The sequence below is a fragment of the Carassius auratus genome, unplaced genomic scaffold, assembly GCF_003368295.1.
Source record: "Carassius auratus strain Wakin unplaced genomic scaffold, ASM336829v1 scaf_tig00011294, whole genome shotgun sequence".
Taxonomy (NCBI): domain Eukaryota; kingdom Metazoa; phylum Chordata; class Actinopteri; order Cypriniformes; family Cyprinidae; genus Carassius; species Carassius auratus.
This window is the reverse complement of record NW_020524189.1, coordinates 280,001-397,500: the sequence shown is the minus strand read 5'-3', so window position 1 is coordinate 397,500 and position 117,500 is coordinate 280,001. Positions and strand designations below refer to the sequence as shown.

The 117,500-nt window shown below is 36.7% G+C and overlaps 3 protein-coding genes across 9 annotated transcripts in view; all 3 read left to right on the top strand.

Moving 5' to 3' along the window:
• LOC113073055 (semaphorin-3E-like) overlaps positions 1-14,762 on the top strand; it is a 44,376-nt gene extending 29,614 nt beyond the window's left edge. The window contains exons 7-17 of one of the 2 annotated variants that reach the window (XM_026245933.1): positions 459-601; positions 1,137-1,251; positions 2,908-2,977; positions 3,090-3,234; positions 5,214-5,436; positions 5,673-5,764; positions 5,860-5,901; positions 6,257-6,423; positions 7,895-7,962; positions 10,112-10,239; positions 11,538-14,762. In XM_026245933.1, the coding sequence (XP_026101718.1) occupies positions 459-601; positions 1,137-1,251; positions 2,908-2,977; positions 3,090-3,234; positions 5,214-5,436; positions 5,673-5,764; positions 5,860-5,901; positions 6,257-6,423; positions 7,895-7,962; positions 10,112-10,239; positions 11,538-11,987 (1,643 nt within the window). In that variant the 3' untranslated portion in view covers positions 11,988-14,762. The remainder of the gene's footprint in view (positions 1-458; positions 602-1,136; positions 1,252-2,907; positions 2,978-3,089; positions 3,235-5,213; positions 5,437-5,672; positions 5,765-5,859; positions 5,902-6,256; positions 6,424-7,894; positions 7,963-10,111; positions 10,240-11,537) is intronic. The other variant, XM_026245932.1, reaches the window with a different exon arrangement.
• Positions 14,763-26,319: 11,557 nt separating this feature from the next.
• LOC113073054 (protein piccolo-like) lies at positions 26,320-100,427 on the top strand. 5 transcript variants are annotated; one of them, XR_003280446.1, is made up of 39 exons: positions 32,226-32,375; positions 34,027-34,775; positions 35,248-36,117; positions 40,408-41,229; positions 41,312-42,136; positions 42,229-43,125; positions 43,290-44,150; positions 48,826-50,280; positions 50,526-51,350; positions 51,532-52,284; positions 52,463-53,230; positions 53,379-54,200; positions 54,363-55,256; positions 55,458-56,426; positions 56,798-57,856; positions 70,189-70,653; positions 70,862-77,135; positions 77,459-79,191; positions 79,365-81,501; positions 83,631-83,657; positions 85,756-85,844; positions 86,193-86,268; positions 86,500-86,625; positions 88,172-88,280; positions 88,607-88,674; positions 89,018-89,229; positions 89,359-89,409; positions 90,046-90,176; positions 91,091-91,117; positions 91,661-91,754; positions 92,535-92,606; positions 92,877-93,156; positions 93,844-94,038; positions 95,695-95,800; positions 96,550-96,617; positions 97,490-97,618; positions 97,755-97,900; positions 98,597-98,800; positions 99,240-100,427. XR_003280446.1 is itself a non-coding variant. In XM_026245928.1 (38 exons), the coding sequence occupies exons 2-38, from the start codon at positions 34,146-34,148 to the stop codon at positions 98,738-98,740; spliced, it is 25,209 nt and encodes an 8,402-aa protein (XP_026101713.1). In that variant the 5' UTR covers positions 26,320-26,537; positions 34,027-34,145; the 3' UTR covers positions 98,741-100,427. The 5 variants fall into 5 exon arrangements, 4 of the variants coding, with proteins under 4 accessions (XP_026101713.1, XP_026101712.1, XP_026101715.1 ...); XM_026245928.1 differs by lacking the exon at positions 32,226-32,375 and adding an exon at positions 26,320-26,537 and having other exon boundaries at positions 98,597-100,427; XM_026245927.1 differs by having other exon boundaries at positions 98,597-100,427.
• Positions 100,428-107,753: 7,326 nt separating this feature from the next.
• The window catches only part of LOC113073053 (voltage-dependent calcium channel subunit alpha-2/delta-1-like), an 85,924-nt gene continuing 76,177 nt past the window's right edge, over positions 107,754-117,500 (top strand). For both annotated transcript variants that reach the window (XM_026245925.1, XM_026245926.1), the window contains exons 1-3: positions 107,754-108,236; positions 115,865-115,946; positions 116,160-116,276. In XM_026245925.1, the coding sequence (XP_026101710.1) occupies positions 108,115-108,236; positions 115,865-115,946; positions 116,160-116,276 (321 nt within the window). In that variant the 5' untranslated portion in view covers positions 107,754-108,114. The remainder of the gene's footprint in view (positions 108,237-115,864; positions 115,947-116,159; positions 116,277-117,500) is intronic.

Genomic DNA, 117,500 nt, shown 5'->3' with positions numbered 1-117,500 from the left:
GAAGCCTCTCACCAGCTGAAAGAATCAGCTTTACTGAGGAGCATGTTTAATAAACAGCATTTATTTGAGAGAGAAATCTTTATTATTATTATTATTATTTATTTATTTATTTTGCATTATAAATGTCTTTAATGTCCCTTAAATTAAACAATTTAATGCATCCTTGCTAAATATATGTTTTGTAAATGGTGGTGTATAAATATTGAGAAGCAACAAACAGTTTTCAATGTTAATAGTAAGAATCATTATTAACAATTGAGCTCCGAAAAGAATTGATAAATTGATAGTTTTCACAAAAATATTAAGCAGTGTTACTGTTGTAATAATAAATGCTTTCTGAGCAGCAATTTTAGCATATCAAACTGATTTCTGAAGGAGCATGTGATATATATATATACACAAGTGTATGTTTCTATGTAATTCTAATCATATATTTTGGTATTTATTTTTTACCCTAGAGCCCAAGTTCGTTGGTTCAGCAGTGATCCCTGACAATGATGATCCTGCTGATGATAAGGTCTACTACTTCTTCACGGAACAAGTGTCCAACATGGAGGGTGGAAAAAAAACAGTTTACACCAGAGTGGCCAGAGTCTGTGCGGTATGGCTTGTTTAGATCAAATTAGTCTTTATTTTTATCTTACATATATATTTTTTTTTTTTTCATTTAAAAGCATGATTTTTAATGCTTAGAGAAAACGTTCATTTAGCTTTCCTCTTTATCTCGGTAGCATCCTGTCAGCTGATGCAGGTGATTTTTTTTCCATAAATGCCAATGACCTCAACACTTATTGTGTGGCTTCATCATGGCTATTTAGTGACGTCAAAAGCAACAGACAGGGAAACTACAGTATAAGCAACTTCTATCAAAACATTATAATGTAATGAAATGCTTGCAAAAATATATATTCTGAAACTTTTTATTTTTTACGTTTTTTTTATACTTTTCCCCCCCAGAGTGGTGAAAATTTTGCACCATAACAGTGTTGACCAGTAGGGGATTCATTTCTGTAGTAAACCAGCCAAGCACTGGCCAATTATTTTTTGTCTTTGTCAAAATCTTTTGCTGCAAGAAAAGCACCTCCCATATAGGTCAGGTGAAATGAAGTGTCTTTTTTATCTATTCCTGCTGTCAGAATGACCAGGGTGGTCAGAGGATGCTGGTAAACAGATGGAGCTCTTTCCTGAAGACTCGTTTGATCTGCTCAGTGGCTGGACCCAACGGCATTGACACACACTTTGATGAGCTCGGTAGGGGACGTACTACTTTCTGTCTTCCTCTCCAGTGGTCTTTTTCAGGCCTGTCTGAAACCATGAAAGTATTTCACCTTCTACTTCATCATGGGATTGGTATTTGTGCCGATAATTGCCATTTCTAATGATAATGCAAGATATGGGATGAAACCTAATTTGTTTACTTTCACTCCACTTGAAAACTCTGTAGCCTTGTTTAAGATATGGAGAACATATTACACTGGTGATTCAGTACTAAGACTAAAATTGTGTTTTTGATGTGTATTGTAAGTATTTTGAACATGTCAGACTAATCTAGTTCTGTAGTGCAAGGGATTGTGTGAGATATTAGCCCATAAAGTTTGCACATATACATGATTGAAATATGCTTGCACTTATACATACAGATACAATTACATTAACATTTATGCATTTGGCACATACATTTAACCAAAGCGACATACATTGCATTCAAGGTTTTCAATTCCTTCGTTCCCTGGGAATCAAACACATGAACTTGACATTGTTAGTGCCTTGCTCTGCTGTTTGAGAATGAAAATGAACCATAAACAGTCTGTCATCTGGTTAGTGCTGACATGTTTGTGATGCATTACCGTAATATTGCTTACTATATAGAAAAGATAGTATGCAACTTTTGATTTAGCTCGTGTTGGTAATATAAAGAGAAAGTCACTGTCATGCTCTGAGCTGTATCTGTAGTCTGTCAACATACAGTAGGGATGCTTAACTGAAATGGACACAATAGCACAAAGAAAGAAAGGAAAAACAGCAGTTTTAGCTTCAGATGAACAGTTTCTTCCAGCTCAGTGATTCTATTCATCAGATGCCTCAGGGCAAAACTGCTGATAAGTCTGTTTTTGCTTTTCATATTTTCATGGAGATTTCATCAGGTATTCATCCACCCATCTGTCCATCCAGATGACTTTGTAATAGATCTCCATGTCTTCACTGTATAAGCCAACTGTGTGAATTGAAAATCCAAATCTGTTTCACCAGCTGTGCTGTTTAAACATCACCAAACTTTGTAATCTTGGAGGAACTCTCTGATTGGCCCTTTGATTTTCAAATGAAAGCACTGACATCTTATTAAACACCTCATCTGTTCCAAAGATGTAAAGTGCAAGATGGAACTATGTTCATTTGGCGTTGTCATTTTTGTAAAATGATTCCTTTATATTTTACAAAATTGTATATTAATACATAATTTAAATTTAAATTCATTATCTTGTGCAAAGAAACCTTTATATTTATGCATTTGGCAGACGATTTTATCAAAAAGTAACTAATATTGCATTCAAGGTACACATTTTTTCAGTTCTTTTTTTGCCTAGAATTGAACCCATGACCTTGGTGTTTCTAGCATCATGCTCTACTGTGAGTTACAGGATAGCAGTTTTATATTATTAATTTTTGATTTTAAAATAAAATGGAATGTAAAAAATAAATAAATAAATAAAGAGTTTCCCAAATTGGTGTTCACAAATCCCTGGTGCTTTGTTGATGTAAGCATTTAATAAGTAACATTTTGAAAAAAAAAAATGAAAAAAATAATAATAGTTATATATTTAAATATATATTATATATTTAAATATATATATATATTTAAAATAAAGACTAAACAAAAAAGTAAAGTAAGTATCTGTGTCATTTTAGAGGATGTGTTCGTGCTACGGAAGAAAGATGAGAAACATCCAGAGATCTTTGGTCTGTTTAGCACCACCAGGTGGGTGTGGTCACATGTGTCACAGAACAGACCAATATATACTTACATATTCTCAGTTTATTTTGATTGACAGCTGCCTGGACGCTCATCTGCACCTGTTTTTTTCACTCAGTGCTGTGTTTAAAGGATACGCAGTGTGCATGTATAACATGGAAGACATCCGTGCAGCGTTTAATGGGCCTTTTGCACACCGGGAACGGACTGACCACCACTGGAAAGTGTACAACGGCAGGGTCCCCTACCCACGACCTGGATCAGTGAGTAATATTTGCATGTATTTTTGGGTCCATCAGTCACTTTGTCTCATCATTTGTTATATCAGAAATCAAAGTGTATCTCTGACACAGTTGTTATTTGGAGGCGCACTTGACAGATGAGTCTATTTTCAGCATGACTGTGCACATCACTATTCTCCTCGAGTGTGTCATGCCAATTCTTTAACGTTAATGCCTGAAGCCGAGCACTTATGGAGGTAATTTGAAATCGAGGTGTTTAAATTGCAGTGGTCTGAATTATAATCATATCTGATTATTGTCCTTCTCTGGTTATTCATCTCCAGCTGAAAAAAAAAGAGTACGATTGGTTTCCAATAGTTAGTGATGACCTGTTACTGACAGTGATTTTCTCTGTTTTGTTGAGTCTCGTCTCATTTTGAAGAATCAGGGTATATCCATTGTTCACATCTCAGAATTTGTCTCAATTCTTCAATTTCCATGTGTGGCTTTTCTTGGGAAAAGCATATGAAAAAAAGTATGTCTCTGAGAGCTGACCTTTCAAAAGGCAGTCTGGTAGATTTAGTTGTGCACCGCAGGATTTCTGATTAGTCTATTTATGAGGCTTGAAAATATTGATTGTCTAGACTATAAATGGATTAACAAAATTATGAGAAAATTCGGAACATATTCATTTGTGTTGTAAAGACGGACAAAAGTCATATAGGTTTGGAATGACATGAGGGCAATTAAATAATTGTTTGTGTGAACTCTACCTTTAAGAGGGAAGACCAAGAATGATGACTCTCCAGATCAGACATCTCCAAAGTTGGTTTGTGTTCTGCAATGAATGAGTTCGGCAAAGAGGGACATCAATGGTTTTCGATAAAATATGAACATATAATCACACTGTTGTTGCATCAAAATGTGAAGTAAACAGGCAGGACACAACAGAAACATACATTTTCTAAAAAAAAAAAAAAAACCACACATCAGTCTCAAAAGAATGAAGTTATCTTGTCTCTGGATTTCAACATCTACAAAAACAAACATTATTTTAGTCTTAGTAAAAATAAAGAGAACTTGATAGAATTCTGAAGTTTACTCGCCCTAAATCGTCTGTTCCTCTCTTCAGAGGAAGCTGAGAACACCTCCTCCTCCTCCTCAGACAGACTATGACTCCTCACACAAACAGCTTCTGTCTCTTTAACTCTCGGCGCTGACACGATGAAGACACGAGCTCGACAAGTCTGAAATATTACATGCAAAACATACTTTAACAATTACCACTTCAACAGCCTCAAAATAATTATGGTAGTCTTTACTACACAATCAATGCCATTTCCTTTAGGAGACTAACGTACATTCAGTTTAACCGCGGAAAATATGATAACAAACCGTCTATTAACACCTCAAAAAGTGCAGATAATGTAAAATCTTATGTAAATATGACATAAGACATTCACAGACGTTATATTAAAAGTGCCTCTTCCATTCAGTAATGTTTAATGATGCCGTTAAGTCCTCCGTGTCTGAGGCGAAAACCGCATCCACGTTTTTTTTTAAATATAACGCTAAGCTCCTTTGTTTCTGCCTTTCATAAAACCCTCCACCTTTCATACAACCGGGTAAACAATAAACAATAACTTTACGTTTTGAATCTTTAACTTAATTACCATAATGTTCACTCGCTTCTCGCTTCTTTCACGCAGAGAAAATGGCGGCTGCTCGCACTGGAGACGTACGATCTTAACGTGACGTGTGTGCTCTCCTTCATGTCCGCGTACCCAACCCAGCACTGCAGGGTTAAAATCGAGACCAATTTTCAACCCAAACTTGGGTTAAAACAACTCAAAGTCCTACGCAGCGGTCTCAACCCAGCATTTGGGTTGAAAAAACAACCCAGCATTTTTAGAGTGTATTCTCAGATCAGTAGGAACAAAATGAAAGACCTGATAGTGTTTGGTGTCATGGCGAACTTTGTTCAACCTGTATTCATATTTACAGATTTTTCTCTCACACAGTGTGCCAGTAAGATAAATGGAGGCCAGTTTTCCAGTTCAAAGGAGTATCCGGATGAGGTCCTGCGTTTTGTGCGTTCCCATCCCCTCATGTTCCAGGAGGTGCAGCCCATTCACAGGCGGCCCATTCTGTTGGACACTGAAGGAGGACGTAAACTCACACAGCTGGCGGTGGACCGAGTGGAAGCTGAGGACGGACACTACAATGTTCTCTTCATAGGGACTGGTACTTTTGTCATGCTAAATATTTGCAGCAGCTTGTTTTTATATAACAATAACAATAAACTATTTTCTAGGCCAACTATAGGCTATTGCATTTCAAGAAAATTATCATAATTTCCAGAAAACTACAAAGCAGCACAACTGTTCAACAATGATGAATATATATATATATATATATATATAATGTATAATGTATTTTATCAGTGCATAACTCAGGTTGTCTTTCTCTTTTTAATTCAGATGATTCTGTAGTATTAAAATTGATCACAATCTACAACAAAGAAGCCGACACAGTCGAAGAAGTTCTTCTGGAGGAATTGCAGGTTTTCAAGGTCATCGGAAGTCCTTTGGTTGACTTTTAATCTATATATTGAAACCATTTCATTTCCAACAATCTTCACACTTAACACTTTTCTTCTCATTCCAGGTCCCTGTTCCTATAACTGAGATCCTCATCTCTACTAAACGAGTAAGTCTTTGTCAGTTTGTCCTCACAGACACCTGGAGATGGTGGTATTGAGTAAACTTTTCATGCATGAGTTATCACCTTAAAACCATATGGCAAATTCAGCTTTTATAACAAGTCTGATGCTTCAGTTAATTATTAATTCTTGCAGTCATTAGTAAATATTATGAATCAAATATGTGCATCCTTTGTTCTGTGTTATTATTGTAATATATTGAATTATTTAGAATGCACACAAATAATGGGCTATTCAGTAGAATGGTTTTATCTGCGTCATTATGCTAACGTGATGATTTGGAAATAATAGCATTCATCACCTGTAACAAAGCGGCTGACAGCAGTGTTTGTGTCTCCATAGCAACAGCTGTACGTGGGCTCTGAGCTGGGTGTAACACAGGTCCGTGTGCACCAGTGTGGGCTGTACGGTTCAGCCTGCGCCGACTGCTGCCTGGCCAGAGACCCCTACTGTGCGTGGGATGGGTCGACATGTTCCCGGTACTATCCTGCTGGGCTCTATACAAAAAGGTACCAACAATTTAATATAGATATAAAGTAAATATATAGCTTATATTTAGTCAAGTCATATGTATTTGTATAGCACTTTTCATGGTACATACTGTAATGTTCAAAAGCAGCTTTAAAGAAAATAAAGCCTTTAAGAGATGGTTCCCCCAAAAATATAAATTATTTAAAATTGTCACCCCTGAATAGTTCCAAACACACACACATATATGTATATATAATTTAATCAATTATTTTGAAATTGTTTAATTAAATCACTCTTAAAACAGTCAGTCATATATCTTCATACATATGAAAAGTAGAAATTGCACAACTAGAAAGAGTCCATATTGATAATTTAAACAATGCATATTTTATTATTTTAAATCTTACACTACTATTTTGCCAAATGTTTTTTTAAAGTGTTTAAAATAAATGCAGATTGGTTTTACATGACACTTTGTCATGTAATGCAATAATAATCAGATACTTTTTAGTGCCATTGAATTGAAATGTATTATTATTATTATTTATTATTATATTTTTATTTATTAGTAGTAGTATTAGTAGTAGTATATTATTATTAATATGTTATTATTGTTGTTGCTGTTAATAGGTGAATTTATTAGCTACTATTTATAAATATTTATAATAATGTGTTATACATTTATTGCTTACAGTACACAATGAGTTCTTGATTGTTTAGGTTTATATAGATTTTAATATTGTCCATGGGTGGCATTTTTTTTCTTTAAACCTCCTATAGTAGGAATGATATGCCTCTTAACATTTAAAGGTCTTTGAGTTTTACCAGTTTTGGACTGGTAGTGCATAAAGTATACCGACAGTGCTGAGATGGCAGATTGATTTTATAATAAGAAAAGTTGAGGCATCTTGACATTTGGAAAATCTTATGTACTTTATGTCCATGTTTTGCATCGCAAAATTAGGTTTTTAAAGCATTTCATGATAAAGCAACTTTTTTTTAGTCTTCCAGTTTTAGCTTGTGTATGTGCACCGTAATCTCGTTCACTTTCCAACACAGTGTTTCCATTTGTGAGCTCAGTGAACGGAGAGTGTGTGGGTTTTTGTGAGAGCTCTTTTGATGTTTCACTTAGCTGCAGGAAAGTGTGTGCGCTTGTGTGACTGGAGCGAAGGCAGAGTGGGAGTGTTTCCCTAATCCCCACTCAAAGACCTGTCAGCTGTCTCAGTGTGGTCATCAGTTTGAACTTGTTATCGATTGATGCTAACACCTCTCGCCCATATTAATACCCATCACAAGCTCACTTTGTATGCAAAGCCAGACAAGTCACGCACAATCGGCACCAAATGCCTGTCAGAGTCATTACTCAAATAGAACAGACAGTGAATTTCTGTCACCTCCCTGCGCTGTTACACAACTAGGGGGGTAGGATGATATAATGACAACTGCAGGCAAACAGGCGGGTTGTGTCTGGATTATATCAATGCCTAATTTTTCTCTTTTATTCTTTAGGCGCTTCCGGCGGCAAGACATCCGCCATGGCAATGCAGTTCAGCAGTGCAATGGGCTTCAGCTTAGTGGTATGTTCTGGCAAGAGCTCGATCAATGGAGGATAGGATAGAGTCTTAGAAGCTTTAGAGGGAAAAACGAGGCGGATGAGATCTGTGAAAGTTGAAGAGGTCAGAGTACAGTTAATGAGAGTCTCTGGCTCTTTATGCCCAGATGGTGCTTTTACTTTAGCAGACAGACATCACAGTATATTACAATAGAGCATGGCAGTGATGGCCCAATTCCAAAGCGGCCTTTGTTCCGGAAGTATTTTTGCAGTTTGAATCAAATCTACATCCAACATAAACATGATATTAAACATTACAATTAAATTAGATTTTTGGGGAAAAAGTCAAAACTTCTACATTTTTAATGATTGGATTGACATTGTTTATGTTGGAATGAACTAAGAGGTCTAAACTATAATATAACTGTAATATGAATCTGTTTGCCATAACGAAGTCATTGATTATAAGCACAGCATGTTTTATATATTTGGTGGTAAATTATTCAGATGTGTACTGCCATCAAAGGTTTTCGGTCACCACAATGTTTGCTAATGTTTATTCATAAAAGCACATTTAAAAATAACCAATGTTGAACAAAATGCTGTACAATATTAGAATAACTAGACATACAAGTTAAAATATATGGTAACAGTTTCTATGAAGTCCGTATTTATAATACATTTTAAGGATATTCTTAATGCATTATAATGAATGCATAATGCATAATAAAAAAAAAAAAAAAAACGTATAATATGTTGTATCATCTCCTGAATATTCATAATAACCGTTTTAATATATTATAATATTTACGTATTTGTGGTTATAGCTTTTAAGAATATGCTGATTTATAACACAGTGAACATGTTGCATCCACTTTTACAATGGATTATACTTTCTCATAGTTATACTGTATTATAAGTCTAATATCTTGCCATTTTTTTTTAGATGCTACTTAGAGCGGCCAAATACCATTTATATGTGGTAATACTACTACTACTACTAATAATAATAATATATATTTTTCCTCTCAAACAGCCATGAGATCAGATATCAGATCAGATGAATGTGTAATATGACACATTTGCTTTGAACTATTTTAATTTTAATGTCAGTTTGATTATTTTGATGGTAACCCTTAGACAGCTGTTGATAAGTAACTCTCCAACTACATGTCACCTAGCAGTCATTAGAGTATTAATATGCTACTGTAAATACATGCTAAAACTTTATTTTGATGGCCAACCAACAGATAACCTGACTATAAGTGTCTTTGCAAGTATACGTCAACTTATTCTACCATTCTACCATTCTTGAGCATATTAATACTGTAATGAGAGTTAGTTGGCATGTAGTTGCAAAGTGGCTTATAGTCGATTGATTAAGCGGACCATCAAAATAAAATGTAACCATATAAACCATTGCATTTTTTTTTTCAGTTGGAGTATTAAACTCACATCAATTAATTAACATTAGCTCCACAGAAACACTCAAATAACATCTAGCCACTCACGAGCTGTAGTAAGATACTGTGCAGATCTTAAATAAACAATGTCAAGATATGATACAGTCCATTATACTGTACATGAAGTAGATTTAATATGATGTTCATTGTGTGTTATAAATAATCATACTCTTAAACTTATAACCACAGATACGCACTGTAAGTATTATGATGTATTATAATTGTCGTTATGATTCTTCATGAGTTGATATAATTATTTTTTTAAGTTTTAAGAATACCCTCATAATGTATTATAAATACGGGCTTCACACACACACATATAAATATATATATATATATATATATATATATATATATATATATATATATATATATATATATATATATATATATATATATATATATATATATATATATATATACAATACCATTGAGCTCCATTACAAAATATATATATAAAAAAAAACTCTATCGCTTGAATATTAACAGTGTCTGTTCACATGATGCTTGAGTATTCAGACTGTGTGTTTAGATACCTGCCAGAGTCTCCGCCATGAGCAAAATCTTTGGATTTCTTGCATGTGAGACTGTGTTTACTGAGAGCAATTACAAATGAAAACACAATGCCAGCAGTTGACACAAGTTTGAATTCTGTTGCATCAATGTAGTGGATTAGGCTGTTCAGTATGTGGTTGTGTGGGTGTGTTACAGAAGAACAAAGCATCTCAGAAAAGCTTGTATATGGTGTGGAGAACAATAGCACCCTACTGGAGTGCAGACCACGATCACTGCAGGCATCTGTAACATGGTACATTCAACATGGTGCGGACATGGAGGAGGTAAAGACGCATGCATCTAGAACATACAGACTTTTATTCTTTTAAATGAAATGTATTTTTTGTATTATGTTTTGTTATTTTATATTATATTATAAAACTAACCTCTAATTTTGATAATTTATTTAGAATTATAGAAGGAAAAAATTATAAATTAATTTATTATAAAATATATATTTTTCCTCCATAATATATAATTGTATAATTACACTAAATTACATTACATAACAGTTACCTGATCCCTAACAATAAGATACATTTTATGACCGTGTGTGTGTGTGTTATTCCATAATCATAAAAATTAAAACATATTAAGATTTATTTTCATCATATTTAATCAAATAATGTGCAGAGTATACTTGGATAATATAGAGCTCTTCTCACATGGTCAGCCTCAGAAATGATTTCATCACAAGCAATGGTGTGAACTCCTGCTGAGAGAGGGCTGTTAAATATAGATTAAAGCTTCATTTTACTATTCCGACAACAGGGAGGCTGGGTAATATTGCCCCCAGCGATTCGGTTCATCTCAAATAGAAAAGAATAATGTCACTCTGACCATCTCTGGGCACCAAGACATCTCTCTTGTGAAGGTGAATTAGACTTTAAATAATAAAGAGAGCAACACTATTACAGTTGCTTTAACTTGAGTTTAGGGATTAGAAAAGACTCCATAAAGTATTATATTTACACATATAAGAATTATACCTCAAGTCATGTGGGTTAAAGAGAAGAGCGTTACTTTTCTAAGGGATCAGAATTATTATTTTTTTACCTGGTGAATGATAAACAGTTTTGGGGAAAGTAACTTTTGAAAGTAATGCATTGAAATGTTGTGTTACTCCATAGAATAACTAATTGCGTTACTTTTTTGTCTTAAAAAAAAGGCATTACTTTCATGTAAATTTGTCACCTGGGCTGGAATTGCTTACTTGTTTTAGTTTTTTTTTTTTTTTTTTTTTGAGAACTTCAGCCTGACTGATGGATGTCTCTATACCAACAGGAGACATGTCAGTGAATAAATGGAAAAACAAAGTAAATTGCTTTACTTATTTAAAAAAGTAACTCAGATATTGTGTTGTACATTTAAAAGTAATGCATTGAAAAATTACTTGAAAAAAGCAATTTGTAATGTGTTACCCCTCAACACTGCATATGCTTATATCGAAAGAGGCGTCTGAGACTTGGAAAGGGATTTTATGAACCCAGAAACCACCCAGAAAACTCTAGCACCCTAGCAAGCTAAGTACACAAATTCGATAATGTCCTTTGCATGTTGTTTCTCTCCTTCCCTCGCTCAGGTGAAAGGCGATGACCGTGTGATTCAAAGCCCCCACGGCCTGCTGCTCCTTAAACTGGCAAAGGGAGACACAGGAGTCTACGTGTGCCAGTCCACAGAGCACGGCTTTGTCCAGTCGGTGGTGCGTGTCACTTTGGAGGTGCTTGATGAGGACAAAGTGGAGGGTTTATTGCAGAAAGGGGAGGAAGGGGATTCTGGACAAAGACCTCAACCCTGCTCCTTCCCCAGCCTGCCCTCCACTCCATCCTCCTCAAAGCTCTGGTACAAGGATTTCATGCAGCTGATCGGCTACAACAACTTCCAGCGGGTGGAGCAGTACTGTGAGAAGGTGTGGTGCGTGTCTGACAGGAAGAGGAAGAAACTCAAGGGAATGGCATCTAAATGGCAGTACACACCTGGGACAGAGCAGCAGGGGAGAGCACGGGCGCCTCGACACATACAGGGACAGTAAAGACTGTCAGATGAGAGAACGAAACTTTTCAACTCATTCTCAGTGCAGATGATCATATATAGACATTTTTATTATAAACAACAACAAAAAAGAATCATTCGTATTTTCATTAATTCACAATTCTTAGTCTTACTGTTTGGTAGTGAGTATGCCAGATATTTAAAGTTACACCAAGTCATTTTTTTCATAGTCTTAATAAATGTGTGAAAGCAAAGTGAAACCATTTACACAATGCAATGACACAAATATACTATGTCGCTGTATCATAATTTTTTCCTGATGATTTATACACTCAATCAAAAATTTTGAGTCGTTAAGATTTTTTTCATCATGTGACACCGAAGACTGGAGTAATGGCTGAATAAATTACATTTTAGAATATATTAAAATAGAAAACAGTTATTTACGTTGTTAAATAATTTAATATTAAAACACTTTAACTGTTAGTAGTTTGATCAAATAATTAAGATGATTAAAAAAAAGTATTGCATTATGGAAACTAGACTTCTTTAAAGTGGTGTACTGTATGTTACACATTTGAGAAAATATGCATCACCTGGTTATTTCAAGCGTACAGAAAATTAGTACAATTTACATTTAGCATGCATGCCACAAAAGTAGGAAGAGGAGTATGGTAGCATGCTGTTCCAGACATATTTAATTATAATAACTTGGTGTACCTTTAAAATAGAAAGAAAGGAAGAAATGTGTAATCGATCTGAGTATTTATACAGGGCTCTTGTGTGACATTTGTCTCGCAAAGAAAATACTAAAGTTGCTTCTACGGGAACATGCAGTGCTACCTGACTGACTGGGCCATTAAAAGACAAGGGGTTCAAAGACCCTCTCAGGATGTGAAAGGCAACATTTCCTCTTGGACAGCTCTGAACAATGACAAATGGTAGAGACCAGCTGTCCTCTTGTCAACGATGTGAGATTTCCTATGAATGACTTTTCCACTGTTGACAATTCAAGTGTTCCATTCAACTGAAGAAACATTTCCATTTCCATTTCTGTGAGCAGTTACTTGGCTTCAAAAACCCTCCTGAGAGAACTTACGCACACACTAAGTATATTTATCTGTATTTTCAGTATTATATAAATTATTCAAGTTGGTGTAAGATTTGCTAGTGTCTTTTGTAGTGGTTTTAGATGTTCTAATAGTTTTAACTGGACATGAAATACTGCATTTCAGCTGTGTATATAGGTTGATTGTAATGCATTTCTAGTGATCACACCTTCAAACATATATATATTTTATTTTTTTCTTGGTGAACGTTTTAAGACATGCAATGATATTTTTGCTGTGAACAACTAAATGAGATCCAAATTATCAGGATATTTCAGTGAGGTCAACAGTTTTGCTATGTATTGTGGTGTTTTGAAGTGTGTTAATTCTTTTAATTGCTATGTGTTGTTGTATAATAAATGGCATACATCCACACAGGGTTGAGGTTTAGCTGGTTAGCCTGGCTCTGTTAACCCCTGCAACATTGACCAGTTGTTGCTGAGATGAATGGGCATGCTAATGGACAACTTTCTCCAGGTATCATTGACCTCCTTGTAAAATACAGTGCTGGTCAAAAGTTTGGGGTTGGTAAGATTTTTTTATTTTTTTATTTTGAAAGTATAAAGCTGCCTTTATTGCATTAAAATACAGTAAAACAGTTATGTTGTAAAATAGTATAACATTTTCTTTTTTATTTTATTTTATTATTTTTTTTTTTAGTTTGAATGCATTTTAAATAGTAATTTGTTTATATGATGTCAAAGCATCATTGGTCATGTCTTCAGTGTCACATGATCCTTCAGAAATCATGCTAATATGTTGATTTGCTGCTCAAGAAACATTTCCTATTAATATCATTGTTGAAAAGAGTTGTGCTGCTTCATATTTTTGTGGAATCTGTGAATTCAGAATCATTGACGAATAGAAAGTTCAAATGAACAGCATTTATTTGAAATAAGTAAATCTTTTGTAGCATCATTAATGCTTTTATTGTCAATTTTGATCATTTTACTTTAACTTTTGTGTCCTTTATGAATTAAATGAATCATTACTTTCCAAAACTAAAATCTTATTTACCCCAAACTTCTGAATTGTATGCAAATTACATTATATAATGTTTTCGTTTGATTGAAACAAGTCCTATATCTTATGTCTTGCTGAAACCCAACTTTGGAGTTCAGGGTGATAATGATGGGAAGAACCATATTGTTTTTGACATGATGGATGGATGTGATTTGTATTCATGGAGATCCATAGCATGTTAATATTGGAGTCTGTTCCTCCAGTCATTGCTGTCTGTGACTTTCCACCACATCCATTCTTCTTTTGCTCTTTCTTTTTCTCTTTGCTCACTGCATATGGGCCTCTTAATTAGCGATATGTACGCTGCCCTGCAATGGAAGTAATGTGTTTCAGTTATGAGCGAGACAGTCATCCGAGTGTGTCGCTGATAACGCCTCACTATAAACACGCTGCAGACCCCGTGCTGGTGATTCATTATAATGAAGATTGCTTCCACAGTGCACAGTCACATTTAAAACATTCCAACATAACACTGAGTTCAAGAACCTTTTGCCTGTATTTATATTCTTTACTTAATGTTTTATTGCATTAAAATGACTGAGATTGCTGTGTATCAGTCTGTGCTAAACCATTTTGTTATATTTACTGTCAGTTCTTCTATATCTAGCCAAAATCTAAAATAGAATTGCAATGAGTAGAGAAAAGATTCCATTGATTTTAAGCAATAGTTCACGGAACATTTTTTCTCGACTTCATGTTGTTCTTAACCCTCTTAAATAGGACTTTCTTATGCTAGTCTTTCTTTTCCAGGCAGTTACATTGTATGAGGGTTACAAGATTAGAAGTAGTGTTGTTTTATATTATTTTTATACTATTTATTTATTTATTTATTTATTAGCCTTTATTTTTAATATATTAATTTTAAAGTTTTAATAAAGTATTTGTAATTTTTATTAGTTTGTTTTTATCTATATAGATTTAAATTCATTTTAGTTTTAGCAATTTTGTACTTAATTTTACAATTATTTTTCAATTAGTTGCAAAGGCAACATTTCTAATTTTATTTTAAGTTCTTTTTGTTTATTTATTTTTTATAATCTAGGCTATTTCTGAAAATAGTTTTATTTGTTTCAGTAAGCAATAGCCCCCCCTAGCACTTTAAGAGGGACGCAAAGGCTCCATAAAAGTAGATGTTCGTAATATTTTACAAATCTTATCAAATTAAGATTTAAATCATTATGCACTATAAAATATAACTCCCACTTTTAGGAAAGTTCACGTAACAGTTCATGTCCAATTTGTGCATGAATCATAAGTTAAGTGTTGAGTTGACTCTATTTAATTATTATTTTATCCAGTTTAAAAAAAACAGTATTCCAGGATATGATATGATATGATATATGATAATGTATATATATATATATATATATATATATATATATATATATATATATATATATATATATATATATATATATATATATATATATATATATATATATATATATATATATATATACATTATCATAGAAGATCCACCTTTCTGTCGAACCCATTTATTCCTGAAGCATTTTTTATTAGATTGTGCCAGTTTTAACACTGAGAAAGGTTTTTTTATAGGCTTAGACTTTTTAGCAAAACAAAAAAAAAATGAGGTGCCAAAGCTGAAAGTTATCTATGAATCATTTTCTGAATATACATAGAAGTTTTTCTTTCCTGCTGAGCATATCTTTTCATTCTGTTGGTGTAGATTTAGCGTAATTTTAGCCTCTTGAAAGGAAAACGAGTCACACTCATAAGCAGGGATGTTTGCTCGGTTTCATTTGGAGTGAGTTTTATTGAACTTACAGCCGGCTTCCTGTCTTTAGTTTTACTCACCTCGCCCACAGATATCTTTTTATAAAGGAATCCTGAAAAAGTGTGTGATCGTGGTATGCTTGCAGATGAAAGGCTTCCGTTGACAGTGCAACAACGTTTTGTGGAGGTGTCTTATCTCGTCTTAACACAGATATCCTCCTAATAGTCCTCATAATAATCCTCAGCATAGTCACCAAACGGCTTTCATTTTAGCTTGTGACCTTTCACTCTTTACCTGTGATTACAAAGAGTGATGAAGCCTTTTAAAGGCAACATGAATTGCTTTTTTCAACCAATTTTGCTTCTGTAATTTTATGTATTTTTCAGGATGTTCATGAGAGCGAAGCTTGAGTTTATCTGTCAGGAATTGATTTGACCATAAAAAGGGCCTGAAATACCTTAATAGAGCCATGACAAATGTGAGTTTTTCCAAAATTGTGCTTAAAAAAGCTATACACTCTAAAAAATGGTGGGTTGTTTCAACACAGCGTTGGGTCAAATATGGACTAACCCAACCATTGGGTAAATTTTTTTTATTAATTTGTTTAACCCAAAAGTTGGGTTAGTCCACTCTCTCGCCTTGTGCACCAAATAACCTAGAGCCAGCCCTGAAGGTCAGTAAATGATGACTAATCTTAAGTTTGGATGAACCAATCATTTTAAGATAAAAAGGACACCATCAATGCAAAATAGAGGTGGGTAGTAACGAGTTACATTTACTTCGTAACATTTAGCCTACTTGAGTAATTTTTTAGGGGTAACTAATAATTTTGTAGTATATTTAAAGATGGGTACTTTTACTCTTACTTGAGTAATTTTTTTGGGAAAAATCTGTAGGCCTACTTTTACTTCGTTACTGTGGGCGACGCCCCTCTCGTTACTTTATCTTAATGCAATAAATGTTATAAATGCTTCAGTTTATTCCAAACGCGAGGTCTACTTTTCTCTGGGCAGTGGGCAATGAGCGATGCTCATTCGCGAATGATTCATTCTTTTGAGTCAATTCTGTTTAAAGGCTTGATCAAACGAGTGAATTAGTTCATGAATCAGTTTGAATGATTCGTTCAGTTCCCTGCCGCACGCGCTGAGCGTCTGAAGCGGTTCACTCAGAGTTGTAACATTTAAGAACATCGGCAGCATTGAAAACGTGGCTATAGAACTGCACTGAATTGAAAGCAAATCTGCAAAGGCTATTACTTGCTAGCGATGGAGATCCTTATTAGATGAACACCACGTGCGCTGTCTACTGTTCAACAGGTAATACAACAGGTAGCCTAATAACTTGGGCTACATTTGATTACAGTACACGATACCACTGTGAAATGTATGTTGTACGTGTGGCTTATAACAGAGGGGAGCCAAGTTGAATACAGCTTTTAAAAGACCAAAAATAGGCAATTAAGATTTTATTATTTTTAATACAACTACGGTTACGTTCAGCAAGTCATATCATCAGCTGCTAAATTCAGATCTGTGATCGCTTGCTGGCGCTGAGCCAGAAAGGCGCATTAAAACCAATCACACATAATTCTGATGAATGCATTGGCCAATCAAAGGTGTTCAGATGAGTCATCGCTAAAATGCCGGTGCTTCCTTCACTCGCTCGCTGACTGAATACCTCTTTCTGACGAATCCTTTCGTCAGAAACAACAAAGTGCAGATGTGTGTACGAATCTGTAAATATGATATTGATTTTACATTGTTAACAGTTTCAGTGATTTTAATGGGAGTGTCTGAGGGTGATTGAACTCTAGACTGTCCTTGAAAATGATATTTGATAATGTAAATGTTATTTGCTCTCTTTCTGAACAATGAAAGATTAGTAGCAGTTTTCATATCACATTATTTTTTTTATTGATTTATTACGAGTGCTGGAAAGAGTTTTGCTGCTTAATATTTTTTGGAACCTGTGACATTTTGTTTATGATTATTTGATGTATAGAAAGATAAAAAGAACAATACTGATAGTAAAGCAACATATTGGAATGATTTCTGAAGGATTATGTGGCATTGAAGACTGGAGTAAAGGCTGATGAAATATATATATTTTTACACACATATACACTACATAGGCTATATTTAATCTATATATGTAAATAAAAATAGGCTCAGTATATATGACCCAAAGTAACTAGTAACTTACTACTTGAGTAGATTTTTTTATCTGATACTTTTTTACTCTTACTCAAGTAACTATTCAGACTAGAACTTTTACTTTTACTTGAGTAAATATTTCTAAAAGTACTTTTACTTTCAGTTGAGTACAGTTTTTGGGTACTCCACCCCCCTCTGTGCATCAATCATAAAGGAAAACAGGCTGCAGTTTTAACTAAATCCAATTACTCTACCATTGTAATAATCCTTCAAACCCAATGTAAGGACCAATAATATGTAATCCTTGCTGACATTCTCTGTCGCTCTCAGACTTGTTAAATCCTTTGAAAGGCGTTTGTGTGATGCTCCGCTGCAGATATCATCACAGAAGCACGGCTTAGTCCCACTCCTCTTTATCTGAGTTCATCAGCTCTCAAATAAACACTTGTCTCTGACTTCAGAATGATGCCGGAGGAGGCCAAGCAAATCTATTACCTTTTACAATCCATATCCTTCCAATGCACAAAAGGTTCTCTATAGTAAAAAAGTTTCCTCAGATTATTAAAATGTTCTTTACAAAACAATTTGTTCTTTGGGCAACCGAAATGGTTCGTCTGTGGCATCTCTAAGAAAATTCCACATTGGAACCTTTATTTTTAAGAGTGTGGCTGCTGTTGTCATCACTAAGAACAGAGGTCACATAAGATAGCCATCAGTTCCTGCTCTGCAGAGCACAAAACATAAAAAGAACACACTCACACACTTAAGGCTTCGCTTTACTCACACTGCCTGGAGCACAGTTATGGAGGAGGACAGCGAGGGAGTGGAAGTAATACCCACAATTCATCAGCCTGTGTGACACTTCACCCACTACAACGCAGCATGAACACGCAGACACTGACTCAGAGAGAGGAGAGCTACTGGCAGACAGAAAGGATAGAGAAGAAAAGAGGAATATAAATTGACGTGAACATTTATTATGGATGCAAGTCATGTACAGGACCACCAGATCTCAGCAGCTAAAAGAATGCTAATGTAATTGCACAACATTAGCAGTTCTCCATAGAGCAAAATATGTTATGAAATATATCTCTCAACTGTGAGTTTTACAAATTGTTTAAACCTTCGGCTTTCAATTTATGACAAAATATGTTTTATATACATTATATGCAAGTTTGTGTGGATAAAAACTGTCTACATTGTTGACTGTTGAATAGAGGAAGTGCCTTGAATTCAATTCTGGTCTTTACATTTTTTTTCTATGTTCAGAGGGACATGTGTGACTTTCAGTTGAGGTGAAGAGAGTTTAATCTGAGGAGGTTGTGACTATGGATGACATGGATTCTTGTCATTCAGGTCAAGATGTTATGAGACACAGACTGACAGACATCACACTGATGTCAGAAAAGAATAAGAAGAAAAAAGATAATTTGAGTGAAGAATCATACTGCCAGCACATAAAAGAAAAATGAAGCCATGCAGCTGGGAAAACTGAGCAATTTGGTGTAAATGGAGAATATTAAGGGTCTGAATACAGAGTCCTGGGGGACATCCATAAAGAAAGTGTAATGCAATGTTATTAGTAGGTCATACAGTGCTGTAATGACAAGTCTGCGGTTTATGTTGTGGCCTAATTATGTTCTTCTCAAAGCTTGAGCGTTTGACATTTGGTAATAATAATTTTGGTTTTTAATTGATGCTTTCTACTTTCATTATCTCTAAAACTGCTATCTTATTCAGCATGCCTACAAATGAAATGCAATCTGAAAATGCATGATCTATGATCTGTTGTATTTGGTTTGGAAGTGGTATGTTTTGGTTTTGGACTAGTTTTGATTTGATTTGAAACCCAGATGCCATTAGATATCATTGGTGAGAGCATATGACATTGAGAGCTGAGTCCAGGGCTGAGTTTCCCAAAAGCTTCGTAAGTCTAAGAAGTATGTAAAACGATCGTGCGACTGATTTTAATATTACGGTCTGTTTCATTTTAATCATTTAGCAATGCTTATGCTTTTTGTTTCCCAAAAGCATAGTTACTTAAGTAGCAGTTGAAAATCATCGTAGATCTACGAGTGCTCTGGAGTAATCGTTAAGCCCTAAATGCATCGTAAGAAGACATATTTATGCGGTCACCTGCAGGACAATCAGCAGTTTACAACTTTAATTTGATTTAAGTGCAATGTGATTATAATATAACGATTTGATTGTGCTTTATTGTACACTTTATAACTCGTTTTCTTAAAAAAATATATATTAATTTATAAATGAATTAATTAAAAAGGGCAGGAAAAATTTGGAAAAAAAACTAATTTATATGACTGAAAAAAAAGAATAAAAAAAAGAATAAAATAAGTAATGTAGGAAATGCTTCAAAAACTGGGTGGGGGGTAATGCCAATGACTTGCTGAAATGCATAATTATGTGATGTATAATATTGTACACTATAATATGAATATTGTATTGTATTATAGTTATTATATCCAAGTTGTCTGTCTCGAATGCAGCATTATGTTAACATCAATAAACGACAATGTACTACAATTAAGAGCCAATCTATAAGGCGACATTTCAGCACTTGTACAAACAGAGAGCAACTCCTATGTAGCACTTAAAGCACAACTACGTGCGATTACTTTACGTGCATTGTTGTAAAACGCAAGTGAAAAAATTACCGCTAAGATCAATCGTTATAGGGAAACCCGGCCCGGAGCATTTCAGGCATTTATTATGAAAGGGTAGAAAAAGATTTGTAGGTTATTTCTGACTTCATAAGGCTCGAAATTGAAATTATGAAATGGTGGTCTAAAATATAGATCCTAAAATATGATGGGACAATTCAAATCGAAGGATAAACTCTTTTGCCCTTGCAGAATGAAGTGGTGTCCTCTAGATTATCACATTGTGTGCCTCGTTTGTCTACATGACCCCTGTTCTGTTGCACTCTGTACAATAGGGGAAGCTTAACCAATCCACTGTCCAGGATGCAGTGTGTTTAATCTGAGAGTAATAACCCACCATGTGGATATTCATGTCTCCAGTTCCGCTCTGTAATCTCACATACTTGTGTACGCACATTACATAATCACGACCTTTGCTCTGTAAAAACATGACATCTGTTACTGGGACAGCAAACACATGTTAACAGCTCAAAATGTACAAGGAGACACACAATGCAGGAAATATTTATTTTTAAATCAATAGCATTGACTTGTAGATTTACATGACTTGTACATCTCGACACATCAGGTCATAAATCACAATTACGTGTTATTGGATCTTTACTGGATTGGATTACTGGATCTCATTCTTTACTAATGTTGTCAAGTGTCCTTAGGTGAGCAGAAAAGGTTTCATGCAAACTTTTACAATTATGTGTGCAGGACTTTCTAGTTCTATATGAAACATGTATTCATATATATATATATATGTGTGTGTGTGTGTGTGTGTGTGTGTGTGTGTGTGTGTGAATCATATCATATATCATTGTGAATGAGACCCACATTTTTTAGACGTCATCTCTTACAAAGCCACTAGTTGGTCAGCTCAAATGCTAAAGCTTTAATCTTTGAGTGTTGGATATCAAATGATACAAGTGATGAAAAGTGTTTGGCGGAGATGTGTGCGGCCTGAGGAAAATGAGTTTGCACAGGGACAGAGTGTCTCATTACTTCTGCTTCAGTCGTCTAACATGAGAGGCTGTATTGTGTAAGAAAAAATGCTTCATTGCTGTCTTACATCAAGTCTTCTGACAGTCGAATCATAGAAGTCGCAGTATTATCATTGTATTCACTTTCTTTCAAACAGGCGACTGAATCCGAGCCCTTGAAATGTCAGCTAACCTAACGTACATCATTCATACAGACTTAGTCCCACAAAAATCTGCTGAAGTGATGAACATATATATATATATATATATATATATATATATATATATATATACATACATATATATTGCTGTATTATGTGAGAGCATCAGTGTGGTGATTGACAGGCAGGCTCACCTTGACCTTGGGCCAGTTAGCTTGTGTTTGGGCTGTAGCAGCAGCAACAGCTGTGTGGCAGTGACGGCCTATAAATATTTGAGAAGAGACTCGATCTCTCAGTATAGCACTGGAGTACAGTATCCTCCCAAACTTTACACCCCTTTGGACTTGTAGAGCCAGTGAAGGTGATATTGAAGTATAACTTCTCCCCTGGTCATGAAAGTTACACCTGAAAAGTGATGCTATTTCTTTTCTGTGTTCCCTTCCACAACAACCTGGACATGAAACTCAAGGTCATTGAGTTAAGCTGCTTTGAGGTGTTACCAGAAGGCCAAGAACTTTCATTGGCAACATAACGTACCTCTACCTACATTTACACAAAACTCCAAAAGTGTACACTTGTACAGGCAGTAAAACACCAACAATTGTATTTCTATTCACACACATTGGAGCAGCTTATCAATTAATAAAGACTTATTTTCGCCTGGGTCCTTCCTTGCACATTTCTATGCCCTGACCTCAAAATGCTTTAACCATAGCATATTTTTTTGTAAAATAATACAATTCAATTTTAGCATTGCATAAATAGGTCCATATGTATGGCTGTTCTGACGTAGTAAACTACCTATAGCTCATGGGGTATAGCATTGCACATGCGATCTGAAGCATTGTTATGAGTCCTGCTGAGCGCGAGCCACATACTGTTTCTAAATACTCATTATTGCCCCTTTCCCATATAACACAATAAATATTTACCCAAAATTAATTAATTAATAAAAAATGACTCTATTAAATTAATTATAGTGCAAGAAGGCGAAACTGCTATGTAGCTTGCATAACTTTGGCTACAAATCTGAGTAAAAAATATATATTTTTTTTTTTACATTGCTGTATTTTCTTATTTATAATATACCTCACCAAAATACATGTTGTTATTTTGATATTTTAATTGATTGAAGTCAATGGCTGACTTTAGCATAAAATATCCTTCCCGTTACTGACATATTGTAACAGTGGATATAACAACAAAGAGTATACGTTTACGGCATGTATTGTTATTTATAATTAAAGCTGCAGTTTGTAACTTTTGTAAAAATGTATTTTTTTACATATTTGTAAAACCTGTCATTATGTCCTGACAGTAGAATGTGAGACAGATAATCTGTAAAAAAAAAAATCAAGCTCCTCTGGCTCCTCCCAGTGGTCCTATTGCCATTTGCAGTTACTGACCGTTCCCGGTAAGAAACAACCAATCAGAGCTGCGGTCCGTAACTTTTTTTTTGTGTTCAAAGTATACAAAATGTATATAATAAGCGAGGACACCATGAATCCATTTTCCAAACCGTGTTTTTAGCCTGTCCTGAATCACTAGGGTGCACCTATAATAAGTGTTTATATTCGGACTATTTTAGATTGCTTCGGGGATACCGTGGCGGAGTAACCCAGTACCTTTGTGATTCTTCATAGACATAAACAGAGAGAAGTAGTTCCGGCTACAATGTCCTTCCGCAACACGCAAGCAGTTCTGTTTATTAACCGCTAGAGCGTCAAAAGTTACCGACTGCAGCTTTAATTTATTTAGCATTTGTTTGTTATATACCTTCAAGATAGAGTTACATAAATGTTATTATTGGACGTGTCAGAAAATGGCTGCATAAAAGCAGCGACGCTACAGGGATTTAATTGGGATTGTACCAGAGTCAAGACAACATCTGAAGCCAAGAAATGCCCCACAGCCAGGGACCTCGAGGTTAAATTAAAGTTTATGATTGAATGCTTTGTTTATAGGTAGAAACTGTAATTAAATATCCTTAGATGATTTTGCCATTACAGTGTGTGTGTGTCTGTGTCTGCTTGGGTACTGGTATTCTCTGCATTATGGGGTACAAATATCCCTTATAAGTATAGTAAAACCAGTCAAATTTGACCTTGTGGGGACATTGTTTTGGTCCCCAGGGGGAAACAAGCCCATATATTAGACATAATTAAGTGTTCTGAAAATCTAAAAATGCGGAAAGTTTTGTGTGAGGGACAGGTTTTGAGGTAGGTTTAGGGTAAGGATAAAGATATAGAAAATACAGATTAAACAGTAGAAAAACCATAACACCTATGGAATGAACCCATAATGATAGGGATACTAGTGTGTGTGTGAGTCTGTGTATATCCTCTAAAAATATAAACTTTTAAAGTACAATGATAAACATATATGATAGCCTAATAAATGGATAGTATAACAAGCGAGATCGTATAATAAAAGGTATACGTACAACTTAAATATGATAATTGGCCTTCTATCCTATAAATTGTTGTATACAGATTTATAGATATAGATAAGGATTTATATCCGTTTTAGTGATTGTAAATGTTGTTGTTCAGTGGTGTGATGTACATCCTGTTATGTCCTGTCCTCACTGTTTCCGCTCTGTCCACCATGTTACCTCTTTGTGTGTGTGTTTTATGTTAATAAAATAAATTAAACATACATTAGGCATATCTTTGTGGTTACTTGTAGGGAATTAAATGGTAAAATTAAATAATTTCAAATGGGGCCAAAATGTATTTTTTATTCTAAATGAAGTATGTTGCAATTACACTGTGCCTTAAATAAAAATAAAAATAAAGATAATGCCTGTTTATGAACACTTTGTTAAAATAAATAAAATGTAAATATTGCAATAACTTAAATTAAGATGAACAATATGAGAATGTCCTATAACAGGGTGGACATTTGACCCATGCACGTGTGAAGAATTTCATGAAAAAAATATTAAAGAAGAATATCCTAAGCTGGACCAATGTATTCTCTTGTAGTGTAACAAGATCTTCTTCAGATAAAATGATTAAATCACAGAAAATTGAATTTGTGTTGTTGTTTGTTGTTTGTTTTTTCTTTTTGATAGAAAGTCACCAAACTGAAATTGCACAACACATTAAGAATGACCTATTTTAAACATCATCAAAGCCTATCCAGTGTTTTGCAGTAGTAACGTTGTAAGTAACAGATATCATTTATCTATTTTGCAGTACAAGTATAATTTTAAAGGATTCCAATGTTAGGTAAGTTTACTATTATTATTATTATATAAAGTTTATATAAGTGTTTAAACTTCTAACAGTTTTGTGACACATTTCAGCTGATCAGCTGTAACAATGTGATGCAGACTTCGCAAGCAGAGTGTTATTGCAGTTACACTGGACTCAACGGCAAACCCACAACCTGCAAGTAAGCATTCTTATTCATTTTACAGCGTGTTCACATAGTCTTAAAAGCATCATTCAAGGATCATTCAAATATCAAGCACACAATGCAACAGATAGTCTCCGAATGTTTGCTTTCAGCTTGAAGACATGCTGGGGTCTGTATTGACCTTTTATAGAATGATATGCCTGAGATCTGGAGAGAGTGTCACTCATTAAAACAACATTGAGAGTCGAGAGCAGGACTTCTGAGGTAGGTTTTATGCCCATCTTGTTTTACACTTCGTCAATTATACAGTGCTTAGTGTCTAGACCTTGCTATTGCATTACTCCATCAAGGACGGTGTGTGGCAGGAGGATGCTGCTTGGCTAGGAACCTCACCTCGAAATTCATCAACAAATCACGTCAGTTGAGCCTTCACAGTTTAAATATCCTCTCGCTCAGTGATTTGTAATTCATCCGGTTCATTTATTAAAACAGAATATGTAGATGGTGCATGTATAAATAAACAAAAAATATTTGAGTCCATTCTGATGATCTATTTTATGTGCCTTTTAAATGTTTTATTTCAGTTAATATTTGAGACATGATGTCGTCCCACAGCCATAGCATCATTATTACTATTACTCTCTAGATTTAGGGATAGCAATAAAAACGTAATCCTAAATGGTAAACTTTGGCATGTAACCCGTCCAGCCATACCTCAAAATACCATGTAAAATATGGATGGATCGATCGATAGATCATCTTTAAATCTAATTTCAATTGTAACAAATTACAATTGAAATTAGGTTTAAAGATGATCTATCTATCGATCCATCCATCTAACATTTGGAGTTGCAGTTTATAGTGATTCTTGTAACATAAGCTAAACTGGTAATGGTTAAAAGCCATCCACGGCATCCTCAAAGCCATCATATATCGGACAGGATCTTTTAAGTACATAATCTCCTACTGATTCTTGTCTACGCTTCCTCCATATCTATTATCCGCAGCTGCCTATTTCTCCCTCTCCTCCTCTCTCACTACACATCACTGCTGATTTCCTGGCTGCTTCTGATTGGTCCGTACGAGCAGGAGGAGATTAGGGCAGTCCCTAGTAAGCTGGAAGGGTGTCCAAAGAGCGCGAGGGGAGAGAGAGTGCTGCTGTCTCTTTAAGAGTATTTTTAGGCTGATAGTTGATGATGGTCAGTGGTGGGGAAAATCAGAGTTAGTGGCGGCAGTGCAGTGGCAGCCTGTGAACATGGATGACAAGGAGAGACGTTGATGTACTGTGGATCTAACAGCTTTTTAAGGGAATTCACACAGCCTAACGCCATTAAGCACACTGGACTTGGGTTATTTACATGGGTTCAACCTTAATTTGTTGGGACTAGAATTAGGTAAGTGGTTACAATCATGTATTTCTACTATTATTATTATTTTAAATAAAATAGATATTATTTTATTTACTTATTTGGCTAGAATGAAATTCGGACAGGTTATTTGTTCCAAGATTATATATTCAACAATGTAACCATACACTTTCATACATGCAAGCTTTGCATCACGCTTGGCTTGCAGATATGAAATGATGTTATGGAGGATGGGATTATTTCTGACCAGTGTGAACTAGCTGTCGAGCTATTTATTTTTTTCTGGCTGGACAATCCGGTCCATCTTGTTCCTCTCCAGAGCAGATATTTAAATTTAATGAAACTGGCAAACAGTGTGTGATCAAGTTACAGTATTGATTACAGCCTGACCCTGCTGTACTCCACATGCAGAGAAGTCTGTGTGCATGTTTGCCTTTGTGTGTGTCTGTACAATTAGACTGTAACATCCAATTAATAACATAAGCATGTGCGCTTCGAATATACTCATATTACGTGAATGAATACTGCTGAGTCAAAGCAAGAATATTCAAGACCTAATGTGATGAGTTCACGTGTGAATGTGTATTTGTCAGTGTCGGCTTCTGTTTATCTGAACTTGTCCATCTGTTCATGTCATCATGTTTTGGTATGTGTATATTTTTAGCTGTGTTAACGCATGCTTGCATCCTTTTCTATATCTACATTCGTTTATGTGTAAAAAGCTGAAACACCTAAAGAGACAGAAAAAGAGAAAGTTTGTTTCAGGAAAAATATCAAAAACATTTTTTTTAGAGATTTTACTTAACTGATTAAGTTGACTGCATATGTGTGCATATATGTAATTACACTGGTATTCAAAAGTTTGAAGTCAAAAGTTTTCTTTTTTTCTTTTTTTTTATGTTTCATTTCAGAAAGGATGCATTGAACTGATCAAAAGTGACCGTAAAGACATTTAGGGTGTTAAAAATGACTTCTGCTTAAAGTAAATGCTATTCTTTTGAACTTTCTATTCAGTTTTCTCATAAATATTAAGCAGCACAACTGTTATAAACACAGATAATAACAATAAGATATGTTTCTTGAGCACCAAATCAGCATATTAGAATGATTTCTGAAGAATCGTGTCACATTGAAGACTGGAGTAATGATGCTGGAAATTCAGCTTTGCATCACAGGAATAAACTAAACATAATAATAAAATAGAAAACAGTTATTTAAAATGTTAATAATATTTCACAATATTACTGGTTTTGCTGTATTTCGATTAAATAAATGAAACCTTACATTAAATAATCTTCCTGAATCCAAACATTAAACATTTTAACAAAATCTGAAGTTTCTTGGAATTCAGTATAAATAACAAGATACTGTATGGATATTGTCTTTATTCAGTACCATGGTATTATCATCTGGTGTCTTTAGAGTTTCAGATGAGAACTCAACAATACTTATAGACAGCTGCAATCAAAAGTAGATTTCAATATAAATGCAAATAATACTTATTCACAATCTTTTTTCTTACTTCTCTTTACTCTTGATGTGTTAACAATTATCTCATTTATGTACATTTTTATTTCTCCCTGAAAATTTAGATTTTTTAGAAATGTGTGCAAAATATTCAGTCCACTGAGCTTTGAGAGAGCGATATACCTGAGCAATCAAGTGTTTCTCTGGGTGGGAATGGTGCTGTAATCATGTCTAGAGTAATATTCAATCTAATCTGGCCATGTGTACAGACACACACACACACACACCCACCCACCCACACACCAACAAATGGTGGGAGAGGAAAAATGATTCCAGCTTCCTGGTGTTTACACTTCCCCACGCATGACGCAACACATAATCAGCACCACACACGCATACATGTAGCCCTCCCCCAACACATGACGCGCAGGCCGAGTGGGAGAGTGAAGCCATGCACGACTCACTCACGTCCTCACCATACACACGATCACTCACAGGAACAGGCTCTGGAGAAACGTGACTCTCTATCTGGATAGCTTAGTCTCTATGTGTTTTAATGGCAGAATTCTGCAAATTTCTTCTTTATATTAACATTACAGCCAACTTTATTTGGCAGCACATAGGTTCCAGATGATTTCTGCCATTGGATTAAACTATCTATCTATCTATCTATCTATCTATCTATCTATCTATCTATCTATCTATCTATCTATCTATCTATCTATCTATCTATCTATCTATCTATCTATCTATCTATCTATCTATCTATCTATCTATCTATCTATCTATCTATCTATCTATCTAAATATCATTATATCTATTGTTTTATAAATATTGTTCTATTGCTATGTCTACCATTCTGTCATTATATTTATCACTCTATCGTCATATCTATTTATCATTAATTCTATCGTCTGTCATTCTATCTGTTGTTTTGTCTATCATTATATTTCCTTATTGCTCTAATTGTTGTTTAATCATTATTTTGTTCTATTATTCTCGTTCTAGGTCTCTACTGTTCTTACTTCAAAGACTATTGAAAAAGCCTTAATATAATAATAATAATTATTATTATATGAAATTAAATTTAAATAAATGTTATTCTACTTTCATATTTACATTTGATTTTCAAATCTGCATCCTGTTTTTTATGGCAATTCAAGTTCAAACCAAATTCATTAATTAGATCGTAATTTAAATCGCCTTCTCATTTCAGTTCTGAACTCTAGTTAATGGGTGAATAGACTTTTAATTTTGTATCTTCGAATTTGTGCAAACGGAAGATTCATTAACGATATATTTTTAAGACATGCTGAATTTGAAGAGTAATTCTTCCCAGTAACATCTGCCTCTGCACATTAGAGTGAGGTGATATATGATTATTCCTTAGACCAATGCTAGACTATAACTCAGAATGATTGAGGTCTTCTTCTTAAGTGATAAGAATTCATTTGCATTGGAAGGAGTAAATGGCAGTTATGGTTTTGGCCTTAATTCCCAGAGAGATGCAATCTCTGGTGTAGCTTGGCAGATTGTTTAGACTGCTCTTGTTCAGCGCATTGCAGGGTGACAGGTTTGGTCTACAGTCTTGAATCAAATGTCTCTTGTAGAAAACTCGCCTGGGCTGTAAGCCAGGTGCTCCTGATTAATGTGACCTCTTTTTTTAATATGGTTTTCAGTCTGACTTTTGTGTGAACAAGGCTCCACTTGCAACGAGACATTTTAGAGAAAAGAGGAAATATAGAGAGAGAATGTGGAGTCAATAAAATAATTTGATTTGAATAGGTACAACTCCTTGAATAGGTACAACTCAGTTCAGTGGCAGACCCTCACTGCAGAACACAAGATCCAGGTGGCATGGTTGGATCCACATCTAGGGGGTGGAGATGGGTGGATTTAGGGATCAGGGGGAGGAGACAGGTAGGTTTAGGTATATGTAAGGTGGGAGGAGTTGGATCCAACCACACCCCCTGGATATTGTGTTCTGCGGTGAACCATCTCCAGTTCAAAGCCTGAACAAAGATAAAAGATGAGCACTTACTGTATAAGGAACCTCTGGCCCTTTCAGTGTGGATGTGATAAGTGGCCACTCATGCTCTGCAAACATTGATTTAAGTAAAGGCGGTTAACAGGCCTTTTTAAATGTAATGCTTTAAAAAACTGCTCAAATGTTGAGTAGATATCATGGGAAAGAATCACCGTTCAGTAAAGAAGAGATTATAAGTCCTGTATTTTTGACTGTACTAAAGTGTAAACACAATAATACTTTCACAGGTATTTAGGAAACATGCTAAGTTCACATGTTTCTCAGAAAAACAATGCTACAGCCAGATATTCTGCTGTGATGTTCATGTGTGTCGGAATGTCTGTTGTGTTTTGATCCATGTGATTTCACCCACTGCTAGTTTAACCAACAGTACATTGAAATCCATGGTTTTCCTGTTGGAGGAAAACAGTGTATAGAAGCCATCAAAGGAGGCAATGAACTGGGACAGAGAAAGCAGATTCTACCCAACCTAAAAAACATCCATCTAAAGCTATGTGACCATATAATAAAACATGGATAATTAAAATTGCAGTGTAAGGTTTGTTGCCTTCCATTGTCACACTGCGCTTGTTCCTGTGGCGTGTCCTCAATCTGGCAACCCACATGATTTTTGAGTCAAAGTAGGAGAGGGGGGAGAAACAATATTCTGAATTTGGACTACAGTCCCCATTTCAACCGCTAGCAGTTGTACTTACTGTGCATTTAACAATTTATTATATGTTTATGGTTCTTTGCTTAATTTGTGGTTTGAAAACTTTTTGTTTTAAAAGGCAGGCAGGTAGGTCAGAAAGACTGTAGCAGATTGGTGATTCAATGACGACCCAAAACTATGTAGTGCACACACACACACACACACACGTTTGTTTTTGTGAAAAGTGGGGACATCTCATAGGCGTAATGGTTTTTATACTGTACAAACTGTATATTCTATCGCCCTTCACCAACCCTACACCTGACCCTAACCCTCACAGGAAACTTTGTGCATTTTTACTTTTTTTTTGAAAAACTCATTCTGTATGGTTTATAAGCTTTTCGAAAAATGGGGACATGGGTTATGTCCTCATAAGTCACCCTCTCCTTGTAATACCGGTGTCATACCCATGTCATAATACAAAGTTGTGTCTTGATATGTCACAACCCCCCCCCCCCCCCCCGCCACACACACACACACACACACACACACAAACAAACACAAAGCTAATTATGCACAATTAAAATGCTACCAGTTTTTGCTTTATCCTCACCACTTAAGAACCACTGCTTTAGAGGTGGTAGGAAAGTGGAGCTCTTATATTGGCCAGCTATTGCAATATTTGAAGTCTGATGACTGTTGAGTGCTTCATTCTGGAAGAAGACAGGGGCAGCAAGACTCAGGTAATGGTGCTAGCAGGGCGGCACTGATGGTCTTTTATGGATTCACCATTAGCAGTAGAGTGGAGCACATTACATTCTCTCAGGACCATATCTGATCCTGCCAAGCAAAAAAACCTATAATGCAAACAGAGAAAAACCATGCTTCTCCCGCAGCCTGAGAATTGAATGATGCTGCATGTGAGTGAGTATGCACATACAAATGACAGGCAGGCATTGAGAGAACGTGCAAGAGACAAGTGAGAGAGGGAATTGTTTTACCTCATCAATGTTTACTGTGAATTTGAAGGTGAACTGGTTTAAGCCATTGCCACAGGCGCAGTCTTTTATAATGACTGCAGTTGACCTTCTAAATTAATAAACATAAACCATATTGTATTTTATAGCAGCTTGCATCCAGTGCACCCATTTCTTAGAAGCGAAGCAATAATAATAATAACATTTATTTATTTATTTATTTATTTATTTTAACCTTAGGTTGCACAACATTTCCTCAGGGAGAAACATTTATTTTAATTAAAGCAATTTCAAGAAATGCAATTTTCTAAGGTGTTATTGAAATTTGTTAGCGACTAAACTTTATTTTAGAACCAAAATCATAATATATATATTTTTTTTGTTATGAATCGTTTGCGTGTTAATACTATAATACTAATAATGGCCTATGGTGTTTTTGTTTATTTTTTTGCCCGAACGATATCAAAACCTAACAGATATCCAAACAAACGGAAGGCAATTACTAGCCGACAGTTTTTCAATGACGAATGATTATGTGGCTTTAAATTCAATTTTCGCGAGGTGATGTACGCTGATCACCTGTCATGTGCGGCGCATGCGCAGGGGGGCGATTGTGAACGCGGGTATGCATGCCCTCAGATCCCCGTAACCTCAATCCTAGACGTCGTGAGTGCAGACGATCACCAAACAGCACTAGAGAGACAGAAATGGCAGAACAAACAGGGATGCTCGCACGCTGTAAGGTAGGATGTTGTTTGTACCACTTTAGCCGGCCGTTATGATGAAAAAATCATGTTTTTCCATGTGATCACAGTTGTAGCCATGAGAAAGGATGATTATAGTGTGTTGTAGTATATGGATACTTCTAGTGTGGAAATGCTTTCGGAAGGATGCGGTATTAGTGATGAGGCTGGGAAATCCTCCGAAAGGGTTTGATCAAGGGCGAATGCATAATAAACGGGACAGTGAGGAAACCTCAATTTCTCACCGTTTGATCTTTTTTTTCCTTTTTATTTCCTGTTATGTGGTGAGATCGATGTGATCACTGCATATCGTGACTATCTGAGATTGATCATATACCATGTACAACCTCATATCAAATAACCAGCCTATAATATTACTCTGTTTTGGGGTAAAACATATCCTTATATTTTGTGACTAAGACTGACAATCTTAACTAAACATTAAATGTTCTTTAACATAATGTTTTAAACCCATTTGTGTTTAACACATGCAGCAGAGGTTTTACAACCCGTATATGCCGACGGAGGATTTCTGTATACGTATTATATATATGTTGCTTTTGAAGGAGCACAAAAAAAAAAAAAAACCTTAAATAACAGTCCACATATGTTTGTAGTATGTTAGAAGAACACAGCGTGAAAATTTTACATTGATTTCAGGTTAATGATCGCCAATGAGGACAATATTTTGATGGCACGCGGTATACTGTAAAACATTTGCGAAAGTTCCTCATCATAAATGTGTCCGTATAAAATTACGCGATGCATGAGCTAAGTGTGGAGCGCTGTCCAGGGTGCTGAAGGGAAATGTCCAAACGCTCAGTCAATTACAGGACGAATGCAGTCATATTCATGCTAGATATTTATGTAATCTGTATTTCACATGTTGATAAACAATATGTGTAGTAAAATTGTTTTTGCCAAATCATCACTATGTCTCTGTAACTGCAGAATCAAACTCACAATTTGGATTGTAGTATACTTTTTATTATTATTATTAACTTTTTAGGTGATAATTATTTTCATAGTATGATCTATGACAGATATGTTGTCAAAATTTTATGTATTCCAGCACAATGTCATTCAGAACACAAGGTAATATAAGATGCAAAATAAATAATATCGAATTAAAACAATTTTAGATTATGTAAAAGGGTAATGCATGATTATAAGGGCAGTAAGGTAGACTCTATCCCTCACTGTTAGCTCTTTTATTTACCATATGTCTGGATGTTATGTGTCATTGTGATTACTGCGTGACAATGCAAGATTGATCATACAGTCTACAACCTTTACATGTCAGTGACCGATTATGAAGTTGAAAACTATTTGCTTAAAATGTTTTTTTGTTTTATATATCGCTCTTTCATAAATTAAGTTTTTACATTGAAAAAGACGACTTGGCTAAAAACAGTACTTCCAGTCAAAGTACTATTCTCATTTATCTCATTGTGCCGTATGCAGTATATAAAGCATTTCTGAGATATTAAATTGTATTACATCCTTTTGTTTATGGGGTCTGGAACTACTAATATTTTAATATTATCATGTATAAGGTTTTACGTGATGTTTAATGCATTATATGCAAGCATTAAAAACACAAGTAATATGTGAATTCTCTCTTTTCATTGTCCATTTTCTATTTCCTAAGGGACACTGGAGGTAGATGTGAGGGACAGCTGAAACTGGTGAGAGAATCCCTCTACTGGGCTCCCCCCATCCCAGCCCTCTCCAACACCAGTCTTCAAAGCCCCATTCCCAACAGCCAACATGTTCTCCTCAAACTTTTTGAGTGGGGGGAATCCTCTCAGTGCAATGTCCTCTGCCGTAAACAAGTTCAGTCGTTTTGGGGATGATGAGGAAAAGCAACAACAGCAACCTCCAGGACCCTCAAAGCAGAAGGATCCTCAACAGCAGGGGAATGGCCAACCAGCCTCACAGGGGCCTCAGAGGCAAAGTGGACAGCAGACACAGGGTGTGGGAAGGGGAGGCCAAGGAGCCGGACGGGATGGATCTCAACCACAAGGAGCTGGTCGGGGAAGTCCTGTACAGCAAGGAGCTGGGAGAAGAGATCTTTCACATCAGGGAGTGGGCAGGGGAGGATTGCAACAAGGAGCAAGTGGGGGTGGATCTCCTAAGCAGGGTGTTGGGAAGGGTGGACCTCAGCAACAAGGCCTAAGTGGACCAGGGTCTCATCCAGGAGGTGCAGTTGGCTCAGGGCTTCTTTCAGCAGAGCCTCAGGAGAAAGGTGGAGCTGGTGCTCGGGTGAAATCCCTCTGTCCAGTCTGTAAAAATACAGAACTCAATCTTAAGTCCAAGGATTCGCCCAACTATAACACCTGCACACAATGTAAATCAGTGGTCTGCAACATGTGTGGGTTCAGTCCTCCAGATGCAACCGTGAGTAAAAAATCCTAACTCTAATTAGTGTGACACATAAAGCAGATTTATTTTTTAATTTTTTTATTAAAAGGGAAAATAAACAATATTTTTATCTATACCGGTTGCTGAATAGACCTCTCTAGATATAAAAGTCACTTTTTACTATCATGTGAAGATCCACCATTATGTATTTCAATCCAGAAGTCCACTTTCTCTGAAGCATGTTGTATTGGACTGTGATGATTTAAAACTACCTGAAGAAGATCCCCCCCCCCCCCCAAAAAGCTCATATTTTTCACAATTATTTAACACCTTTCAATAAAATAATCCACAGAGTTTTTATCGAGGCAGCCGTGAATAACTAATGCTATTTCCTCAGAATTTTTTTTTTTTTTACTGTATAAATTTTTACAAGTTTAAAAGTTTAAATTTGTACAAAGTTAAAAACTAGCAATTGTATAACATAAATGTATACTCTCCATGTATGCAGGTTAAGGAGTGGCTCTGCTTGAATTGCCAGATGCAGAGAGCTCTGGGAGGGGCAGAGAAAAGCAGACCTCCTACACTAAATGCCCAGCCACAGCCCAAGGACTATGTACCATCACAGAACCATGCAAAGAAAGACACTCTTCATAGTAAGCAGATGCCACCATCTGCTAGCCAGCCAACCAAACCAACAGAGGGTCAGAAACTGTCAAGCCAGTCCAGCACAAGTGCAACTCATCCGTCGCAGCAAATGTCACAACAGAAACCACTTCCACAGCAGACAACAAAAGGTGCTCCTCCTGACAAAACTGAGATACCATCAAAGACAGAGCCCTCTAAAAAAGAAGAAGAGTCTGGTTTCTTTGGTTTCGGTTTTGGTGGTGCTCGATCCCGCTCTCCTTCTCCACAGCCTGGTGCCTCTTCTGTTTCTGGAAAGGTTCTAGGCTTTGGTTCTTCATTCCTTAGCTCAGCATCCAATTTGATGTCAGCTGTCCAGGATGAGCCCTCCACAACCCCACCAACCAAGGGTTCCACTGTCTCCCAAACCTCTGCCAAGAACACCACACCCCCTTCCTCAAGAAAAGGCTCAGAGGCCTCTAAGGGCTCCCCCAACGTTCCTAGATCACAGACACAGGAGGGAAAAATTCAACAGCAACAAAATAAACCCCAAGTAACTCAAAAAACAACGACAACAAAGGAATCCTCACCTGCTCAGGAAACTAAATTAGATCAAAGCCCGAAACCTCCTCCCAAAGCCTGTCCACTCTGCAAGGCAAACCTGAGAAGAGATCCTCCCAACTATAGTACCTGCACTGAATGCAAGGCCACTGTGTGTAATCAGTGTGGATTTAATCCTGTGCCTCATCAAACAGAGGTAAGAAACAGAAGAATTTCATTGCAGTAACTTCACATTATGGTTTGTGCAATGAACTGTTGGCAGAAAATGTCAAGAGCAATTTCAGAGGACATGTTCTCAGTGATTCTGTTGTAAAAGATGGATGTATTTTGTAGTCTCTTTGGTTTGTGTGGAGGCAGTCTTGTGGAAGGCAAACTGAAAATGGCTGTGAGAGAAAAATGTGCCTTGTTTCTCAATTACCTCAGACTACTCCCTGCCTAAACTTGCAAAATAAAGTGCTATTTTTTAAGGCAGAAAAAGAAAACATTGTACAATTTGTGATTAACATACTGTATCCATTAGGGCTTTGGTGATAAATATATATTATGAATGAATAGACATTCTTTGTTAAGTGACCTGTGTTATGAAGTTTAATGATTGATCTGGGTGAAAGTAGCAGTTAGTGTTCCTATAGCTCAATTGGTATCAAGCGCAAGGTTGGGGTTTTGATTCCCCGGGAACTCATGATAGGTAAAAATTGATACCCTGAATGCACTTTAAGTCGCTTTGGATAAAAGCGTCTGCTTAATGCATACATTTAATTTAATTTAATTTAATTTAATTTAATTTTATTTTATTTTATTTTATTTTATTTTATTTTATTTTATTTTAATTGACTATTTTACTTACAAGCTTTCCACTCAGTCTGTTGCCCTTAGCCACTTTCCAGAGAGGTTCATTCATGATCTTGTGTTCTTTACTGTTTTCTGTTTTGATGCAAGGGAATATTTGATTTTCCTTTCATAACAGAAGTTGTAAGATCTACCGTTTCATCGTAACCAATTGGTTGGTCTTTGTTTTCATGCTTTAGTGTCATTTGTGTATTTTATTTTGAAGTCCTAGTGAATTCATGTATTTTTAGACTTCTCACGACTTGTTGCTGGTTTCCCTTATCACATGACCTTATTTTGTCTGCAAGTTAGTTATCACTTATAGAGGGTCCTTTTTTTATTGTCTTTCACTGTTTGGTCAAGTCAAATTTATATTTGGAATACCATTTTCTCTTGAGGCCATACACATACTAATTTTTACAAAAATCATACTTGTCTATTTTTTAGCATGGACAATGTTCGTGTTTGCAACCAAATATGTTCTAAAACACAAACCAACTTTTGTACTTTGGCCATGAGGTGTTATATTTAGGGACCCAGTATAGTTGAGGCAAGCAATGTGTCATGTGCTTATTCTTAGCAGTGAAGCTGCTGTAATAATCTATGTCCCCTAGAGAGCCCTTACCACCTCTATTGTCATCATCTGGAAGCCATGAGCATACCAGTTTGCCCCCTAAATGGCCATTTCATCTTTTAAGATGTGTTGAGCACAAAAGACACTTGACTCTGTAATGAACAATTCAGAGTTTACATGCAGCCTGGCAAGGAGACTCCAAGGCTATCGGGTCACATGGGCTGGCTGTGTGACGAAAACGAGGCAGGCAGAGGATCCGTGGGTAGTCCTTGGAGATAACATCTAAGAGTTTTCTAAGAGAGTTCCAAAGCACAGAGATGAGGTGTAGATTACAGTGGCATCTTCTACTCGGTTGTGCTCAGTGTCAAGTGCAAGTTGTTGAAATGAGATAATAATGGAAAAAAATATGTCTCAGATATGAAGGTCACCTTCATTCATCGCCACAACTGTGTGGTTGGTGTTTAATCATGACATACCTGGGAACCTGGGAATTGGCTAATGTAACACATCTGTGTATATTTTTATCCCATGCTAAAAGTATCTAAATGATTTGGTCTGTTTCCTTAGGACTAAAAAGAGTGCTGCTGGCTTTCTCCAGAGATTAAATGTGGATTTCAGGATGAGCTGTGAGCTTGAGAATTGTGCAGGCAGCACAAATAGAAATACAATTTTGAGATACAGAGGGGAATTAATTTAACCCTTAAAAGTCCATTGTAGCAAACTTACAAAAAGCTAAAATAAGATGTTAAAAACAGTTAATACATATTGAACACTAGCTTGCACTCTAGTGTACTAAAATGTATTATAACAATTGTGGCAGGAAGGACCGTGTGCAATTTATTATTATTATTATTTTTTTACTGGCCAAAATTAATACATTGCTGTCACTGCCTACTGAAAACCGTGTAAGCTGCGTTTGATAACATTTTAGAAGCAACCTTTCTGTAATGTTGAACTTTTTTTTATGTGCACAGTACAGGCTTCATTCATGAACTTTTGTAAAAATGAGTAAATTCTGAGTAATTTTGCACGTAAAACAGACCTTCCCGAAAACTCTCCTCCGGATTCACAAACTCATCGTAAACATCATATTTGATAGTTAATCGTGTATGTTAATTAATTTAAAACTTTTGTAAATGTGGGGAGCATGCATTCATTGGGGATTATTCATTGGGGATTATATCCCTAACAAAAGTAGCTAATTAATCATTTGATTAAAAGTGTTAATTGGCAGATTATATTACTGCTGTTCATAATAATAGTAAAGAGTAAAACACAGTATACTGTGTATAATTACTGAATATTATTTCATCAATATCGAAATATCAAACTTATATCGATATGTGATTATGTAAGGTAAATAGTTTCCTCATTAAGAGAATAGGGACAACGCATTCCAAAAATGCGCCCCGGCGCAAGGACTATTTTTCCGTCGTAAAAATAGCAAAAGTGGATTTGGACACGCCCTGAGTGCACCTGTGCCGTGCGGTTTACACTTTGCGTTTAGATCATTAAAATAGGGCACTTAGACTTTAGACCAAGTTTGAGTTGGTCTATGGCGCAGTCTATTTTCAGCTCATTAAAATAGCAATGCGCCAGCGATGCACCTGAACACACCTCTTTTTTAGACCAGCACGGCCATGGGCCCACAAATGGGTGCAAATGCATTTGCTAATTAAACGACGTGGCGCTGGACGGGAAAATGCAAATAGCACCGGACTGAAACTAGCAAACACACTTGTGCAGTGCCTTGCATCGCATTGCGCCGGGTGTATGATAGGGTCCCTTGTGTGTGTAGCTATATATAAGCTTATGCATATAAGACAATTTCTCTGAATGTTTTGCAAATACTACAGTTAGCCTTAGTTATCCACATTTTATGGTTGTATTGTTGTTTGCACCACAGAAGAGACCATTGATCCATTGATAAGCATTTAATTATCATTGTAGCCAAATTAGACTTTAGGAATTGTCAGAGGACTGCTCCGACATGAAAATATTTGTTTCAGCCTTCTAGCTTACAGGAAAGTTGGAGGACCATTTTCAGGATAATAAAACATTTAAGATTATCTTAGGGCTGGTGTGAGATGAACATGCTGAGGTTTCATCCTTCTAGCTTGGAATGTGTTTATAAAAGTAGTCCTTTAGGCCTCTGGCAGAATATGCATTATCAGTATACTTTATAGTTGTCTGTGATGTGTAGGAGGATTCCATTGTCATGAAACTATATAGCTGAGAGATCTATAGTTGTTAGGGCTGCTCTGACATGAACATATTCAAATTTCAGCTTGCTGGGAAGGGTTCTCAAGAAAGCATTTACAACATTTTTTTAAGTTGCCAAAACAAAGCACAATACAGATCATGGTTTTTATATTTTTTCTACCTTTTAAATACTGTTATTAAGAATAAATATACATGGCCAGAGTGCAGACCAATTTTCAATTTTTTATTGTAATCAGTCACTAAAAATAAGTCCAAAAAGAGAACATTTCACAAATTCTAGGCTCACTGATGATCTTAATATATTTATTTAAAGCTACAAGTAATAATGTAATGATATCTGCTTGTGAGGTGTATGATGTTCGGGTCTATGGGACCTATTTTAATTTTATATATATATATATATATATATATATATATATATATATATATATATATATATATATATATATATATATATATATATATATATATATATATATAATTTTTTCAAACTCAGGCTCATTGTCTGTGAAGAACATATATCAGAACAAATTTTCAATGACCACAAACTGTACACCAGTTTGTGTTTCTGCCCCTGCCATTCCCACACAACATTGTAGCACTTTAATTCATAAATGTGATCTAATAAAGGTAAAGGGCAAATATTAACCATATATGCTGTTTATATTTGTTGTAATTGGGATGAAGTAAAAAAATTATAGTAATAATAAATTAAGTTGAATTAAAAACCCAAAAATGCAGCAGGTCAACCAGACCCACGAACAATGGCTGAAAAACAAAAATATGAACACCACACAAGGTTTAATGTTGAAAATGAAAAATGTGGAGAAGTTACTTATGATAATTGTAATGTTTTTGCAGGCAAAAGAGTGGCTTTGCTTAAACTGCCAGACACAGAGAGCACTGAAAGGAATAGAGCCTGTGGAAAAACCCACAATAACGTCCCAAACACAGCCCAGCAAGTCTCAAAAGATGAAATCTACACATGGTCCTTTAGAGAAACACCCCACGTCTCAGCCAACAAAGACTAGTCCTGCCAACCAACCTGGTGCAGCAGGAGCAAAGCAAGCTCTCTCCTCTATGTCTTCACAGCAACTGACAGCAAAAAATGCCCCCTCTTCTGTGTCTAAAGCAGTACCACAGACTGATACTGAGCAAGAACAGTCAGGATTTTTTGGCTTTTCAGGCTTTGGTGGAGCACGATCACCATCCCCTCAGCCCAATGTTTCAGCCATGTCTGGGAAGGCTCTAGGATTTGGGTCGTCCTTCCTGAGCTCAGCGTCTGATCTCATTTCATCAGCGGTTCAAGATGAACCTTCTACAACACCTTTGGTCTCTCAAACTTTCCTCAAGACTACTACTCCACAAACGTCTGTAACATTGCAAGGGGCTGCCTTATCAGCATCTACAGGAAAGGCTAATCAATCAGATGATCAGAAAGAAGAGAAAAAGACAGAGCTAACTGCTGACCAAAAGAACAAAGCACCAGTATCTCAAATTAAAAAAACAGAACCTTCTTCACAGATGCCAAAATCAGACAAAGGCCCTCAAACCTTGCCCAAATCCTGTCCACTCTGCAAGGTACAAATCCAAAAGGACCTTGACAACTACAACACTTGTACTGAGTGCAAAAACACTGTTTGCAATCTCTGTGGATTCAACCCCACACCGCATCAAACTAAGGTAATGTTATGTTGGCTTTGAATGCTTTTTACAAGTTTTGAATTATATATGTTAACATGAGTTAATCAATTTGTCTTTTCAGTTGAAAGAATGGCTTTGTCTAAACTGTCAGACTCAAAGAGCTCTAAGAGGAATGGAGCCACCAGGACTTCCAAAGTTGGAGACCGCAGCGCAGCCCAACAAAATCCCTACCACTCAACCATTGGCTATACCCTCAATTCAAAAGAAAGGTGTTTCTGAATTAGAAAAGTTAGGCGAGAAAACCGACCCTCCTCAGAAATTACAAGAACAACAAGCCAAGTCTCCAAATGGTACTCTGCCAATCCAAAAAGCCCAGCAGCAAGAAAATGAAGCCAAATCTGAAGTTCCTGCCAAGACAGCCAAGAAAGATTCTGGATTGTTTGGTTTTGGTGGTGCTAGGTCAAGGTCTCCATCTCCTCAGCCTGCTATGTCTGCTGTATCTGGGAAGGTTCTTGGCTTTGGTTCCTCCTTTTTCAACTCAGCATCTAATTTAATATCCTCAGCTGTGCAAGATGAGACTTCTACAACACCACCAACCTCCCGCAAAGCTTCCACAGTTTCCCAGACCTCAACACCACCCACATCTCGGAAGAGCTCTGCTGTTCCACAGACTTTAAATGCAGGGCATACTAAACAACCTACTGCGCAAAAACAAGAAATAAAGATTTCTGGATCACCTCAGCTAGCAAGTAAATCTTCTGTGAAAACAATAACAGACCAAACATTGTCTGCAAAAGTTGACAAAACTCCCCTGCCTCTTCCCAAAATCTGTCCACTTTGCAAGACAGATATTAGCTGTGATCCTCCTAATTTCAACACCTGCACCAATTGCAAAAACATTGTGTGCAACCATTGTGGATTTAACCCCACACCTCATCAAATAGAGGTAAGAAAAATAGTTTATTTTACTCTACTGGTCATAATTGATTTATTGAAGGAGAGTCATGTTGATTTGCGGTTGTGATTTTTGTCATGCAGGTTAAGGAATGGCTCTGTTTGAATTGCCAGATAAAGAGAGCATCCGAACCTTCAAGTATAAATCCTCAGCTGCAGACTGATGCTGGTTCACGACAAGACAAAACAGCTCCACATCAGCCTTCTCCAGGAGCCAGTAGAACTGAGGACCAGTCAAAAACAGCACTTGGAAAACCAACTACTAAATCTACAATACAACATCTCCTAAAGGAAAAACCAGCACAGAAAGAAACTATAAAATCTCAAGAGCCAAAAGAGAGTAGTGCACCAGCCAGATCCGAAACAACAACACAATCAGATTCCTCCAAAAAAGATACAGGTTTATTTGGCTTTGGTTTTGGTGGTGCTCGATCTCGATCACCTTCTCCTCAACCTATTGTCTCAGAGAAGGTTCTAGGCTTTGGTTCCTCGTTTCTCAGCTCAGCATCAAATCTCATATCTTCTGTAGTTCAAGATGAATCCTCCATAACACAGCCAACACCTCGTAAAGGTTCAACAGTTTCCCAGACCTCAGTGAAGTCTACAACGCCACCCACCTCTCGTAAGGGTTCATTGGTTTCTCAGACATCTTTCAAAACCACATCAGCTGTGGCAGCATCAGCTACATCCCATAAGGGATCCAAAGCATCCCAAGACTCGACAAATATGCATGCTGAGGGAAATAAACCTCTTTCTCAAAAACAATTGGAAGACAAGCCCATGCAGTCTCAGCCTTTCAAATCACAATCTATACTTCCATCAAAGCTTCAAGAAGCTAATATGTCCTCTCAGTCTCTCCCTAAAGAATGCCCACTTTGCAAAGTTGAGCTCAAGAAAGATCCTCCTAACTTCAACACCTGCACTGAATGCAAGAGGATTGTGTGTAACCTCTGTGGGTTTCTCATGCCTCATCAAATCAAGGTAAGATAATTAAGTATTTGTGAAGTGAGCTGTGGGCTCTACTTTATTTTCCTTCAGTTAATAATTATTTTGATATAATTATAATTCTGCGGCTAATACAGCAGTATCGCTATGTAGAAAACCATTTTGTCTGGGGTTTCTCAAACTCTTTCATTTATTGGCAGGCACAGGAATGGCTTTGCTTAACCTGTCAAGTGCAGCGAGCATCAGTCCAATCCTATGCAGAGCCTCAAGATCAAACTAAGAAAGTAGCCCCAGTGCCAAAGAAGAAGGAGCAAGATGTTCCAGAAACTAGGCAGAAGAAACAAAATCCAGAGGAAGCTACCAATACTGGTCAGAAAACAGTTGTAGTTGGGGGAAAGGAGGCAATTGATGTGAAGACCTCACAGCAGATGAAATCGGACAAGCCCCAAGAAAAACAATCCAAGCCACCCAAGGTTGAGCCTAGTCAAGAGGAGTCTGGATTTTTCGGTTTTGGCTTTAGCGCGGCTCGATCTAGGTCTCCTTCTCCTCAGCCTGCTTCTGTTGTGTCTGGCAAAGTTTTGGGCATTGGTTCCTCCTTCCTTAGCACAGCTTCTAATCTAATGTCTTCAGCTGTTCAGGATGAACCTTCCACAACACCACCAACCTCCCGCAAAGGTTCATCAGTTTCAGAAACAACACCACCTTCCCGCTCCCGTAAAGGGTCTACAGTATCTCAGTCATTGTTCAACAACAACGCAACATCACCTAGCTCACAAAAAGGATTTGAAACCACAAAAGGTTCTCAGAAAGCTCAACCTAGTAAAGATCCTAAACCATCAACTGAACAGAAACAAGAGGAGAAGGCACCATTACTTCAACAAGCTAAGGAGCCATCAAATACAGTGAAACAGGATAGAGAGACACCTATATCCAAGCCTCTTGCCAAGGTCTGCCCACTCTGTGAGGTGGAGTTACAGAAAGATCAATATAACAGCTGCACTGAATGCAAAAATATTGTATGTAACTTGTGTGGGTTCAACCCTATGCCCCATCAAAATGAGGTAAGAAAATATCACTTTTGTGTAACTATTTTTTATTATTTTAAATATGTTAAATATGACCAAAGAAGGCTGTGAAAATGCATCTGCATTGTTAATCCTTTTGATCTTTTATTTAAAAAAAAATCACAAAAAATATCCTTTTATTAGATAATAAGAATTTAAAATGGGGGGAAATATCATTATGAAATAAATGTTTTTCTCTAATACACAGTCCTCAATTAATGGCCCCCTTTTATTCAATACTTTTTGAAACCTCCATTTGACAGTTAAACAGGTCTAAATGTTCTACTCTAATGCCTGATGAGGTTAGAGAACACCTCACAAGAGACCAGAGACCATTCCTTCATCCAGAATCACTCCAGAACCTTTAAATTCCCATCTCCATGTTGGTGCTTCTCCTCTTCAGTTCACTCCTCTCATTTTCTATAGGGTTCAGGTCAGAGGAATGGAATGCCCATGGCAGAAGCTTGGTTTTGAGCTCAGGGACCCATTTCTGTGTTGTTTTTGAGGCTTGTGTTTGGGTTATTGTACAGTTGGAAGATCCAAACATGGCCCATTATAGGATTGAGAGTCAGTCACTTACTGATTTTTTATCTGTTGGTATTTGATAGAATCTATGATGCAATGTGTCTAAACAAGAGGTCCAGGACCTCCAGCAGAAATGTAGGCACACGACAGCAAACATACAGCTGTATATTTCATTGTACACATGGGGTACTTTTTATCTCTGTGTTCACTAAACCCATATTGTGTGTTTGCTACTACTGTAAATAGCTCATTTTTAGTTTCATCTGACCATAGAAGCCAGCCTCATTTGAAGTTCCAGTCATATATGATAACTGAATATGCTTTTAGTTAAGTCGTTTTGGATGAACTAGGAGAATTTTTCTTGTAACCCTCCCAAACAACATGTGGTGATGTAGGTTCTGTAGTTTTTAGCCACTCAAACTCTCCTTTTCACCATGCATTAGGATGATAGACACACGTCCTCTTCCAGGCAGATTCGTAACATTTTATTTTGATAGGAAATTATTAATTATTGCCCTGATTGTGGAAATGGGAATTTATAATCACGCTGGAGTGCTCAAAGTTGTGAATATGAATGGAAATATACCTCAGAGATATTTTACTCATAAGAATTTCTAGGGGGGCCAATAATTGTGGCCAACGAGTATTTGAGAAAAACCTTTATTTCATAATGGTACCCCCCCTCCCGTTGTAAATTATTATTATGTAATGAAAGGATACATTTTTGTGAATTTTTAAAAATAAAAGATCAAAAGGATTAACGATGAATTTTCACAGCCTTCTTTGATCATATTTACCAAGGGGGCTGATATTTTTGGCCACAACTGTGTGTGTGTGTGCGTGTGTGTGTGTGTGTGTGTGTGCGTGTGAGTGTGTGTGTGTGTGTGTGTGTAAGTGTATAAATAAATTAAATAAATAAATAAATTATGTCTATGTAAAGCAATATTATATATGTGCTATGAGTTTGTCACACCACAGAAATATATATTAACCACCCAGCCAAATAATAAAAATAATAATAATAAAAATAAAAAGCCAAATAAATACAAATTTTTTGAAATTTTTAATAAATATGCAGTATTCTCTACTCTAAAATTCTGGTGGCATGTTCTGGTCTGCGCTAAAACCACACCCACTCTTGGGAAAGCTGCTGTCTCTCAACTGTCAAATACTGCTACAACCTGAATCGATGCTCTCTCTAGCAGCTTATTTGGATTTACTGTATACACCCATACATGTATTTACGTGATGAAGGCATTTCTAGCTAGCAAACTGTAGGCTGTAGTAATTAATGCTAATGACTTATTCGCAATTTAGCAGGCGAACCAAAGATGCTAATCCTCTCTAGTTATTAGATGTGTTCCACTTCATGCAGCACTGCGCAGACAGATTGGTATATGGCATCAAAGTACCGTAAGAAATATTAGAAAGGAGATGACTCGCATACTTTCGAATCGCTCTCGCTGTACTTCGTTGTCAAACACTGATCTGCACAGTGACGCTTCAAGCCTAACACACCTCTTATAGTTTGAAAATCCTGAATACAAAAATGGTGAAAAACTGTTTAATGGTCAAATTCCACAGTTTAATTTTACATATTTCACAGTCTTTGTAACGTGTTCCAGCAGTAAATTTCTAACATTTATAATGTGTTTAGAAACAATTCTCTGAATTGCCTTTACACAGAGTTTAAAGTCAGCATGCTATGGAAGTTTTAAACCACTTCAATTTACTCTTTATTACAGTAGTCCTCTTTAGACACATTCTGTTAACTGTCAAATAACTCCTTAATTTGCAACTACATGCCAACTAACTCATTAGAGCAGGGTTTTCTGGTGTATCTTCTGTATCTTTAATGGATATTTGTGTAGCATATTTGCTTCATTTAGTTATGGAGGGGTTACAAAGGGTTAGAGGTTAGTACAATGAGCTGATGTGTACTTGTATCTGTTGTGTGTTGGGGGATTAGTGTTAGTAGATATCAAGAATACAGCATACTAATATTCTAATGACTGGTAGTTTACATGTAGTTGCAAATTTACTTATAGTTGGTAGAATGTCTGAAGTGGACAAGGGGTGGTTTCTTAATTAGGGTGAAAGTACAAAAGGGAGGATTTTTTTCCCATCACATTCAACCACAACTGTCACTGTTTTGGAGTGTTTGTTCTGCCTCTGGATATATAGTCCAAACATTGTCAGGTCATACTCTATGGATTACCACCCCTTTTTGGCCAATTTCACTCTGGCTGAGAATAGCCCAGACTGTTCTCATAGATTTCCACCAAAAAAAAAAAAAATAATAAAAAAAAATATATATATAGTTACACTTTATTTAAATGTGTCTTTTTTCAGTATAATTATACTAGGACTGTCAAATGATTAAAATTTTTAATCAAATTAATTTTCAATTTTCAGTCATGATTAATCACTATTTGCAACTACACCTGAATCCTAACCATTTTTTTTCTGAAATGCATACCAAAAGATAAATAACAGGACACAGATACATAATTTTCATGTATTGTTTCATCATGTGGTTCTTTTTTTCTGAATTTCAAAAGTTTAACATTTACTTAGATCAAATTTACCTGAGCACTATATCAAACCATGCCATTTAACTACAGATAGTGTAAGAGTTTTAGGTGAACCAGTGATTAAATATAGCCACATATCTATGAAATTATGCATAGAGAAATTTGAAAGAATGAACACAAACATGCGCCACAATCACATAAGCAGCACTCTGGGCACTCTTGTTTTTGGGAGGTGTTCATTTGCTCTGCCACAATACTTTAGGATCGATATTTTCACGTTCTGAAGGCTTCAAGTGCCAGTAAAACCAAGTAAAAATGCATATGCTTTTCCAAACAGCTGTAATTTTCGCTGCATTGCATGTAAGCGTTCTGCGCATGCGCAGTGTGAAACACAGGACGCTATGACACAGTGATCCTTAAATCTGGCTCGCGAGATCCACTTTCCTGCGAAGTTTAGCTCTAACCCTAATCAAACACGCATGAGTTTGCTAATCAGTGTCTTTAGGATCATTAGTAAATCACAGGCAGGTGTGTTTAATTGGAGTCTGAGCTAAACTCTGCAAGAAACTGGATCTCGCGAGCCAGATTTGAGGATCACTGCTATAACAGGAAGAAGAAGCTCCAGCGTATCAACTACCAAAGTCGTCTCTGTTTATCGAGCTTGGCATGAATGTATTTGAGAGTAACTGGGGTAAAACCTTAAGCTTCTTCGGTGTTTTCGTTGCGGCGCTCGCCGCTGTTTTTTACTATCTTGAGAATTCAGAGATCGACGAGACTTTACTGACCTGCATAATTTGTCACACTGCGCATGCGTGAAATGCGTTAAAAAATTTGACGTAATTAACGACAAACAAGTAATTAACGTCGTTAACGCGCTATTTTTGACAGCCCTAAATTATACATTTAAGCACTGAGTAATATTAATTAACTACAAGTATTTACTTTATGGTTAGGATTAGGGTTTGTCTTAGGGTTACTTGCATGTGATTATGCATAATTAATTGCTATTATAATAGTTAGTACATGTTATGTGTAATAAGGACACCTTAAAATAAAGTTTTACCAAAACCGTATCAAACTTCTATTAAAAAAAAAATATAAAAAACACAAACAAAAAAAAAAAAACTACAAGGAGGGACACCATCATTTGTTGATTGGATTGTAAAGAGTGAGCGTTGCATAGCAGAATGGAGACATATCTTAAATGCTGTGTGGTCTTGCATGTGCCAGCAGAGAGAAGGGAGCAAATCACAAGAAAAGCAAGTTAAAAACATCTGATTTAAAGATTACAAATTCAAATACAAAAATTTTATGAATTAATTGTTTATAGTAAAACCAGTGGTATGCATTAGGAGAATAAATAGTTTACATTTGTGCTCATGATGACTTTAATGCTGATTTAAAACTAATGGAAAAATCATGATACAATTTGAAAACCAAAATTTTCGTTTTGACAGGAGAGATAACAATGCTCATCTCTTGTTTAATCAAAATTTGGGACATAGCAAGTTAATAATGAGTGTTGTTTAGTCCACTTAACTCTGGGATGCTGTATAAACAATGTAAATTTCATTTAAACAATTATTAATTCAATTTACTTTACAAAACTACAGGTGAAGTGGCTTTGCTTGGCGTGTCAGATGCAGAAAGCACCAGAACCTCTCCCTTCACAGCTTCAGCCACATGCTAAGGAAGTTGCACCACTTAAAATGGGCACTCCCAATCTAGATGTTTCACAGAAGAAGCCACATCTTCCAGCAGATTCACTTCACAAGGATAAGAAACCAGAAGTTGCAGACAAACAAGTAAATAAGCAAACTTTAGCTGGAGATAAACAATCCACCCAACAAGGACCAAAACAACATCATATTGCAGAATTTCCAAAGTCAGAATCTAAAAAAACTGATCCGCAACCAGACAAATCTGGATTCTTTGGGTTCGGTTTTGGAGGAGCTAGATCTCGATCACCTTCTCCTCAGCCTGCTGTCTCTGCTGTTTCAGAGAAGGTTCTAGGGTTTGGTTCTTCATTTTTAAGCTCAGCATCTAATCTAATCTCAACAGCTGTTCAAAATGAGACTTCTACAACACCATCTAGTTCTCGCAAGGCTTCAATAGCTTCTCAAATGTCTGATAAGACACCACCAACCTCTCGTAAAGGTTCTGCAGTTTCACAAATCTCCAATAAAGTTAATACCACTCCACCTTCCACTCGTAAGGTTTCAACAGCTTTTCAGATGTCTGTTAAATCAACTCCTCCAACCTCACAGAAGGAATATGAAGCTACAGTAAACTCTAAAAACACTGAAAAAACAGATGGGGCAAAAACTACAGATTCAGAGAAAGGGCAAGAAACCACTAAAGGAGCTACCCCACAGCAAGAAGATCAAGGAAAGACCCAAGATGGAAATGTTCCTGTCGCCTCTAACATCCCAGAAGAGTCTAGATCTCAGTCTCCTTTACTTCCACATGCAGCATCTGCAGTCTCTGGGGAGGTTCTTGGATTTGGTTCCTCCCTCTTTAGCTCAGCAAGTAATCTGATCCCATCAGCTGTTGATGAGCCATCTACAACACCGCCCATGTCTCTTAAAGGTTCCTCATCTTCCCAACTATCTGCTAAGACTACAACCCCACCCTCTTCTCATAAAGGCTCATTGGTTTCCCAGACATCAGACAAGATTACCACTCCACCTTCCTCACGAAAGGGCTCTGGAGTTTCTCAGATATCTCTCAAGACCAGCACACCCCCTGCTTCCTCAAAAGGATCTGATGTCTCTCCTAAAATGCTTCCTTCAGATGACAAAAAAGTACATGCTGAAAATATACAAGAACAGATAAAAAAAGAAAAGACATCCATGGCCAGCCAGGCACAGCCAACAACTGTATCATTTACAAAAGATACAGACCTACCAGAAACAACAAGGACAGAGGCCACTAAATCATTGCCCAAAGCCTGCCCTCTATGTAAAGTCAATTTGCAGAAGGAGCCTCCCAATTATGATAACTGTACTGAGTGCAAAACCACTGTGTGTAATCTATGTGGTTTTAACCCCATGCCCCATGAGACAGAGGTAAGCAGCCCTTGTTAGCTTGAACATAAAACACCCTATACTCGTTATTATAATTATAATAATTTAGAACCTTGGGTAGTATCTGGGTATATGTTTTTATAGGCAACAATATTTATAGACTTTGACTTTTTAAACATGAAAAAGTGCAATAAAATTATATATATATAAAATTCAGTATTTTATATATGCTTCTTGTAATATTATGTGTGTTTAATTCGAAACTGATTATTGGAATGCCGTTTCAGAAAAAGGAGTGGCTATGTCTGAACTGCCAGATGCAACGAGCTCAAGCTCAGACTGATAAAGTACCTCAACCAGTACCACCACAAAAGAAAGCAACACCAACTTCTGTTCCTCCACAGAAGAAGCCACTTGATTACACAGATGTTACTGAGAAAGAAAAGACTGCACTATCTGCAGGTTTAACACCAGGGTCTAGAAAGGCAAGTGCTGTCCCACCAACACAAAAGCTACCCCAGCAGCAGGACATCAAAAATCAAGTACAGCCAACACAGAAGGATGATACTGTATACACAAAATCTAAAGCCACTCCAAAGACTTCATCCACAAAAGAAGAGAGTGGCTTGTTTGGTTTTGTACGCTCTAGATCACCTTCTCCCCAACCTGCTGTTTCCAGTGTTTCTGGAAAGGTCTTTGGATTTGGTTCTTCTATGTTGAGCTCGGCTTCTAATCTTATCTCCACTGCTGTACTAGATGAATCCTCCACCACAGTCCTTGCAACTCAGGAGGTTTCAGCAGCTTCTCAAACTCCTGTGATGACAACATTAACATCAACTACTTCTCAGAAAGGATCAGTTGATGTTTCACCAAAACAGGGAGCTAAATCTATTGAAGGAGAGCAGAAAGACAAGAAACCTGAAGAGAAAATGACAGAAGTTCAGGAAAAAGCAGTAATAAAAGAGGTTGACCAGAAGTCAGAGCCACCAAAAGCTTGTCCTCTTTGTAAAGCAGAAATAATGAAGGATCCACCAAATTACAGCACGTGTACTACTTGCAAGAGCACTGTGTGTAATCTCTGTGGATTCAACCCAGTGCCACATCAAACTGAGGTGAGAAAATTGTTAAATATACAGATTGGTTATTTTTTCTCAGTAACAATTATTGAAAATATATTTTGGCAAGGTCATTTATTTTCCATGAATGAACAAAAGCAGTAATATATCAAAATACAACAATAGTTGTCATTATTTCTCACAATATTATGTGGTTACCTTTTTAAACACCCTACAGGTGAAGGAATGGCTGTGTTTGAACTGCCAGATGCAGAGAGCTTCTCAACCTCCAGTTGTGAAACCAGGAACTCAAACTACTAAATTACCTCCACCTGCATCCCACAAAAAACAAGACACTGGGGGTGTTGTAGCAGAGGATCAGAAACAAGAATGGAAACCCAATATTGCAGATTCCAAACAAATTACATCAGATGTCCAAATCCAGAAAAATGTCTTACCTGTCAAATCTGACAAACAAGATTCAGATTTTTTCAGCTTTGGTTTTGGTGGTTCTCATTCAAGGTCACCATCTCCTCAGCCCACTTTGTCTGTTGTCTCTGGGAAGGTTCTAGGCTTTGGTTCCTCCTTGCTTAGCTCAGCATCCAATCTGAACTCCTCTGCTGTCCAGGATGAACTTTCTAAAACTCCACCAACATCACGCAAAGGGTCTACAGTTTCCCAGACTTTGAATAAGACAACACCAACACCTCCCACTTCTCGAAAAGCATCAGTAGCTCCACAAGACAATAAAGCAAATTTTCCTGCAGCAGAATCAAATTTAATCTCTTCACCAATCCAAGAACAGAAAAAGCCACCAGATGCTCAATCATCCAAACCTATACAAGCTCAAGTGAAAGAGGAGCATCCAAAAACTTGCCCACTCTGTAAAGAGACCCTTAGGAAGGACCCACAGAACTATAGCTCTTGTACTTCTTGCAAAAGCATTGTTTGCAATCTCTGTGGATTTAATCCCAATCCACATCAGACTGAAGTAAGTCTGTGTTTTACACTTATTTTATCCCTTAATAAAGACCCTCGTTTTGTTACCAGAAATGTTTCTTTACAGAATTTTAATTTATTTGATAAGATAAGGCTACGGTTAAGATAAGGTTAAAATTATAGGTAAATATGTCAGTATGGTCACAGGTGGTAATCTTTCTTATCTACAGGTGAAGGAGTGGCTGTGTTTGACCTGCCAGATGCAGAGAACTTCAGGTCCTCCCCCAGCTCAACCACAGTATAATAAAGTACTTTCACCAGCATTTCCACAAAAGGAAGATATTCCAGAGAAGAAGCAAAGTGTTAAAGATGAGCAAGAAAAGAAACCTCATGTAGAGACCACAACACCAGCCACACCAAATACTAAAATATCTAAAAGTGATGCTTTTCCTCGCATGTCTGCTCCACTACCTAAAGGTGAACAGATTAAAGAAGAGTCAAGTTTCTTTGGTTTTGGTGGTGCCCGATCTCGGTCTCCCTCTCCTCAAACAGCTGTCTCTGATAAGGTATTTGGTTTTGGATCCTCTATCTTCAGCTCAGCATCTAACCTGATATCTTCAGCTGTTCAGGAAGAATCCTCCACTAAAACTCCACCAACATCTCGCAAGGGATCTACAGTTTCACAGACTTTAAATAAGACCACACCAACACCACCCACTTCACGAAAATCATCATTTGCTCCTCGGGATGCTAAACAAGAACCACCTGAAGGGGAATCAAAGCCAGTTGTTACATCAATGCAAGAATCAAAGCAAGTACAGAAAACCCCAGATCCTAATCTAGCCAGACCTCCACATGCTCCAGAGGAGCTTCTGAAAACCTGTCCACTTTGCAAAGAAACCCTCCAGAAGGACCCACGGAACTACAGCTCTTGTAGTTCTTGTCAGAAAATTGTTTGTAATCTCTGTGGATTCAATCCCAATCCACATCAAACCGAGGTACCATATGTCAGTCCTTAACATTTATCATTTTAAAGGCTCGATTGAAAATGTAAAAATGAATATTTTGTGTATAGTTAGGGATAAGGTTAGGCATTTAAAAGAAAATGTTTAATGATTTTTTTTTTTTTTTTTTATTAATCAACAGGTGAGGGAGTGGATATGCTTGACCTGCCAGGTAGAGAGAACCTCAGGACTTCCCCTTGCTCAACCACAACCACAATCCAACAAAGTAGCACCAGCATCTATGGAAAAGAAAGCAACTCAAATTCTACCTTCTCCAGAAAAGAGGCAGAGTGTTCCTGCTGAGCAGGACAAGAAACCTCCAGTAGAGACTAAAAAACCTGCAATTACTCCAACACCAAATCCTCAAAAGTCTACTGGTGAAGCTTCTACTTCCAAATCTAGTCCGTCATATAAAGTTGAACAGACTAAGGAAGAGTCTAGTTTCTTTGGATTTGGTTTGGGAGGTGCTCGATCCCGGTCACCTTCTCCTCAATCTGCTGTCTCTGAGAAATTTATGGGTTTTGGGTCGTCGTTCCTTAGTTCAGCATCTAATCTGATATCCTCAGCCATTCAGGATGAGTCAACCACCAAAACCCCACCAAGTTCTCGTAAGGGATCCACTGTGTCCCAAAGTTCTTTTAAGACAACACCAACACCACCTACCTCTCGGAAAGTTTCAGAATCACAATTCACAGAAAAAAATAAACCACAAGAAGAAGCCAAACTCCTTAATGCCCAAAAACAGGATGAAAAGAAAAAAGAAGGAAATAAACCACAGGATGAGATGACCAAAGAACCAGTCATTGATGTGAAAATTAACAGACCAGCCCTGGAGCTTCCAAAAACCTGTCCAATCTGTAAAGTGGACATAAAGTGGGTTCCACCAAATTACAACACTTGCACTGAATGCAAGGACATCATGTGCAATATGTGTGGATTTAATCCCATGCCACATAAATCAGAGGTGAGAGTACTTAATTTTTTAAGGAGATGTATCTATGTGAGTTGCACATGAATCAGTTATTGCATTAATTCAATTAATTCAGTGTAAATTCAGTGTAACTTCAGTGTCATTTCAGGAATTTATTTTAGTATTTTTATTCTAATTCCAATTATTACCCTACAGGTTAAGGAATGGCTGTGTTTGAACTGTCAGGGAAAGAAAGCTCAAGTGTCTTCCTCTGGCCAACCACAGCCACAGGTTAGCAAAGCACCTTCACCAACAATACCAGAAAACAAGGAGGCTCTCATACATACTCCAATTCCAATGTCTTCAAAAAATAAGCCAGATGTCACTGGGAAGATAAACACATCAGTTGTTACAGAGAATCAAGAGAACAAACCTATACAAGCTACAGCACAATCAACTGAAATGCCAAAACGTGATCATTCTCCTGCAAAATCATCTGTACAACAGAAACCAGAACCTTCTAAAGAAGAATCAGGTTTCTTTAGCTTTGATTTTGGCGGTGTTCGATCTGGATCCCCTCAGCCTTCAGTGACTGATGTCTCAGGAAAGGTTCTAGGCTTAGAATCTTCCTTTTTGAGCTCTGCATCCAATCTAATCTCCTCAGCCATTCAAGATGAGTCCTTCACAACACCACCAACTTTTCGTAAGGCTTCCACAGCTTCTGAAACATCTACAAAGACTACAACACCACCAACGTCTCGCAGGGCATCTGTGGTTTCCCAAGCTTCAGTTAAGACTTCACAAACACCACCTGCTTCTAGGAAAGGATCTGTTACTTCTCAAAAAGTTCCCCCTACTGACACAAAAGCACCTATAACAAACAAACCACAGGAGGACAAAGCAAATGAGAAGCAGGTGCAACAGGCTTCAGCAGTACCTGAAGCTTCAGTAGTAGCAGTTGCAGCTCCTAAAGCAGAAAACAAAGAATGTCCTCTTTGCAAAGTCTATCTCAATGTGGGTTCAAAGGACACTCCTAACTACAATACCTGCACTGAGTGCAAGAACACTGTTTGTAACCTCTGTGGATTCAACCCAACACCCCATCAAAAGGTAAGAGAATACTACTATTATGTTATAACTGTTGCTAACTCTCTTTTAACACATAAGATGCATTTACACCTATGTAAAATGCTTGATCGCTCCAGCATAATTTTGTGTAGTGGTCGCCATGCAAAATAAATATCATGTCAATGATCCATCGGTATCATGGAAAAAACAATTCAAATATTCATTTTTTATATCTCCTAACAGGTCAAAGAATGGCTTTGTTTGAACTGCCAAACACAGCGAGCTTTAAATGGAATGGAACCACAAGGACCTCACAAAATAAAGACCCATGAACAATCTGAAAATTTCTCCATCTCAGCACCACCTCCAAGAACAGAATGTACAACACAAGGGGCACCATCATTAGTGTCAACCATGGTTCCAGATGTTGCTGAAACCCAAAAGAAAGAGATTCAAGCTGTGGCCATTCTTGATGAAGCTAAGACTCCTGTTTTATTGGAAGTGCAAAAGAAAGCATCAGTCTTAGCTAAAGAGAAAGAAACATCAGATTCAAAGAACGATAAAAAATCTGACATACTCTTAAAGGAGTCTGAAAAGTCCCCAGAAAAAGCAGCTCCGCCTCCACAGGTAGAGCCACCAAAACAGGAATCCAGTTTCTTTGGTTTTGGATTTGGTAGTCCTAAGGTAAAACCTGCTTCAAAGCCATATGAGTCAACCACTGGGAAACTCTTGACGGAAACAGCAAGATCTCGATCACCGTCACCACAGTCTGTTTCTGCTGTCTCTGGAAAAGTTCTGGGCTTTGGATCCTCTTTATTTAGCTCAGCATCGAATTTAATCAGCTCAGCTGTTCAAAATGAACCTTCCACTACACCATCAACTTCTAGAAAGGCATCCACAGTGTCCCAGACCTCTATTAAGACTACTCCTCCCACATCTCGTAAAGGATCTGCAGTTGCACTAGACTGTAGTAAGATTGAGGACACCAAACCACATGCACAACAAGGTGCAGGGGAACCAATGGAGAAGAAACCAGAAATCAAGCAAGCCACAGCACCCAAACCACCTCAAAAACCTACTCCTGAAGAAGTCAAGATTAACTGTCCATTATGCAAAGTGCAACAAGATGTCAAGAATTTTAACACATGCACAGAATGCAAGAAAACAGTGTGCAGACAATGTGGATTTAATCTAATGGCTCATCAAGCAGAGGTAAAATATTTGACCTCTATTTTTGAAAATTTTAACAACATTTACCAAATACAATTCTTGTTGTTTTTAGTCTTCTGTCATTAAGCTTTAATTTTATTATATTTCAATTTCTTATAGTTTTGTCTATGTGTTATGCCATCTTTGACTTTGTGTCTGCTAATTGCGTGTTTGCTTTATTTTGTTTTTAAAAACAATATTTAAGAGTGGCCATTTGTATTCATGCTGTAAGTGTGGCAAGCCATTGCAATTCCAAAGACATATTCTGTAGTAGTGTGTCTTGAGGAAGTTACTTTGTGTAATTATGGAGTATACAAATAAGTTTTTCAATGTAGTAACCTACTATAAGACTATATTTCTTATAATTATTGCAGGTTGAGGAATGGCTCTGTCTAAATTGCCAGGTACAACGGGCACAGGCAGGGATGAAAACATCTGAACGTCCCACAGTGAAACCTCAGCTAGTTCCCTTAGTGAAAGACAACCAAACTCCATCCAAAGTTGAAATGGTATCTACAGCTCCAGTTGAAACCAAACTGGATGAGAAGCCTGCTGGAGATGAAAAGAATGCTGTCTCTCATCAAGAAATAAAGAAAGAGTTTACTGTAGAGAGTACTGATGCCAAGGCAACTGATGAAATCACCCCAACAAAAGAGCCTCCTAAGCAAAACAAAACTCAACCAAATCATGCGAAAACTCAGCAAGAGCCACCCAAGGATACAACCACTCCTGTAAAATCTGCTATACCTACCGAGCTTGGACCCCCAAAACAGGAATCACATTTTCTGGGTTTTGGATTAGGTGGTCCTAAAGCACAGCCTACATCTTCTAAACCATCTGAGTCAAACACAGGAAAGTTCTTTGGTGGATTTGGTGGCCTGACAGAAACAGCTAGATCTCGATCTCCATCCCCACAGTCAGTTTCTGCTGTCTCTGGGAAAGTTCTGGGTTTTGGATCCTCACTATTTAGCTCAGCATCTAATCTGATCTCCTCAGCTGTTCAAGATGAGTCATCTACAACACCCCCGACTCCACGAAAAGGCTCCACAGTTTCTATTGAGTCTGGTAAATCTACCACAGCACCAGCTTATCGCAAAGGCTCAATGGCTTCTGCCAAGACAACACCGCCAGCATCCTGCAAAGGATCTGCTGCAACAGAACCCAACAAAGTACTTCCTGAAAAAGAGAACAATGCACCTGTTGGAAAGAAACCTGAGCAGCTCAATGAGAGCAAAGTATCAAGGTTACCTACTTCAGAAATGGATAAACCTAAACAACATCCTGAAAGTTTAACTCAACCATTCACCTGCCCACTCTGCAACGTGGATCTTAACATGGGCTCAAAGGACCCTGCTAATTACAACACCTGCACTGAATGTAAAAACATTGTATGTGATCTCTGTGGATTCAACCCTATGCCTCACCTTGCTGAGGTGAGTCATTGACTATTTCTTTGTCTGAAGTATTTGTTTCTAAAGGTCTGGTTTTTGCATGATTAATGTCCATTCCATTATTCTTTTTAATATGTATCCTTAGTATATATACATCTATTATGTGGAGTCACTACCCACTGCCCAAAATGCTATCTTTTTTATTCTTAACTCTTATGTATTGATGACAAATGAGCCAATGTTCTTGGGTGCATGAGTCTGACAGACAGAAAATCTGGAGTGGTGGCTTCTCCAATGTGCAGCTCGTAACCTCGGTTATGCCCACTCATTCTCCAGATGGCTCTTTCCAAATTATTGTAATATCACAAACTCCACAAGGGCTGAGGATGCAGTAGAAGAGCCAAATGTATTGGCATTGGTATTGGCATTCTGCAGGGAACAATGAGTGATTGGAATTCTGTCAGGTTTGGCCATTAACAGCCAGTGTTGACTGAGTCAACAAAACTCTGCTAAGAAATTAAGTGGCTTATGACTTTAGAGCATAGAAAATGAAAGTGGGCACAATTGTCCCTTTGGTGACTGAAAACTGCTAATAAATTAAACTGTTTGGAAATTCAAAGCATAAAAAAATGAAAGTGGGCAGTAGTGGTGTTGTGATGATTTAACGGGTGTTTGTATGCAAAACAAGACCATAAAATAAAATAAAAATTTCAATTATGCATGCACTCTGCATTGCAAACTTTTATTAGGTGAGCTGCCCAGTCCTTGAGTTAACACTAAGCTTAGAGAGCAGAGGCGATAGTCTGCATGAGTGGTATTTATGAGAGTATAGCTTCATGCTAATGCTGAAACGTGCTGAGTGCTGAGTCCGGGGGAAGAATCCCTGTGTTTGGACAAAATGGGTGGTTACATAACAGGGTGACTGTAGAGAGTCATAGCTTGCAGTGCACTGTTAAAGTGATCAAAGGTTTGAATATGGGGACTGGTGGTGTGGTGTGATGATATCCTTAATGGAGGTTGTGATGAGGGTGGAGGCAAGGTGAGTTGTCAGATGATGACCTTGTTCTTGTGGTCTGATGGACTAAAGCTCCCATGCCATCTGCAGCATGTGCATGGCCACTTCCCACAGCATGTCAGCTGTCCACCATTTATGCTAATGTAACTTCCTGTGCTTGTGACCCCAACAAGCTGTTCATTGCTTTCATCAAAGATTTGATTGCAGAAGTAATTTAATGAGAAAATTGTTTCATTTATGAATTGGTGGATTGTTACAGCACGCTGAAGGAAATAGTATGAGAATAAGACATTTTACAGTATTTAATATTCTGTGATGCTCATTACTTCAGTATGCAGCTTCAGTTGTTCTCTCAGTGGTTTTTGTTTTGTATTGTTTTTTTCTTTTTCTTTTTTTTGATTTCAGTTATTTAGAATGTGTAAATGTAATGGGCTACAGTGGGCTAACATTTGGACATTTATATTTAGAATTAATCATTAAACACTTGACTGTGTAGTCAACCTGGTAAAATATGCTCCTATGCTGCCTTTAGTCTGACAAACTATATGAACTCTGTTTTGACAATCAGCTTGCATCTCATTTTCTGCCTGCTGTGCATGCTAATGAAAAGTCTCATGTGAGCTACTGTTTCCAGAAATTGTGAATCTGTGCAAATACATTTATGCCACATAATTGTAATCAGTATATTTGCAGCTGTGTGCAGTGTAGAAACAGCTATAGGTGGGTAAATTTAACTATGATATAATCAACATTGTTGGGGTGTTCAGTACACCTGTGTCCACTGTAGATCCAATTAAAGGATGATACAATTTGATGTCTGCTTATGGAAAAAGTATGCACCATTATGTGGACATTTTATCAGTTGGTGTTATTTGCAGTGTTTCTATATATTTTGAAAGTTAGTGGTTTATAAACAGGCTATTTACTGTATTCATAGATTTGATAGACACACTGCCAGTCACACTGCCTAGAACATTTTCTTTTATTTGTGTATATATAAAAACTATTTGCGGAAGATGGTCCTCTTAGAAACAGACAGCTTTGCATTTTTCAGTGCTGAATCATATTTGGCACTGCACTGTCATCCTGCCCTTTTGGATATGACACAGTCAGTCTCTTTTAATATGCCCTTAACATGAGCCTTTAACTCTGGCCTCTGCAATCCTGCACCTTCACACAAGAAACAGACCATGTGCTTCTGATGTTAATTGGAAAATACAGTGCATGCCCAAACAACCTTTTGAATGACATTGCACATTCACTTATCTGTCATTTGTAAAGCTGTAGGCATAGCTTCAAATGCTGATGTGTGATGTTAAGATATTTAGTGATATGCCATGTCCGCATCTGGCACACTATTGGCCAAAAATAGCTTTAGATTTAATCTACCACAGCTAGCATTGTGACAGCAGCTCCAAGAAAGCTGTCGCTGGACCCAAGGGGACCCATGTATTTTTGTATGCCATCTAACAGCCTATGCTGATGTCTTACTGTTTGCAATTATGACAAACGAAAAATAAAGACATTGTTTTTATATGAGTAGTTATATATGAATGATATAATAATGTTGTTATATTTAGGTAAATTATTATTAACCAATTTTAAGTGTGATAATACACAGTCACACATTTAAGGGGGTCATATCATACAAATTTAGCATTATATATATATATATATATATATATGTATGTATGTGTGTGTGTGTGTGTGTGTGTGTGTGTGTGTGTGTGTGTGTGCGTGCGTGCGTGCGTGCGTGCGTGCGCGTCCGTGTGCGTGCGTGTGTGACCAATATATGTAAAGATATATTTTTTATATTTATATACAATAAAATAAATATTTTTATATGTATCATTTACATTTTATATATTTACAAGTCTACTTAATATGAAAGTCAAGGCTTCTTGCACCAAAAATGTTTATGATATTTAGTTTTACATTACCGTTTCCACTGTAGCACAGTAATAACTTGAGCTAGACTAGCAACTGCCATTGAGACGAGTGAGACTGTTAATTGATAGCTTTCTTTAGGTATTGTAGATCTTTTTTTATTTTTTTCTGATGTCGGAAAGCCAACCATTTCTGATTTATTTAGTGCTGCTTTATTGCAGTAGTTAAGCTTTCAGTTCCTTCCAGCTGTATATTTATTTTTTTATAGTCAATGTTTCTTTCACCGAAAGCATCTGTGTTCATTCATCATTAATTTTACAGTACCATTTCCACCTTAGTGCTTAAAGGGGGGGTGAAATGCTCGTTTTCACTCAATATCCTGTTAATCTTGAGTACCTATAGAGTAGTACTGCATCCTTCATAACTCCAAAAAGTCATTTTTTTTATTATATTTATAAGAGAAAGATAGTCTGTACCGATTTTTCCAGGAAAAACACGAGCGTCTAGAGGCGTGACGTGTGGGCGGAGCTAAAGAATCACGAGCGCCAGTAGGCTTTTGAGTTGAGAGCATGTGGAAGCTGTGACACAGATCCAGAGGCTGTGACACAGATCCAGAGGCAAAGGCGGTATGCTATGTGGTATGTACTGAAACTGTATATATTTGCTTAGCGGTTTTGGAAAATGACTAAGTTCCACTTTATGTCGTCTTTTTTTTTTTTTTTTTTTTTTTAAGCTGTACATGTGGAAAGTGCAGTTTGATGACAACATCGCATGTTGTTTACTTGATGTGCTTACGCGCTGATAGCTAAGTTAACAACACAGAGATATTTGAAGCAGTTTTACTCACCGCATGTGGTTCCAACAAACAATTGTGACCCTTTTCCGTTGGGACTGCATTATCCTTAAGAAATAAACGATGTGCAATCCGAAATGCAGGGAACAAACAAAAACACTTGCACAACTCCGTTGATGCTCTGTAAAAATAAACTCCATCCACTGGTCCCTTAATGTTGTTTCTCTTTTGGTAATCTGTGCAGGGTTGTCTTGCCCTGGCAACCAAAAACACACTTCTTTTGTGACTTTTCGCGACGCTCTCGCTCTGATCAGGCTGTGCTCAGCCTCTCAGTGCTCTGCTATACTGGAGCGCAAAAAAGGGAGATATATAAGGAATTTCCTTATATGGGTCCTAAGTGCGAGCTCTTCTGCCTAACGTCACACAGAGCTTACTCGAAAAAAACTTTACGAAACTTGTGACAAACCGGAAGAGGTTTTTTTGGAACAAAAATACTCCTTCAAACGTACAACTTAATTTTTGAAATTTTGTCCATGTTTAGCATGGGAATCCAACTCTTTAACAGTGTAAAAAACTCAGTATGCATGAAATAGCATTTCACCCCCCCTTTAATGTCATTCAATAGCTAAGCAACTACCATTAAGATGAATGGGAATGCAAATCAGTAGTTTTCTCCTGGTATTATATATCTCCCTTTTTTCTGATGTCAGAAATCCAGCTGTTTCCGAATTATTTACTGCAATTTCATTGCAATGGATAGTCTGTTTGATCTTGAGATTACGCTTTCTATGGAGTTACAATGACGTCATAAAGATTTGCATACGCAGGGTAGGAGTTGTGGAAGTATACATAAAACTCTAAGCGTAAATTAAATTTGGGACATGATACGTTAATTTTCCAATCAGATGGGAGTAAATGGAGAGTCAGCAGAGCCTCATGTGATTGGCTACAAGAAGGTGGTGGACCCGCCCTCTCCTTCACGCTTGCAAATCTCAGTCAGTGAGAGAATTGTGCCAAAATTGTAAGCGCAGAGAAAAGAAAGATGGAGCTATTTATATTGGTTTATTTCGGGAACTTTTTGCCCCACGTGCACAACACGTCATTTAGACATTTGCAACAGTAAGTTTTTTTTTAACACACACAGACTGATTCAGTGCAGCTGATCTGTTTTGCAGTTCTTTAAAGTGTTGTTTTCGCTTGCAAATCACTGTTCACATGCTTGCAGTACTTTTGACCGTATTTTCACAAAAACAACATACCAAAAGTGTAAGCGCAGAAAAATGGAAGTCAAAAGCATGCAGGTCATATTTGTTTTGCTTTAGCATGAAGCTGCAGTTTCACAATACTTGAATTACACCTATGAGTGACAGTGAAATTCTGCAAATCATTTTTTTCTTACACTTGAAACGCGATTTACGCCTTCAAAAAGCTTATCTTACGCATGCAAATTTAATTTACGCTTACAGTTTTATGTACCCTTCCACAACTCCTACCCTTCATATGCAATGACATCATTTTAACTCCATAGCTTTCAGTTCCTTGCAGTTGTTTACATAGCTACTGTATATGAAACTATTTAAAGAACAAAGTGTTCTGTTTGGTCTTATATGCAATAATTGACAGAGCTGCAGGGGTTACTGTCTGCTGTGCTTCCTCATTTTTCCTCTGGTGGTAATACACTGCAGCCCAGCTGTGCCCAAGAGAGTTGTGTATGCCCTCGATGGGTTTGTGTTTTCTGTCATGTCATTAACACAGAACAATGCTCTGGTGGTTTACACAACATGGCCATTGTCACTACGTGCACATTTTCTTTATCTCTATTTTTCTCCTCTTAGTCTTGTGTGTGCGCACATGCAGTGTTTTGGTGTGTCTGTGTGTTTGTGCCCTGGATGCTTCATGCACAGTAATATGATCATCCCAGTGCATGGAAGAGTTCAAGGTGTTCTGCTTGCTAATAAATTATGTTTATTATACTGAGACTCTGAGAGGCACGGAAAACCTGCTAGACTTATTTAATGCAATTATCTAACTTCTATCATATAACCTGACCTGCATGGGGCAACAGCCAATCTTTTTATGGGGCCCCGCAACAAAGGTGTGTAGGCATATATTATATCTGTTAGGCATCTTATTGTTCCTCTGCTGTTTTTTTCTGCCTGTTAGTCTGTGGCAGCCCCTAGAAATGTACAGTAAATCATTGGCACATTGATTGAAGAGTGTCTAGTTATTCTTTATAGAAACATTTTTCCACTTAATAAGTTTTAGATACACTACTTGTCAAAACTTTGTGGTAAATATGATTTAAGGATTATACGGATGGATTAAATTGATTAAAAGTGACAGTGAAACATTTATATTATCACAAAATATTTCTGTTTAAAAAAAACTCTTCTTTTCTTTATTTTTTTTTAATTCCATGAACATCACAATAACTGGTGATTTCAATTGATTCCTTACAGTTATATAGTTTTAATTTCGTCGAGCATATTTTTAACCTCAGCTAACAGATTTTATGGGATTCCTACTTATTTTGTATGTATGTATTAATTTATATAATGATATACCAAACAATTTGTGTGTACAGTAGTGCAATATATTGATGATAATGCTTTTTCTGTCAAAGACCAGGGACTACTATGACTACCAGTTTTTTTCAGAATCAATCATATACCAACAAATTTTAACCAATTAGCATACTGTTTTTTTTTCTTTACCACAAATAACATTCGTCCAATCTTCAACATCTTTGTTATAAAGTTAATAGTGAGGATATTGAAACAAAATATTTCGTATTGCTTTATGTAAAAAGTTATAATTCAATAATAAATCTGCTTCTAGCCTTTGAACCAGTTGTTTTCAAAACCCTAGCTGTCAGCGGTTGTCATGACTACACAAATCTGTGCAGCCTTACAAGGTATATGTCACAAATTTGCTCTGCATTACAATATTCCACTCCACAAGTTTGCTTGGCTCCATAATTGCTGCTTGCAGCAATGTTTTTAATGCATAGGAATATAAATAGATAACGAGATATAAGTCTGTTGCTTTCATTTATTTCTACAAAAGATATTGGAATGATTTTAGAACCATTCTGCACCAAGCGCAATTTTCAGGAATTACACCGCAACAAATCTAATTTAATTCTCCTAATCGTTGACCTACACAGTCTTAATTACATGTATAGGTTGCACACACCCCAGTGCATGAGATTGGCTCTGTTGCAAATGCTGCAGGAATCACAGATAGCTGCAGAAAGAGATATTTCATATTCTTTAATGCAGACGGCAACTGTTCCTGAGTCAAAAAGGAGGCTGCCTTGGAGGAGACGGTGAGTGTATAAATAGTCTGAGGCGAGACTAGCGAGATGCACCTTACTCTTTTCCCTTCTCACAAGCTGCTTTATAAACAAATGAGCTCTCTAGATGCTCCCACAGCGTGCCTGTGCATGTCTGACTCTTCAAATGAGAGCAGTCGAAAGAACATCACTAAGGCACAAACAGAGAGCATTTTGAAACACTCAGCATAGTTTGGTCATTTATAAAGAAAATTTTAAATATTTAATTTTTCATCTTCTGTCTTTAAATCTGTACCCAAGACAAATTATGTGTCTTCAATTATACATTCTGCTGATGCATGCAAGAATAAAAAGAGGATATTGTAAAAAAAAAAAAAAAAAAAAAAAAAAACCTTCTCTACACCTCTCTCTCTGTTTATCTGCTTTCTGTCACACCGTAGGGCAGCAAGGTTTGGCTCTGTGCCTTCAGTGCCCGAGCACTCTGCTTATTACAGATTAGTAGGTCAAGATTCTCTATTATCATGGGGCCTGATTTATTGGGACTGTAGCACTGCGGGGGTGGTTTAAAGCTCACTATATTAGCCAGTTACAACCGTTGCCAAAGGCAGCTTCCAGGAATCAATACAGTGTCAGACGCAGCTCTGCAATGCTGTGGTCCCATGAAGGAATAGCAATTCTAATATATAACTTTGGCTATAAATTTATCTTACTTCTCAAATCCAAATCTTGGAGAACAGACAGGATAACAAAATGCAACTTTATTTCACCTGGTATGTCGTGTGAGATATTTTAGAATATTATGCAAATTTGTGGCACGTTACTACAAAATGCAATTACAGTATATTTGGGCTCTTTGAAACAGCTGCAGCTTGGAACTCCGTCAGTATGCATTCATTTACAGAGCTTTAGGGAGCGAGCTTTTGCGGCAATGAATGTTGAATACAAAGTGTTATTATCCTAATGGCTTTTGGCATTGCAGATTGTGCTACCCTTAGCAGATGAATGGAATAACTATGTTTTAAGGAGCTCTTAAGGAAAATGCAATTGTCTAGATGGCTGGAGAGTAACAGGCTCTATTGAGTAAAGCCTTCAGATATTGAAAAGATGCAACTTGTATAGCTATGCCATTCGCTATTACTCCAGGTCATCCTGGCTGGTTGAAGTTGAACAGATTTAACAGGTAAAAGGTCAGATATCTCCTTCAGCGGAGTGCCTTATTGTGGTGATGCAAGGCTTTGATGAGTCTTATATTGTGTTTTTTCTGGGGTTAATCGCTGAGAACAAAGGCTCATGTGAGGCCTGTGTCCAGGCCTGCTGGTCCTTGCTGGTTGTCTGTAATTAAAAAGGACTTTGTGTGGCGTTCAGCCAGGCCTGGCTGCTTCAGAACCAGCTGTGGCAGGCAGGGAGATGCATTTGCGGTCATTGTGCTAGGATGGTAACAACTCAGCATAAAATTTGAGTTAATGACAGACAAGAACATTGGACACATAATGCAGCAGTAAACTTCAGTACACATAAGTATCTCATCTTTATTTTTTTTATTATATATTTTTTACTGCATTTATAGAGTACTGAATGTTGAACCTTTTTAGAAGCACTATTCCTCAAGAAGCCTCTCTCGCACAGTAGTGCCCTTGAGGGCAAGTTTTCCATAGTCCAAATCTGAAAATATGAAAGAATTAAAAATTTGATTTCTAAGACTATAAAAGCCATGCAAATGTAATTGTTTCATAAAAGGTAAATTCAAATTAATTTCTGAAAAATCTCTGTAGTGAATACATTTTTGGTTATAGTCAGTATTTCAAGAAATTTATATATGTGGTTTTGCAATTGTGAGGAAGACACACACACATATTATAAATATAACACATATTATTAACAAACAAAAAAAATTATGGAAGTTCTGAAAAAGTTTCTTTCAAACATACAAAATAAAGTCTTTGTCAATCATATAGTCTGAAGTACTGAATAAAATATGAATGTGATGTTGTAGAACAACTAACTGTTTAGTATTTTTTATTTATTTATTTTTTAATTGTAAGATTGAGTTTGTACCAGTGTACTAGTAGTTTGGGCATTTATATTCCATATAATGAAAAGTGTAAATCACCCAACAATTAATAATATATGTATCACAAATGAATCATGTCTTCGTTATTCAAGGATGCTGACATTGACATTTCTTCCCAAATGCTTGAGCAGACATAATTGATCTTAGAGAATGATATCTCTCCTTGACTACTCTTTGTAGAATGAAAGTAATCACCATGACATTAGTTAGATTGATCTGAAAAGCATACTTCTGCTGTTGTCCTTTTCTATTTTCGCAGACAAAGTAAAGTTGAGGAAGCATTTATATAATGTAGAGGAAGAATTTTATAAATGACTAAAGATATTCTGCAACTTTGGATTCTGAATGTTAGCAAAATATTCTTATAAGGAAAAACTGGAATCGCCATATTCTGTTAATACAGGTTGCATATCAGTTTATTCTGCGAAAGTAAAAATAAAATACAATTCGGCGTGCTGTTTAGATTTATATGAATAAAAAAAAAAAAATCTAAATTATTCATTTTAAAGACCCAGGCTTGAAAATATGCAGTTCTGTGCATCCTTTAGCACATTGATAAAGATGAGACAGCTTGATGTTTTCCTTTTTGTTGTGCCCACAATTCAGTCTTTTTGTTTTTGTGGTTTTATTTGTAGGCTGTGATCACTCTACATTGCCGGCATACATAGTACTGAAAATCAGCAGTGATTAGGATTCTTTCACAAAGTCGTAAATGCTGATTGGTTGATTGGTTCTTTTTATTGTTGATTAATCTTCTGATTGGTCTCCCTGCTCTGATGGGCCTGTGCATTGAATTAGGCTTCTCCTCGATTTGCGTATGGATAAGCATGTCAAGTTTCCATTAGAGGTGATTATTGCACCTTTGACTTAAGCCATAGCCAGTGTGGAAATTAGTATGCAACCATGGGCATTTCTGTTTATCTTATGGCTGTGTTTGTGAGATAATTTATCTCACTCTAACAGGGAAATTTGAATATCTGGTAAGCTAGTAGTTTTCTAGTATATCATGTTCATATTTCCTGTATTATTTACAGGATTTATTAAGTCTCATTAAGCTTTTCTTGTTCAGAAGTGTTGAGCTTTTCTCAATAAATAAGCTGCTCTAGGCAATTGTCTCACCAATGTGCCCCCGTTACTACTAATTATTCACTAATTTGCCCAAATTCATAAGAACTACAAAGTTTTTCAATCAATTGCTGTCTATTAAGTTTTTTAATTCAGTAGAATTCATTGCTAAGAGTACAGTTCAATAGCATAAAAATACTTCCATACAATATTGAGCCAACTAGTACATTAACAGAAAAAAAATCAAAATGATTATAATGTTTTTATTTATATAATGAATTCTCCTTATTTATTTTTTTTATTTTTTTTATCAATTATGCCTTCTGTCCGAAGAGTAGTTGTAATGCTTTCAGTCTACCTAAGCATGCCTAAGATGCTGTCTAGGTAGGCAGCTCACTAGGTTTTAGAACAGAGCTAAAGGAGCTGTTGGGGACATAAATCTTATCTGGTTTCCATGGTGACACTTTGTAATGACCCAGTCAAACCCTTGTTCTTCAGTCTGATATTTTATTGTAATTCAGGCGCTCTGAAGAGGAAGGCTGTCTTGATCTAACTCGTTGACTTATCCTCTTTGTCTGTGATTACATGTGTCTACCATCATCTGGTTATGCCTTATTTCTTCTTTCTAGTACATAATGTTAAAAAGATCCAGAATACATCTGTCAGCTTTCTGTTGCAATCATTAGTAAAATGTCATTAGAGCGAGATAAATTAAATACAAATAGCATTTTTTATAGAATAGCCATGTTGTAAAGGAGTTGTGGCTACAGTCTAGAGTTAGTCTTGTGATTTGTCTTTCAATTTCTTTCCTTTGTAATGCATTTGCATTTGCAAGCCCCATGCTTTTGAAATTATGTGATTTACAATGCAATTTCTAAGAAAATGTAGTTTCTATAATCACTGCTTTGTGAATAAGCCTTTGAGTATGTCAAAAGAGACTTAGGGAGTGTTACATGATAAAGAGAAGTTTTCAAGTCAGACCATGTGCCTACGAAGTATGGCTTGTTTGCGTCACTGGACGTGGGAATAAACCCTAATCTACTGTTAAGAAGCTCTCTCTATGTGTGTATTTGAATCATAGCATGTCCTCAATTTTTTTCCTCATTCTTTTTCGCACACACATTTACTTAACTAAATGGGGGCATTCCATAGGTGTAATGCTTTTTATACTGTACAAACTGTATGTGCTATTGCCGTACACCCAAACCCCAACCCCTACCCCTTGGTCTGCATTTTTACAATATATATTAAAAAAAACAAAAAAACTTTACTTTATTTTACAAATAAGGACCTACCCAAATAGAGATTTTTGGAGAGTTTGTCAGGTTTAGCTCACTTTTGGGTACAAATTTGTCCCTAAAATATGGTTAAGTAGCCACACACATCAAAACCTTGCACAGTCACCTGTAGGAACAGAGACATGTGTTTTAGTGCTGCTCTAACTGAATGAAATACCGAATCACAAAACACAGAGCACAAACAAATACACAAGGCACCACTCAAGTCCACACAACACTACTACTCAGTGCAACACAGAAACAAGATGAGAAAAAAAGCAAAGCAAAACTAAACAAAAACGTAATGTAAATATCCAAATTTAGACTGAAAAATATCTAAAGTATAAAATTTAGACAGTTCGAGAGTAGAAACAAGATCGATAATAACTAAATATGATATTACAATTAAATATAAACAAGATTACAGAGGAGCTAAACCAAAATCAGAAAATCAAGAGCACAAACTACAACAAGGATACACCGTAACAGGGCACAACTGGAATATAGCGCAGCAAGTCAGTAACTATCTCTATGGCACAAGACAAACCAGTAACCATAAGAAGAAAAACAGCATAATACAATGGGAGGAAAGTAAACGAGGACCAGGTGAGCACAATTACAGAAACGAGGACAAGACGAGACCTAAACAAGAGGGGACGTGATCAAGGGAAACAAAGAAGGACCACAGGAGCACATGGCAGGCATAAACAAAGACAAAGCAATGACAAAAACAAAAAAACAAAAAAAAAAAACAACACAGACAAAGCTGCCAGGGCAGAACCCTGGCATAAGGTTGTTAGTAATTTATTTAAAAAATATTTAATTTGGGTGGGAGGTATGGACCATCAACAGTAAGGACCATCAGAATATTTTGTGACACTAAATTAATAGGACACCTGTATTTCTGAGATATTTTATTAAATAATGATTTGCAATATATTTATCAAATCTCATTGTATGTCTTTTTGCAGACTGAGTGGTTGTGTTTGATTTGTCAAACACAGAGAGCTCTAGCTGGGCAGCTGGGAGACATGGGAAAAATAACAATATCCAGCCCAGTATCCACAAAAGAAAAGCCTACAGTCACACCCAAAACACAGCTGTCTGAGACTTCTGCACAGACACCTATGCCAAAATCTGAGCCAAAACCATCAGAGGCAGAGGAGGAGAAAACCATCCCTGCTACTGTTGCAAAGGCAGTGGTGACCATTCCAGTGTTCCCTGCACCTCTCCCTGCTGTTCCTAATGCAGATATGCTGCAGACAGAGATGGCCGCTGTGGTGGCACAAATATCAGCTGCAGAGACTCAGAAAGCTGTTATTACTTCTGCTGCAGTCACTTTAAAAGAAACAGTCAAAGACAAAGTCCCAGATGAGACACAAGTAGAGAAAGAACCGATGTCTATGCTTCCAGCAGTGTCAACTGAGACAGATAAGGTAAAGATATATTATTACATAGATATTATTGAGCAATGCAATACGTTTTTTTGTTTTATTATTTAAATGTTTTATATTATTTTATTGTATTATAGTAAAATTAATTGTTAGGCATGAGTAGTAGGCAAGCATCTTTTAAGACAATACTGGAATTACTACAATAGTAATTTCATGTATTTTCAATTTTTTCTTTCTTCATTTTCCGCAGGTTAAAGAGGATACATACACTCAACCTGCAATAGAAGGACAACAAAAAGATGTTGTGGTACAGATAGATAGCAGTCTTCCAGAAATTTCTAAAGTAGACACCTTAAAAGCAGATATTAAAGAGCAACATAGAAAGGACATCTTTCCGGTATCGGTAGAATCATACAGCTCGGCTGAGGAGGAGCTTAAGGAGATACAGAGAGTCAGTGAAATGACCATAAAAGAAACTACGACAAAACTGTTGCCTGTCAGAACATCAGACAGTGTAAAACAATACCATGAGGACAGCAGTGAGAGTGAACCCTCCCCTCATATACAGAGAAGAAGAGTGAGGCCTGCTTCCTCCAGCAGTGAGGACTACAAACTAGACAGTTCAAATTCCGGAGATGACGAAGAGTTCATACGAAGACAACTTATGTGCATGGGTGAAGAGGAGAACTTACCTTCTGTTGAGGAAAAACACAGAGAAGAACAACAAACACCGCAAGAAACCAGAGACGTCGAAAAATCTGATGATTCCTTGAAGACTAAACATGTTCTAAAGAAACTTAGTGTAGAGCCTGAGGAGATTTCTGATATCAGTCTGTCTTCTCGTGACCAAGATGATCAAGTTGCCCAAGCCATCCCTGTCCCAGAAGCATTAGAAGAAATCAGAGTGGAAATAGATGTGTCAAATGACAATGAAAATATCATAGCTAATGACACCACAGCCATTACACAAAAAACTCCTGTTAGACAGACCACAGAGGAACATGAGAGTCTGATTGAAGACTCATCTAAGGGTGATGGGTCGTCCAGTGTTCAGGTGTCTAGCATCACGCCAGGAACAGCTTCTCCTACTTCCGTATCCTCTATTGATGAAGACAGTGATAGTAGCCCAAGTCATAAAAAGGCAAAAGCAGAGGGTAGACAGCAAAGAAAGGCAAAACACAGACCTCATGGCCAAGCCCTTCCCACTATAGAGGACTCGTCTGAGGATGATGAGTTACGTGAGGAGGGTGAAAACATGGATCACGAAGAAGAAAGAGATGATCAGCAGCAGTTAAGAAAGGCCACAAAAAAATTTAAGATGGAAAGAGATGATCTGGGCATGCGAAGGAGACGTGATAATTTGATTAAAACTGATAAATTAAGGAAGGCAACAGGGATGGATGAACAGAAGTCCTCTTCCTTCTCTGACTTTTCACCTAGTTTTGAATCTGAACCAGAAAATGCAGAATACAGAACATTATCATCTGAAACACATGATGCTGCAGAGAAGCCATTAAAGAGTTCTGAAGAGGTATATGAGGAAATGCTGCAGAAAGCACAGGAATACACAACATCAGAGAAATTCACACCACCCGATATTGAACCATTATACGGAGGCATGTTAATAGAGGACTATGCTTATGAAACTTTAGTTGAAGAACAAGAACAGGCTGCAACAGCTCTTGGTAAAGTCACCCATGAGCAAGATTTGAGAAAGCTGTCTGAACATGAGTCGGTGAGAATACTTATGACACCAGATGAGGCTTATGAGGAGGTGTTGCATAAAAGGAGCAAGATCCTGCAAAAAGAGAAGGAGACTCAGCAAACACATGCAACAAAGGTTGACACATCCTTGCCACTTGATGTCAGTGACACTTGTTATGTGACTATTTCTGGAAATGATGCACTTATTACAGATAAAAATGCAAAGCCACTGTCACCAACAGAGAATGCCTATGAAGAGCAATTGAAGACACAGCAAGATGTTTTAACACCGGGAACAAGTCCAACACAGTCAACTCCTGTGTCTCCTGCCTCCCCTCTAACTGTGTCTGAGTCATCATATGATTCCCCTGAGGTGATTCTCATCCCTTCAAGTGGGGAAGAAGACAACCTTGCTGAACCTATAGAATGCATTTTGGAGCCTTATATTACAGAGTCCACATCGACTCAGGATGCATTTGGGAATAAAGCGTTATATCCAATTCCTGACTTAAAGATTACCCAGTGCTCCTCTGGTGAAGAGGAAGTTGAAGAGGAGTACTGTGTCACATTGGAAAAAATGTCATCTGAGCCAACTAATATCCCTCAAAGTGAAGAGGAACCACAAGACCCAGAAGAATCATTTGAGAATCTTCCCATTTCTGTAATCTGTGAAGTTCCCTCATCAAAACATATTGTGGAGACAACAGCAATATCACCACTATCTCCACCAACAGTCTCATCCCCAGATTCAAATATAGAACTAACAACAGCACCATCATCCTCTCCGGTTTCTGACCAGACATCTGAATTAACCACTCCAGCTAGCCCCAGTGTTGCTGAAATTTCTGCCCCAGTTGTAATTCACATGCCAGACTTGGTGTCTGAGCAAGCCACAACATACCCATCAGCAAGTGCTCCTGTTGCACCTTCCACACATATTATTGGATCCCCTTCACCGGTCATTCCAGCCTCACCACATGTCTCAGAAAATGCTGGCACTCCGACTCCTTCTGAAAATCTTGTTTCAAAGCCAACACCAGGTCCAAAACCAATTCCTGCACCAAAACCAACAGTTATACCACAACCTAAACAGGAAACGGTCCCTACTCCAGATAGTCTTTCATCCTTTATACTGAATTCAGCTAATCAAGATTTAGCTCAGAAACCTTTGGCCAGTGCAATACATGAATCACTTTCAGATTCTAAATCAGACTCTATAAACAAACAAGCTGTTGCACAAATAATTGATCCAAAAGTAGACTATGTAAAAACTCATAATACTAATGTTGCTACACCCATTGTTCAGTCTCAGAAAAGACCTTTAACACAAACCTCTGTTGTTGTTCAAATGCCCGATCTTGTGTCCCCTGCTTTAGACCATCCAGTTCTAGAACAAACTCAAGTTTCAGCGCCTAACCTGCCATCCACTGCACTCAGAAATCAGATTCCTACACCTACCACCGTTGTTGTCCAAATGCCAGAACTGGTTACATCTCCATCTCAATCAATCTCTGGGACTTTTCCAGTACCTTCTCTAACCTATGCCCCACTTCCAGCTACAGTTTCAGCAGTGGATCAAGCACCTATTTCTGTTCCAACAATGGTATCAGCCCCGATACCAGCAAAGGTTATCTCTACAGACCAGACTAGCTCAGCTGTTGAAGTGGTCACACCACCATCTGCTCAATCCAGTATTCCTGGTTCGGCAAAAGAGACTCAACCACCAACGAGTGTTTCTATTCAGATTTCTGTTCAGATGCCAGAAGAAACCAGATCCCACATGGCACCCCAGTTAGGCCAGGCAGCCCCTATTTTACCTCCAGCCGGTCATAGAGAGCATATTGCTGCAAAGACAGTCTCTGTTGTTTCTCCCACTGTTACTACAACTGTTGCTTTTGGAACTTCATCCTCCCAACCAGTTCAATCAATGCTGACCAATATTCAGCCAACAATGGTGGAAATTCAGAAAGAAAATGCACCAGATGATGGAATTTCTTCCCAACAGCCAGATTCACAAATAATTTCTCCTGTACAGACAGAGCAAGGTCAAGTTGTTGTTAAATTGCCAAATCTTGAAAATGTGGCATTTAAAACAACTATTGAAGATGGGAGAGGCCACCCTGTTATTGTTAGTGTTTCTCCTTTTACCTATCCAAGCGAAATGTCAAGTTTCATCACTGATTCAACAGTTCCACATTGTGTGACATCTGCAAAACCCCATGTTTCTCATGAAAGAACAGATAAACCAGTGATTTCATTTCCACCACCTCCTCAAGCTTCACCACCAGAATTGCCATATACCGCAGTACCCAAGGCTGATTTTAACCAGCAAAAGACTATTCCAACTCCCTCATCAGTTACAGCAACTCTACCCAAACCCCCACCAAATGTGGCCAGTATAAATATAAAATCAGCTGTGACCCCAACACACAAATCCCCACCCGCTGTTCCCCCCAAACCTGTATGCATTCCACCAGGACTGGTATTTAGTCACAGATCAAGAGAGAGCGTTAAGCCACCAGTTAGCCCTGAGACAGTAGTTGTTCAAGCAGTTCGTGCTGCAACTTTGCCAAGAACAAGGGAACCTCCAAATGCATTGTCACTAAGTTTGACTGCCCCTGTAGAGACCAAGCACAGTGCTTCATCACCAAAATCACCTTTGTCACCCAGATTTGCTAGAACTCTTGAAACATATGTGGTGATAACATTGCCCTCAGAACCAGGATCACCTGTTGAGAGCATTACAACTCAAGCACCGATGAGAAGATCATCACTGCCAACTCCCAGACAGCAGGTTCAATCTGTGTTTGCTCTAGATTCAGTGGATGCACCTGTGTCATTAATTTCTGCACAAATTGTAGCAGCTCCACCAAAGCTTTCCTCAGTTTTAAATGCAGCTGTGCCCCTTGAGGTGATGTCACCTGACATTGCTTCAGTCACAACAGAGACTTTAGCTGCTGTTTCAAGACAAAGTATTACAGATCTTTGTGTAACAGTCCCAGAGCTGCAAGTTGCTTCTGTACAAACATTTGTTTCAGCACCTCTTGTAGTGGCATCACCAGGAGTAGCACAGTCTATGGCTGTTGTTCCTCATATCACAATGGAGAATACAATTAATTCCCCATCTGCAATTATAACACCACATGATACAGCATCAGTTGTAATTGCACCTACTGTTTTGATTCCAGCAGCACCTGTTGCAGCAGCACCACCACCGCCCATTGCTATGGAACCAACAGGATATTCAGCTATAGTGTACCCCACACCTTCCTTGATTTCTCCTCTTCTCTTAGCTCCACTGTCAGGAGTTTCTGCTGATTCTGTTCCTCACAATACAGTGAGTGATGTGCAACATGAACTTGAAATGCAACAAATGCAAACAACATATTCTAGTCCAATAACAATAACCCAGATTCCAATCCCAGCTAAAAATGAAGACATTCCTAGTTTGGATATGGAAGAAGTACTAATAGTCTCAGCTTCTGAAGAGGTCTTACCTGAACTGGGTCCATTACCAGTACCAATAACACAGCTTCGAGGGCACCAAGCAGTTTATGAGCAAAAAAAAGAAATCCCAGCAATGAAGTCTGCAACAACTGTGCCACCAGTACCAGTCACATTTACACAATTTACAAAATCTATTGAGAGTCAAGAAATATGTGGACAAGATAAAGTTATATCAAGCATGAGCCAAGTCTACTCTACAATCTCAACAACTGAGCAGCATCCTGATGCATCGCCTAATATTGTAACCCAAGTTGTCACGACTGAAGTACAAAGAACTACAACTGTGTCAGTTGTCCAGGAGAGGATTCCTGTCGAATCCATACATGAACCTGTGGGTGCTACAGCCACAATCCAGCCAGAAGTCCATCCAAAGCCTAAACAAAATGGAAGAATATACTACCCTAGTGACGTTATAGATCTTACCACATTTAAAGTCAATGTTACAATGACTGACCAAGGAATGGATCTGACAGCCCCAGATTTAAATAAGTCTTCCTTCTCAAGTGACTCAAGTGGGCGACAGGCCACTGCTGTACAGCCTGAAATTGTGAATCTTAGTGCTGAAATAATCCCTACTACAACACTCTCTGTTGTAACTGACAGCATAACAATTGTCACTTGCACAGCTACAATTGCCTACAACAACAACCCAGTTGACAAGCCTCTGGACCTAGGGCATGCTGCTTTAGTGCCTCTTCCACTTACCACATATAATCCATTTGAGCCACTTGCACAGATAGTGTACAGACCTGTGAATTCACAACCTAAGCCTGCAACCAGTGAAGAGATTCCTGTTAACCTTTCATACAGAGCTGCAACCACAGCTCCTACTCTTATGCCTGTAACTATAGCCCCAGTGAGCTTCACAAATGGCACTTGTGGTAAACCAATACATATAGAGCCATCGGCAGTTGGACCTGTAGACCTCACCACATCTAAGCCAATGAAAACCATGGTTGCTTTGTCCTCGTCCTCTGGAGTGGTCACAACTGTTTTGGAAGATGATGGTACACCAGTTGATCTAACATCTGGAAGACAGACTGCTTGCTGTGATGTTATTTACAGGATTCCTTTCACAGGGAGCTGTAGAACACAACCTCCTGTGACCACACAACCAGACAATCAAATTGGCTATCAAATTGATAATCACACAACACCTGTCATTGAAGATCTCACTACCATGAAGGCTTCGATATCTGACAGTGATTTCAGAGAGGCTGGACTCTTTGGTTATGAAAGAAAGAATGGATTCACATATCAGAATGGGGCATCTGAGGGGGCTATTGATTTGACATCAGCTAAAATGTCAACAGGTCAGTATGACTTTTTATTTGAATGTTAATGTCTTATTTATTGGTTATGTCTCTTATTTTTGTGATGTTTGCACTGAATGTCTTGATTTTCATTCTTGTCTTTTTCTGTTCTTTTTTTTCAAACACAGATGCATGCATTTGCCTCCATGTTGTCCCTCAGTGTTTTGGCTTTGCATCCTGCTAATCTGATGACACTGACAAGATCTTTGCATGCTATTTGACTTTTTATTTCATGTTCATTAGTTAATGTTGCATGAAACAGAGCAAGTGTTCATTTAGATACTGCTGATGATGCTACTATTTTTGTTTTCCTAACATAACAGAAGAAGCCTTAGACTACTCAAAGAAAGGCACTTTGGCATTTACTGGGATCACCACTACTCCATATTCTGAAGGAACGACATTTGCCATTAGTGGTTTACTAAGATCGACAAATGGAATCGTTTATTCATCTGTTGCTGCACCCGTTCCCTCCACATATGCAATTACCACCCAACCAGGTTCAGTATTCAGCACAACATATAATAGTCTCACCAATTCTACAGATCCATTTTCAGCACTTCAAAATCAGCCTGCTCCATATGGCTTTGTACACACCACAGCCACAGACCATTCAATATTCCCACAGCCTGAATTATCAAAGGATATTCTACCTTCTGCATTAGCCAATCTCCTTCCCTCCCTGACAGCGTTCCCTGAGCTCTACTCAGATGCTACTCTTGAGGTAATAGCAGCCTCCCTGGACATGCTGGTATCCCAGAATTTCCCTGATTTAGATGACAGCAAGAGCCAACAGTACAAGGCTGAACATGAGTTCTTACAATTAGAGAAATTGAAACAGCTGTGTCTAGCGGAAGAACTTGAATGGGAGAGGCAAGAGATACAGCGTTACCGTGAGCAAGAGCAGATCATTGTTCAGAAGGAGCTGGAGGAACTTCAAAACATGAAGCAGCAACTTCTAATGCAGCAAGAAGAGGAACGCAAAACCCATATGATTCTTCAGCAAGAAACTTTTGCACAGCAGCAATTTCAGTTAGAGCAAATCCATCGATTACAGCAGCAACTCCAGCAACAATTAGAAGAGCAAAAGATATACCCATACGGGTTCAGGCCAAGTAAGTGTATTTCCCCACCCTTGAGCTCAGACATCATACTTGACTCAAAATATTCTGGGGGAGATAATGGACAGTACTGGCCAGTGAAGGATGAAAATTCAGCGTCATCTGCAGTGTCCACCCATGTCTCTACATCAGGTCAAAACTGGCAAACAACAACTTCTGGGGCTTTTACACAGTATAGTTCAAGCATTCCTGCATCAGTGAGTGCTCAGACAAAGGATCAAATGCAGTTGTCCACAAACTTGCCAGATACAGCCAAGCAAGATCAAAGTGTGGGGTTAAGTGGAAAGAAATTGGTTGAGAGTGGTGTTCAAACGGATGATGAAGATGGGGTTGAAAAGATTCCTTCTGGTAGAAGGAGAAGAAGTAGGAGAAGTGTAGATAGCTGTGTGCAAACTGATGATGAGGATCAGGATGAATGGGATGTCCCCGTTAGGAGCAGACGCAGGTCTCGTTCCAGTAGATATGCTGATGGAGAGAAGGGAAAAAGCTCCAAGGTATCAAGTATTGCAATTCAGACTGTAGCAGAGATTTCAGTTCAGACAGAGCATTCAGGGACAATAAGGAGATCTCCTGTGCGGGCTCAGTTGGACACAAAAGTAGATTTACACAGAGAGGGCCAAACAGAAAGTGATTCAGAATTTATGTCAGACAGAGATAAAAGACGTCCAGCTCCTTCTGAGATAAGTGTCAGCACACACCTGACAGCTGACGATGTTGGAACATTGTTAGTTACCAAATCTCCAAAGGTATTATGCTCCCCAGTTTCACCAGTGTCCCCTGGAAAAAGCTCACAGAAGATGCTTACTGCTGATTCATCGAGGCATCTCAGTAGTCCAAGATCACTAAGGGCCTCACAACGATCTCTGTCTGACCCCAAGACACTCAGTCCGACCACTGAGGACAGAATGATGTACCAATACTCAGACACCTACTCAGTAAGCACTGCAATTTAAAATGGATTCACTCTTTCTTTTTTATCTAAAGCACAAATTTGATCTATTTTGTCCTCTTATAATGATTGCATTGTAAATGGTCCATGCTTAATATATTGCTTCTTGTTATTCTTTTTATTTCTGTTTTATTTGTTTTATTTCTGTTTTATTAACAGAGCAAAGGTTCTCAGAGCGGCACACCACTTGGCACTCAGAAGAAAGTAAAACGCACACTACCTCATCCACCTCCGGAAGAAGATACCCTCATTTGCCTCTCTGGGTACACCACTGCTTCTGCCAGAAGACGATTGTGCAGGAACACCACTATGGCACGGGCCAAAATCCTCCAAGACATAGACAAAGAGCTGGATTTAGTTGAACGTGAGTCCTCAAAACTCCGTAAGATTCAGGCAGAACTTGATGAAGAGGAGAAAGAGATAGATGCTAAATTGAGGTATCTGGAGATGGGTATAAATCGAAGAAAAGAGGCTTTACTGAAAGAGAGAGAGAAGAGAGAGAGAGCCTACTTACAGGGAGTGGCAGAAGAGCGAGACTACATGTCAGATAGCGAGGTCAGCAATATCAGAGAGGCACGAGGTAATGGTCATGGACTAGAACGGCCACGGACTGCCCCACAGTCAGAGTTTAACCAGTTCATTCCACCACAGACTGAGTCTGAGTCCCAGTATGCACAGCTTATGAGTCCATACTCCCATTATCAGTATGAATCCCAAACAAGTCAGTGTCCTCAACAGACATTGTACCAGCAGCAGTCTCTTTACCATCAGCAGGTGTCCCCCTACCAATCCATCTACTCATCAGTGCCCTCACTCAATCAGCAGTCCCAGCAGACTGGCTATGACCATTCCTCACTCCTCCTGATGCATCAGAAACCCCGTCAGACTACTTTGTCTGATTTAGAACCAAAGATTACGACAAACTATGAGGTTGTACGCAACCAGCCCCTCCTAATTGTCCCTACATCCACAGAGAGTGCATACGGAGTTTCCCATCTCGGTGGCAAATACAGTAGCCTTGATCTGAGGATGGGCTTGGAAGAGAGGGCCAGCATGGCCAGCAGTCCCTTGTCCAGCATATCAGCTGAGTCCTTCTATGCAGACCTTGACCACCACAATGCCAGGAACTATGTGTTGATTGATGACATCGGCGAACTCACAAAGAGCTCTGCAGGCCTTGGTTCAAGCTTCAGTATCGCTGATAAGGATATAAGCAAAGCTGACCGACTTCTCCGGACGGCTGATGTTCGTCGGACAGCAGATGTGGCAGACTTTCTTGGACCTCTTCAGGCTGCTTCTCGATTGCATTCATATGATAAAGCAGACGAAGATTCCATGGAAGAGCCATATGAATTGAAGATGTTAAAACAACAAATTAAGCAGGAGTTCCGACGTGGTACGGATAGTCTCGAACAGCTTACAGGCCTGCCTCACTACCTCCACTCTGACGTTAATTATAAGCATTTCCCCAAAGCTGACAAATATAGCATCGGGAGACTAACTTTAGAGAAGCAAGCTGCCAAGCAACTTCCGGCCTCAGTTCTTTACCAGAAACAGCTAAAGAATAAAAAAGCACTAATTGACCCCAAAATTACAAAGTTTTCACCTATCCAAGAGAGCAGGGACCATGAGCTAGATTACAGCACTTTTTTATCATCTGCCAGCTCATCAGTTGGTGGACTGTCTGCCAGGGCAAGGCTACTGCAGGATGAGATCACATTTGGTCTTAGGAAGAACCTTGCGGAGCAACATAAATATTTGGGTTCAGATCTTGGAGCTAGCCTGTCTCAGTCACTCAACTATGGCCAATCTCTCAATCTAGGGCCTACCATAAGGTCTTCCCTTCATGATGATGGCACTTACCCCAGTGGCACTCGGTCAAGACCTTCCTCTAGGCCTTCCTCTGTATATGGACTGGACCTGTCTATCAAAAGAGACTTGTCAAACTCATCATTACGCCTAAAAGCAGAGGGTGAGGGTATGGATTCCCAGTTTGTATCTAGGGCTAAACCAACAAGTCTGCCAATTAGTCAGAGCAGGGGTCGAATTCCCATTGTTGCACAAAACTCTGAAGAGGAGAGTCCACTGAGCCCTGTAGGTCAGCCCATGGGCATGGCCAGGGCATCTGCAGGCCCACTCCCACCCATCTCAGCAGACTCACGAGACCAGTTTGGCTCCAGTCACTCTCTTCCAGAAGTCCAACAGCACATGAGAGAGGAGTCCAGGACAAGTGGCTATAAACGGGACATTGCCTTTATAAAGGATGACCTTCAGGGGGCCATGTCAGATAGTGAAGGTAAATTTGTTATGAGATCTGTTATCTTCAACCCTAGCTTCTGTTGATATGCATATATTGTATGGCTCTGAATGCATAACATAAATCTGTGTGTAAACTCAGCTGTTACATTTTCCTTTTCTTTTTTCATCTTTTGTCTTGGAATTTTGCTTTACACTTTGCAGTCTGTCACATTTGTATAATGTCATTCTTTTAAATTTACATTTTCATCTACACACACACACGCACGCACGCACACACACACACACACACACACACACACACACACACACACACACACACATATATATATATATATATCATTTTGATAATTAAGATAAAAGATAATTTTGTTTCCTTTACCATTATTGTTCTGTCATATACAGTACATATAAGAAGAGAAGTGATTAAGGATATCTTCATAACTGTTCATTCAGCTATTTTAATTAATTATACACTCAGTGCCTATGCTATTTATCACAGCCCTGCAGCTGACGAGGAGACTGTTCTGCCTTTAGTCTATGAAGTTACAACATCCTGTAATTTTGTCAGAATCATTTAGTGACTGATTATCTTAGGAAGGCAGTAGACTGTTTATGAAATATATAAATGAAATTGTGATAATTTTGTTTTATGCTGTATGTTGGGGGAAAACAGTTATGCGGTGTGGCAAGTGGGCTCTGCTCCGCCCCACTCGCCACATGCGGTTAATCGGTAGAATATAAATTTATCTACAAGCTGCCAGTATCTTTCACTATAATTCCAACAGCTATAGGATACTAAGCCATTCTTTTAAATCAGAATTAAACTTTGTCTTCTTGTGAAGACATTCTCAAATGTTATATCCATGCAAGTACCTGGTTCAGTTTGTCTTGTTTTCATTAATCCAGAATATTTCAAATTGCAAAAATACATGTCATCACATTGATCGGACAAAATTAATGTAGTGAATTTATGTTTTCACCTGTTCTGTCCTCGTGGACAATAAAACAGACAAATTTGTGCTTTTGACAAATGATGATAAAAAATTGTAAATTAAATGAGAGATTCTGTTTAGACACGCTTAGTCAAAGATTCATGAAGCTAATCCGGTTATAACATGCATACACTGAAGATTAATTTTCCATTACCTTCAACTCTACTACTTTTAACAATTTTATTCATGTGATGTTAATGTCTGTAATCAGTGTTTCCAAATTTCATCCTGAATAAATTCTTGCTATTTCAAGTTTCTTTTTTTTTTCTTTTTTTTTTTTTTTTGCATGGCTAATGAATGGGAATTTAAAAACATCTTGCATGTTACACACACACACACACACACACACACACACACACACACACACACACACACACACACACACACACACATATATATATATATATATATATATATATATATATATAACATTTCTTTTTCTCAATTAATATTGTATTAATTCTCTTTCTGTGTGTTTTATAAATTTTTAGAAGTTTAACGTGAGCCAGGTGTAAATATGTGCAAAGTATGAATATATTTTGGTTTACAAAACTAAATGCTCTGCCGGGTTTGCATAAATATGACCCCAGGCTCTGTCTTGAGAATATCAGAAACAATTGGTGTTTCAGGATGCAACCTGTTTTGCTTTGTTTTAGTTTACAGTCAAAGAAACATTCAAGGCTCCAAAGCTCTTTCAGTGGTCTCAGTTTGTATAAACAAGCAGAATTAATAAATAATAAAATTTTAAAACCATCAATTTTACTTTAAAATTGATTTTACGTGGTTTTTGCAAATATGCCATAAATGCTGTCAATAGAGCTTAGTTCATTTGGAACCTGGGGCATTTATTTGCCAAACAAATAATTTCCTTTATAGCTTTGTGTAAACTTTTTTGCACATCTTAAATATTATTATATAGAATTATCATTATTTTTATTGGGCTACCTTACAGAATTCTGAATTTATTTAAAAGACTGTCTAGAGTGAAATACTGACTACAATGGTGTGCTTTATGTATTATAGAAAATGTATGAATTAGATGTTTGCTACGGAACATAATTCACTTCCACTGCAAATATAACGGTGTGTGTTTGTGTGTTTATTGGCAAAACATAGCTCTGTTTTAAGGCACATTTGACTATGAATTCTCTGAAATACAATGTTTGTACTACAGCTGGAGGTCCTAGCTGGAATGTGAAAGGTGAGAACTGCTGTTCAACAACCTTCAAAATATCACTAAGCATAAACCTACTTTCATGCGTGCCATAGTCTTGATTAATGGGCATTTCTCAGTGGTACACCTCAGACCCATCCTGGTGTTCATTATCACTGCACTTCTTCAAGGTCTCTCTGACATGGTCTTATCATATCAACCAGGGCACATACATGTCTACATACATGAGTGCATATGTGAGCATACTGTAGCAGAAGTTTCCTAGAACAAGCTAATCTCATTAGGAAACGTCATTCTAGCAACTTATCTTGCCCCACCAAAATATCACTAATGGAATGGAGTGCTCTGAAACTAGTTGATGTTCAAAATACAGGGCAAAGGTGCTGTTTTTGGTGATGCAGGATACAAGTTATTAGAGTGAAATATCCTTCTCGTATTGTTTTGGCTAAAATGCCAGTTTTCTATAGATCATATGTTCGCCATGGTCAGTGCATCCTCTAACTTCAGTAATAAAGGGAAGGCACTGTTGATTTAAGGAGACATTTCCTTGCAGAATGACAGCATGTCAAGCTCAATATTGCGAAACTCCTGCAGACAGATCAAGTTGTCAGTTTTCTTCTTACTCTATTAGGAGTTAAATGATGATTTGTGACATATTGTAGTGCTGCCTCAAGAATAAAAAATGCTTCGCTTACACAGTATTGTGATCAAGGCATCTGCAGGTTGTGCAAACTACAGAGTAAACAAAAGAGAAGATATTGCTTGCCTGAACTATTTTAGGTATATGCTGACATGTCTGCCCTAGCTTGAGTTATGAATTATTCTAGGAATTCCCAATGTCATTGAAGAAAGTGCTAGACTACTTAAAAAAGAAACTGGAAAACGGCACTAGGCCTATGTACAGTCTTGAAGGATGCAAATCTAACATATAAGCATTGCAACTGTGTAGGTGAGAACAAGTACTCAGCAAGAATCCTTGTTTTAATTGGTATTTTAGTTGTGTTTTACAACTAAAATATCTAAACATTCTTAAGACAAAACAAGATTAGTTTACTTGAGAGACAAAGTTGCATATTTTAGAATTATGTTTAGAAGAAAAATCTTACACTTTTAAAAATAAAGGCTCTTTATTGGCATTGAAGGTTCCATAAAGAACCTTTAACATCCATGGAACCTTTCCATTTTAAAAGAGGTTCATCATATCATTAAAATATGCTTCACACCAAGAAAAAAAAATATATTATTGAAGAACTTTTCCTTTTTAGGAAACCAAAAATCTTCTTCTATGGCATCACTACAAACCCCTCTTCTTGGAACCTTTATTTTAAGAGCATATCCATTATTTTAAGCAAGAATCTAACACAATTGGATTGAAAACTAAATTGATTTAGTTTTAGATTTGTAACACAATTTTGTGTCTCAACTAAATTTATCTCTAAGAATGTTGAATTAATTACGAAAAGGTTCTGGTGTTCAGACTGCAGTTTGGAATAACGGAATAGTTTTAGCATCATGAAAGTCTGGTTTTATAGAACAAAAGCTGTAGTTTTGTTTGAGTAGTGTTTCATTTGTAAATGCTTACTAGTGTACTAACAGAAAACTTACTAATCATTAGACATTTGGTAAGGCATCTCATCATCACACTGTTGTATGATGGTGTGTGTATCTGCGTGTTTCTGCTGTGGTTAGTTCCCACAACAGTTCTCTTATCAAATGCTCGACGCATGACATGTAGCCCAATCTGGAAGAGAGACAGCATGCATGTTCATGTGTGCATGCCTAGACACACATCTCAGATCCTTTTTCTGCCCTCACCATCCTCTGTCACTGCTTCCCCTGGGGTCAGGGTACTTAGTATATTTAGTATTTATCTAAACAAACTCTCTTGATTTGAAGCTTTGCAGAATGGAGGTTAGTGTCCAAACCCTTTTGAAACATAGATATTGTTCTCGGAAGCCCTGACCCAAATCCATCAAGCTGTCAGTTCAAACACTCTAGCAAAGGAGTGTTCCCGACTGGGGGTGGTGAAGGGATGGTTGTCTGGGAGAAAAGTGGTGGAGTGGGACACATGGCCCAGTTTTGTCACTTGTGATGGTACAGTGGATGCTTTCTTCCTGTCTTTTAGCATATCACCTTCAGCACGAAGAGACAGACTGGTTTGACAAACCCCGCCAGGGACGTGGAGGACCAGAAGCTGGGGCAGAGAGAAGACAGGTAAATTAGTTTCGCTAAGTAGGATGTGTTCCTGGAAATTTTGTTGATCCTGGAATAATGTACCCACAAAAAAAAAAACAAACAAACAAAAAAAAAACATTATTTGTACATTATAGTAGTAGAGTTATAGGTCAATATCTGATGTTTTAGCCCCAACCCAAACTTTTAAGGCTAACCCTACAATCCGAATGTTATTCCAGGAACATATTCTACTTTAACCAAAGTCACACATGAATATACTGCACCTATCTGTGAAAGAACACCAAACTACGTCTGTGTATTTATTTCAAAATTGCTGTTAGAACTTCAGCTACTGTTTATTCTTTTGGATTATTTTTGTTGTTACAGATGAAAGGCGGCCATTACCCCTTCCCACACTCTCGCATCAAACTGCAAAGGGACCCTAAGGACCACACCGTCTCAGGTACGTTTTCATAGCAATTACTCTACAAGATACACATAGCGAAATGTAGCATTTAGGCATGCAAGTTAAATTACTGGAAGGAAAAGCATAACAGCAAATGTAATCTATCTCATGGAAGCCATGTTGACGAAGAGATTATGTTTAAAATGATCCTGAAATGCTCTGACTAGGATCCAATTAATCATTAGTAACTGGTCATTCATCGGCTAAACTGAACTCATCTGAATTCAGGCAGTGGGCTGGGAATTAGAGTTGTGGGTGGAAAAGAGATTCCAGGGACCAACGGTGAGATCGGAGCCTACATTGCCAAGGTTTCAGCAGGGGGATGTGCTGAGTATACAGGAAAAGTTGTTGAAGGTAAGAACTTCTGTATTAGTTAATCTGATAACATTAGCAAATTAAATTATCTTACAGAGAGTAAGGGGTTAAAGAAGTGAAAGAGAGGCAATAAATAAGAAAATGTGGTTAAAACAAGTTTATATTGATGCTTTTGTATTGATGCAATTCCTAAATTCCTAAAAAGTATTTTTAAAAAGCAAGTATCAGCAAAAAACATTCATTTTAAGCATTCAGTATTCTTTCAAAGGGAAAAGTACCTAATTTAAAAGGCTATTTCTCATTCCAGTATGCTATTGTTGTGGTATGATTGCTCTCCTTGTTGACAAATGCTGGCTCAGCACACTCTGTCAATTTAGATGAGCCCCTGTGAGAGAAGCTCGGCTACCTGAACATGTTTTCGCTTGTTTGATTTTTATTCTTTCGTAACTTGTGTTTTTAGCAAAGACTTGCTATATTAAAATGTTTCCTTTTTAGTGCCAAGACTTTTGTCTACTTTTTTGTTTCGTTCCTGAAATATGCAAGCACCAGTCTTCTGGCAAATTACACAAGCATCTGTTCTTAGCATCTTAAATATGCTTTTCTCTTTATACAGTATAATGTCTGCTGCCACAGTGGAAAATGTGCTAGAGAGCAGCTTTAATATCTGATAGCTGTAGCAATATTATTACTTGGGCCAAGAGTTGAGTGAATACACAACTGCACAATGCATACTCATATGACATTAAAGCCTTTGAAGACGCTCCCTTTTATAGCTCACAGTATTTTCAACATATAAACTGAATCCAATCCCAACTATGCACAAATCATTCAGATACAAATTTCAAAGCTGAAATAATGATTTTGGCCTAGTGGTAATCTTGCAGAGTAATATGGAGATATGACTGACGCACTTGCAGAACATTTGAGAGGTTTTTGAGTGGAAACTAAAGGCATTGATTTTGTAGAGATGAACAGACATTTGAATGATGCCCTGCTGTTATCATCCGCTGAAGCACTTCGAATGCAAAAGACCAATCTGAAGACTCGGTTTTATTTGTGTAAGTGCTCGGGGTTTAACCTCAAGCGGGCTTGGGTTTGCAGTGATGCTTTTAAATAGTTTTTTTTTTCTCTCTCTGTTTTCTGCCCTTGTTTTCGGGCTCTGAAGCTCCAGGACTGTTTCCTTGTAGTGAGCGAAGTGCTTAGGGAAGCATGCTTTTGCAATAGTGTGTGTGTTATTTATGTGTTTGGTTAATTCAGTGATTGTTTTTTTTCCTGAATTTACCCTCAGGAATCACAATAGCACATCTATCTTTCTATCTGTGGGTGACTCTATCATAATAGTTTTTGGTGTCTCCCAATACAGAGTGCAAAGAATCCAAACTTTTGCTCTAGATTTGAGGTTTTTAAAAAATAATCATACATTTGGTGACTTTTATAAACAACACCTATTTTTAATACTTTCCATAACAATCTGCAAACAAATAATGTTCTTGCTAAGGTGCACTGTGAGTATCTGTTTTTTGTGTTCTGACCTAATACCTGTTTTTTTTTTCTCACTGGATCTGATATGTGTTGTGTTCCTCAGGAATGCAGGTTCTAGAGTGGAATGGAATCTCTCTGCTGGGAAAAACATATGAGGAAGTGCAAAGCATTGTGGGTCAGCAGTATGGAGAGGCAGAAATATGTTTGCGCCTGTATGTTTCAATCATTTATTCAATGTTAAGTCCACCATGATAATATGCTGATTTAGTGCCCCTAGAAACATTTGTTTTTATCAATATATGAACATGGTATATTTAAGGACCATGGTTTACCAGCAGATACCCTCACTGTACCATGGTAGTTCAGTGCATTTTTGTAATATAATTTCACACAATTAGACTTGAAATAACGTTTCAGTTTCTAGAATGTGTCTTATTTAATGCTGAATGGTGAGACATCGATTTAACTGTCAAACATGGTCAAATTGTGGTCTTTAAGCCAATATGCTAATACAGTTGTTATCTTGACTGCTGTTTAGAGACCTAAACATGCTCTCCGGCACAGAACACCCTCAGCAAATGGAGCACCAGACTCAGTTGAGAACTGGTGAGTGTCTCCAACATTTTCTGGTCTTCCCTTCATACTATATTTACATGTTGTGATGCCTTTAATAAGCTTTTCACAGGAGCGAGAAATCATTTAGCCTCCTTGTTAGTGCATCCACCTCTCGTGCCGGGAGGTGGACTAAAACAAGGGCTCTTATCTGAAGTTGTCACTTCCTCTCCTACAACTTTCTGATTTTAACCCAAGGTCATGAATCTGTGTGTTAGGACTGTTTTTGTGCATCAAAATTCTTGTACTCCTTACCGTGACAAATGTGTCTTTATTAATAAGTAAGCTGAAAAGGGTTTGTTTTGTGATATAGTTGTTGTGTGTATTTGTGTTGTAGGTGAGCATCAGCGTTCTCCAGGTGTTGACCCAAAGCAGCTGGCTGCAGAGCTGCAGAAGGTATCGCAGCAGCAGACTCCTGCTTCCGTGCTGTCTGCTCTGGAGAGAGCGGGACACTTGCACTCTGGCACCGGATCTGCCGCTTCAAGTGGGGTCCCCAGCCCTGGGCAACCCGGGTCCCCTTCTGTCAACAAGAAGCGTCATAGTAGCAAGGTACTGTAAAGTGTGCATGAAGATGCCACCTAATGTATTTAGAGCATACATCAAATGTGTCTAGATTTTGGAACTTCAAACTAGATTTAAAGCAGACAGGGATTTAGTTTCTATTATTTTGTTTTTCAGTCAGCTGAGGTTCTGAAGTCACAACCGCATCCAATCACTGGTGAAATACAAGTGAGTATGTGCACCAATTTCACAATGAATACATTTATACAGATAAGTACATTCTAAAATTAATTTGAATTATATGTTTGTTTTTTGGCTGTGTTCATTTTTTCCATTTCTACATATCTGAATAAGGCAGCTTACTATATTAATCAATGTAATCAAACAATGCAAACATCATTTAACTGACTTTGGAATATCAGTTGTAACGGAGTTATTTTTAAAAATTTTATTAATTAATTAATTTTATTATTTATTTTTAATGTCCAGGCAAAACTAATTGTGCAGTATGAAAAGTTGCAGAAGTTTGCAGTGTATAAGTTAAAGAAAAATATTATTTTACTGTTATGTTTATGAAAAGAATGAATTTAAATAAATGAAAAATGCTAATATTTTAATATATTCAAATATCATATTTAAAGTGACATGGCCAAGTATGGTGTCCCATACTCTGAATTTGTCATTTTACTCATCCAAGTGCACACAGCCAAAATAATGAACTATCAGCCTTACTGACTCACTCCAGTATTGACTGCTTTATTGAATTTAAATTGCAGCTTTCCAGTGCTTATTTTAGGAATAAAATTCAATTTGAATAGACTGCCTGTAGTATTATGTATCTCATAATATATATCGTTTCCTTAGCTTCAAATCAACTATGACAGGAATATGGGCAATCTGATTGTTCACGTGCTACAAGCAAGAAACCTTGCTCCTAGAGAAAACAATGGATACACAGACCCTTTTGTGAAGGTCTATCTCTTGCCAGGGAGAGGGTGAGTATCCTTGTGTACACAGCTCTTTCTGTGTGTGGGTGTGTGTGTGTGTGTGTGTGTGTGTGTGTGTGCAGGTGTTAAAATTATAGTAAGAGCGAAGAATGAAAGCTTTAGAAAATATCTACAGTACGTATATTTATTTTATGTGTGTCCTTGTCCACATATATAAACGTTGTAATTGTGGTTAATTTATTGTCAGATTTTTTTGTTTGTTACTTGAATCTTTTTTTTTTTTTTTTTTTTTTTTTTTTTTGTGGAATAGCTCCTGTTGTTGTTTTTTTCTTCAATATCAAATTTCTGCTAAATAAAATCAAGTGCGCCTTTAGCTCCATTGTACCCTCTACAAATTATTCCATAATAATTACATTGGAAAGAAAGTGTTAAAATGTTTTTAATAATAGACTGAATCGCTGGATGCCGGAATAAAAATGTCACCAGTAATAATTGGCGTATCCAGTGGCCTAAAAGGTCTTTCTTCCTTGGTAGAAGTCCTCACCACTTTAGTATGGAAATGACTTATTGGAAGACTAAAGTGGAAGAGATCTTCCTTAGAGAAGTCAATTTTTATTAGCTTAGCCTTCCTCTCTTAACATGCTACCTAGTAATCAAGCTCAGTGTCTCGGACTGCGGAGACAGCGCAATCGATATGGTTTCCACCAGTATGGGGTGTAATGCTATATCTGCCATCTCCTAATGGCCATATCTCCAGTGTTTATGAGATTAGTTCCTATTACCTGCACAAATGATTCTTTTGTCTGGCACTAAAAGCCGGACAGACACAACCCCACCCCGGACCCGGACCTCAACTTTTTTTGAGGGGTTTCTGTCTCCCCTTTCCTTGGATTCTCTGACTGTTGTCTGTTTGTCTGTCTACTTTTACTTTGCATTCCACACAAATCTCCGGATTGGTTCAGCCAAGTCATGGTTGTCCAGAACGCAAGGTAGTGTGGTGTTTCTTTTCTTTTCATTTTGCTTTTTCACAGGTGCGCGCGTGTGTGTTTGTGTGTGTGTGTGTTTGGATTTCCTTTCTTTAATTATCTAGCTGTCATTCATGTGGTGAAGCCTACTGTGTCATCTGTGACGTGTCTCAGATCTACCTCAAAGCAACCTCTACCTCTGAAGTTTTTGATTTGAAGTCAATCAATTCTTTAATTGATTCCCTCAAAGCCAGTAAATATTAAGTACAGTTGTGCGACTCTACCATTGTGCAAATTCACGTCAGCTCATTGTAAGAGTCTAGTGCTATTGTATGCTTGCATAGGTCGCCCATATACTCATGTAGAAGTTGGATTTTTACTCTGTGATCTGATAATGTCATTATCATCATTGGTGGCATGGACCGTAGCTGCATCGGTGTTGCCTCTTGTGAGGTCATCTCAACTCCTCTAGCCTCAAGTGGCTAAAAATATGCTACGTAAACATTTGAAGTGTATCATCTAACTTTATTGCTTCTTGTATCCTGTCTCAACATGATAACCGTGCAGTGCTGAAAACAAGAGAAGGATTAAATATGTCCAGAAGACCCAGAACCCAGAGTGGAACCAGACCGTAATTTATAAAAACATCCATCTGGAGCAGGTAAGACATATTATTACATATGTATTTTTTTATTATTATATATATTTTTTATTTATATTTTTGTTATATCATAAATGTATTATATGTTTAATTTATTTATAAAATATTTTATGATGGCAGTTATTATTATATTTATATTATCATATATGTATTATATTTATATACATATATTTAAATACATGCTACTGTTCAAAAGTTTGGGGTCAGTGATTTTTTTTTTTTTTTTTTTTTTTTTGACACATTAAAGTAAAGACATTTATAATGTTATGAAGGATTTCTATTTCATGAAAATGTGGTTGTCTTTTATATAGTTAGTTCCTGTTTGGATAATATACATTTCAGTTCAAATGAATTGTTCTGAATATCTCTTCTAAAAGATCTATATGAAAAATTTAACTTTCCCTGTGTGTGTGCTTTTCTCTCTATTTTTCTCTCTTTTTACTCTCTACTAGAGTTCATCTTTCTTCCCTCTCTAGCTATATAAGGTTACAGCCTATTTAGTCCAAGGAATATGCACAGATCTTTACCATGTAATTAAAGTAGTCAAAAACACAAGGGATGTTATATCACACTCCCATCCCCAATGTGTCCCATTTTTTTCCATCCAAACTTGGCTTTGCATGCTTAAAAACTCCGAAAGTTAATCCAGTTTTGCATTGCTATGCTGTTTACTGAGTCACAGATGTTATGTTAAAAGATGTTTCTACCTTGATGAATTGTATTTTTCCTGCATCTGCCTGAAAATGTTTGTGTGTCTGTTTGTGTGTGTGTTCACCTCAGCTGAAGAAGAAAACTCTGGAGGTTACTGTGTGGGATTATGACAGATATTCCTCAAATGATTTTCTGGGAGAAGTGAGTGTCATACCGTGCACCAAAAAAATAACAGAGAAAAACATAATTTGCATAATTCCTTAGAAGTAATGTAAAGTATGCTAGCATTTTGTCTTCTGCACCAGGGTTTACTATGTTAAGTCATTATTCTGTCAGTATCTGTTTACATTATTATCCAAAATAGAACAGTTTATAGAAAACAGACATTTCTATTAAGTCATATGAGTAAATAGAAATCTAACACATTATTAACGAGTTTATTTTGACATTTTTTTTTTTTTTTTTTTGTAGGTGCTCATTGATCTCTCAAACACAGCTCAGCTGGATAACACACCTCGCTGGCACCCCCTAAAGGAGCAAAGCGAGAGTATTCACAATGGAAAAACACACCCTCCGCAGGGGCCCGACGGCTCCGGGGGAAACGGAGGTCAGGGCGGCTCTGGCAGTCAGGGGGGCCCTGGAGGGCCAGGAGGTTCTGGAGGTCAAGGAGGGCAACCAGAGAACCAGCAGTCCCCTAAAACCTCCGTCATTAAGAGCCGAAGTCACGGCATTTTCCCTGACCCTGCTAAAGGTAGGTCATGCATACTAAACAGAAATACACACAGGAATCACACAAGTGGGAATTAGTGTAACTTGTCTTAGAATACCTTTTGCAGCCAGTAAATTTTTTACAACTTTTTTCCCCTTACAGTCACCAAGCCTGCATTTATGTGACCAAAACAGTAAAATTGAGAAATATTACTGCAATTTAAAACAACTTTCTAAAAAAACGCTTTCTATTTTAACAGAATTTAAAATTATATTAAAAGAAAATTAACTCTATTAAAATAATTTGAAAAGTAATTTATTCCTGTTATTCATAAGTTTAATTTTCAGCATCACTTCTCCAGTCTTAAGTGTCACATGATCCTTAAGAAATCATTCCTGACTATCAGCAGTGCTGAAAACAGTTCTGCAGCTTAATATCTTTGTGGAAACCATGATAGTTTTAAAAAATATATATTATTATTTTAATTGACAAATAGAAAGTTCAAAATAACTTTATTTAAAATATAAATATTTTGTAATATTATATCTTAACTGTCACTTTTGAATGTAATGCATTCTTGTTGAATTCAAGTATTAATTTCTTTCCTAAACAAAAAAACAAACTCACTGACTTGAAACTGAACAGTAGTGTATAATGAACAGGAGATGGACGGTTTAATATTTGGGATTAGTGCTGGATTAATGGAGGGCATGTACTGTATGTTCACAGATACACAGGTCCTTACAATAGAAAAGTCCCACAGTAGTCCCGGCAGCTCCAAATCTTCCTCTGAGAGTCACTTGCGCTCCCACGGCCCCTCACGCAGCCAGAGCAAAGGCAGCGTCACCCAGGCCCACCTGGAAGAAGCCGGGAACGCCATCGCTGCAGCTGAGGCTGCGGTGCAACAGGCCCGACTCCAGCCAAGTAACACTTACTACTTCACATGAGCTCACAGCCTATCTGTTCTCTGTCTTTCTTTCTGTCTGTCCTCTCGTTCTCGCACTCTTCCGCTATTTCTTTGCCTTTCCCTCTCGTCCTCACCTTTCTGACACATAGTTTCGTTTTTGGTTTTGTTTTCATCATTTTGTTAATTAGTTGAAGCCTTCATTAAAATCACAAAATTAAACATTAAACTTAATAATCCACAAGACAGAAAAAATCTTATTGACTATTAAAGCAATAGTTCACCAAAAACTTTTTTTTTGGGGGGGGGGGGGGGATTTACTCCCCTTTGTCTGTCTGTTTCCTTATTAGAAGAGAATTGGAGAAATTGCATTACATCACATCACTTGTAGACAAAGGGATCCTCTGCAGTGAAAGGGTGGCATCAGAATGAGAATCCAAACTTGCAGCTTTTCGCTTCACAAATAGATTTTGCCGTAATTACCATGATGTTTTTATCAGTAGTTTGGACTCTCATTCTGACGGCACCCATTCCCTGCAGAAGAAACATTGATGAGCAAGTCATGTAATGATAAATTTATCCAAATCAGTTTTATATACTGATATTTGCATACTGAGTGGCAAAATAGAAATTATCTCATTATAAAGATATAAATTTTTAATAAAGCCTATAAAACCCTTAATATTTTTAACAACCAATCTCTGTTAAACTCCCATCTGTAAATTGAATATCACAAATCTGCCATCAGCTGTCGTAAAACTTGGGTCAGCAATTAGATATAAGAGAGATAGAATAACATTTTATTTCCAAGATAAAATTTAATGCCAGACATTCAGGCTTAGTGTTTTTTTTTTTTTTTTAATAGCAGGTTTTTTAGTAGCAGAGGAGGCATTTTTTTGCTTTAAAAAATAAAAAAAATCCCTCAAAGTACAGCAGAACTTTTTCCTGACATCATAGGGAGGCTAATCGTAAGCTAAACCTGAGTGTATTTTGGAAAACACTTCACATTGACATCCAGAGCATGATGCACCCCTCTGTTACCTCATTCCCCCTCTGCAAGTAAAATCCCAGGCCCTTATCCCCGATTCAAACTCATATCTATGTCCGCATGACTGTGGTGTGTAAAAATCATGAGCTGGTTTCATGTGAGGGAGGCCATGCAATCTCTGGATGAGTCCGTGTAGAGACTGCCCCATCTAAAGGCAGAACTGGCCCAATATTGATCACGCTACATCTTCCAGCCAATGAGAGCAAAGTATCGAGTCAGATGACCGTAATGGAGGGATCTCTGCTAGAGGAGGTGAGAGACGTGACTCCTCCCTCTCTCTAAATAAGAATAAAATCAGCACAAACCACGCCTCCTTTAAAGTAGCAAAACACAAAAATGTTTAAATCTAAAATCAAGGCAGCCGTTAACTTTGCATGGAAGAATGTTGTGTTTTTAAACCAATGTTTAACGTTATTTTTATTTTTTTTAAAGAGTGCATTACTTTTAATTTCACTGTAGTCTCTTTTTTTTAGTTCTCTTATCTTTTCTGTCCATATGTAACTTTGTGTGCAAAGTGCATTTCCATTCTTTTTGCATAAATGATGTTTAAGTTAGTAGTGTAAATAACGAGTCCCTTGCTTAATATGGCTCATGTCTAATGTGTTTGTGTATGTGTGTATTTCTACAGATAAAGCAAACCACAAAATAATCGATGGGGATGCATACACTCTGGACAGTGAAGATACTTTGGGCACTAACGCTGTGGACAGTGCCATATTTCAGGTCCCTCAGTTGTAAGTATGCCTGTTCACTCCTGTAATCGTATTAATCTGTATTAGATGGATTTCCGTGTATCCAGTGGACTGATCGATATGTTGGATGATATTTGGCTATCTGAGTGTTAGTGCATCTTTATATAAGTTCTGAACCTATTTTGAGTGATTTTTTTTATCTGCAAAATCTGAGATATTTCCTAGTCATTTTATGTATATATATATATATATATATATATATATATATATATATATATATATATATATATATATATATATATATATATATATATATATATATATATATATATATATATATATATATATATATATATATATACATAAAATGACTAGGAAATATCTCAGATTTTGCAGATAAAAAAAATCACTCAAAATAGGTTCAGAACTTATATAAAGATGCACTAACATCTTTATATAAGTTCTGAACCTATTTTGAGTGATTTTTTTTATCATCATTTTATTTCATAAAATGACTAGGAAATATCTCAGATTTTGCAGATAAAAAAAATCACTCAAAATAGGTTCAGAACTTATATAAAGATGCACTAACATCTTTATATAAGTTCTGAACCTATTTTGAGTGATTTTTTTTATCATCATTTTATTTCATAAAATGTATATATATTCACAATATATATACACAGTACACACACAAATACTTTGTAAAAAAAAATGTAGGAAACTTAATTTATACCCAAATAGTAAAAAAAGTTGTAGTTCTGACACCTTTTTATCCGATTCTCTATCAGGAAAAACATTCCAAACGGAACCGATAAAGGCAGAGGAATTGAATCTTTGAACCTGTCTGATTCAGAAGGTAACAATCTGTTTCATATTCCAGTATCATGTGAGGTTTCAGTTCACACACAGTCTACTTTTAGTTGTTTCCGTGCTCATAAAAGTGAACCTCATGAGAACTAAATAAAATTGGCAAACTGTGAGTCATAATAGATTTTTAAACCGTGTTCCACAGGTCAGGTTCACCACTGAGGTTAAATTAGCACTTGTCTGAAAGCTGTTGAGACTAATGTTAGACAGAGGAAAACAACAGTCATCCCCTTCTGTTCTGTTTTAGACGTGCCACTGTCACTGCCATGCGCTGCTGAATAATTCATCACAGCACAGGGTGTGTGTTTTTGTTGCTGTCAAAGGAGACAGACGTCGGCACGACTAAACATAGACTCTAAGTGTGTCATGAGCATGGCAAAGTGTCAAAAGTGCATTACTGAACTTTGTACAACCTAATGAACATTACACAAAAACATTGTTTGGTATTTAGTTACCACCGATATCTTGTTTCGTAATCCATTTCAGTATACTTCTCCATGTTTTATATCATATAAATATATATATATATATATATATATATATATATATATATATATATATATATATATATATATATATATATATATATATATAGTATTAACAGTTTAAGGAAGGATCACTGATTTACCATTCCGCTCAGTGCAAAATTGTAATTTCATGCGTGTACACTAGAAGTCGCCATTGCTCACCACTTATATAAGCTTTTATTGAACAAACGACAACTTAAAGCAACATTCCAGCCTCCCAACAAAAGAAAAATCACATCCAGAAATTGAGTAGAGACAACAAATATATAGAATATATGATGTTATAATACATTTTAAAATATCTATCTACCTATCTGTCTGTCTGTGGCTGTAGGTAAGATGATGGGTGAGATCAAGGTTGCTTTAAAGAAGGAAATGAAGACAGAAGGAGAGCAGCTGGTTCTTGAGATCCTGCAGTGCAGAAACATCACCTACAAGTTCAAATCTCCTGACCACCTACCTGGTATTGAAACATTCCTCAAACACATCCTTAGATATGGCACTGACATACAAATATTTTAGTCAAGATAAGTTAAATGTCAACTGAGAAATCTTGATAGTGTACTGAAGAAGTATTATTTCACTATTTCACGTCATAGACTTGTATGTAAAGCTGTATGTGGTGAATGTGGCCACTCAAAAGAAGATCATAAAGAAGAAGACCAGAGTGTGTCGGCACGACAGAGAGCCATCATTCAATGAGACATTTCGTTTGAACCTGAATCCTGTTGGCCACTCTATACAGGTGAGAGAGAATATAAACTGAGGCAAATTCAAAATGCCAGACAGTCAATATGGCTGAACAATGAGTATCATTTTATACCCAGTAGCAAAATACACAAGAAGTCTTTTCTGCGCATTAAGGCCGCATTTATTTGATTTAAAAAATGAATATTGTGAAATATTATTACAATATAGAATAACTTTTTTCCTTTTTAATACATATTTTTATATATAATTATTTACTTCTTAATATAGTTATATAAAATTACATGTAATTTATTCCTGTGATGGCGAAGCTGAATATTCAGCAGCCATTACTTCAGTCTGTTACATGATTCTTCAGAAATCTTTTAAAATGCTGATTTGAAAAATAAATAAATAAATAAAAATCTTATAATCAATGTTGAAAACAGTTGTACTGATTATTATTATTATTATTATTATTATTATTATTATTATTATTATTATTATTATTGAGAAACCCAGGATACATTCTTTTCAAGATTCGTTGACGAATAGAAAACATTTATTTTATTTTTATTTTTATTTTTTTGTAGCAATTTTAATCATTGCTGTCACTACATAAAAATATTGATTTGTAATATATATTAATATAAATAATCTAACTGATCCAATGCTTTTAAATGATAGTGCATGTATTGTATTATTTAATTTCCTTCCTTTCTCTCTTTGTCTTTTATCCCCTTGCCCTTCACAGCTGTTCCTGGTGTCAAATGGAGGGAAATTTATGAAGAAGACCCTGATTGGTGAGGCCTACATCTGGCTGGACAATGTGGACATGCGTAAGCGGGCCGTCAGCTGGCACAAGCTAGTGGCCACAACCAGTCAAACACAGCCATAACCACATGCCATCCATCTCCCATCAATGCCCTCCAAAAAAAGAGAAATAAAACAGGACAAGGTGGGTTTGTGTGTCTGGAATGACTGATAGATCATGGAAAGAGTCCATTCACCAAGACAGAGACATGTATGTCCACTCCCAGAGCACTGCTATTGCAGGAGTCATTTCTGCAACTACATTCTACATCTAACATATCTTAGGCATGGGCCAATTATGACTACATTTCAATGTCATTCCTGCTTTTATTAAAATACAAAATCATATATATTTCTCGCAAAAAAACATTGTTCGTAAGAGGATAGATGTAGCATATAGTTGACACAATCATGTGATATATAATGACCATATCAGACTATGTTATGCACTGTATGGAGGTTATACTGTAAGGAAGAAAGACAATCATAAATATAATGGATTCTATTCTTTGAATGCAACATCCAGTCACACAGTTCAATATCCCTCCGTTTATCATGTCTTGAGTGTCGTCTTCAATGTTTAGGGAACGTTGAAACTTCAGGTTGTGACTGACATCAGCTATTGGACATGGATCGGTCAATGAAGTCGAGATGATCTGGGTTTCACACATTCCTCCTGATCATTTCAAGAATTTTGCCGGATGCTAAATGGAGGTGTGCTTTGTTTTTATCGTCTCAAGTCCTCAAATGTGGTTCTCTGAGGTTAAAAGGCATCTATTTTCATCCCAGAAGTATGATTGTATGTGTCCACCATGTGTGTTTGTTTTATGAACAGCATCTTGAAGTAAATGTCATGTTAGTGGTCAGATGTTGTCTCTGTTTTGTAACCAAGTTCCAAATGTGACTCCAAATATGCAAAGATCAATAATAATAATGATAATAACTAACGTACGTTTGAGTCCTCCTTGGCATTTATATACGGATTCTGGCTCAGTTGGCTTGATTGAAATCCTGATGTAACGTTTTGTTGTTTACTTTAATGGTGCAAGGTGTCTGTCCTGCGTCACGTGTCTCTGTTCCATGGTGGTGCACTTTTGATATTGTTTTTCTGCTGTAAAGTTCATCTGTTCATGTCAGTTTAGTTCTTTTTCATTATGATCACTGCCTCTTTAACCTCCGCCATATCAGTGTGTAATGACACTAGTATGTGCCATTGATAGATAAAGGCACATGTGTTTTGTCCGTCTAGGATCTCAACACAAGACAGTAATTTTCTAACTTAACAGTCAGTGTTTCCATTATCAATATCACTGGACATCTTTCAAACATGGAAACAGACTGTTTTCTTACCTGGCTAATAAAATGTACACTAACGTTTCTATATGATTTAATCTGCATCTTGCACAAGTGGTGCACAGATGTACCTGAATATAAGGTTGCTGTCATAGTAAGATCAACTATTGTGTGCCAACCTGATGTTTTAACCAAATCCACTGGTTCTGTTTGGGTAAATCTATGCAACATGGATTATGTTCTTTGAATGCATAAATCTTAACATGCGATATCAAGCGAGTGTCAGAATATTTGTATATCTGTTAAAGAAAAGGGGGAAAAAAAAGAAATTAATTATATGAAGATTGTATAGTGTTTATTCTTTATTTATTTATTTATTACTTCCACTTTATGGCACAGTACATTTTACTCATATGCACTTTACATTATTGTTTTCATAGGTTTCAAAATGTAATCGTAAATAATGATAAAATAAATATGCTGACCTGAAAATTAGATTTTTTTTGTTTGGTTTTTTTTGTAAAAGGTAAATATATATATATATATATATATATATATATATATATATATATATATATATATATATATATCTGTGCAGATTTTAAATGTAATAATGCATATTTTATGTTGTGCATCGTTATGATGGCCTATTAAAACCTGTAAAAAGTGTCATCAGTTTTATTTAGATCATCACACCTTTCAAAGTGTGATTTTTTTTTTATGTTTTCTTTTTTTTTTAGATGTTCCCTTTAAACAAGCACATCCATTCAATCTGTTTAACTACTAAATATAAACTTGTATTCTAATATTACCCCAATCATGATGCATTTGATGAATTCAGTTGCTGTAAACCGTGTGAATGTGATTTTGTTATTTTTTGATTTTGTAAATACATAGGATATTTTCTATGAGAAGAGGTCTGAATATTTATTTGGCCTGACGTTGAGCATGTGATTGTGATCGAGGTCAAACTCTGTCTGTACATATTGTATTTGTCTAACTATGTAAGAAACTAATATCTGGATCATTTTGAAATCATGTGTTCGATCAATCCATTCCAACCTGTTTGACAAAATCAACAACATCTCTCACAGTGAAAACAAGATGGTTTAAAAATAAAAAAAGGAAAAAAGACGACACAAAATTCCGTCAAATTGAATGGTTGACAAAGAGTTTCTATGTTTTTACATAGATGTTGCATGTTTTGTTAGATGTATGTTGATATATTTTGCCTCCGGATTCAGTTTAAAAAGAAAGAAAAATTGAACACATCATCTGAAGTTGTATGCGGACTGTAAAAATGCTTGTAAAATGAGTCTTGTTTTTCACTTCATGTAAAAAAAAAAAAAAGAAGAGAAAAAGAAAATAGTATACAAAAATCCAATGTTATGGTTTTGTGGTTGTCCACATGATGTCATGAAATTATGCAAATTGTGCAGTAGAGAAAAGGAAAACTAAGAAATAAAAATCTTTCTCCCTGTGTCTAAATAATAAATAATAGATTCTATTTCAAATGTGAACATGCATTTTGTTTGTTTTGAATCTTTGATGCTTGTATCTTGTCAGCCGGTCTATTTTTCAATCTTATTCGATGGTTGGTTGTTGAATTAATTGATATGATGCAGAGACCATAGTCAGGTTAGATGCCATATTAAATCTAATGTGGGTGAAAAAGATGCTGTGAGGGATCAACATGGTTTTTACCAGGCCCACTCTTTTTATTTATTATTTTACCACCGTCCTACTCTTTTTTTATTTAATATTTTCTCGCAGAGTGCAGCCTGCAAGATAATGATGACGTGATTATCTGTTGATTTCTTGGCCCCGCCCCCAACACGTCACCTTGCAATTTGCTCAAAATAAAAAAGTGAGATAAAAATGGAAAACAGAAAGCGCAAATGCGGCGCCGAAAATGCCAGAATAAAAAAGAAGAAGGCTTTGGAAAATGATGCGGCAAACAACATAACATAACATAACATAAACAAACGAAGACGAGGCCGGTAAGTAAGCTAACGTTAAGTTAGTTAGGAGCAGTTCAAGATGCTAGCGACATTGCAAAACAACATTGTCTGCAAACCACCGTTCATGTATCAAACTTTTTCTTGTAGCTCTTCAGCAGCAGCCGCCTCTAGGGCCGTTTTCTGCTAAGAGCAAGGCCCAGTAACGTTATCAAGCTCCAGTCATGAGCCCAACATGAGCTTGTCATTCAGAAGAACTAATAGTAATGAAGAGCCTGAGATAATTAATCATATCTGATGATTCAGCAATACATGAATGAAACTGAGATGATTCTGTCATTAGAAAATGCAATACATTTTATTTTAGTCTTTATTTTTTATTTTGTTTTATATATTTGTTTTTATTAGATTTTTTTTCTTCATTTCAATGTTTGGATATTTATGAATACTAAATCTTAAAGAAAATAGATTCTTATATATCCTGTTATTTACTGTTCTAATAAATCTTCACTGTTAAGCAAAACGTAGGCTACGGTTTTTGCACTGAATTGGAAATTATGATTATTTTTTTTTTAAATGCAATGAATTACAAGGCTGTAGGGAATTATATTCTGAGTATTTAATTACATTATTTTAATATAGTCAGTTGGGAACTAAAGTGGGCCGGTCTAAGGCATGAAACTCCAGGGCTGAAAATGAGTCCCAATCCGGCCCTTGTCTTTATAGCACTCACTATATAAAGGTTCTAGATCACTTATAGTTTCTAATTTTCAACTCACAACTTTCAAAACGTTTTTATGGAGTATTTGTCTACTGATTCTTATTTTATTTTATTTTATTTACTTATTTGCAGATATAGACCAATTTATTATAAGTGTAATGTCTAAACACAAAAATAACATTTGTCAGTCAGTTCTATATATATATATATATGTATGTATGTGTATATATATGTGTGTATATATGTGTATATATATATATATATATATATATATATATATATATATATATATATATATATATATATATATATATATGTATATATATATGTGTGTATATATATATGTGTGTATATATATATGTGTGTATATATATATGTGTGTATATATATATGTGTGTGTATATATATGTGTATATATATATGTGTATATATATATGTGTGTATATATATATGTGTATATATATATGTGTATATATATATATGTGTATATATATATGTATATGTATATATATATATGTATATGTGTATATATATATATATATATATATATGTATTTATTCATTCATTTTGTATTATAATACAAAGTAAAAAAGGAATATAAATTATTTATATATATATATATATATATAATTTATATTCCTTTTTTTACTTTGTATTAATCAAATAATACAAAATGAATGAATAAATACATAAATAAATGGACAAATTGGCAAAGAATGATATCTGAAGAATAATGTGAGACTAAAGACTGGAGTAATAGCTGCTGAAATTTTTCCATCATAGGAATAAATTACTTCTAATAATATTTCACAATAATTTTGTTTGTTTGTTTGTTTTAATCAATTGAGTTTGCAGTAGGGGCCTATCACAAGGAAATTATCGAGTATGGCTTTGGATTACTAAAAAGTTCTAATTGTCATATTTGTCTATTTTATGTTTCTCTCTCTCTCTTTCTCTCTCTCTTCTCTCTCTCTCTCGCTCTCTCCCTCTCTATCTCCGTGTCTTCTTCGTTATGAAGTGATATTGTGTGTGTGTGTGTGTGTGTGTATATGTGAGTGAGTGAAAAGGTTTTGCTGATCCGCTCGCTTGTGTTTACGGTGTTTGGCCAGCAGAGGGAGATCGAAGAATTCTAATAATTGCACAGGAAGACTAGCCATACACGAGTATTAAAAAAAAACTTCAACAACTTGATTATCTCAGTTGTTCGATTTCTGTTTGTCGTTTCTGTTTATGAAACGAAATAATCAGTGTTTTGAAATAGCCTAAATGGATTTGGTTGAAATCTCTTTGTGAGCAATGTTTGAATTGCAAAAAACATGCACATATTTGATAAGTGAAAGAGGAAATGAGAGAGAAAGAGGTTCACTAATACATACTTTATTATCCTCTCTGTCAGTGCTAAATTAATTAAGGAACACAAGTCAGCGTTACCAGAACGATAAATCCTGCCACTACCACTCACCAGAATAGCCTCAGATTTGTTTCGAAGCAGGAGCAAAAAGAACCATATAGACTCGAAATAAGATTTTCTCTCTGGGTAACGTGAGGCAGGGCATGTTGCCATGGAGACGCGGGTGAGGGGTAGGAGGACCCAGGGGAGCGATGTAGCTCGGATAGCAGGATGTGATACTCATCATCCTCAGTTCAGCAGACCGTGGTAAATTCTAGTTTTCGATCCGTCTAGTCAGCCAGTATTACTCGTTAATACTGTGCAAATGAGAACACTTTCCCTGAAAACCGAGCGAACGCCGCGCACGATTCTTAGCTCGATAGCCATAGCAGGACTGCTTTGACAAACATCTAATATCTGAAGTTAATTAGCTTCCTCAAAACTCTCCCAAGAGGCACTGCTGTGTTTGTTTCAGGCTTAATCAGCGCGTTGTTCGAGTTACCGAAACCAGGCTGTTATAAATATGCTACATAAATGCTCAAAATATAACTTTATACTGCGGACCACATGATCATTCTCATGTGAAGGCCCCCCATCCTATAATTTAAAAGGCAGTTATATGTTTTCATGTAAAGACACAATTTATACTGTGAAAAATTATAATAATATAAATGTGTAAGACAGTATTTGTATATGTTGTTTATACAGTTTACTGTACTTTTAGATGTATTCATTTATATATATATATATATATATATATATATATATATATATATATATATATATATATATATATATATATTAGTTTTTAGCAATTTAATTATTTATTTAAATATTTAATTCATTTCAATTTTATCTCAAATTTAATTTCAATTAAATATCTGTATTTTTGTTATTTATTTTATTATTGATTTTATTGTGTATTTAAATCTGAATAATTGTATTTTTAAATCTATTAAATCCATTTTATATATATATATATATATATATATATATATATATATATATATAAAATATAGCACCAATGTTAATATAGTTAAGTGAAATTAAAACCATAAATAATTATGTTATTGCAATATTATAAAATAATTTATAAATAAATAATTAAATAAAAGCTCAAACCTATTTTATTTCAGCGACTGACGGACATGTTTTTTTTTATCCAGCTGTATTTACTAAGTGCAACTTATATCACCCTAGTGAAAGATGTAACACCAACATGTCAGAAAAAAAAAAGAAAAATGAATAAATCACTGAAAAAAAATCACTCCCCCTCCTAAAATGACTTGTAAACTCAATCAGTTGTAGCTATTATCTCAATGGCACAAAAATCCATTTGACTTTCAACTGTGCTCCGCTGCGGTCATTTTGATTATCTTAGCATGAAAAGTTATTTCCTGGTGCATTTCAGTCATTGGTCTTGTAACTGAAGCAAACAATCAACTGTGGGTGAGAAAGCACTGTCAAAAGATCTCCAGATAAAGTTGTGGACAGAAACAAGTCAGGGAGATGGATACAAAAAATGTAAAAGTCTTTACCAATGCCTAGAAGCACAGTGAAGTCTAAATTATTAAGAAGTGGTAAGTATTTGGTACAACACAGACCCTCTGTGAATCAGGACGTTGCTCCAGACTGGATAAAAGGGTCGGGAGGAAACTGGTCAGAGAGGCGACCAAGAAGCAGTTGTGGGAATTAATGACAAAGAATGGTCATTGTGTGCATGTGACCACAATATCTCATTCTCCAGAAATGTGGCTTGTATGGGAGGGTTGCAAGAAAAACGTCACTCCTCAAGAAAGGCCCCTTGCAGTCATGACTGAGCTTTGCTCCAATACAGCTCATCGTCCAAATAACAGCATTCCTCCAGTTAAGCATGGAGGTGGAAATATCCTGTTATAGGGGTGTTTCTGTGCAGCAGGGACTGGAGCAGTTGTCAGGATAGAAGGAAAAATGGATGGGGCAAAATACAGTCAAATTATTGAGGAAGATCTGTTGCCCTCTGCCAGAAAGTTGTCAATGTGAAGAAGGTTTGCCTTCACACCAACACTCAGCCGGCATAAAGAGTTTCATCCACAAATGCACCTGGATTATCCTTTGGAAATGCTTTTAATGCACATCGATGTCTAATACACTTCACTGCCAGAGTGTGTGCTGGACCGACCCCATAAACACATATCTGACTGAAGGGAGTTGGGTGAACACATTAAACTGGTTGCAAGCAAAGTGCACATGCACTCTGCTTCCCAGCATCCTTTAATCATCACCTGGGTTGTGAATAAGAGGAAAGAGGTCACAACAGTGCTGTCTGTTTAAGACCTATTGGGAATTTTAATAAGAAAGTGTGTTTGTGATGATTGGACAGCATCTTTTCATTTAGCCGAGTGCAGGCCCAGAGCTTTTATCCTGGTCTGTTATGTAGTTGGCTACTCTCTCTACTTGAAGCTACCACAGGGTCACGCTGTATCTCTTCTCTGTGGTGGTGCATCAGTACAAAACCTCCTCTAGGCCCTATTGGATCCTCGGTTCGATGGGTGCTAATGGACCTGCAAAGACCAGGCAACAAAAGCACAAGGCTTCTCCTATTATAGAGCTCGAGCTCTCTCGCAGTCTTGCGCCTTGTTGCACGTGCCTTGCCTTGACACTCATCGTTGCCGCGGAGAGCGCGGTTGCTAGGCAACGGGTGAAAGCCGAAATCCCTGGGTAACTCGCCGCTTACTGCCCCGACCTGTCTCCTATCCCTGCTCGCTGGCTTATTAACTTTAATTCATTTGGGGGACAGAGAGAGAGAGAGAGAGAGAGCAGTATCTAATTTAAACAAGCATTATAGCTATATTAATCGGCTGCAATTTATACAATTGCATTACATATTAAAGAAGAGTGCTGTGCATGCATGATATGTGGACGCATGTGTTTATGAAGGAGATGCATCATTCACTGACGCCCTAAATGAATAATGCACGAATGTATGTGGAAAACAAGCTACCGCGCGCCTTCGATATTGATCAGGTGCAAATAATGCATAATAATGCAGTGTGTTTAAGGCAATAGGCTAATTGATCAAATAGTTCTTTGCAGATACGTTGGTTTTTAGTTTTATAATTTAATATAAACGGATTACAATAAATATATATAAAAATTAATGTTCATAATGATGATGATGATTTTTATTATATAAAATGTGTATAATTAACATTTCAATATGTTTACACAATAAATGTAATATTTTCATGTAGAAGGCGGCGTTGTTTTAATTGTCATAATTATAATAATAAATATAATAGTAATACATTTATATTTATAATAATTATATTAATAATTATTTTTAGTTGTAGTAGTAGTAGTTGTAGTAGTAGCAAAGATTGTATATGTATATAATTTGTATTAAAATAAATATTCTATCAAATAATAGAATAGGCCTAATCGATTTAGTTTTTTGTTTTTGTTTACATGCAGATGGCATTATTTTGTTAATAAACCTACTATAAATTAATATAACATGTATTTATATAGACTACGTTGTGTAACCACAAGTATTATGTAAAATAACTATAAAATCTAAATATTTTGAACAAATATTTGCAGTTTATTTTTATGCACCAATCACTTTCTCAATATTTTTTTTTTGGCTTTCAGGGGGTATCACGGCACTTTTGTGCGCATTCTTAATTGATTTCAGTAGGGTGTTGGGCTACTTATGTGTTGAGGAAGCATAAGAGAAGGAGGAGGAGGAGGAGGAGAGAGGGACTTGAGAGGGTTGCATTTCACGAAGATCCGATGAAAGATAGCAGGATATTGCAATAAGAGGGCAAGAGAGAGAGGTGGGTGCAGAATGACGCTGATTCGGGGCTATTGATCTCTCCCTCCCCTCTATATGGGGTCAGTAGTTTGATCAGAGAGCGCGCAGGATCACACACAAGAGCCACACACGCGCTTTTGTAAAATGAAACGGTGCATATAGAGCCATCCAACAGGACACTCATCACCAATCCGATCCCGTCTGTCTCTAACCTGATGACGGGAAATAATAAGATTATCCAGCAGGACAGGAGAGCAACACGTTATATTTCGGGAGAAAAGTAACTGGTGTGGACTGACAGATGATGGTGCGCTCGAGATCAACGGATATGACCATGAATCCGTTCAGAATCTCCGTGCTGATGGTGTTCCTCTTCGCAACTGTTCAAATCTCGTGCCCATCGCAGTTCCCCAGTCCGCTCATGTAAGTACTGTAGCTACTTTGACGTTGTTGTCTGTGCAAGAAGAGCGTGACAGCGTTTTAGCTGTTGATTAAAATGCAGTTTTTCTTTCTTTCATTCAGCCTCTGTGTATCTGTTCGGACGTGCGCAAGTGTAATTGTAAGTTTTTTGTGAGTGTGTAGCTAAATCGTGCTGGATGTACAACACACTGAACTATTTGTTTAGCCTACCTATGTACGGTTTAACTTTAATTTAACGCATCGTATGCAATCTGTACACTTTATTTAGTTTAGTTTTAAATAGTATTATTATAAACAATAATTGTCGACGCCTGCATGCCTAAATAATATCAGTAACGTCCAAACGCTGAAACGAACATGTAAACTTATGGAAAATACATACATTTTGTTGGTTGTTGTGTTAACATGTAATGTTGTTTAATAATACAGCAGACAGATTCACAATCGATATTATGAATTAAGTTGAAAGGTTGGGGGAGGGGTTATCAAGTCATGGAATAATTCACTCGCCTTCAGGTCGCTAAAAGCCTGTGTGACGTGTGGAACTGTCTTTACGTACAGTGACTGATTATATCCAAGCAAAATAACTAACAACACCATAAAAGCGTTCCACGTGACTCGTGAGCTATATCCCGAGTCTTCTGATTATAATCTTCTCCTCTAGTGTACTTGAGAACCTGTGTGACTGAATCGGTGAGTCGGAGTTGAACTATGATTCGTAAAAGAATCAGTACAATTTGTGAACTGGTTTAACCGATTGAAAAGAACTGGCTCAAACGAATGATTCGTTCACTCGTCCAGTTCTTGAAATCGAATCACTGACTCAGTGATCTGTTTTCAAAGGTTCTCCAGCTAATCGCTCTCTTTTTATTTAATCTGTGAATAATGATATGATCTGTTAATCTCGTAAATGTGTTGTGTAAATATGTTTAATTTAGTACTGACACTAATCTTAAAGGTTAAATAAAATTAAAGCTTTTACCTCATGTGGTTTCCATTTCATTTTCTCTTTAAATAATTCTCATAAAATATTAAACAGAGGTGCATTGTTACCATGTATGGCAAACATGATGTTTGTGAGAGACTGCTGTGACCTGACAGATGGTTAAGCATTGTTTGGTTTGAGCTGGCAAATCTTTTGTTAACCTGATATTTAAACTAGTACTAACAGACACGTATCTTGTGAGAAAAGTAAGTTTAAACGATGGTGAATTCATACAGAAGGCCCATTCTCCAGATATGTATGTTGGTGTATTCCTGTTGTTAGCATGTGTCAGGATATATGCATCTGAGAAGAATTGCCCTTTTTGTCTGCACTGCTGCTTAAAAAGTGATGGTTTCAGCAGGTGGTTGTGACAGCAGAACAAGGGAATTGTCAGTCTCTTCTATGCTATATGTTCTTAACATGCCAAATATTTTTTGCACGCTTTTATAAATCTATAAACAGTCATTTCTAAATGCAGTAATAGACAGAATTTGTGTATTTTTACATTGTGACTGTGGTCTCACAATGTGTTTTATTGCATGGTGTGAAGAGCATTAATGCAATGCTTTAAGATACAGATTAAGAAATAAATAAATGTAAGAAGCTGGACGTGATTTGACCACCTGTTTGTTCTGCATTAGAACATGTGTTCAGGAAAAATAAACCTCTTGGGTGGCCTGAACTGATGTAGAGCGATACATTTGTAATGGCCAGAAAACCAGGGTGTAATTGTGCTGCATAACATGTGCTTTTGTTAAATGGGTTCTTCCGGTAGATTTCTGAGAATTTACATAAATAATGCATTGCTTTAAAATAATGTGAAAAAATTACATGCCTTTGTGTTATTTTCAGTTGTTGAAAAGGTTTTCTTGAAAAGGTTAGAGCAGAATAGTACAATGTGAATTAAAATACAGGGGAAAAACTTAAAGGAACAGTTCACCTAAAAAAAAAAAAAAAATGTTTAAATTGTACAAACTCTCCAGAATGAGTGCCAAACATCTGATAAAAACATCACAATAATCCACAAGTAATCCACACCACTCCAGTCCATCAATTAACATCTTGTGAAGTGAAAAGCAATTACTGTTTCTGGCTAAAATGTGAGTCCTGTATCCATAATATTGCTTTCACCAGTAATTAATCATCTTGTCTGAATCATTAGAGAAATTAGCAGAAAAGTAAAAAAAAAAAAAAAAAAAAGTACAGCGAAGTAAAAAAAAATCACTTCACAAGATACTGGACTGGTGTGGATTATTTGTGGATTATTTTAATGTTTTTATCAGATGTTTAGACTCATTCTGATGGCACCCATTCACTGCAGAGGATCCATTGTTGAGCAGTGATGTAATGTTAAATTTCTCAAAATCTGTTCCCATGAAGAAACCAACTCATGTACATCTTGGATGGCCTGAGGGTGAATGTTAACTTACATCATGTACTTAACCATTTTTATTAGTCGTGAGAGATACTGTAAATTATTAATCCTAAAACACAAAAAATCGATGTATAAATCCAAATATTTTTCAGTGCAACAAATATTTCCTTTTTGTGTTTTTGGATTAATTCTTTAATAATTTTTGATAAATACTTTTTCATCGTTTATAGTTTAGTGCATTTTTGCATTCCACAATTACTTTTATTTCTGTTCTTGAAAAAATGTACATGAAGACAAAAGAAAACAAACAAACAAACAAATAAAACACTTTTGGCTTCCCTTTCCATCTGTGTTTCAGACTTGTAAAAGAAGTGAGGAGTACTCAATAACTAATCCACTCAATTTGGAGCAACAAAATCCACGCTGCTATTCTGGATTCTTTCGATTGCTAGTATTAGTGCAGAAACAGACTTTTTCGAGAGGGAACTGAGGGAGAATTCCCACAGAGAGATGATGCAGGTGATCACTGTAACTTTGTCCTCCTGACAGCCAGAGACACCTGTCCCTAAGTCCCACACTGGTCCACTTAATGACACAGGGATGCCACTCTCCTGTGGAGAGGACAAGATATATGTTATGCTGTAATAAACAGTATATTTAGAAGCACACAAATGCATATGTTATAAAAGACATACACCATCTTAAGGAATAGTTCGGCCCAAAAAAGAAAAATTATATTATTTAATAGAGAAGATGCGCAAATCACGTTAATTTTCAGCGTTTATTGGCCCATCTTCTCAGTTAACAACGGCTCTGTGTAGTAACAGCTGCTCAATGTGAAATCACGCACCTGATGGAATTAACCGCTGATTAGAAAACCGGCTTTACTGACGAGATGCGCATTAACGATCGGCCGATCGTGATCGGAGCACCCCTATTATTTACTCAACCTCATTTCATTAGTTGTGGTACGTGTTTTTTAAATTTATTTATTTATTCATTTTTTTAAGTATTTATAATAGAGGCTTTGCAGACAAACAGGTCAAAATCGGCATGTTAGAATAATTTCTGAAGGATCGTGTGACTCTGAATACTTGAGTAATGACTGCTGAAAATTCAGCTTTGTCATCACATGAATAAATTACATTTTCAAACATTTAGCAGAAAACCGCTATTTTAATTTGTCATAATATTTTACTGTTTTGTTGTATTTTTGATCAAATAATTGCAGCCTTAAGTGAGGCTTAATTTTTATCAAAATTTCTTATTGACCCCAAACATTCGAATAGTATTTGACAGACCTATGTTACATTTAAGATATATATATATATATATTTTTTAGTTCATATATTCCCTGAGAACTAAACAAGAAGGATAACAGGATATGTCAAAACGTTCAAGTTTAGTGGCATTATAGCTTTGTTTTATGTGCCCTAAATGACCCAAGTCTGACTACTGGTGCCCCCTTAAAAAATAGGTTTGTGGTTCACTGATCTAGAATCGTTAATTGTTCCTAGCAGCAACTGTATAGTGTAAGTTTACACATAAGTTCTTTAAAAAAAAAAAAAAAAAAAAAAGCTTAGAGTCAAAGTTGTGATCCCCTGTCAGATGAGCGCTAATCCTCAGCCTGTAAAGGGATTACATAGCTTATTATAGGAGCGCAGGGAAATCTCTGAATGGACCTTACAAATGGAAGTGAATGAAAGCACAAATTTGCTAAAATAAACTCATTATGATTACAGACAAATTACCTTTTTAGCAGAATTCATGTAAAGAACTGTGGCTGTTTCTTTTACTAGACTTTTTATCTAACATACAGTACTAGACAGATATATCTTTTAATTCAAGATAACGCTGTTGGATGTTCCTTGAAAGATACATGAGCAATTAGATAACACTTCACTTGAGGCCTGTATGTATTATATATTATAAAAGTATTCTTATTGCATTAATTATGCCCTCAAAATGCACCACTGTGTGTTCTCACGAATAACTGCAACATCATGGCTACACCTTTAAAGAAATAAAAAAACAAGAACTTTTTAATGCATAGCAAGAATAATGCAAGTACTCTAATATAATTGAACTTAAATTATAATTATGCTTAAAAGATCTAAAGCAATTAGCTGTACACTATACAGTAGATACTTCTGTTATGCATTTTGCATCAGGCTTCAAGTTAAAGGAATAGTTACCCTAAAATAAAAATTTGCTAAATGTTTGTTTCCTTGTTGGAACAGATTTGGAGAAATGTAGCATTACATCACTTGCTCAGCAATGGATCCTCTGCAGTGAATGGGTGCTGAAGCTGATTGTTTGTAATCCATCATTGAGATGTTTTTAACATGCATAATGATAAAATTAGAGATCTCTTACCATGATATTGCTTTCTCCATGAAAAAGTCATCTGGTCTGAATCAGGAGAGAAAAATGCTCAGATCAAGCACACTTTACAAGTGGAAACTTTCTAAAACAGTTCGTGTGGATTTTGAAGTGGAAGGACAACATGGGGATGGACTATCTCACTTCAAGAAAGTGTAATTATGGATTATGGCTATATTCTGACCAGAAGTGACAGTTTAAAGTTAAAGCTCTGTAATGATGGTTGCTTCTTACAAACAATCAGCTTTTTGCTTCAGAAGACATTCGCTGATGGATTGGAGTCGTGTACATTACTTGTGGATTATTGTGACGTTTTTATCAGCTTTTTGGACTTTTGGATGGCACCCATTCACTTGCAGAGGATCCATTGGTAAGCAAATAATGCAATGCTAAATTTATCCTAAACTGTTCCAATTAAGAAACAAACTCACCAAAATCTTGGATGACCTGACAGTGAGTAAATTTTCTGCAAAATTTCATTTTTGGGTAAACTATTACTTTGTTAGACATTTCGACTTGGTCACATAAGTGAAGCATGGCGGTTGTGAGAAACTTTACAGATTTTTTTCCACTATAAAACCTGGCAACATGTGTGGTTGCAAGTTTACTAGTGAACATCCTGTGTACTCAACATCCTGTGAGCCAGCCAAAGCCCTGTGAGTGAAGGAGGTCTGACTGGTAATGGCTTATTTACAGGGGTTTTTAAAGAGTGTGGGACTTTACATTGCTGGAGGCAACTTCTTGCAAACAGGATATTTTGATTTGGCAGACTTAGTTTAAAAAAGTGCTGCTATAACGATATCTGTCCATAGCCGCTGCTCGTTAGAAAGCACCTCATCCAGCAGATTGTCTCATTGCAACCTACATCTGTGCCTCTGTTTTTCCAGCCCCTGAGGAAAAAGGTCCATGACAGAACAATAGAATGAGCGCTAGAGGAGAAGAATGGAGGAGCCTATATTTAATTCACAATTCTTTTTTCACTTCCCTGTTCAAATTCGGTTCTGGCCCCAATACAGAGAGCACCGGAGGGTTCTATTATACCAGTATTGAAGGTTTGGGTTCACGAATTAAACTTGGATGGCTGGTGTGGATATGTGTGCTTTTGTTCTTCTGGGAAAGAGAGTAAGTCCTTGGCCTCCTCTGCTACCACAAAACCACTGAACATTTGCTAGTCAGCTTCTTTTATGCAGACAGCAGTCTTTTGTTCCCTCACAAAAATAATACACGAGAGGGCAGAATGCTTTACAGAATATTTCTGTGCAGCATAAGTGAGTGAGAGTGACTGAGAATGTTTAATAAGTAAAGATAAAAAAAGGATTTAATATACACTGCATAATGTTTTTAGAAAAAGGCTTACTAACGCTGCAGTTTTTCTGTCAAAAATACAGCAAAAACAGTAATGTACTTGAAATATCATTACAATTTAAAATAACTGTATTCTATTTTAATATATAATGGATTTTTTTCCACCTCCCTATTTTTGTGTTGTGAAAGCAAAATTGTCAGTATCCATAAACCAGTCTTGATCATTTAGAAATCATTTTAATTTGCTGATTTGGCATACAATTTTTCATTATTATCAATGTTGAAAACAGTTGTGATGCTTAATATATTTGTGGAAACATTTATTTGATTAGTTGATGTTTAAAAAAAAATATAATAATAATAAGGAAAGGAAACTTTAATTTTAAGAAAATACCTTTTTTTATGTCCTCAAAAATATTTCGCCAAAATATCAAATGAATATTAAATAAAAACAATTTAGTGTTTCAAATAGGATCACAGTTCATAAATCCATTTCTTCAAGATATGTTACTTAATACTAACTTAATGATAAGATAGTTCTCTGATGGACTTCACACTTCACAAACACCTCCTGAATTTCTCATCATGGTTTTGGTAATTTTAGATCTGTGATCACAGAGGCCATGAAAGACATGTGACTTCATCCTGATGTCCATGAATTCACTCTCTTTTTAGTCTTGCAGTGTATATAGGCACATCATGGAATATCATAAAGAAAGGGAGTTTCCTTTCAAATGTGGTTGTAGAGTAGTATTCATTATTCATATTAATTGGATGTTGTATAACCATTTGGAGCAGTCACTGGAACCAGAGACTTCCTAGAATTTTGCCTAATGTATAGCAGGAAGACAACCATTTATAGTTTAAAAGATGAACAGTTATACAAATAAGATTTTTTTTTTTTTTTTTTTTTGCTTTTATTTTGAAGTTCTTGCTAAATGTTCTTATTTTGCATATGCTTGCTGATAGTTTCCAGGTAGGAGCAATTTTCATGTTTTCCTGTCCTCTATCTGCTATGTTTGCAATGTCCAAGTTTATTGAGCATTTATCGGTTTTGACTTGCTTGATCAATTTTTGTGCCACGTCTTGGAAGGAATCTTGCTCAAATAAATGAGTGATTTGTGTAGTTTAAACCATCAGGTAAGGTCACACGAATTTCAAAGTAAGCACAGCACTTATAAAACCACAACAAGTGATCCCTAAAGCCATTTCTGATGGAAACTCGTTTTTAAGCGTCTTGTGTTTGCTCTGAAGGACAGGTTGTTAGTGCATTCACCAGGTTATTCATTTTGAGTAGGCTACTTGCTTGCAGTGTGCTAACTGACTATTTAGTTGTCTGTAGCTGCTTCGTACTATTTTTAAAACATGCATTTTAAAAGCACCTGTTAGGAGATCACATTTGCTGTAACTTTTTTTTTTACTGCAAATTACTTTCAATTTGACTCACATACATGTAGCTGTCTTCAGGACTGTGGTTTAGTTACTTGATTAAGACTTTAAGGTTTTTCCTTCATATTTTCTGACCCCTCTAGGGATATGTTTAGATTGTAACTGTATCTTTAATATGAGTGCTTGTGTTTGCAGGATAAAAGAATGGGTAGATCAGCTGCAGCAGGAGCTGGTTTCTCTAGCAGACACAGCCAGCGCTGGGAATAATCTAAGACAGGTCAGAGATCCAATGGCCTTCACACTTTACCACGCAAACACACTCTCCTATACATCTTGATGGATGTGTATTTTAATGTCTATTCACCCCAATAAATCATTCGTGAGAGTTATGCCAGCTTAATTATCAAAACAGCCATTACCAGTAAACTGTCATCTCATTACTTTATTACCAGAGGCCCTAATGAGTGTCTTTTTCTCTCCGTTATGGCAGATCTTTATGGATAATCAGAATTATTTCACTTTGAAAACAAATAATGCGGCACAGCTTGTGGAAACAGCGGCACGGAATATAGAAGATTTTTTGAAGAAGCGAGCCACAGCTCTAGAGGTAAAACCATCCTGCTTCATTTATTTGTTTATTGTTGCATAAGCATCAAATTATATACATCTATATGATATGTAAATGTGTTAACATAAAACATTTAAAAAGTGTATCATATAACGCTTACGGCGATTCATAGTACATAACAGAATACATAAAATATGAATCTTTCTTACACACACATACACATATATAAATTAATAATTTATGATTGAATAGGATTAATAGTTTGTGTATTTATGGGTAAAAGATGAGATGTCCCATTTTGGTGTCCACATGAAATTGCATGTATAAAAGTGATTTTATATGTATAGAAAGCATATTGAATGCAAGTGAAGTGTCTTCTTTAATGTTCCAGATTCAGCGTAACTGAATATTTACTTGAAAAAAATCATGGTAAAAATTAATGATCATTATTTTATGCTCAGAATTTTTTTTTAATTAAATTAAATTAATTAAAACAAAACAAAGTTTATTACAGCTTAAAAAAAAAAAAAAAAAAAATATATATATATATATATATATATATATATATATATATATTTTTTTTTTTTTAAGCTGTAATAAACTTTGTTTTGTTAGTGAAAATTCCTTTTCATCTTTTTTTATTTTTAAATTAAAATGTTAATTTTTTATATTTTGCATACCCATATATAAAATACAGATTTTTAAAATACATATTCAAACAGACAGATAGATAGTCAGCTGTGATTTGTAAACCTGGTCGTAGGTCTAATTTTAGGAAGCTTGTTGAGTTGCTTGTTGTTTGGAGTTGAACAGATGCCCCATAGACTGCAAAATAAAATTGCATCTACCCTCTTCTAGCTCGTACGGACCTGCATCTGATCTAAGCATCAATGATTATGTGTGTGTGTGCTCTTGTTCACATGTGTGTCTGCGCACACGCCAGCTGGCATATCCTTTGGATGGCACAGCCACAGAAAGATGGATGCCTGCGGGTTATAATTGTTATCATCCTTTGAAAGATTCTGGTTGTCAGCACCCGCTGCAGCAGATGTTGTCAGGCTTTCCCTGGTTCACTGATGCCAATCTGCAGACCTGGAGGGGTTTGGCATGGCTGCTGTGTTTATGTGTGTGGGATTTGTCTATCCCTGGGTCCATTAGCATGCAGAGAAAGTCTCAGTAGTGGTCAAGGCTGTCGGCCGATGATTGTATTAGTTTGTGTGAATAATGTTGTTGTCTTTGCAGAGAGGCAGGAGAGGGAGAGGG

Excerpts from the sequence above, each read along its gene's own strand:
- LOC113073054 (XM_026245928.1), top strand. The coding sequence starts at position 34,146 with ATGTTCTCCTCAAACTTTTTGAGTGGGGGGAATCCTCTCAGTGCAATG. Across the intron at positions 81,502-83,630 it reads GGCCATGTCAGATAGTGAAG|CTGGAGGTCCTAGCTGGAAT; the intron begins GTAAATTTGTTA and ends TTTGTACTACAG. Across the intron at positions 89,230-89,358 it reads AGAAGCGTCATAGTAGCAAG|TCAGCTGAGGTTCTGAAGTC; the intron begins GTACTGTAAAGT and ends TTTGTTTTTCAG.